General features: G+C 51.7%; 6 protein-coding genes and 2 long non-coding RNA genes across 15 annotated transcripts in view; 5 read left to right on the top strand and 3 right to left on the bottom strand.

Annotated features, from left to right (window-relative positions):
• ECH1 (enoyl-CoA hydratase 1) overlaps positions 1 to 3,550 on the top strand; it is a 12,920-nt gene extending 9,370 nt beyond the window's left edge. Inside the window, exons 7-10 of the mRNA XM_008173182.4 lie at positions 1,491 to 1,561; positions 2,253 to 2,324; positions 2,784 to 2,934; positions 3,283 to 3,550. Of these exons, the coding sequence (XP_008171404.2) occupies positions 1,491 to 1,561; positions 2,253 to 2,324; positions 2,784 to 2,934; positions 3,283 to 3,387 (399 nt within the window). The 3' untranslated portion in view covers positions 3,388 to 3,550. The remainder of the gene's footprint in view (positions 1 to 1,490; positions 1,562 to 2,252; positions 2,325 to 2,783; positions 2,935 to 3,282) is intronic.
• Positions 3,551 to 8,027: 4,477 nt separating this feature from the next.
• On the top strand, positions 8,028 to 15,820 carry LGALS4 (galectin 4). Its single transcript, XM_024109795.3, has 10 exons — positions 8,028 to 8,187; positions 9,545 to 9,633; positions 10,746 to 10,950; positions 11,656 to 11,790; positions 12,371 to 12,400; positions 12,827 to 12,862; positions 13,387 to 13,416; positions 13,937 to 14,025; positions 14,810 to 14,975; positions 15,577 to 15,820. Exons 1-10 carry the CDS (start codon positions 8,143 to 8,145, stop codon positions 15,721 to 15,723), a joined length of 972 nt encoding a protein of 323 aa, XP_023965563.2. The 5' UTR covers positions 8,028 to 8,142; the 3' UTR covers positions 15,724 to 15,820.
• Positions 15,821 to 25,583: 9,763 nt separating this feature from the next.
• Positions 25,584 to 29,444, top strand: LGALS7 (galectin 7). Of its 2 annotated transcripts, none has more exons than XM_024109794.3 (4): positions 25,584 to 25,705; positions 26,948 to 27,036; positions 27,469 to 27,673; positions 28,230 to 29,444. In XM_024109794.3, the coding sequence occupies exons 1-4, from the start codon at positions 25,667 to 25,669 to the stop codon at positions 28,404 to 28,406; spliced, it is 510 nt and encodes a 169-aa protein (XP_023965562.1). In that variant the 5' UTR covers positions 25,584 to 25,666; the 3' UTR covers positions 28,407 to 29,444. The 2 variants fall into 2 exon arrangements, with proteins under 2 accessions (XP_023965562.1, XP_065427089.1); XM_065571017.1 differs by lacking the exon at positions 25,584 to 25,705 and adding an exon at positions 26,208 to 26,649.
• Positions 29,445 to 31,372: 1,928 nt separating this feature from the next.
• LOC101945460 (calpain-12) lies at positions 31,373 to 75,351 on the bottom strand. Of its 5 annotated transcripts, XM_065570845.1 has the most exons (23): positions 74,847 to 75,351; positions 72,329 to 74,725; positions 65,693 to 65,821; positions 60,122 to 60,191; positions 57,742 to 57,863; positions 54,650 to 54,783; positions 53,322 to 53,496; positions 51,703 to 51,768; positions 50,683 to 50,768; positions 49,958 to 50,032; positions 47,285 to 47,445; positions 46,251 to 46,420; positions 43,314 to 43,325; positions 41,807 to 42,015; positions 39,905 to 39,947; positions 39,018 to 39,080; positions 37,537 to 37,594; positions 36,429 to 36,493; positions 35,603 to 35,671; positions 34,834 to 34,912; positions 33,412 to 33,528; positions 32,568 to 32,626; positions 31,373 to 32,332 (listed from the first exon to the last, which is right to left on the bottom strand). In XM_065570845.1, the coding sequence occupies exons 4-23, from the start codon at positions 60,153 to 60,155 to the stop codon at positions 32,306 to 32,308; spliced, it is 1,824 nt and encodes a 607-aa protein (XP_065426917.1). In that variant the 5' UTR covers positions 60,156 to 60,191; positions 65,693 to 65,821; positions 72,329 to 74,725; positions 74,847 to 75,351; the 3' UTR covers positions 31,373 to 32,305. The 5 variants fall into 5 exon arrangements, with proteins under 5 accessions (XP_065426917.1, XP_065426915.1, XP_065426916.1 ...); XM_065570843.1 differs by lacking the exons at positions 72,329 to 74,725; positions 74,847 to 75,351 and adding an exon at positions 71,282 to 71,525; XM_065570844.1 differs by lacking the exons at positions 72,329 to 74,725; positions 74,847 to 75,351 and adding an exon at positions 66,449 to 66,654.
• A 5,421-nt stretch (positions 75,352 to 80,772) lies between these two features.
• Positions 80,773 to 86,853, top strand: LOC122174069 (uncharacterized). Of its 2 annotated transcripts, none has more exons than XR_010593453.1 (4): positions 80,773 to 81,048; positions 82,088 to 82,192; positions 82,695 to 83,024; positions 85,583 to 86,853. It is a non-coding gene; the product is annotated as an uncharacterized LOC122174069 (long non-coding RNA). The 2 variants fall into 2 exon arrangements; XR_010593452.1 differs by having other exon boundaries at positions 80,773 to 81,060.
• On the bottom strand, positions 82,866 to 86,988 carry LOC135976291 (galectin-4-like). Its single transcript, XM_065571327.1, has 4 exons — positions 86,853 to 86,988; positions 85,653 to 85,741; positions 83,577 to 83,784; positions 82,866 to 83,021 (listed from the first exon to the last, which is right to left on the bottom strand). Exons 1-4 carry the CDS (start codon positions 86,889 to 86,891, stop codon positions 82,866 to 82,868), a joined length of 492 nt encoding a protein of 163 aa, XP_065427399.1. The 5' UTR covers positions 86,892 to 86,988.
• Positions 86,989 to 93,139: 6,151 nt separating this feature from the next.
• Positions 93,140 to 132,482, bottom strand: LOC135976416 (uncharacterized). Of its 2 annotated transcripts, XR_010593541.1 has the most exons (5): positions 132,212 to 132,482; positions 129,865 to 130,000; positions 126,917 to 127,287; positions 97,603 to 97,750; positions 93,140 to 93,467 (listed from the first exon to the last, which is right to left on the bottom strand). It is a non-coding gene; the product is annotated as an uncharacterized LOC135976416 (long non-coding RNA). The 2 variants fall into 2 exon arrangements; XR_010593540.1 differs by lacking the exons at positions 93,140 to 93,467; positions 97,603 to 97,750 and having other exon boundaries at positions 124,969 to 127,287.
• On the top strand, positions 124,775 to 130,268 carry LOC135976415 (galectin-4-like). Its single transcript, XM_065571868.1, has 4 exons — positions 124,775 to 124,934; positions 127,129 to 127,217; positions 128,832 to 129,039; positions 129,868 to 130,268. Exons 1-4 carry the CDS (start codon positions 124,896 to 124,898, stop codon positions 130,012 to 130,014), a joined length of 483 nt encoding a protein of 160 aa, XP_065427940.1. The 5' UTR covers positions 124,775 to 124,895; the 3' UTR covers positions 130,015 to 130,268.
• Positions 132,483 to 140,065: the final 7,583 nt, after the last annotated feature.

Here is a 140,065-nt window from a genome sequence, read left to right as displayed (position 1 = left end):
GAGAAGGTTGGAAAGAAACGGTTACATATAAAACAAAATCATAACGCTTCTTAGAGCCTCCCCTTCTCTAACAGGGCATCCCCCCCGTCTCCTACAAGATAGCGTAACCCCAGTGTTTTCAACAAGTTTACTTCCTAGGTGAAAGGTGCCAGATTGTCGCTCTGCACCCCCAAATATACCAAAAACAAACCTGCGATGTTCACCTCAAAATAGGGCATCTCCTCTCTTCCCCCGCGGTTTAGCTCTTCTCGTTAATTTCCTTCTGACGTCTCTTCCAGCTCTTCACGGGCATTGGCATGCTAATAGACGCCTATTGTATGACACAGTGAGAGAAGTCTCAAGGCACGCTACCTTTGAGTGACCTGCTTTCAACTACAGCCCTAAAGAACAGAATTTTCAGCATATATAGAACTCCTCACTATTTTCTGTACTTAAATTTTGCAGTGATTACAATGACCAGTGTGACGCAGGTTTTCAGTAGAGGTGACCCTTTTGGTGAGCCCATGGGCTCCCTATACCCTTATGTACCCCTGGGGCAGGTGGCATCAAGAGGTCCCTGAGTCACAGTTGCCTTTCATGGTTCTGCAGAACCCCTTTGGGATTTGTACTGATGCCTGAATATGCCGAGAGCCTAAACCAATAGCCCAGGGAACCCATTTATGTCAGCTCTGTGGCTTGGTGACGATGCGTTAGAGTTATGGTAGTGGCACGCACACACACGCGCACACACACACACACACACACAAATACTCTCACTGCAAGGTTGCTGCATAACTTTATTTCTTAGAATCCACAATCCTAACACACTAACCCCCCAAACCAGAGCAAGACAAAGCAGGCTGCTCTCTGAGGCAGAGGGGCTCAGCTCACCCTAGTTTGCTCTGAGCTGGCTCTTTGCTGACTGAGTCTGATCTCCCGTTTTCCTACAGCGCCCCCCTGGCCTGCCAGCAGGACCAGGAAAACCCCAGAGCATTTAAAGTAACAGATCACAAGCGTAACCCACTTTTCAGTCCGTCTCAGGATGGCGGTAGCGGGTGCTGGACAGGTATAGCAAGACAGTCGCTGCTTGGAAGAGTTTATGTTGTCAAAGGGAGAAAGGGGGTGGCTGATAGAAGCAGAGTGGTTGGCTGGCAAACGTGCCATTCCCTCGGCAACAATTACTACAGCCACCTTCCTTACCCCAGCTCCATGTGGCTCCCTCTAGCGGTGGCTGGGCCACATACGGTGCCTTCTGCAGCCCTGGCCAGCAGAGCTGGGTTTTTTAGCTGAGGCAGGAGAGATTCGTGGTTTAAGACCCGGGTTCTGTCCCTGCTGTCGTTGTGTAGCCGGGGCCGTTTCCCCCGCAGATCATGGTCACAGAATCACACCCACCCCGCCCCCCCACGGTGCAGCTCCCTTGTGTTTTGTGTGGTCCAGTGAGCTGACGCCCCTTCTGCCTCACGTCTAGGCACGAGGGTGTCTGATCCCTGCCCTTCTCTCCCCCCTTGCAGGAGGTGGATATCGGGCTGGCGGCAGACGTGGGCACGCTGCAGCGCTTGCCCAGGATCATCGGGAACCAGAGGTATGTACCTGTGGCCGGTTTCAAACGTGGGGACAGGTCAGAGCCTGGATTCTCCCCAGCCCCGTTAAAAGAGGCAGTCAATTGACTGAGAGCTGGTAGATCCATGGGGGTTAGGTTGGGTGCCACCGAATCTGAGCATCAGTGCCTGGAAAAATGCCCCTTTCACACTTCTCCGGGCCCTGTCCTCCCTCACCCCAGGTCCCACCACAGCCCCCCATCATGGGGAGTCGATTCCACCTTTGACCCCCAATTTGAGCATCGCTGACTCTGCCTGGCCATGCTCCTTGAATTGAATTGGTCACATTCTAGGCTGACTCATGAGTCGCCCTGTGGCCTCTGCCCACGGGACCTTGCTGGGGAGGGGGAGTGGGAACAGCCCAAGGCCTGCGGCGCTTAGAGAGACTGCGGAGGGCTCCAACCCAGCTGAAGGGCAAAGGATTTAGGATCCATTCTCCCCCACCTAGTACTCCCCACTGGTCGCCCAGCACCCCTGGAACGTGGCTGGGTGTCGGGGAGTAGCTGTGTTTCTTGCAGGGCAGGGCCGCAGGCTTGCTGTGCCGGCAGAGGGAGAGGGGAGACGTGGAGGAGGGATCAGTACAGCGTAGCTGGCAAGGTGCAGCCTCTCCCCGAGGGGTGTGTGTGTGTGTGTCTGTGTCATGCCCACACCTGTCCCTGTGCTCTCCCTCCCCAGCCTGGTGAACGAACTGGCCTTCACCGCCCGCAAGATGATGGCTCCGGAAGCTGAGAGCAGCGGCTTGGTCAGGTAGCCGCCCCCCCTACGCATGTTACCCAGGGGGGCGAATGCCCCCCTCCTTCCAGAGCCAAAGCCCCCTGTGCTGCCAACACACAGGTGGCTAAAGGAGGCACAGAGAGGGCTTGGGGGCTTCTCCTAAACTTCCCAAGTCTGTGGCTGTTTTGGGAGGAGACCCAGGAGTCCTGGCTCCCCTGCCAGAGCTGGGGATAGAACCGAGTCGCCCTCTGTGTGACTCCTTCTCCCGTGCAGGCTGAGGGCTTCCTTCCCCCCACTGCATGGGTTTATGGGGTAGAGCCACTGGGGGGGTCCGGGCCAGGCCCCCTGTCGTGATGTGCACGGTGACTGGCTGGAGACCCCGCGGCTGCGAACTGGTTCTGTCCCATCCGCAAGGTGGTGGGCGCGGTTGTCCCGGCTCTGGGGGTTGGAGCGCCCCCCTTAGCTTCACATAGCTCCTCCTCCTCTCCCCAGCCGGGTTTTCCAGGACAAGCAGGCCATGCTGGAGGGCGCCTTTGAGCTGGCGGCCGACATCGCTGGCAAGAGCCCCGTGGCCGTGCAGGGCACCAAGGTCAACCTAGTCTACTCCAGGGACCACTCCGTGCCCGATGGCCTGCGGTACATGGTGAGCAACCAAGCTGCTGCCCCCTAGCCCTGACCCACAGCCCCCTGGGGTCCCCATCCACAGCTCTGCCAGTGCCCCTCATTCCCGGCCCCCGGGCTCCCCACACACAGCTGAGCCAGTGCCCCTCAACCCCGACCCACAGCCCCTGCTATCCCAGCCCTGGGCTCCCCCCTCACAGCTCTGCTGATGCCCTTCATTCCTGACCCCCAGCCCTCTGGGCTCCCCACACACAGAGTTGTGCTGGTGCCCCTCAACCCCGACCCACAGCCCCTGCCCCGGAACTCTGCCTGCAGCCCCCTGTGGCTAGAGGCGAATGGCCCAGTGCGTTACCTGCCCTGCCTCCCCCAGGCCACCTGGAACATGAGCATGCTGCAGACTGAGGACCTCATGAAATCTGCTCAGGCTGCCCTGGAGAAGAAGAGCCCCAAGGACGTCCTGTACTCCAAGATGTAGCTGCGGCTCAGCCGGACTCTTCGCCCACGGTGCCTTTAGTGTGACCCCCTTTCTGGGGCGGGCCCTGGGGCCTGCACTAGCCCCGAGAGCTCGTTTCATAGCAGAAGCAGCCACCAATGAGATCATCCCAGAGTTGTTATTAATAAACTGAAAGCCAAGCAAACCTGCCCTCTGCTGCATGAGGTCTGGGGCTGAGCAATGGGGCCAGGGCCAGCCGTGAGCAGCCACGTGGCCCAGAGGGAGGGGTCCAGGGTTTGAACATGGGAGAACGGGAGCCCCAGGTGGGGGCTGGACAGTGGCAAGGGGCAGAGGCCAAGGCCGGGAATAGCCTCCGCTGGAAGGAGCAGCCACTGTAGCCGTTACCCAAGCTGCCGGGGGGTGTCTGGGGAGACACCTCCTCTTCCTGCCCCCAAGGTGGGGGAGGGGGAAAGCGGCACTCTCAGGCCTACACCAGGTAGCTGGCGGAGGCTGAATTGCAGTGTGAGTGACGCTGCCCCTAGGAGGGGGCACGATGGGGGGCACCAGCCCCAGGGGAACAGTAGGGCTTGGCTATACAGCAGGTGCTTTCTGCCCCCTTGCTGCTGGCTCAGGCACCAGAGCTAAAGTGGGGGGCTGGTGGGTGGGGAGCCCAACAGGGGAAAGGGGGGTTGTGTCCCCTTAGCATGAGGGAGCCTTGTGGGTCCCTGCCGGGGCTCAGCCCCCTGCCTCCATGGGCCGCTTTCTCCCACCACCCCCGCCAGAGATGGGCACTTTGCAACCTCTCAACATCTCCCTGGAGCACCCAGTCCCGGGCTGCTCACAGACCCACTGTTCCCACGGGAACAGGGGCCACCGCTTGTTCCTTGCACAGTCGAAGGCCGTGCCCCTGAACACACGGCACCGCCGGGGGGGGGGGGGGGTTATAGTGAAAACGGGGCCATGTTTATTTAACAAACAGCTTCAGCAGCGAGGAAGCCACAGTCCTAACCCCGGCTTCTCCGTCCCCGGTCCTGCCACCAGTGTCAGCCAAGCCTGGCCCTGGGCCCCCCTTCACCAAACAAACCCCGTTACCAGCCTGGGTGAAGGATAACGGGGGAACTGCTGCACCCCCCCCTTCCCCCTCCTCCCCAGCTGGAGCTGAAGCAGTTCATTGTCTTTACTCCCTGCGGTTCTGGGTTGTTTTCCAAAAGGACCCAAGTCTCCTGAGTAGCGTTTTGCTTCGTCTGTCAATGGGTGACGGTTGTGAAATTGGCACGTGAGCTGCCTAGGAGTGAGAAGGGGGCTGCACCTGATGCCTGCCAGGTGTCTGTGCCCCCCTTTTCGTAGCAGACCTACAGCCCATAATAGTACAGACCCCGTGCTTTGCAGTCGGCCGCAGGCTTTCAGCAGAGACCTTAGGAGACACCCTGTAGTGACTACAGCAAGACCAGCGCCGGGGAGCCCTGTATGTGTGATGCACCTGCTGCCGTTGGCACGGAGCGCTCCCTGGCTCCCGCGGGTGCTGGAATCCCCTCAGCAGCACCCACCAGCCAGCCAGGCTGGCGCCGCCCACGTGCACAGCGATCGCCAAAGCTGGCCCAGCTCTGAGTTTTCTCCTGGGGGCTGCCCCACAAATTCATTGCTTTGACCTTTCACGGCATTGAAAAGCTTCATTTCAGGGCACCAAAAATACTGAGCTTTTATTTTCCTCCTTTTCAAAGTGTGCGGGGGCTGGTTGGCTTGGTTGAAAGGGGGTGAATTGAAGCGATTCACCGGCGTTTTGTGGGGAGTGGGGGGTTTTTCACCCCGACCTGTCTGGCAAAACCCACCCGAATTCCGTGGTTGCCAAATCTGCATTGTTGCAGCTGAAAACGTTCTCTCGGCGCCGACGCTCTCAGATGTAGCCGAGGCGGGTAAGAGACGACTCCAGCACGCTAAGTTGTCGTTTCTACCCCACTTCCAAGGGCCCGGGCACACCTGCCTACCCTGCCCTAGTCAGCTGTGAACATTGCTTGTTACCTTGTGTGGGAGGGGAGCAATCAGCCCATAAAATCCAACTACTGGGAGAGCTCTGTGTGGGGAGAGGATGGGGCACAGAGCCAAGGGGCGCTGGCTCTTCCAAGCGCCCCACCTCTGTTGGCCTGTCCTCTGGCCCACTTAATGAGCTGCGTGGCACAATCCTCCACGCTGAGCAAACAGCGGTGAAGGTGAAAGGCTATGGGGTTCACTGTCTGGGAGACAGATGAGGTCCTTCCAAGGTGGCACCATGCAACCTGGGGTTAAACTTCCTCGGGTGAGGGCAAGGCCTGGGCTGGCGTGCTGCAGCTTAGCGGCACCATCCCATCTGCCCCTGGTGCGGGGGAAGGCTCACCCCTTGCCCTTGGAAGAGACTCTGACCTGTGCCAGCCTGCATGAATGAGCTAAACGTGGTCGACCCCCAGCTCCAGCTGGAGCTGGGAGTGGGAAGTGACCCAGGGCCCTGGTCTTCTCCCCTCCTCCCCCCAAGTGGCCACAGGGCACCAGCGCTGGGAGTCCAGACACCTGGGTTCTATTCGTGCCTTGGGCAAGTCCCATCTCTCGGTGCCTCGGTTTCCCCTCCCCTTCCCTAATTATTCAGACTGGGAGCGCAATGGGGCCCAGATCTCACCTGCCACCGTAACACACCTAATAAGCACTACACTCGTAACGCCAGACCTGACCCCCGCCTCTCACTCTGGGTCCTTGTGGCGCCCGGCCCAATGAAGCCCCATTGTGGGAAGGGTGGGCTCCAGGGGCTGCCATAACTCCGGGGAACTGGCTCCGTGGGGGAGCAAGCAGGGCCCAGGATCTGGCCTCTTGGTAACCACAGCCTGAAACACCGATGCCACAGCCTCCCTCGTGCACAGGGTGCGGCCGCACCAGAGTCGAGGGGCCCGGCCACAATGCTTAGCAATGAGGCAGTTAGTCCCTCCCCTGCCTGCTGCCCCCCCTCTGCCCCACACCATAGCTGGGCCAAAGGCACCGGCCCATGGGGCCCACTGTTTGCTTTCTGCCATGCTGAGCCAGCCACCCAGGGTCAGGCAGGGACGCTCCCCTTGTCAGCAAACAGCCCCGGGACGGCACCCAGCTGTCATCTGGGCACGGCTCTCTGGAGAGCTGCACCTCCTGGGGGAAAGGGCAGAGGGAGGAACCACGCCCAGCCCTCCCCAGGTCTCCTACAGCATGTCCCCTCTGTTCCCCCAGACCCCAATCCCCTGCCTTGTGCCAGCACCCCAGATCCAATCCAGGTCACCCGCTACCCATGTGCTGGCGCCAATGATAGGTGGGCCCTCGCCTCGGGCTGGACCTGCCGCCCAGCGCCCAGCCCTTTGCCTGTCCTAAGCTGCCGGTGCCCCTGCACTCTGGGATCAGCTGCTCTCACGGTGCGGGAGAAACATGGGCACGGAGAGGGAAAGGGATCGGCCCAAAGCAGGGCTGCCAATTTTGGCTGGATGTATTCCTGGAGGGCTGGTCACATGACATTAAAGGTGAATCATTTACTTCCTGGAGAGTCCAGGACAATCCTGGGAGGTTGGCTACCCCCTAAGCCAAGGGGGAACATGGCAGAGCCCCGCCCAGTGCCACCCCCCACATCTAAGCTCTCAGCCCCGGGGTTGGGTCAATGGAAAATCTGTGAGCAAGGATAGAACCCAGGCGTCCTGGCTCCCAGCGCCCCCCCCCAACCACTAGACCCCACTCCCCTCCCAGAGCTGGGGAGAGAACCCAGGCGTCCTGGCACCCAACGCGCAACCCCCCCCCCCCCCGCTCTAACCACTAGACCCCACTCCCCTCCCAGAGCCGGGGAGAGAACCCAGGCGTCCTGGCTCCCAGCGCCCCCCCCCTCTAACCACTAGACCCCACTCCCCTCCCAGAGCTGGGGAGAGAACCCAGGCGTCCTGGCTTCCAGCCCCCCCCCCAACCACTAGACCCCACTCCCCTCCCAGAGCTGGGGAGAGAACCCAGGAGTCCTGGCTACCAGCCCCCCCCCCCCCCCCGCTCTAACCACTAGACCCCATTCCCTGTGGTTCTGGATGATGTACAGTTCAGGCACTAACAGTAATTACGTAGGTTCTACGTTACGGGCCTGTTTGGTATTTGTCGTGATGGGTCCCAGTCAGCCCAGCATCGCTCCCTCGCCTTTCCTGCGCTCTGAGCAGGCTGTAGGTGTGAATTTAGTCCCCACCCCACTCTGCAGGGGCCCAGCGCCCAGCCACCACAAAGGGGTTGTCACTGGGAGCTCGAAGGGAAACCGACTGGCCCAGCCCCGTGGTCACAGAACGCATGTGACACTGGATGGGGTCTCTGCTCTAGTCACGTTGTGGGGTGAGCAACTCCAGAATACAACCCAGGAGTCCTGGCTCCAGCCCCCACCCTGCTTTAACCACTAGTCCCCACTCCCCTCCCAGAGCCAGGGATAGGACCCAGAAGTCCGGACTCTCACCCCCTTTCGCCCTAACCCACTGTACCCCACCTCCTACCAGACTAGGAATAGGACCCAGGAGTCCTACCTTCCAGCCCTCCCCCGCCCCAGCTTCAACCACTAGATCATCATCAATTTGGCTTTGCCATTTCCACTGGCAATGGGGATTTTCCACTGAGCTGGGTGTGGCTGGGCGGGGGGGGGGTGACCCCTCTCCTGGGACAGTGGGCGGAGGCCGGCCGAGTGGCACGGCTGCCCCGCCTCCCACTCCAGTCCTATAAACCCCCTGCCCTCCGCTTGCTCCATTCCCTGTGCCCCGGCCTGCCCATTCGCTGCACAGAGACCCCCCCAACGCCCCGATGGCCTACGTCCCTGCCCCTGGCTACCAGCCCATCTACAACCCGGTAAGTGTCACACCCCCACACCCCCGGGCATTGCGCTGAAACCCATGGCGGTTGCGCCCCTGAATAACCGTGCTCTCCGTTACGACCGGCACAAATCCAGTGGCGTCTCCACAGCTGGTGGAGTGGCTGCAGGTTTACATTCGGCTGGCCCCTGGATGGACGGTGGCTACCGATATCCAGCAAGACAGCTCTGCCCCTCGGATAGCTCCAGCCGACCCCCTTGCCCCGCCCCCGTAATGCATGGCTGGGCCTCGGTGTCGCCTGCCTGTCGACGTTGGAAAGTTCCCAGGCCGGCTGGCGGCGAGCAGGGGCCTGATTCTGCTCCCCCACTCAGGGAAGCCACCCCTCGACTGGCACTCTTGCCGGCCCCATCTCTTGGGGGGTCAGTTACACCACGCAAAGATCCCCCAAACTGATGTGTGATTTACGCCCCGCTCCGAGATGCCGACAGAGAGCAGCCGGCAGGCACGGGCAGCCGGCATCGGTTCCTGCCCGAGATCCGATAGCGCCAAGGCAAAAACAAACAGAGGGGCTGGAGTTCGTTCCGGCCACCGCGGGGAGGAGGATGCTGGGGCAGATGAGCTGCAGTGGGGGGCTGGGGTGGGACCGTCTTAGACTCACCCCCGGGGAAATGCTGCTCAGCTCACCAAAAAACAGAGCTCCCCGCAGCCTGCCGACGGACGCCGTCGCCGCTCAGATCCCGTCCCCCGCCAGCCAGCCGGCTTTTACCCTGGGACCTGGGGGAGCCGCTCTGGAAGGCACCTGGCTAAGCGCCCAGGGGTGAAGGGGGTTAGGATGGGGCGAAGGCCGGGGGGGTGCGAACCCCGCCCGATCCCCTGTGTGTTTCTGGCTGCAGCGATACAAGCCCAGCCGGAGCCCTGGACGGTCCCACCCAGCTCACCTGTGGGGATGGGAACAATTAATAATTAACACACGGTCCCTGGTGGCTCCTTTCCCCAGGATCCCAAAGGGTGGTACGGACGCCCGCTAACTAGAATCCGCCTTGGGAAAGGCAGAGGTTGAAGGCTGGGGTGTGTCCCCCCCCAAGGCGGTTTGGGGGGGGGAATGCTGCCAGCCAAGGAGCACCTTAAAGGGGCCGTGTCTCCCCCCCAGACTCCTCCTGCAAAGCCATCAGTTTCCCCAGCCTGGTTCCCGAAGGGCTTCTGGTCAGATCCCAGCCCCAGGGGAGCAAACCAGGGAGAGGCGAGGCTGGAGGGCAGCGGGGCAATCCCCTGGCATCGCTAAAGGGAGCAGGGGGTGGGGACTGGCACCCAGCGCTGTGTGTCTACGGGGTCGGGGGTGTCACCGGTCAAATCCCCCCCTCAGCATCTTCTCTCTCTCTCTCCCCATCTCTCAGCCTCTCCCTCATGCTGTCCCCATTGCCGGGGGGCTCCGGCCCGGGATGGCCATCTATGTCCAAGGGATGGTGCCCCATCACACCAAGAGGTAACACTTCGGGCAGCGGGGGAGGAAAGGGGGACAGCTGGGCTCATGTGGGGTGCGGGGGCTGGTTAAAGAGCGATCCCTCCCCCAGTGCTGAGATGCAGCTGCCTCTGGGTTGGAGCCCGGGGGCTGGTTATACAGGGATCTCTCCCCCAGTGCTGAGATGCAGCCGCCTCTGGGGTGGAAGGTGGCAGTCGTTTAACAGCCACACAGCACAGGCGTTTGGAGCAGGCAGTACGGAGCACAGCAGAGGGGATCTCGGGAGGCAGATGGGTCCAGTTTGGCCAGGCCGCGGCATAAAGCACCGCAGGATGTTTAACGAGGGTGACGACCTTGGGCTTGTGGTTCATTAAAACAGAGAAACGGGAACCTGCCACCAGAGCCTGCAGCCCCGGGCGCGGGGAGGGAATGTGGGGCAAAGGCCCGGAGCTCCCAGCCGAGCACAGGGAGGGACGGGGTGAAAGGGGATCTGCACTAGGGAGTGCACCATGTACACCTGACACACCCCTACGCCAGGGGATATGGGGGTGGGGAGTGGGCGGGGAGTGGTGTAGCACCTCCCAAACCAAAGCCAGTGTCATGGCAACTCCAGAAAGTCACCCCCCAGGCCCGATCGCTGCTCAGAGCTGCTGTGGGCTAGTTAGATCTGGCTACCAGCCCCTGGTTGGGAGCACTCGCCTCACAACACCGCCCCATTCCCTCTTTGGAGGGTGTCCCTGGACCCCCTCCCTGCTGCGACTGCCCCTCCCCTGGTGGTGGGGGGGAGGTGTGGATCCCTCCTTCACAAGAGAGCGAGCTCCTCAGTTCCCCCCCCCGCTTCTGTGTCCTTGAACGAAATCCCCCTCCGCCCTCCGCAGTATAGGGCCTATGACAGCCCAGCAGCCCGGAGTCCACCCAGGCGGGGTCAGCAGTGCCGCTAGATGGCTAGAAACCTTCTGAATTTCCAGCTGCAATTTCCCCGCTCTGGCCTTTACCCCCCCACCCCCGGCAGGTATTGATAGCGAGGGACCAGATCCCGCCTCCACGCCCCCCCCACACACTACCTGGGCCTGGGCCAGACAACCCCAGCCCCCCCGCAGCTCGCTCACCCCCCTGCTCCCGCCCCCCCACCCCAGGTTCCGTGTGAATTTCTCCTGTGGCCCAGAGAAGGGGGCCGACATCGCCCTGCACTTCAACCCCCGTTTCGACAGCGGGGACAAGATCGTCCTCAACAGCTTCCAGCGGGGCAAGTGGGCCAAGGAGGAACACAAGCACGACATGCCCTTCCACAAGGGGCAGCACTTCGAGATGGTCTTCAACATCACCCCCGAGGGCTACCGGGTAGGGTGGGGAGGGGCCTGAGGGATATTGGGGGGCAGGTGGGGGGGCCACAAGGGATATGGGGGGCCTATGGGTGGCAGGTGGGGGGCCACAAGGGATATGGGGGGCCTGTGGATGGCCACATTCTGAATTGGGGGCAGAGGGATAATATGCCATGGGGGGGGAATCCCCCATCTGTGGCTGGGGAAATGTGGGGGGTGGGGAGAAACCCATGGGGAGGGTGGGCCCCACTGGATCAAGAGGGTGGGGGGCAGATAGGGGGGACGATACCCCATCTGCAAGTGAATGCTCCAGGCCAGTGGGCTGGCCTGGGAAAAGGGGTGGGGGGGTGACACCTCTCTCCCCCCATCTGGGTGAGGGGCTTTGAAAGGGGGAATTGTTCCCCCCCACAAACATCCCAACACCTGCTCTCTAACATGGAGGGCCAGAAGGCCTCAACCCCAATTTCCTGCCACCCCCCCAAGTCTGGCACCCCCTGCCTGCGAGCCGGGTCCTGCCAGCAGGGGTCAGAAGGAAGCCAGAGGGGCTGGGGAGAAAAGACCCTCCCCCGTTCCTACATCGGCAGCTGATCCCCAGAGTCTGCTTGGCAACCATCTCCCCCCGCCCGTATTCCCAGGGTGAACCCCAAGATATCAGGTCTCCCCTCCACCACTCAGAGTGGGGGGCAGGGGGCCAGATCCTGATGCTGCCTGTCTCCCGCTCCAGATCACGGTGAACGGGGCCCCCTGCTACGAGTTCCGGCACCGCATCCCGCCCGAGCACGTGCAGGTCGTCGACGTGGACGGGGACCTCGAGCTGCAGTCGCTCAACATCATTGGAGGGGGCATGATGGGGGGCGGGGTGAGTGACCGGGGTGTGGGGGTGCACGGGCAGGCGGTGGAGACGCGGGACTGGGACGCTCACGAACAGCGCCGGCCCCGCAGACAAATCGCGAGTGCATGGGTTGGTTCAGGGGAAAAGCTGAGAGCTTGGATGGTAGGAGAGCCGGGGACACAACCCAGGAGCCCTGGCTCCCAGCTCTAACCACTAGACCCCACTCCCCTCCCAGAGCTGGGGACAGAACCCAGGAGCCCTGGCTCCCAGCTCTAACCACTAGACCTCACTCCCCTCCCCAAGCTGGGGATAGAACCCAGGAGTCCTGGCTCCCAGCCCCCCTGCTCTAACCACTAGACCCCAGTCCCCTCCCAGAGCTGGGGACAGAACCCAGGAGTCCTGGCTCCCAGCCCCCTGCTCTAACCACTAGACCCCACTCCCCTCCCAGAGCTGGGGACAGAACCCAGGAGTCCTGGCTCCCAGCCCCCCTGCTCTAACCACTAGACCCCCCTCCCCTCTCAGAGCCGGGGAGAGAACCCAAGAGTCCGGGCTTGACAATACCTCTCCCCTCTCTGTGCCCAGTCTCACACTTGTTTCCGTCCTGCAGGGGATGTATTACCCGCAGCCCGGGATGCTTGTAAGTACCCACGAGACCCACATGCCCGGGGCTGGGGCTGGGGAGATGCCAGCTCAGGGTGGGCAACTCAGGGGCACCCACTCCATTATCACAGCGACACGCCACCCCACAAGCTAGCCGGGCTTCACTGGGCCCCCGCGCAGTCCCTTGCCTGCTGCAGTGTGACGAGCCCAGAGGGCAGGGGCGGGGGGTGTCCTGCAGGGGGTCCTTCCCCCACACACACACCCACAGAAGAGTCACAGGGACCTTCCCTCTGTCTTAGCAGCCACTTCCCCTGGGGAGCAGAGACCCTCTAGCCAGGATCCTGGGCCCCACTCCTCCTTGGATCAGACCCACAGACTCAGCTCGCCCGGGCTTCTCGGAGAGCAATGCCAACCCTGCAGCCTCAGCCCCTGTAACCCCCCTTATATTGTCTTCATCTCTCAGGGCATGCAGCCGAATATGCCACCCACAAGCCTGCCGGTAAGTACACTGGGACCCGGGGAGGAGATGCAGCCACCTCTGGGGCGGGGCGGTTTCTTATACAGCGATCACATCCCCCACTCTTGAAATGCAGCTGCCTCTAGGGTGGAACATGATCGCTGTTTATACAGAGATCATGTCCCCCATGACTAAAATGCAGCCACTTCTAGGATGGAAGGTGGCAGCTGATTATAGAGGGAATCCTCACCCAGCACTGAGATGCGACCACCTCTGGGGTGGTGTGCAGCTACCGTTTAACAGCTGCACTGCGGTTGTACACAGCAGTTTAAGACAGGAAGTGGAGGTGAATTCTGTATCCAACTGGAAACTGCTGGGGTAGGGGAGGATTTTAGCTAAGGAAAGGCCAGATATTTTCTGGAAAACTAGAGAGGAGCCATCAGGTGACGGCCAGTTCTGTGGGCCGGAGGGACAGAGCAGAGACACCCCCAAGGCCTTAGGGAGGGAGGTTGGGTCCACACCATGGCTGGCCAGATTAATAACTCCTGGATTTCTCTGCCCCACAGATGATGGCTGGCCCCGCTTCCTTTCACCCGGTAAGCGCAGCAGCCTTGGGGTTTGCTCTGCCCTTTCGCTCCCGCAAGGAAACCACCTTACGCTTTCTCCCACAACTCTTTCCCCAGCCCCGGAGTGCAGCCACCTCTGGGGTGGAACGTGCCAGGTGGCCAAGAGCCACGCTGAACAAAGCTGGTAGCAGGAAGAAACCCGCCCCCCTGCCGCCTCTGCCCCACTCCCTGCAGCACAGCACCCCCTAGTGCCACACTGGGGTCAGCACTGACTGTGTGGGGAGAGCGCCCCCTACAGAGCTCCCCACTCCCTGCAGCACAGCGCCCCCTAGTGCCACACTGAGGTCAGCACTGACTGTGTGGGGAGAGCGCCCCCTATGGAGCCCCCCACTCCCTGCAGCACAGCGCCCCCTAGCACTGCACTGGGACCGGCGCTGACTGCCGGGGAGAGCGCCCCCTACTGAGCCCCCTCCCTGCAACACATCTGAGACGCTCCTCACCCCAGTACCGGACAAGACCGTTCTAGCCGGGGGTCTCCGTTCTCTTGCAGCAAGTCCCCTATGTGGCTAACTTCCCAGGCGGGCTGACAGCCAAGAAGACAGTGGTGGTGAAAGGATTAGTCCCGCAGGGCGCTAAGAGGTATGCAGCCATGGCACTGTCTTCAGCAGGGGAAACTGAGGCACCAGCAAGGGGGAAGTGACTTGCCCCCTCCTCCCTGGTTTCATGGTGAATCAGCATAGAGCTGGGGATAGAAGCCAGGACTCCCAGTCCCTGCCCCCGCTCTAACCACTAGACCCCACTCCCTCCCAGAGCTGGGGAGAGAACCCAGGAGTCCTGGCTCCCATCCCCCCTGCTCTAACCCACCAGCCCCCACTCCCTTCCCAGAGCTGGGGAGAGAACCCAGGAGTCCTGGCTTCCAGCCCCCCTGCTCCAACCACTGATCCCACTCCCCTCCCAGAGCTGGGGAGAGAACCCAGGAGTCCTGGCTCCCAGCCCTCCCTGTTCTAACCACTAGACCCCACTCCCCTCCCAGAGCTGGGGAGAGAACCCAGGAGTCCTGGCTCCCAGCCCTCCCTGTTCTAACCACTAGACCCCACTCCCCTCCCAGAGCTGGGGAGAGAACCCAGGAGTCTTGGCTCCCAGCCCCCCCCCCCACCCCCGCGCTCTAACCACTAGACCCTACGCCCTTCCCAGAGCTGGGGCTAGTCCTGGCTCCCAGCCCTGTGCTCCAACCCGTAGGCCATGCTTTAGCACAGACTGCGCTTCTCCCCTCGAAGTGCAACGGCCCGGTATATCTGGCTACAGGCTTGTGTGTCCAGCCCTGCCCCCCGCCCCCAAAGCCACCCCCCCAAGAGCAGATGACCCCCCCCCCCCCACACACACACACACTCCCCCCAGCCTCCCTGGTTCTTTGCCTCCCCAGCTTCTGCATCAACTTCAAGATGGGCTACTCCAAGGATATCGCCCTGCACATTAACCCTCGCCTGAACGAGAGGAGCGTGGTCAGGAACAGCCTCCTGAACGGGAACTGGGGCTCGGAGGAGCGGGAGCTGCCTCACAACCCCTTCCAGCCCGGCCAGTACTTCGAGGTGAGTAAACTGCTCATCTGTGTGGCATACGCCCTATACCGCTAGCAGCGAATGGGGATTCTCCCTTAGTGCATGCCCAGGGTCTTCTGGAGCAGTGTGTGTGTGCGTGCTCATGCAGTCTGCTGCCTTCTACTGGATGGCATAAGAACTGCAAGTCTGTGTGTCGTTGTTCCTATACAGCTAGCAGCTAATGGGTATTCTCCGTTAACTTAAGTCCTGGGGCATTTGGAAGAGGAGGGGGAGGTAGGGATATGTGTGTGTAATAGGTACTGCTGCCCTCTGCTGGATGGAATCCAAACTGCTCATCTATGTATCATGTGCCCTATACTGCTAACAGTTAATGAGGATTCTCCTTTAGCTCAAGCTAAGGGTCTTCTAGAGCAGAGAGAGAGAGAGAGTGTGTGTGCACCCTCTGCTGGATGGCATCAGAACTGCGTGTCTGTGTATCATAGCCCCTATACAGTTAGCAGCTAATGGGGATTCTCTGGCAGCACGGTCTCCACTAGGGCATGCTGCCTGCCTGGTCCCATAAGGGGTCAGCTCCTTCGCGGCTGTCCCGGATCGGTCCCTCTCACAGCCGCTCTCCCCCCTCCCCCCACAGCTCTCCATCCGCTGCGGGAACGGACGTTTCAAGGTCTTTGCCAACGGGCAGCCGCTCTTCGACTACAACCACCGTTTCCGCGAGTTCCAGAAGATCGACACGCTGGAGATCAACGGCGACGTGGTCCTGTCCTACGTCCAGTTCTGAGCCCGGCCCCACCGCCCAGTGGGGGAGGGACACACAATGCTGCCCCCCTGCCCCCGGCCGGCATCGCAGACCCAATAAACTAGTCTGCTTCTTGCAATGATGCTGCCGGTGGCCTGCCTTCGCCTCCCCACGCCGCCCGCTGCTGGGTGGACTCGGAGCCGCTCCCCTGTGTGTCATAGAGCCCCCCCCCCCCCCCCGCTCACAGCTGCTGGGGACTCTCCTCCAGCTGGAGCTGAGTTTGAGGCCCACGCAGGGATGGTTGTGATGGCCTAGAGATGTTATAATGACCCTCTGACCCCTCCCACTCAGAGCCTGGCAAACATCACCAAATTAAGCCTCCCAGTCTCCCCCCTGACCCTCCTCCGGTACCAGGACCCCCCTCCCGATGCCCCACAGCCACCCTCACCAGAAGCCCCCCACCTGCTCACTCCCTACCCAGCTGACCTGAGCCACCCTACAGCCAAGCCCTACAAACCCCATTCCCCAGCCGGCAACCTCACTGTCCCCACAGCCCGCCCACCCCACCTGGCTCTCCCCACTCGCCCCCGGCCTGGGCTCCACGTCCCTCCCCCGCGCTTCGCCTCTGGAACGGGTCGGGCTGCACCAAACCATCGGGGTTCGAAACAGAACGAGGGACGCCCAGGGGAAGGGTCCCCTGCTCCCGCCCCCGATTTGAGGAGCCTGCAGCCTCCACTCACCGCCTGCTCTGCGGCACTTCTCAGGAGCCGAGCAGAACCGTTCCCAGCCGGGGTCCGCCAGCGTGCCCATCCAACGGGGTCTCCTCCCTCCATGGGGGGAGGAGGGGGGGATCCTCCACCTCCGCCTCGGAGCCGGGAAGGGACTTGGGCAAGGTTACACAGGGAGTCAATGGCAAAACCATCAATAGAACCCAGGAGTCCTGGCTCCCAGCCTCCCCCATTTCTAACTACTAGACCCTTCTTCCCTCCCAGAGCTGGGATAGAACCCAGGAGTCCTGGCTCCCAGCCCCCCTGCTCTAACCACTAGATCCCGCTCCCCTCCTAGAGCTGGGATAGAACCCAGGAGTCCTGGCTCCCAGCCCCCCCTGCTCTAACCACTAGCCCTAGGGTGACCAGACAGCAAGTGTGAAAAATTGGGGCAGACGGTGGGGGGTAATAGGTGCCTATATTAGACAAAGCCCCCAATATTGGGACTGTCCCTATCAAATTGGGACATCTGGTCACCCTAACTAGACCCCACTCCCCTCCCAGAGCTGGGATAGAACTCAGGAGTCCTGGCTCCCAGCCCCCCCTGCTCTAACCACTAGACCCCACTCCCCTCCCAGAGTGTTGTACTTAAAGTACTGCACAGGATCTTTTCAGGGGGAATAGGACAAAACGCCACATTTATTAGTAATACATGTATTCATTAACTCTGTATTATATGCATATAATATATTACACTTACACTCACACACACACACAAACACACTCCGTCTTGTTGTTACCAATTAGTTGCTCCCCTTAACTTCACTGGCCAGGTGAGTTAGATGGGGGAGGGGGTGGAGCCGGGCTTCTGCCGATCCGGATCGATGCTCCCATGTTGACAAGACGAGACCCGGGGTCCTCTGCAAGACACCTCACTTTTATAGCAGCTTTTCTCTTATGCAAATCTATACCAGATTCAAACTCTGTGTCTGTGTCCATTGGTCCTTTGTGCTGCTTTCTTTTGAGTGTTGTCCCAATGCTGCAAAGAGGGTGTTTCCAAAAGAAGGTGCTTGCTTCTAACCCCCGAGGCCGTCGGTATGTCTGCTTGTCTTTAATGAGCCCACTTGACACGTTTTATTGTCCTTGGGTCTGGCTCCCAGCCCCTCTCCAACAGTTGAGGCTGTCTGGAGGTGCTGCCTTCCATGCCTTGCTCATCCACACCTCATTCATTCAACAGGGCAATTGATTAAGAGTGGGGGGGGGAGAGCTCTTGTTCTACTGCTAGCAAAAAGAAATTTTTCTTCTATCTTATTCTATCCTTAGGGGCTATAATATTATACCAAGGGCAATGCAAAGTTTCTAAATGAGGCTTTGATACAAAGTCCCATGAAAACAGAGGTCATCCGTGGGTAGACCCACCACAAGGTTATATGAAGAGGCACAATGTAAAGTCATATGAAAATTATCAGAGATTGATCTACAAGAGCTGGGAGAGAACCCAGGAGTCCTGGCTCCCAGCCCCCCCCCCCGCTCTAACCACTAGACCCCACTCCCCTCCCAGAGCTGGGAATAGAACCCAGGAGTCCTGGCTCCCAACCTTTGCCCTATTCCTTCCGCCCATGCTGCCTCTTGGGTTTTTTCATCTTAACCCTTTGCTGGCTGCTGCCCGGACACCGAGGCAGGACCAGCAGGAATCCAGAGTCTAAGCTCCATCTTGCAGCCGACGCTCACAGGCGGGAATGTAGTTCCCTAGTGGGGTTAGCAGGGCAGGGCTCGGGGCAGCCGTCAGCCCCACCACCTGCCAACCCCACTCCCCTTGGCCTGCCCCACCCAGTACCAGACCCTGCCCCATGCACCACCTCCCACAGCATCCGTTGCACCCCAGCTGCTGGAGACGGGAGGGGGTCGCACGTGTTGGGGCGCAGGGCGCTGGAGGGCGGCGAGTCAGCAAACCGACCCCCTTAACCACGCCCGTCTTGGGTCTGCCATAAACCGCCCGGCCACTGGAGGGCATCGGGCTGGCTCAAAATGGAGCTGGCATAGCGGGCTGGCCAGATTTGGGCAGCTCCGCCCCTGACATGCAAATTAACACTCATTAGCATATTAAATCATTGGCATGGGACCTGCTGTAGGGCTGGGGCCCAGGGCTGCTGGGCTCTGCAGTGATTTATCCCCCGTGGTACCCGAGTACCCTGGGAGTCATTTTGCAGGGTGAGGGAGTGTCCCGTTCACACCCACGCCCAGCCCAGAGCGACTCCGTCCAAAGGGCATCGGGAAATGTTCAGCACAAACTCCCCCCACCAGGAGCCGTCCCCAACCTCCAGCCTCGAAAATCTGTCTTGCAAGCCGCAGTCACGTCCGGGGGGCTTTTCGACCCTGCGTCCTGAGGGGCAGAAGACACTTGAGGATGTCTGGGCAGGTCCCTGAAATTCTTAGCAAAGGCCGGTTCCCAGGACTCAGCGGGCATGTGACATGATCCGAACAGCCGGCCCACCCAGCCCCGTGTGGACCTGAGCTCCGACCCTGTCCCTGGAAATCAGGCCCTGCGGCATGAGGGTGATTCGCCCTCTCCACAGAGCTCTGGAGGAGGTGTCCCGCCTCACCACACCAGGGGACTGAGCCAGGGATAGCCGGGGGACGAGGGTTATGACTAGAAGATCCCGAGAGAGGGGATTGGCTACCGGCACGTCCCGTTGGTCTAGGGAGTGGGATCTCTGCCAATCAGGCCCCGCATGTGCCGTGTGAAGGAGCAGGGGACCCCCCACATCATCCCCACCCTGAAATGCAGCCACCTCTGGTGAGGAGTGTGGCGGCCAAGCGCACAGCCGTGGGAGAATGGGAAATCCAGGTCAAGGATGCAGGGACAAATCCATCTCTGCGGAAAGGCGTCCCAGGGGCGCTTTGATGCCTAGACCGAGCTGGTGGCATTTGAAGTTTGAAGGTCCCTGTGGGGGAGACACACACACGGCAATACCCCTGGAACTCAGTTTGCTGGACTTGAGTGGAGAGGGTGGCCCAGGGAGAGACCGCAGACAGACAGACCGAAACATCACCAGTTCCCCCAGCCTGCACTCGAGGGGAGGATGGGGGAGGTGGCCATGCCCCCAATCCGCCCCCATGGGCCTGGGGGGGTGAGGGGGGGCAGAGAATAGTCACTGCACCTGAGCGTGACTGAGAATTGGGCCCATCAGGCCTGTTAGGAGATCCCTGCTTTGGGCCTCTTCACGCGTCAGCCAACACACGGGTGCCCACTAGCGCCCATTTGATAACAGACACGGCCAACGTCTCCAGGAACGTCTCCTTTGAGGAGTTTGGTTGTTAATTAACATCTTGTCCCTTTGGATACTGACCGATCTTCCCACTCCTCTGGCCGACTCGGCCCCTCTCCGCTGCTGAGTCTTCCCTTCTCCCGACTTTCTCTCTTTCCTCCACTGAAATCTCCACAGGCCGCCCCCACCCATCACCTCCCACCGCTGCCGGTGACGGCTTGAGGAGTGTGTCTCTATTGATGTCACAAAGTTATTATATGAAATCAACAAAATGATGAGGGGGCTGGAGCACATGACTTATGAGGAGCGGCTGAGGGAACTGGGATTGTTTAGTCTCCAGAAGAGAAGAGTGAGGGGGGATTTGATAGCAGCCTTCAACTACCTGAAGCGGGGCTCCAAAAAGGATGGAGCTCGGCTGTTCTCAGTGGTGGCAGATGACAGAACAAGGAGCAATGGTCTCAAGTTGCAGTGGGGGAGGTCTAGGTTGGATATTAGGAAACACTATTTCCCTAGGAGGGTGGTGAAGCACTGGAATGGGTTCCCTAGGGAGGTGGTGGAATCTCCTTCCTTTGAGGTTTTTAAGGTCCGGCTTGACAGAGCCCTGGCTGGGATGATTTAGTTGGGGTTGGTCCTGCTTTGAGCAGGGGGTTGGACTAGATACCTCCTGAGGTCCCTTCCAACCCGGATATTCTATGATTCTATGATCATCCCCTCATGGAGTAACTTGATGTGGCTATGGACTCCACCATTTGCGGACACGGGCTGAAGCCCCTACCAGACAAGGGACAATGGAGAATCGTTAACCGTAATGACCGTACTCTGACCAAATAACGGGCATGCCAAGGAGGATGGCTAAATAAAGTCATTAAATACTTGTACAATTTATTCATGACAGAGGAATCAAGGCGAACTATTCATACAGCTATATAACCACGCCTTTCTAGAACGAGACACGTCGTGCAATTAATACATTGCTAAATAAAACTGATCAAACAACTACACAAAAGTCACAAATTACACTGCTCTACGGCCAAAATGCTTCTGAAATCAATGTAGTCAAACTTGACTAATTCTGGGTCACTGAGAACGAAAATGATGCTTAAAATTGTTGATTGGCTCTAGTTTTCAAGATACGCTATTGGGTCAGTATATACGACCCTTGACTTGGGAATGGCGGAGGATAAGTGAGTTATAAAGGGAAGGGATCTCAGTTTAAACCAGAAATGACTAAAATACATCTTTGACTGGATCTATGAATAAATCTATGACTGGGTTTGGACAGTACTTGCTTTTTAGGCAAAACAATGAATGATGAAATCTGAAGCTGGTATTGTGTCATACATGATATGAATTGCATCATGTTATTCCTAGAAGTCATGGATGATGCAATCATAACGAAGCTTACATCACTCTGCTGAACAAATTGCCCCATATCAGCTCTAGAAATCAGACAGTGTTGTGCTCTCTTATTTGTCAGTGTTTGATTTTGCAAAGGGACACATTTCTGTTTAGCCAAAGTGAGCAGAGATGCCTCGTACTTGTGTGAACAGTGCGGATAGCTTCTGCTACATTTGTGGTGAAGTGACCTTTGCATCACAAAAGCGCAGTATAACCACTATGGTTAAGAAAGCCTATCACCTTTATTTTGGCTGCAGAATTGGAGATCAGGACAAGAGGTGGGCCCCACACATATGCTGCAACACTTGTGCAACAAATCTTCGCCAGTGGTTGAACTGGAAAAGGAAATCTATGCCTTTTGCAGTGCCAATGATTTGGAGAGAGCCAAGAGATCATACCAGCAGTTGTTACTTCTGCATGGTGCATCCAGTTGGGAAAGATGTGTCAAAGAAGAAAAAGCGGACTGTGCATTATCCAAACATTCCATCAGCTATACGCCCACTACCCCACGGAGAAGGACTGCCGGTTCCTGATGCACCAGAATCATTCTCACTTGAGTCAGACGAGGAAGAGGATGAAACTTCTGGTCCTGAGCCATCAGTGTCACAGGACCCACATTTTCTCTCCTCCTCCTCCTCCTCCTCTGAACCACACCTCATAACACAAGGTGAACTGAATGACCTTGTCAGGGATTTGGAACTACCCAAGAGTAAGGCAGAGCTGTTGGGCTCCAGACTACAGCAGTGGAATCTCCTGGCAGGTGATGTTAGGGTTGCCATGTTCTGTGACCTTCAAAAGGATCTTGTCCCATTCTTCTTCATGGAAGGTGATCTTGTAGCCTGCAACAACATCGATGGTGTGATGGCAGCCCTCAACATGGTTCACGATCCAGATGAGTGGAGACTGTTCATTGATTCATCGAAGACGAGTCTGAAAGCTGTTTTACTGCATAATGGCAATGTTTTGCCATCAATTCCAGTTGGTCATGCAGTCCATATGAAGGAAACCTATGACAACATGAAACAACTTTTGAGGTGCATAAACTATGACTAACATCAGTGGCAGCTTTGTGGCGATTTGAAGGTTGTTGCTCTCTTGCTTGGTCTGCAGACTGGATACACAAAGTACTGCTGTTTTCTCTGCAAATGGGATAGTCGTGCAAGAGATTCCCACTACATCAAGAAAGATTGGCCACTCCGACAGTCATTGGCGCCTGGGAGGAAAAGTGTTCAGCATCCACCACTTGTTGAATCAAGGAAGATTTTGTTACCACCCTTACACATCAAGCTGGGTCTGATGAAGAACTTTGTCAAGGCCATTGACAAAACACAAGCAGCTTTCAAGTACCTCCGTGGAAAATTTCCAAGGTTAAGTGAAGCTGAGATAAAGGAAGGTGTCTTTGTTGGTCCTCAGATTCGTGAACTTCTTCGAGATGATGCATTTGACCATGCACTGCGTGGCAAGGAAAAGGCGGCATGGAAAGTCTTCCAGTTAGTGGCAATACATTTTCTTGGAAACAACAAGGCAGACAACTACAGGTTGTTGGTGGAAAACCTCCTCAAGGCATACAAAAGCCTTGGTTGCAACATGTCACTAAAGATACATTTTTTTGCACTCTCATCTAGATTTTTTTCCACCGAACTGCGGAGCTGTGAGCGACGAGCACGGCGAGCGATTTCACCAGGACATTGCAACAATGGAGAAACGCTATCAGGGCAAATGGAGCCCATCAATGCTTGCAGACTATTGCTGGACAGTGACAAGAGATGCTCCATTTAATGAATACAAGAGACAAGCCAAGAAGCGCCGAGTAGACACTAAATAGGACTAAGCTAGGTAGATAATAGTTTTTTGCCTTTTGTTTCATAATAAATTTTATTTATATCACCCTTTTGCTGATTTTTAAAGTGTTACATAAACAGGACAGGTGAAATATTATCATGTAAAGCAACCATAAACACATGAAAAGACCTAGGTTTACAATTTATGATTAAAACTCTACTAGCTACACAATATACATACATAAAATGTAAAAACTTAAATATCTTAGAAACAGTAGCCAATCAGGTGTTTTAATTGTCATATTTGAATTCAGCACATCAAAATACATAATAAATAGCACGTTTTATCTCTGAAGCAGACTCAAAAATTGTAGACCAGTGGTATTAGAGAGAGAGAGAGAGAAACTATAACAATAGAGCTAACTCCATACTGGAGGGGACTTTTCAGAGATGATCATGGAATCACAGAATACCAGCCTTCTCCCCCACAAGCACACTGCTGACTCATATCCAGCTTCTCGTGCACTGTAATCCCCAGGTCCTTTTCTGCAGAACTGCTGCTTAGCCAGTCGGTCCCCAGCCTGTAGCGGTGCCTGGGCACTTGTCCTTGTTGAACCTCATCAGGTTTCTTTTGGACCAATCCTCCAATTTGTCTAGGTCACTCTGGACCCTATCCCTACCCTCCAGCATATCTACCTCTCCCCCAACCTTAGTGTCATCTGCGAACTTGCTGAGGGTGCAATTCATCCCATCCTCCAGATCATTAATGAAGCTGTTGAACAAAACCGGCCCCAGGACCGACCCCTGGGGCACTCCCCTTGATACCGGCTGCCAACTAGACATGGAGCCGTTGATCACTATGAGCCCGACAATCTAGCCAGCTTTCTATCCATGTTATAGTACATTCATCCAATCCATACTTTTTTAACTTGCTGGCAAGAATACCGTGAGAGACCGTATCAAAAGCTTTGCTAAAGTCAAGATATATCACATCCACCGCTTTCCCCATATCCACAGAGCCAGTTATCTCATCAGAGAAGGCAATCAGTTGGTCAGGCATGACTTGCCCTGGGTGAATCCATGTTGACTTTTCCTGATCACCTTCCTCTCCTCCAAGTGCTTCAAAATGGATTCCTTGAGGACCTGCTCCATGATTTTTCCAGGGACTGAGGTGAGGCTGACTGGTCTGTAGTTCCCCAGATCCTTCTTCCCTTTTTTAAAGATGGGCACTACATTAGCCTTTTTCCAGTCATCCGGGACCTCCCCCGATTGCCAGGAGTTTTCAAAGATAATGGCCAGTGGCTCTGCGATCTCAAGAAAGTTGTAAAACAGCAAGAAAGGGAAAAAAGGCAGATTCTCCACAGACTGTTACTGGCCAAATGGCAGAAATCCCCTTTGGCCCCTTGGCTGACCCGTTCTTTAACCACGGCGCTTCTTGGGAAATCAAATGTCATAGACTATTAAAATCCATCACGCTTCCTGGACTCAACCGGAGCACAACACGTTAGTGATGTATCCGTTCAGACTGAATTCCCCCCTCTTTTCCCGAGTCGCTCTGAACTTTACTGAAGTGTATTAAAACGTCAAGTTGAGCGAAAACACCAATCAAAAGGCGCATGCCCGTCAATTGCTTTATCCGGCTGTTTACAAAAGCTGGGTTAGTTTCGCAGACAGCCTGGTTCCTTTTTAATTCCCTCCCAGGAACCAACCTTCCTCTTTCTACATAACGACGTCACCGTTTGTCTTTAAAAAATGCTAGACAGATCCAATGCCTAACTTTGATACCAACTGCCCTTATTCCATGTGCTCAAAGTAACGTATTTCTTCATGGCCTTTTCTATTGATTAGTAATTAGCACCTGTTGCTTTTAGCTGTAAAGAGGCCTTTTAAGTTAAGCCCCGTAACACCTGTTCGCAGGCGCTCATTAGTAAAGTATGAAGGTTTTGGGGGCAGGATAATAATCCCCATCATTTACAAGACAGGAGTTTTACAGTAAAAAACAAACAAACAATAAAACGTTTCAGAAGCCAAGCTCTACTTCTGTGACTGCATGGAGGAGAGAGATTAAAACGGCCCCCTCCAGCCCTGGTATCTGAAGACACATGTCCCCTCAAGTCCCTTTCTCCTTGGATGCAGCTTTAGCAAACTAATATTTCATCAGAGGATTAAAATTAAATACAAGGAGAACAGAAAGAAAGCGTTTCCGAGCTATACTGTCCCAACCATTAAAAAACAACATATAACGTTTTAACCTTGGATCTGTACCTAACATCAGGGGGTTTCTACTTTTTTGTCATTTGCAAACCCCTAATAAATTTCAAATGGAGGTGGAAATCTTAGATGCAGTCTGCAAACCTCAGGGGTCCGTGAACCACGGGCTGAAAACCACTTATACCTAGAGAGGCCAAGAACAGGAACTTGCAAGATTTCCTTCTCATCCGGAATTAAATACTTCTCATTTTTCCAGCAAAGAGACAGGCCTTTGTTATAACTCATGTTTAGCAAAATTTGGCCAAAACAAACACATCGTTCAGCCAAAACAAACACATAGTATGCAAATTCCTCTGTAAAACCCCCCACCCACTGCTAGCAATGCAGGGGCTATGACACACGCTCAGGTGGTGCTGAGTCCAAGCTGACAAATGCCAGCGCATGACAACATTTTTGGTCACACGAATACAGAGATCTCTGACACAATCCCGGGGCACGGGCAGAACGTGCAGGCAAGAAGGGGGAAGGACCAGCCCCACCTCTCCGGGGCCGTCCCAGCACCGTATATAAGGTGCTGCCTCTAACCTGGGCTCTCCATCCCCGGCACTGCGGAGGGTGGATGGTAGCAGCAGCAATGGCTCTAATTCCGGACAGGCCGGTGAGTTCCTGGTTCCCTTGAGTCGCCTTTTCCTCTCCTGCTGCTGCCCCATACCCGAGATGGGAAATCAAGTGATGCGAAGAACCAGCAAGGAGCGACAGAGCACGAGCGGGGCATCCCAGGGCAGATCTGGGACGTGCCCAGGGGCCGGGTGGCTTTCTCCTAGGGGCATTCAGCAGCTGGCACTGGGTGGCTGGCAAGTGGGGAATGGGAAGTGAATTGGCTCGGTAATGTGGGGCCGGGGTGGTGGCGGAGCGGTTAGATCAGAGGGTGTCACAGCCGGAGCAGCTGCACTGGGGTTTGGGATTTGCACAGAGTAGTTTTGTGTCTGGTTATACATGTAGAGACACGTAGGCCTGCAGACAGAGGCAGCCACATATAGACACCGCCTTTTCCAACACCCAGAGGGGCACGTGCACATCCAGACCCACACACACACTACACACATACACACACCCCACAATCCCCTCCACACACAGACCCCCACACACAATCCTTTACACACACACAGACCCCCCCACACAATCCTTTACACACGCACAGACCCCCCCCACACACAGTCCCCTCCACACACACACACACACAATCACACACACACTCACAATCCTTTACACACACACACACAAAATCCCTGCCCCACACACAGACACCCCCCCACAGTCCCCTACACACACACAGACCCCCCCACACAATCCTCTACACACACACATACACAATCCCCCAATACACACAGACCCCCCCACATACAGACCCACACACACACACTCCCCCCCAATCCTCTACACACACACACACACACACACACACAGCCCTCCCCCACAATCTCCCCCCACACAGAACCATCTCCTCACACCCACACCCACAGAAGCTCCCCTAGAAAATGATCTGACGACCCCAAACGCAGGCTCCTTCAGTTCAACCCAAGGGGTTGCTCCTTCTGCAAAGTGAGTTCCCGGAACTGGTGCTGGGCAGCGCCCGGAGGGGGCGAGGCTGAGGGTCTCTCCCCGGGGACTATCCCTAGGGAGGGTGTGCAGCGTGCAGGCTGTGATGGGGGGACAGGACCCCTCTGAGTGGCTGTGATGGGGGGACAGGACCCCTCTGCCCCGGGAGACGGGCTGGTCCAAAGAGAGATAGAAGGAAGGGACACGAGGAGGGATGGGTGCACATCCCCAGCTCTCTCCCCAGGGGCCTGGTCCCTCCCGGCCCGGGCGTGGCACTCACCCAGCAGTTTCTGTCTCTCAGACCGTCCCGTACAGCACTGCCATCCCGGGAGGACTCCGTCCGCACACGTGGGTGAAGATGACGGGCTCGGTGCCGGAGACAAGCGCAGGGTGAGCGACCAGCACGTCCGTACACGGGGCTCCCCCTTCGTTCCCGGGTAGGGCGAGGGGACGCCCCCCCAAGGCAGCGAGACGCCCTCAGCCCTCCGCTGCAGTGTGAGCTCCCTATCTGTGCACCCCCCTGCCCCACCGTGCACGCCCCAGAGACAGCACCTCTCCCCACACTCGGCTAGTTGCAGATGGGAGCAACCTGGCTGGAAGGAGAGGGGCCTCGGGTTTCCCTTCCTGGCGCTCGTCCCCAGCTCAGTCTCTAGCCACCGGGCCCTTTGCAAAACCAAGGTGCGCCAGGGCCAGGGTTGGTCACAGCTGCTCAGGTCACGGGGCCCTACAAGCAGGCGAGAGGATCCCTAATGCCGGACACTGGGCCGGGAGCGCGGTCCCTGAAGCTGGCTCCAGGCTCAGCCAGTGCCGTCTCCACTCCAGCTTCCGGGTAACGTTCCTCTACGGTCAGTACGAAGGGGCCAACGTGGCCTTGCTCTTCAACCCCCGCTTTGAGGGCGCCCCCCACATCGTCTTCAACAGCTTGGTGGAGAGAAAGTGGGGCCAGGAGGAGCGGAAGGAAAACAGCCCCCTCCGCAAAGGGAAGAGTTTCACGCTGACGTTCACCACCACCGCCAAGGCATACGAGGTAGGTAGGGCTTGGGGAGGGGATGCCCCTTCTCCATCAGGGCACTGGGGGACGCCCTACCTCAGCCATCGGGAGGGTCCGGACTGCGTCCAGCTGGATCAGAGAAAGCTGCAACGTCACAACCCCGGGTTCGTCCATGTGGGGCGTTGTGCAGTGAACTGTCCCCTTATTTTAGGCAAAGCTCCCGGCTCATTGGACCGAACCTTCCCTGCCGGCATTGCAGCCAGAGGGAGCGTGGGCTCAATGGGACGTGAGCCATGCCCCTCTCGTTGCTGGACCCTCTGGGGAACTGGTCCCAGTTTGCAAACATCCAACGAGCCCCAGATATAGGCCCCGGCCCAGCCCCTGCTGCCCTGGAAGGACGTCCCAGTTAGGGTGACCAGATGTCCCGATTTTATAGGGACAGTCCCGATTTTGGGGTCTTTTTCTTATATAAGCTCCTATTACCCCCCCACCCCCATCCCAATTTTTCACACTTGCTGTCTGGTCACCCTAGCCCCAGTCCAATGGGCTGGGGCCTCTGCCCGCTCGTCTGACGCTGCCCGTTCCCTTCCAGGTGACAGTGAACGAGCGTCATCACTACGCGTTCCAGCACCGCCTCCCGCCGGAGCACGTGCGCTTCCTGGAGGTGAACGGCGACGTGAAGCTGGAGGCCATCAGCTGGGAAGGCGGCGGTAGTTACTGGAACCGCCTCACAGCGGTGCCCAGTTGGGGAGCCTCCCGCGTGTATTAGACGGCGCAGCCTTTGGTCCCGGCACCGCCCCCACGGACCCGCCCTCAAGGCGGCGGCGAACCCCGAGGTCGCTGAGTTGGATAATGTGCAGGAAGCCACCGTGGCAAGGGCCTGATCCCCGCAGTCCCTGAGCCCCGTGCGTGGGTTGATTCTCACCGGCCGCGGGAGAAGGAGCGACTGTGCTCCACGTTGTACGGAGCGGGGAGATTATCAACAGCACACACAGGAGACAGCTGCTCAGTGACTTTCACTAGGCGCCATCGGAAAACCTTCCCGGGCTAAACAGCGGCCCCGTCTTCCCGGGCTCAGCACCCTGTTGGAGGCCAGATTCCCCACACAGCCCAGCTCCCGCGTAGGCCTCTAAGTCAGGCAGAGATTTGGTGCCAAAGCCGCTGCCGAATGTGGCAGGGTTGCCAAGGGAGCTTGGAAGTCCGGCCTCACTTCTGGGTGCTGAGTCGGGCTCTTGTGAAGGTTTGGCCCTACGTGGCTTGCCCGAGGCCATCCGGGAAGCTCTGAGCAGAGCTGGGATTGAACTCACGGTCTCTAGCAGCCTCACCGTGAGAATCGCTGGGCGTATCAGTGACTAAGGTGATCGCTTGGAGGTGCAGGGGCGTTACCTGCAAACCCGCTGTCATGTCGCCTTCCAGAACCACACAACGTGCTTTGTCTAGCACAGGGCTTCTCAACCTTTTCCTTTCTAAGCCCCCCCCCGACATGCTATAAAAACTCCATAGCCAGCCTGTGCCACAACTGGTTTTCTCCAGATTCGATTACTCCTGGGGGAATTCTGTGCCAAACAATTAAAAACTCTGCACACAATAATTTGAAAATTGTGCATATTTTATTTGTCAGAATAACACAATATGATCATGCCAGTTGCAATTAGTTTGGTAATTTATTTCAAAGTAGCTGTCAGCCAGCGTGTCTGTAACTATACCGAGCAGGAAAAAAAGATTCTGGTAATATTCTTTGACAGCTGGATTCCTTACGAGGCATATTAAAACAGAACGTTGAATAAGTCATTTCCTGCACCTGTCAGAAGGCGCAAAGGCTTGGGGGAGTCGGGGTAACGGAGGAGCTGAGGGGGAGGGAAGGAGCCTGGGAGTGAACCTGGAGGGTGTTGGTGTGGGTGGGAGAAGGTGGTTTTTTGGGGTGGGGGGGTTAGGGTGCTGGGAAGCCTCCCCCATGCAGACCTTGGCTGACCCCAAGCCTCTGCCATTCAGTCAGACACGTCGGCCCCTGTCCCCGCACCCCCCATCCCCATGTGTCCCTGCAGCCCCCCGCCCCCATCCCCAGGCTCAACGCTGTCACCTCACTAGCTCCTGAGTCCATGCCGCAGTCTGTCCCCCCACTAGCCATTCTGAGCCCCAGTCTGTGACCCCCAGCAGCCCTGGGTGCCCCACTCTGTCCCAGCCTGGCTCTGCGGGAAGGTGCTGCTCCTGGGGGAATTCTGCAGCACCAGGAACGCACAGAATTCCCCCCACCCCCACATGAAATACATTCTGGCCAAGAAAAACAACAAGGAGTCCGGTGGCACCTTAAAGACGAACAGATTTTGGGGGGCATAAGCTTTTGTGGGGAAAACCCCCACTTCTTCAGTGGTTCCGCCTCCTGCCCACCAGAGGCCGCTGTGGGGCCAGAACAGCTGGCTGCGTTCATGCTAGCACCACAGCGGCCTCTGGTGGGCAAAAGGCGGAACTGCAGCACTTCTTGGGCAGAATGTATTTCATACAGGAAAAATCAAAATTCCCAGAATTCCCCCAGGAGTAATAAAATCCAGTGGATTAAATCCAGGGCAGGCACTAGGGGGTAGCAAGCAAGGGAACTGCTTGGGGCTCCATGCCCCAGGAGTAGGGTGACCAGATGTCCTGATTTTATAGGGACAGTCCTGATATTTGGGGCTTTTTCTTATCCAGGTGGCTATGACCTCCCCACCTCCTGTCCCGGTTTTTCACACTTGCTATCTGGTCACTCTGCCCAGGAGGCCCTGCAAAATTAAGTTGCTCAGGTTTCAGCCCCGGGCCTGTAATGCCAGCTCTGCTCTCTGCTTTATTTTGACGGACCCACTGAAACCTGCTCGCAGCCCTCCAGGGGCCCCTGGGCCCCTGGTCGAGAACAGGGACCATGGAAAAACTCCATGGACAGCCATCAGTAACTCGCCTGGATCCAATAATAAACTTCTGCCCTGCTGAATCCAGGCACTGACAGTGTCTTGTCTCTGAGAGCAATCGTTTACCCCATGTCATTGAGGCAGGAAGGAACCCCATTCGATTTAAATTTTGTCCAAGCGTCCACAGGGCTGGGTTGTTCTCTGCAGCCCAAACTTTCAAACTAAAGTTCAGCTTTGCCCCAGGAATCCACTTTTCAAAAGCAACTAAGTGACACCGGAGCCCACGACTAGATTCAAAGATTTGTCAAGACAGGAGCTGGTAGTGTGTCCATTGTAATCTCAACCCCGGGATCACAATGTGAACTTGTCGCAGGACATGGTCTGCCACAGGACCAGCGCAAAGCGGAGAGCCGCTGTGATAAAAGCTCATGATTACTATGATTCTTAGTACAGCAAGTGTGAGTGCAAACTAGAGCAGTGCAATGCTCAAAACAAGCTATTTTCACGAATAATCGGTGCGGACTAAACGTCCAGGGGAGCTCCTCCGGCGCCGTCCCTGATCTTCGCTCTGATTCCGTGCCGTAGGGCTGGACTGGTGTGTGCTCTGTGCGTCAGGCCTCGTTCCTGTAGCCTGATTTAGGGTGTACTGATAATATTCATTTGGATAATATGGGAATTTAATTCATTAATGTAATTAATACTATCAATAATTATTATCATCCATATGAATTAGTGTGGGGTTTAAGCTCGCCAGTCTGTTTGATCAGAAGATAAAAGTTCTTGTCCTGAATCAGGCTCCACAGAATTGACAAAGGACCCTCGGGGGTATGACAAGAAGCTCACACAGAGACAGATATAGCCTGAAAGACTTTTTTAATTAAAATCAATAATAGTAAGTAAGCGGTAAAATACCCAGAGTTACAAAGTTACAATTGCGTTACTGCTATTCAAAAGATACATCTGATAATATAGTAGTATATGCAACAAAGCTTTGGTTAATATACTCACACCCTTCCTTGCTAACCTGGTGGTAAGAGACACAGGACCAGCCTTGCGGTTCAGGTTTCTCAAGTGAGGGATGCAGTGCTTAGAAAATGCTAAACGCTATCAAAGCTGACTAGGGTTTACTTGACTAACTTAAACTTAAATCAAAACCTAATAAACAAACTAAGAATAAAACTTAGGGAAACCGACCTTAGCCTAGTTCCCTTGAAACTTAAAGTGGAGGAAGGACGTGAGAATAGAGATGGAGTAAAGTAAGAACTTGAGTACTCTACTGAGGTGGAGTACCTCTTTTATAGGGCAAATGCCCGAAATCCTTCCTCTTATGCCCAAATTTCATTCCTCACCCACAGAAATGTTAGGGTACACGTACCCCGTAGGCTAGTATGTATGTGCGTATTGATGACAGGTACGTATGCACATCAGTCTCTTGTGGTGTACTTGTTAAGTCTGTGGGTACCACACTGAAAACCCCCCTATGCCATTCTCCATTTCTATTGGTCTAAATAAAAGGTAATGGGCACAGGGGTGGGTACTCAGCTATTTAGATAACAAGCTATAGGTCAACTTTGCTTTCTGAGTAAAAGTTCTTAATATAGATAGGCTCACTTTGCTTTAGCTTAACGTACAGGATATGGCCTGTAGGTCTCTTGCATTACAGCCAAACTTACTTTAATATAAATCTATAAACCTATTACAATAAACTAGAAAAGATAGATAGATAGATATGCAAGCAAGCAGAATAGTCCTTTAGGCTACACTCTGGGGACGATGCGGCTTCCTCCCATTAAGTGGCAGTGATGAGTTCCAGCCACTGAAAAGCAAAGAGTTAACCAGGTCAGTGGGTGGCCAGTGCTTTGTCCCAGTGTAACTCCACTGCCTGCGGCGGGGTCGCTCCCTGCTCGCAGCGTAACTGAGAGCAGCAGAGTCCGACCCGCTGCGGTGGAAACCACAGCCCGCCGTGGTGGAGGGCAGCTATAAGTTATAGCCGTGTCCAAAGTTACGACTCAGCTCAGAGCTCTACGGGGAGAATGAACCCTGTTGCTCACCTCCTTATGGGCCATGGTGACGATCCCTGTGCCATCTCGGTCACGGGTCTTGCACTGCCCTGTTGGAACAGAACAAAGTGACGTGTCCATTTCACCTTTAACATCCCCACCCCGTCCGCACCAGGTGCTCCGAGCTTGGTGCGAGGCGAGCGGTTGTAGTTACACCCCAAGGCTGTGTTATTTCATCCACCAAAGGGTGGCTGCTTTGGCCCCATGTCCAGCTTCCACAGCCAAGTCCTGCCTCTGAGTTTCAGCCTCAGAAACCCCATCCACTCTGACAAGCCATTTCTCCCCCTGCATAGCCTCTGCTGTGCCCTGTGGCTGGCCTAGGGTGACCAGAGGTCCCGTTGTTAAAGGGACAGTCCCATTTTGGGGGATTTTTTCTTATCTAGGCACCTATTACCCCCCACCCCCAGTCCCGTTTTTTCACACTTGCTGTCTGGTCGCCCTGGGCTGGGCCGTCAAGCAGGGGCAGCAGAGAGGCTGGCAGGGCAAGCACAGCCGGAGCTGTTTGTGGCTCCGTTTGCTGTGTATAGGGACACGCAGCTGCCAGAAGGCCAGGGCTGCTTGGATTAAAACTGCCCTCTTATTGAGAGCACACTCCCCAGGGGCTCTTTCATCGTATCTGACCTGCCAGCGGAAGAGAGATCTAGCGTAATTCCCACACCGGATCCAGCTGGACACACCTGGCCCACTTTTAACTCCTCTAAACAAGGCAGCAGCTACACCCTGGAGGGATAAAGCACCATCCCTCCTGACAGGCTGCTGCGGCCTGTGGTAAAACAGGCAACCTAGAGCTTTGCCTCTGGCTCCGGGGGCAGAACTGCACGTAGCCATCTCTTACTGAAAATCCAGGTCAGGTGCGCCAGGCAGGACAGGAAGCTGTTGAGGTCAATGCACAGCCCACGGTTGCGGTATTGGTTGGTGATGATCTCGCAGAACTGATTGTTCAAGTGGAACCCTGGGAAGAAGGAAAAAGCCACAACTGACTCACCTTCCTCCGATCCCGCAGCGTTTGGGTTTCCAGCTGGAGCCTGGTTCAGCTACCACTGGATCTGAGTTTTGCATTTGGATCCAAACTTAAAGTTCTGGGGCTGTTCAGGTCCAGTGTGATGAACTGAGTCCAGCTCGGCTTTCAACCACTAACCACTACAGTAGGAAGAGGGCCTGAAACATGAGCCCATGTATCAGAGGCCTGGTCTGAGGCCTGGTCTAAAGTAGTCAAAACCTTGCTGATATAAAGCAAGGTTAAGTTGTGAGCAAGAGGCAGGCCCTGCTCACCGAATTTGGCAAGCAGGGGGCTGATATTGTAAAAACACATATTCCTAAGAGGTGCTAGGCACTCACACAAGCACATTCCAGATGGTACCAGAACACCCCGATAAACACGCTCCCCAAAGAGAACAGGAACATGCTGACCCATCTTACGGAGAAGGCCAGGGTGACAGCATGATAAGTAGCAATGTTTTGATGGAACCTACAGGAACAAGGCTATGTGGGGGCCCTAAGACATCAGAAGAGGGCACCCTGATACCTCAAGGGTGATCTGTAACTTGTTTGTATCAGTGTAAGTGAGGTTTTTTACCCACGAAAGCTTAAGCCCAAATAAATCTGTTAGTCTTTAAGATGCCACCAGACTCCTTGTTGTTTTTGTGGCTACAGACTAACATGGCTACCCCCTGATACTATTCAGAGGGAGGGTCTTTGTCTGGCCTAGAGGATAGTGGAAAGTCCTGCCGCTAACCGAGCCGGTCCATTGTCACGGGCATACACGTGTTTGTGTCCCTGTAACCATGAGCCGGGGCAGTAGCACTGTGCTTCGTCGGCAATAAACCTGGCCAGGCGCCTTCGCTACTAAACCAAGGCTTGTCGGCTTATTGGGCAGTTCGATCGGAGCCTGCTGCACGGGCTGTCTGGCCAGAGCCGGTGGAACATGCAGAGAGAACACGCACGCAGCCAACATCTGACGACAACCACGTTCCCTCCCTAGGCTGCGGAGAGCAAGGGGCGGGGAGGAGACTCCCGGGTTCTGTCCCTGGCTCTGACTCACTGAGTGAGCATTGGTTAGTTCTCAGACGTTAATGGCTGGATTCTCTGGCAGCTCAGACTAGATGACTATGATGGTCCCTTCTAGCCTTAACACCTATGAATCCACCCGCAGCCGGAGAACGTGGTGCTATTTATTCTGTCCCAGGTGGACAAAAAATGTGTTCTTGCTCCATTCCCACTTTAATTCTCCTACCTCCATGTACTCCCCACCTCTTACCTGCAGTGGCCAGGGCCAGGCGCATTTCGTAGGCATCCATGGTCCCGGACTTGTCTCCGTCATGCTCGGTAAAGATGGCCTGTAGCAGGAGCAGAAAACCAGAATCTGATCACATGCACCAGGGATGACAATGGCACCCTCCAGCCTCAGGTGCCAGAAGCAATTTGCATGAGAGAGGGGTTGTTTGCTAAGACACAGTGTTATGGAATCATGGAAACATAGGACTGGAAGGGACTGCGATACGTATCCCTCCGTTCTTATCCCTCCAGTCTTTTGAGATGGGTGAGGTCCTTTAATTCCCCCCCTGGACAGCAACCAGCAGAAGGGAGGTGAATTTATTGTTTCCCCTGACAATGGCTGTTCTCGCAGTATGAGCTGTGCTGTTCGGCTGCCGAGCCAAATCTCCAGGGTGCCGGGGCCCACGAATTTGCTTTGGTCTCATCTCTAAGGGGACGGCTACGGCGTGATAAAAGACTTGCGGCACGGCCATGGCTGGCCTGGGTCAGCTGACTTGGGCATGCGGGACTCAGGCTGCGGGACTGTAAAATGGGCTCACAAGTAGGGAGGGTCTCAGAGCCCAGGCTCCAGCCCGAGCCCGGGCTCTGCGAGTCAGTGCTGCAGGTTTTCTATCGCAGTGTGGACGTACCGTCTCTGTATGGCCCTGCCTTCACTTTGCTGTCAGCATTGGGTACCGCCACTCCAGCTGCCGGACCCAACCCGCGGCTTCCAGCCCCTATGCTCTGTTGATTCCTCCCTGCTCCACACTCACCTTCCATTCCCTCAGCCTCTCCCAGAGCGTCTTGAACTCCTCCAGGGACAACCGGCCGTTCTTGCTGTACTGATTCTCAGCATGAAGGGAAAGCAAAGCCCATTGTGTGTGGAGGACGCCTGGCTGCTGCCAGGGCTTGCCCCTCAGCCATAAGTATGTTCTCCTGTCCCCACCACCTCTCCTTCCCACCCCTGGTGCAACAGAGCACACTGCCTCCTGAGCAGGGGACGAACAAGGCTCCCACCAGCAGCGTGTCTCTCTATCAGATAGCCGGAGCCGGGATTCCCTGGGGTTTCAGCAGCCCAGCGCCAATGACACCGCACTTCTAGGTGTGGTACGGAGCAGAAGGGCCCATGTGCTCTGAGGTTCCAATTTGCCAAATTTGCTTAAATGTGGTTAAGCCAGATCAGCATGGACAGGGCCTTAGCTGAGTTTACACCGTGAAAACTGTGCTTGGGCCTCACCTCCAAGTTCTTAGATCCAAACTCCTGCAAATCTCAGCGATTTTGGGAATGGAGGTTTTGGTCTGGGCCCGTCTCTGCTATCTTCTAGACACGGTCCTAGCAGGCCTCCAGACAAACCACAGAACCCAATCTAGCTGGACTCTAGTTCAAATCGGATTCCTAAACTTGGTTTGAAGCCCAGAGTAGACTTGGTCTAAAGTCAGCCTTGGCAGGCAATTAGCAGGGAAAACCAAATACAGATCCTCAGCATGGCTTCATGCTGTCCAGGCCAGCCCCAAAACTTCATCGTGATGTTGCCTAATATCTATCTCCAGCCATGTGTGGTTTTAATATCTGGGCAATATTATTTTTCCAAAGGATACATCAAAGAGACGGATCATTTGCCAACAGGTCTCCGGCTGGAATCTCTCTGGTTTTGAATCAGCTTCTGCAACACAAATACATGTTTTATTTTCAAGTATATGTTTAGGCTTCTCATTGTGCCTTATTAGTTTAGAAGCACTAGGGACTAATAAATTGTATTTGTCATTGTCAGTGAGGAAAATTAGCATTCCCATTCTGCTGAACTCAGTTAACCCTGGGTTTCAGTGGAGCTTGGGAAGAGATTTGGGATCGTTGGGGCTACAGGAATAGAAACCACTATTGTTACTTCAATAGCAGATCTACATATAGGAGTAGAGATAGGTGCGGGGCATACAATGGTATCTATGTGTCATGCATTGTTTCTTGTTCTGGACGCTTTGCAAATTCTTTAAAATACCTCCTCCACCCCATCCCACCTTCTTTCCTGGGTGTTTTGTCAAGGGCAGTATCTCCTGACAGCTCTGTGTAAGCTCAGAAACGTGTCTCTCTCACCAACAGAAGTTGGTGCAATAAAAGATACTACCTCACCCACCTCGTCTCTTTAAATATCCTGGGACTGACATGGCGACAGCCACACTGCCTCCTGTCAGCTCTTCTGACCTTCCTTCTTGATCAGCCTAGATGTTCACAGTGGTCCCTTCTGCCCTTGAGATGTACGCAACTAGAAACCCTTTAAAAACCATTCCCTTCCTCTTCCCACACAGAAAATACCCAAGTCATCGCACTTGCAGGTATTGACAGAGATTTAGCCCAGTCCTGTGGAGGTCAGTGGAAATTATCTCCGCTTAAGGATGGTCCGATCGGGCTTTTCCAGCCGAATTCACCACTCCGCAGTGTCTGTAACACGCTCCCATTTGGAAGTGGCAGCATTTTATACTAACGGGGCACTCGCTTGACATGGGTGTGATTGATTGTATGAGGCCCCAGCACATCGAGCCCTTAGTCCATAACCTATAATGGAATCACCTCAGCATCAGGGATCTTCCAATCTCCTTGCTCCCATGAGTAACAAGAGCAAAAGGCCATCTCAGCTTAGCCAGGCTGGCCGGGGCGAAGTCAATAGAACAGGATTCAGGCCCTGTTGCCCTCGAGCGTCTCAACACTCACCTCTTGCCAAGGTCACAGCCAGTATCTTTTTGAGCTCGACAACACCGATTTCCTGGTCCTGCAAACGTACCCCACAAGGGAATGAGTGGGGTTATCATGATCACATGGCCCCCAGCTTCCCGAAGGGAACGTTTGAAAATGTTGCAAGTTGTAAATATTTCCTGAAGTGTCAATCATTTAAAGAGGTGCACTGGTTAACGCGCTAGGTCCCACTTCATCCTGTGGGGATATCAGAGACTGACTGCATCCCCTAAGCTGGGAATTCCCTGGCCAGAGGGTGTCCCCACCAGGCTCCTCTCCCCCCCTGCCTGTAGCCCCCGGTGCAGGAAGTGGTGGAGGGTGTGGGGAAGGGCATGGCCGCGTTCAGCTGCCAGATCATGAGCCTTTGGGAACTGTGGCTAATGGATGCAGGTTAGAGCATTCCTTGGCTGCTGTCACCTGCCCCTAGGGGCGGCAGAGAAGGTGGGAACTGTAACCAGCTATGTGTCCCCCCTATTCTGTGCCCAGCTTCTGCTCCGCGCAGTCGACAGTCTGGCTGCACATTCGCCCAAGGGCCTTTCTTAAAACTTCCTCACTGCAGGGGAAATTCACCTATGGGGTCAGGGTCATAGAATCATAGAAGATTAGGGTTGGTCCAACTCCCTGCTCAAAGCAGGACCAACCCCAACTAAATCATCCCAGCCAGGGCTTTGTCAAGCCGGGCCTTAAAAACCTCTAAGGAAGGAGATTCCACCACCTCCCTAGGGAACCCATTCCAGTGCTTCACCACCCTCCTAGGGAAATAGTGTTTCCTAATATCCAACCTAGACCTCCCCCACTGCAACTTGAGACCATTGCTCCTTGTTCTGTCATCTGCCACCACGGAGAACAGCCGAGCTCCATCCTCTTTGGAACCCCCCTTCAGGTAGTGGAAGGCCAGAAGGGCCACCACAAGGCCCTCCTCATCTCTTAAGACCTGCATGGGGAAGAGTGGTGAGATCTGCCTGCAGAATGGCCCCATAGGGCTGCCTGCACCCCGCCCCCCATGCACCATGGGAATACTCCCTGCACTGGCCCTTTCAGGCCAACAAGGAAGGCCACAGTGGGGCGGGGCTCTGGGAGCCACGTTTACACAGACCCAGTGGCCACAGTAGCCCCCATGACCAGTGCAGAAGGGCTGTAGATGCTATTCCAGCCCATATTTCAATACCAGTTCAAAGGGGCATGCTGCTGGCAACCCCTAGCAGCAATGGGTCAGTTTCCCAGACTGAAGACCAGGACTAAGACGAACAATCTGTACCCCGACGGCCGACGCTTTTCAGAGGTACGGGAGAGAGTCCTGTTTAATTCTGTAGCAGCCATTAAGTCCTGTCCCATTATGGAAACAGTAAACCTGATCTTTGTAAGGAAGCCCAGCCTTGATCTGAAGGGCTGAGTGGAGAAAGGGACGCCAAGAACAATCTCATTCAAGACATTTCTGAAATGGATTCTTTTCCACTTACCTGTCCTGCAAACTGCAGAAAGATGTTCTCCACTTCCTCCCCAATTTCCACACTGGTGCCCATCTGAGGGAGAAGGAGGGGAAGGGCAAAGGTTATTCCCCAAAATGTTTCCACCTGCATTAAACTTCTTCCTCCGCCCCTCCATATAGGTAGCAGGATGGGCCTAGCCCTGAATGCTACATCAGCTCATCTGGGAAAACAATCCAAGGCTTTTGTTGACCTTTAGCTAGTGACAGCGCTAAAAAGTCACCGTTTTGCCTGCCTTTTTCTTGTCTTTTAAATAAATATTCATTTGGACTTTTGGTGAGGTGCAGAAAGGCAAATACTTAGAAAAACTGCCAGGGAAATCTCAGGGTCAGGAAAAAAATCATAATGACAAGAATTGTTTAAAAAAACAAAATACAAATTTTAAAACAACCCTAAGTGCAGACATTGAAACGATCAGAACCGGATAGGTTGCTTCTGGCATTTCGTAGTGACCGAATGGTTGGAATTTAAAACTAGACAAATTCAAATTGGAAATTTTAACGGTGAGGGTGATTAAGCGCTGGAACAGCTCACCCCGTGTTGTGGTGGATTCGTCAACTTTTGAAAACTTTAAATCAAAATTGGAAGCCTTTCTAAACATATGCTCTGGCTCAGCCGCAAGAGATGAGGCTGGATGCAGAAATCACTGAGTGAAATTTTTGGGCCCGTGTTAGAGGATGATCATAATTGTTCCTTCTGGCCTTAGAATCTATGAATCTGTCCAGAGAGCTATGCAGAGAATGCACCTTTTCATCACATGAATGATTAACCCATTTCTCCCCCCGCACTGAGCGTTGCTTCCTTCAGAAAGAGAAGGGAACAGATGCTCTTTCATTATAAATTTTCCGCAAAACTGTTACCCCAAGAGTTTTCAGATCTGCGCAGATTTCATCGTCAATTTCACTGGAAAACAAAAGAAAATTGCAGTGTCACTTAGGAAACTGGTCTCTTCTTGGGCATTTTGTCCCCCTTTTCCTTCCCCTTAACTGTCCCCCTCCTACTTATTTTTTATTTCATGTATATATACAAAAACAAACGATTCATATGTCCATTACAGATATTTGCCTGTATTAGCTACAAAACTCCTGATTCTGGTGCAGTTCTCAGGCTCTGCAGCAGAGGGTACAGTTACAAAGGACGATTTCCATCCTCAGTCTTATAGTCTCTATCTTATAAGAACCTCTATTGGCTCACTGAGCAGAGACAGCAACAGTGAAGCGGCAGGTGTTAAAATAACTAACTGTAGAAGAGAAGGGAATTGCAAAGAGAAAGGCCCAACGGTCACAAAATTGCGGGGTGGAGATTAAGTTGTCACTTTTAACTCAACAATCTAAAAATGCCTTTTCGCTTGCATTTCTTCCTCCCTTCCTCCCCACCAACGACCTGCCCACAGTGATCCATGCATTTGCCCCCTCCAGGCTGGGTCACTGTAAGTTACTGTATTTGAAGCTGAATGTGTGGACAACGGTGCAGAATGCAACTACCTGCTCAGGCCACAATGAGCACGTATGGCCTACACTCCAGTCCCTCCACAGGCAATTTATGGATCAAGCCCAAGCTATATCAAAGACTGAATTTCAATCTATGACCCACCATGACGGCTACGCTCCTCTGGGACAATACAGATCATAAAGCCCGACAAAGCACTCGGGGAAAAAGCAGTCTGAGTCAAGGGGACCCAGCTATGGAGACAACTCCCATAGGAGATCAGGTGAATCCAGAGACTGAGCGTCTTTAGGAAACCCTGCAAAACCCTCCTCTTTGAAAAGCTTCACCACACTGACACCCCTTTCTACCTTCATACCCCACTGATATCTCCTTCTACTTTCAACAACCCCAACCAAGCCCCTCAAATCCTCACCCTGAACCAAATTAACCTCACCCCCGCCCGCCACAAACCCTACCTCAAGCAGAGTGTCTCCCCCAAAAAGAGAGAAGTGCCAAAGACGCAATGAAATACACTAGGGACTTTGCTACTGATTTTACATGGAAGTTGCCCAAATATCATAGTGATGGTTGGCAAGATAAAATGGAAAGATAGATGTTCAGCCCAGAATTTCACCCACATATTTTAAGGTCAGCAAAAACTATTATGATAATTCAGTCTGATCTTCTGCATGGCACGGTCCAGCAAAAACATGCCAAATAAATCCAATTAATAAAATGTAAATACGATGAGAATTGGAATAAGCCCTAACCTACCCATTTCCAGAGCAAGATGCAAGACCCATCTTTTCTGAAAAGGCTTCCCTGAATAACAAAGACCGAAGAACAACTGATATGGCTTGCTATGAACAGAGGATGTGACAAGAGAAGAAAAGAGAAAAAGGGAAAACACACTCTCTGTTAAATAACAATGGTCAAAGAATGTTTATGGAGGAGAGGAGAAATTGGGCATAAACATTATCAATGCAATCATTAATTTGTATGTGGCATCTAGGTAGTAAAGTAATGGGCACATTAGAAATGCTTTATACAGGCAGGATTTGATCCAGGTGCCAATATAAGTGAGATGCGAGAACAGCAGAATACACCATGATTTTACTTTCTAAATTTTTGCATATTCTCTAGCAAGTCACTTAACCACAATGGGCTGCTGCCTCACAGAAAAGAATCACTTTACTTCTGCAAGGGAACATGCAAAAGCTCCTTGGCTCTTTATGACTAAAGTGTGGTAGGCATATTTTTAAAGCCTTATACAAGTGCTAGTGATTAGCTCTATCTTTTACTTTCAAATGAGCGGATGGGAAAACAGGACTCACTGGAAGGCATGCGTCTTCTCCGTGAAAACCCGAAGGATGAACTCAGATTCTTCATTCGGAGAATAGGTGCTGGGAACGATGAGGTAATCTCCAGGGGGGAGTTCGAATCGCTTTGTATTTACCTCTTCTTCCATATAGTCAGACCCGTCTACGTAGTGAAGAGAGAAAAGCCTCTTCCTCCTCTGGGACATGTGCTTCAGCTCCAGATACTGTGGAAAGAGGATCCCAGTTCAGACTCAGTGAGGTGGTTCTCCCTAACGTGCATTCCCAACCTCCAACCTAAACCCAATCTGCAGTTATCCAGACCAATTTCCAGAGTTCCCACATGAGCAGCAACCTGAATTCAGAGCCCTCCACGTTAGCTGCAATCTACAAAGGTAGTTTTTGGTCTCCTCCTTCAGTAGTTTCTGAGAAGAATAAACAAGGGATTGTCCTGCTTTTGTCCAAAAAGATTTCAGAGTAAAAGTTGAGAACTTTTTAAAATCTGAATCTACATGGGGTTTTTGAATATCTATATATAATTATAATCAAATCCACTTATTAGATCAACAGAAGCTAAAATGATTCAAAACAACAAAGAACTCTTCTTCTGAGAAAGTCTCATTTGACTTTCCAAGGGATTTGTGCTCCTAATCTAGGTGCTTTTGAAAATCTCACTCTTCATGAATCCTTCACAAGCTGACCCTGATTTCTGTAAATATCTCTAACTGGTAAGGATTCTTTGAACAGATGATACTAACAAAAGCTCAGTTGTTGGGTTTTATTAAGCCTATCAGTATATAATGCCTGCATCTGTAACTTTCACTCTATGCATCCGAAGAAGTGAGGTTTTTACTCACGAAAGCTTATGCCCAAATAAATCTGTTAGTCTCTAAGGTGCCACCAGACTCCTTGTTGTTTTTATTAAGCCTTTGGCAACTATTCACGGTGTGTGATTAGTCACCTAAATGACATCTTTTGTTTCAGCTCCCTGATTGGATGACCGAAACTCTTAAAAGGGGAGAATACCAGAAGGGAAACAGGGAATAGCACACTTTCTGCTACAACTGTATGCCTGAATCATTGCTTGTGCTAAAATTCCTGACATTTTGGGAATTCTTGAACATTTTCACAGATAAACCAATGGGCATTCAAATATTCAACAAATAATATGATGCCAGGAATGACAGTGAAGCCAACTTGCCATGTTTAATTTTGAAAATAGTTGTGAGTCCCTTTGTGTTATTCAGCCAGCTCGACTCAACAGTTAGATTAGTGTTTTAATTTCCCTTTACTCTGTTTCTCAGCTCAAGGGAGGACTTTCCCTGTGAGGTTGTAAGCTCTGAAGCTGTATCTATCCGTGCATCTCACATCCCCAAACCTAGCACATCAAAACACTTTACAACAATGAATGAAAAGCCAAACTAAATAGAGAACTTCAAAGGTGAGACGAAAGCCTGGACAGAAGGAAATCCCCAGGTGATGAAAGTCTGAGGCTTGGGTTTCCTCTGTCTCTCTCGATAGTTACCTCTGTGGGGATCTGCAAGAGAAAATATACCAGGGAGAAAAATTCAGAGCAATGCAATGAAAGATACAAGCAGCTGGTATTATATCAGCCCTCCTACCACTCTGCAGTCCCTGAGGTGACATTGCTTTTACTACACATTAGCTGTAATCAGGTGCTGCCCGCAGTGCTAACCTCCGGACAAACAGGTAGGCACCAGCCAGCATCACAAGGTAGCAGGCTGGTAAATTTCCTGCCATTACCCCTGTATTGAGCCCAATAACTTCTGTTTGACTAAAGCATCTCTTCCAGAAAGGCATCTATTCTGGATCTGAAGACTTCAACAGATGGAGATTCCACCATGTCCCTTGGTAGTTTGTTCCAGTAGTTAATCACTCTCACTCTATGACTTATTTCTAAATGGAATTTGTCTGGTCAGGGCCGGCTCTAGGTTTTTTGCCGCCCCAAGCACACAAAAAAAACAACCCACCCGGAATGCCGCCCCTAGAATTGTGCCGCCCCAAGCACGTGCTTGGTTTGCTGGTGCCTAGAGCCAGTCCTGTGTCTGGCTTTACCTTCCAGCCATTGGTTTTAGTTCTACTTTTCACTGCTAGTTTAAAAAGCCATTTAGCCCCCAGGTAGGTACTTATACACTGTGATCAAGTCACCTCTTGATCTTGTTTTTGATAAATTGAAGAGACTGAGCTCCTTAAATCTCTCCTTGTAATATTGGAAGAAATGCATCAAACAAGTGTGATCACAGGCAACTCATAAAGATAATCATAGAAATGTCGGGCTGGAAGGGACCTTGAGAAGTAAGTCATCAAGTCCATCTCCCTGCACTGTGGCAGGACCAAGTAAACGTAGACCAGCCCTGACAAGTGTCTGTCCAACTTGTTTTTAAAAGCTTCCAGTGATGGGGACTCCACATCATCCCCTGGAAGCCTTTTCCAGAGCTTAACGCCCCTCAGCATTTCCTACTCTCTAATCTTGCTGCAGATGAAGCCCATTACTTCTTGTCCTACCTTCAGTAGACATGGAAAACAATTGATCACAGTCCTCTTTATAACAGCCCTCAACATATTGGAAGACTGTTATCCGGTCCCCACTCAGACTTCCTTTCTCAAGGTTAAACCTGCCCAGTGTGTTTTTTAACCTTTCCTCCTAGGGCAGGTTTTTCTAAACATTTGATCATTTTTGTTGCTCTCCTATGGACTCTCTCCAATTTGTTCACAACCTTCCTGAATGGTGGTGCCCAGAACTGGACACGTCCCTCCAGCTGGGGCCTCACCAGGGCCAAGTAGGGTGGGATTTCTGTATCTTATATACAACACTCTGTTAATACCCCCCAAAATCATATTAGCCTTTTTTGCAGCATCGCATTGAATCACAGAATCATAGACTTTAAGGTCAGAAGGGACCATTATGATCATCTAGTCTGACCTCCTGCACAACGCAGGCCACAGAATCTCACCCACCCACTCCTGTATCAAACCTGTGTCTGAGACATTGAAGTCCTCAAATCATGATTTAAAGACTTCAAGGTGCAGAGAATCTTCCAGCAAGTGACCCGTGCCCCTCGCTGCAGAGGAAGGCGAAAACCCCCCAGGGCTTCTGCCAATCTGCCCTGGAGGAAAATTCCTTCCCGACCCTCATATTCAGTTTGTGATCCACTCTAACCTCCAGACCCTTTTCAGCAGTTGTGCATTTGATCCTTCCTTCCTCAGTGAAGTACTTTGCACTTGTCTTTATTGAATTTCATCTTGTTGAATTTATACCAATTCTCCAATTTGTCACGCTCATATTGAATTGAAGAGCTTGCAACCCCTCCCAGCTTGGTGTCATGTGAAAATTTTATAAGCACAGTGGTGCTGGAAGCCTGGAACTAGGGGTGATGGGGTTGCTGCCCCACCCCTGGCTTGAAGGAGTAATAACAAACACCAAATACACAGTTTCCATCATTTCCCCACTATAAAAATTTTTCCAGCACCCTTGTATACGCACACTCTCCACTCAATTATCTAAGTCATGAATGAAAATACTGACTAGTCCTGTACCCAAGACTGACCCCTGCAGGCCCCGTTAGATACATCCTCCCAGTTTGACAGCAAGCCATTGATAATTCCTCTTTGAGTACAGTCTGTCAACCAGGTGTGCACCCACCTGATAGTAATTTTATCTAGACCCACACTTCCCTAGTTTCCTTATGAGTATGTCATGTGCCAAAAGCCTCACTAAAATCAAGATCTATCACAGCTACTGCTTCCCCCCATCCACTAGGTAAGTAATCCTGTCAAAGAAGGAAATTAGCTTGGGTTGGCATGATTTGTTCTTGACAAATCCATGCTGGCCATTCCTAGTAACCTTATTATCTTCTAGGTGCTTTCAAATTAATTGTTTAATAATTTGCTCCTGTATCTGTAGAGGTATTAAAGTTAGGCGGACTGGTTTATCATTCCCCAAATCCTCCGTGTTCCCCTTTTAAAGATAGGTGCTTTGTTTGCCCTTCTCCAGTCTTCTGGGACCTCTCCTGTCCCCCAGGATCCAGGAGTTCTCCAAGATAATTGCTAATGGCTCTGAGATTGCTTCAGCCAGTTCCTTGGGTGCCCTCGGACCAATTTCATCAGGCCCTGCTCACTTGAATATGTCTAATTTATCTAAATAATTTTTAACCTATTCTTTCCCTAGTTTGGCTTGTGTTCCTTCCCCTTGTTGTCAACATTAATTGTGTTGAGTGTCTGGTCACCATTAACCATTTTAGTGATGACTGAAGCAAAACAGGCATTAAACCCCTCAGCCTTCTTGATGTCACCAGTTATTAGCTCTCCTTCCCCATGAAGTAGAGGACCTCCACTTGCCTTCCTCTTTCTCTTGTTCATTCAAGGAATGAAATTTGTTGAATAAATTATTTGTTTCGAATTATTCACCCAGCTCTCACAGATAACAAAGCTTGTCCCCTACCTTGTAGATCTGAAAACCAATAGGCAAGTGTATTTTCCCTCCTCTGCGTCGGTCCTTCTGTATCAGGGAGACAAGCAAGGTGCATTTGGGGTCTGGGTGCTGCTCCTTCAGGTCATATTCATCTGCTTCCCGCAGCCTAACATGGAACTGGGGGTTTTTAAACGTATTTTCTACAACCAGGATGGGGGGGAGGGGTTGGTGGAGTAAACAGAAAAACAAATGGATGTTGGTATTACCCTCAATTTGCAGGGGGAAGAAATAAAGCCGCTGGCTGAGGCTGCGTGAAAGAGAGAATTTCAGCTCCTGTCTCTTTTAGATATGGCTGAGGTCTTTGCTCAGGGCAGCTTTTGACAGGCCTTTACAGAGGTGTGGGCTGGGGAGCTGCTGGAGGCAGACAACAACCTGTATAGATTTCCCATGCCTGAGTCCTGTTAGTGCATCTCGGTCCTGACCTGCAGTACCTGCCCTCCTCTCCCGCCCCACCTGTCTAATGATGCCCCTCACTCCCGACCTGCAGCCCCTGCTAGCCCAGCCCTGGGCTCCCCACACACAGAGAACTCTGCTGATGCCCCTCAATCCTGACTTGTAGCTCCCCCTTCTGCAACTGCTGCAGTCCTACCTCCACTCCCAGCTCCACCAAGGCTCTCTGTTCCAATTCACACCTTTGCTTATACTGAAAAACCTATCCTGTGCAGGCAAAACCTAAGCAAACCAGCAGGTGAACCCAGGTGTGGAAACTATGAAGCCTCTGGGCTAATGACTCGGTATTGCCAACTCCAAGTGGTCAAAAAATCACATCAGCCTCCCCAAAAACATGAGATTGGCCTAAAAACCATGAGATTGGCATGAAGTAATACATTTGTATATTCACCTTATGGGTTTTGAGCCTTCAGGGAGTCACATTTTCCCGGTTTTCTCAATGACCATGAGGGCTAGAAACTTACATTTGATTAATGAAAGCAAAGATTCTCATGTCCTCCCATGACTTCCAGACCCCTTGACTTTTTTTTTTTTTGAAAGGCAAAGCATTGTACCTCTCTTTTTGTCATAGCCACCAGCATTATAACCACTGATCCAGCGTCCATGGAAGGCAGTAACTTTCCAACTTGCTGTTTTGTCACTGAACAGTGAATCCGGAGACAGGCTGCAGATTTGCAGGTCATCAAAATACTTCACAAAATCATTTATTTCCATCCTTCATCATTGAAATAAAGAGAGAAATGGGGGTTGCAGAAAAAACTGAATTTGTATTCCTTACAGAGTCATCACATTGTTCCAGTGGGGAGGGGGAAAGAGGGATGTGAGAGAGGACAGAGAAATAATTCATAGAGGTCTAGAGAGGTGGGAAACGTTGATCCTTTAAGACTCTTCACAATTTAGCTTTACCCTCCTATGCGAGCAGGAGAAACTCCCAGTCAAAATGCAGACAACTGACACCTTATCTTTGAAACACCTCCTGACATCTCAGCTTTGCTGAGATGCCCAGGGAACATTATTAACCCACAATGCTAGACAAGTGGCCAACTGAGAATTGCAAAAACATGCTCATTTTACCTCATCTGTCGGCTTCATTCACCTGTTGCGTCTCGTCATGAACCAAGATTACAATCTTTGTACTACATGGTCGCACAATTCCGAGCACAATGACTGGAGCCTCTAGGTACTACCATCATGCAAATAAGTAACAAATAACCTACTATTTGTCAGCAATAGGGTGAACAGACAGCAAGTGTGAAAAATCAGGACAGGAGGTGGGGGGTAATAGGAGCCTATATAAGAAAAAGACCCAAAAATCAGGACTGTCCCTATAAAATCAGGACATCTGGTCACCCTAGTCAGCAAATTGAGAGAATCATAGAATACCAGGGTTGGAAGGGACCTCAGGAGGTCATCTAGTCCAACCTCCTGCTTAAAGCAGGACCAATCCCCAGACAGATTTCTGACACAAAACCCTAAATGGCCCCCCTCAAGGATTGAACTCACAATCCTGGGTTTAGCAGGCCACTGCATAAACTACTGAGCTATCCCTCCCCCACAATTATCTCAGATAGCTATATGTGTATTAGGCTTAGCTGACCCCAGAGCTAGAACTGTCCTATTGCTGTTTCCACAGTCAGCAGTCTGTGCCTGAAGGCACGAGTGAGGTAACAGACCCTAACAAGTATCAGAGGGGGAGCCGTGTTAGTCTGAATCTGTAAAAAGCAACAGAGGGTCCTGTGGCACCTTTGAGACTAACAGAAGTATTGGGAGCATAAGCTTTCATGGGCAAGTACTTGCATCTGAAGAAGTGAGGTTCTTACCCACGAAAGCTTATGCTCCCAATACTTCTGTTAGTCTCAAAGGTGCCACAGGACCCTCTGTTGCTTTTTACAGACCCTAACAAGCTAATGTGGAGTTCAGACCCCACCTTCCATACCACTATTTTTTCCTCCTGTTCTGTTATCCTTCCCACTGAGACAGTACCACTATTCTGAAGAGAAGAGACACATATGTAAATAAAAAAACAAAAAACAAAAGATTAAAAGGGTGGAAGGACCAACTTAGGCTACATCTACACTACAGGGGGGAGTCGATTTAAGATACGCAAATTCAGCTACGTGAATAGCATAGCTGAATTCGACGTATCGCAGCCGACTTACCCCGCTGTGAGGACGGCGGCAAAATCAACCTCTGCGGCTTCCCGTCGACGGCGCTTACTCCCACCTCCGCTGGTGGAGTAAGAGCGTCGATTTGGGGATCGATTGTCGATCCCCGAGAGGTCGATTTCTACCCGCCGATTCAGGCGGATAGTGTAGACCCAGCCTTATACAGAAAGATTATAAGAACTAGCTATGGAGATTTTACATAAATGACTACCAAGATGGGAAAATAACTGCAAGCACTGGAATACTGGAGGACAGATCCATCAATGACTGTTAGTTAGGGAAGCAATGCCATGCTCTGCGTGTCCCTAAACTCTGACTGCCAAATTGCCTTGTTCTGTTCATTCCCTCTGGGGTATCTGGCACTGGCCATTGTTGAAGACAGGATACTGGGCTAGAGGGACCATTGGTCTGACCCAGTCTGGTCGTTCTTATGTTCTTAAGTATATGAAGGGAGAGAGAATTGTTTCATAGATTCATAGATTTTAAAGCCAGAAGGGACCACCATGATCATCTAGTCTGATCTGTAGAGCACAGGCTGGGGACTCCGACCCATTGATTCCTGCATCCAGCCCAATACATTGTTTATGATGTTTCAAGGGGGTTATAATGACAAGTAGTGGGATGGAAGATTTCCTGCCATTGAGGTGTATTAGACTATGCCAGAGTCTCTTGCGGGAAGTGGTGAAACTCTATTGCACAAATCATCTGGCCAAAGCCTTGGAGAATGGACTATAGGGAACAGTTCTGCCTTGACCCCAGGGGGTGTGGACTATATGGGATCTAATGGGGCTTCTTCGTCTCTGATTCTATGATTCTATTAACCTCATTTTCCTCCCCTTCCAAAATCAAATTGAAGACAGTTTGCCGGTCTTCTCTTGTCCCTTGCTAACCCCTCAGTATCCTGCAGCATAGACTCATTGATTGCTAGCATGAAAGCAAATCCAAACTGCACCCCACTTCCGCTGAATCCAACTGACATATGCACTATTTTGAAAAACTCTTTTTTTCCCCAGGGTTGACCTTGATTGGCTGTGAGGGGTTTAATGGGCTGGGGTCTCTTACCAGAACTCTCCATCATCCTTTTTCACCTGCAGAGTTTTCTGGAGTCCTGGGTCCAGATCTAACCACAGAGGTGACCTAAATGCAAAGCAATATGAAGCCATGAGTGCAACAAGGAGAAGAGCAGAGTTCACATGCTATGAGATATTTATTTAAGTGACAAGTATCAGAGGGGTAGCCGTGTTAGTCTGAATCTGTAAAAAGCAACAGAGGGTCCTGTGGCACCTTTAAGACTAACTTCTGTTAGTCTTAAAGGTGCCACAGGACCCTCTGTTGCTATTTAAGTGACAGTTCTGAATGGAAATATAGGATGAAATGGAATATGAGGGCAAATTAGGTGACAATGTCCAGTATGGGGTGTCTTGCACCCAATAGTTAATAACAGTAACAAAAAATAATAATGTAATGTACCTGTGTGTATGTGTGTGTGTGATTATATTCTCTCTAGTGGCAGGAACTCAAAGTACAGTGATGGGGACGATATAAGTAGATAGATACTGTGGTTGGATTGATACACAGACAGAAATTTTGCATAATAAGGCATTTGATTGCTACACCAGGCTGAGCTGTGTTTAATAGATGTCACCATCAAGTTATAGTTCCCATATAAAATGCTAATATATGCATCCTCTGTCCCCAAAAGATATGCACAAGAAGTTTGTAAAGGATTGAGGGAGCTACTGAGTTGTTTTGTGCGGTGTGATTAGTCTCCTTAATGCTGCACTTACTCATCACTCCATCTGCCTGTCCACTCAGACTTGCCCCACGGGTTTCTCAGCTGCAACAATTCTTTCCTCTCACCCTTATAATTCACCTGTGGGTAAAGTAGTTAATTGCACAGAGTGGTCCATGAGCAGAGTTCAGTCTGTACATGTAACACGCATCATCACAACAAAAACGGGTGAAAATCAGTGCAAAAAAAACTATTGATAATTTTTTGGTGTAAATATCGGGGTTTATTTTGGTGGACAGAAAGACCGGGGGGGGGGGGGAGTATTCAGCTGATTAATGCTTTGAATTCTGTTCATCACTGTGGTTTGCTACAAAACTAAAACAAAACTCAAAACACGTCACCTCTGAGTTTAAGAAAACAATATATCTCTAATCCCCAAATTAAACTTTTAATTTGAATAAACTGTTTACTGTTGTAGACTTAGAACTATTAGCCTATAAATAATTATATTTAATAATTGGGCCACACCATTTGCAGTGCATATTCTCAACTTCATCCTTTTCTCCTGTTTTTGGTTTTTTAAACTTTTGAATACTTCCTTATGTTCTGAAACGTATCCTTTAAGCTGTTATCTGCTAGCAGCTTGAAATGTATACGTGGTGGGTATGAGATTAATCAGTAAATTCAGATGCACACGCACTTCAGAGCTTGCATGTGTGCCTGTTTGTTTATTGTGTGTATCTTCTTTCTTCAACAGGCAGCTTTGCATACACACACAGACAAATGTATTATCGTAACACATATCTCTCATGCAATGTATTGTGTTTTCCTAATAAAACAAGTTATTTTGTATACATTTGAATGATACAAATATAGGGTGAAAATCAGAAAAAAAAAAGAATAATCCTTTTTGTAAAACCCAGAAATTTTTCAGTAAAAATTGGTTTAAACTGAAAACAAAGGGGGTTAGCTGTGGTGCCTCTTTCAGTGATGAAACTGAATGCTTCTCTGTCTCCCTGGATGATCCCTACAGAGCAAGGAAAGGAATCTCAGTGCTACCTGGGCATTGGCTCACCTCGTAAATTCCTGTTACAGAATATGCATGCCCTTTCATCAGTCCATGTGCCTCGCCCTCATCACTCTATGGTAAAGTTAACACAAAAGACACACATCACACTCATTTACAGCTCTGATACAAAGGCTCACAGAGGTGTGAACCTAAAAAAGGAAACAGGGAGATGTCATATGTAGCCATTATTCAACAATATACCAGAAACAGCACAACACCTTCTTTAAGAAGATAGAATATAACAGTGCAGGCTTCTGTAGAAACACCTGCTAAACTTAAAGGAACAAATTTGACGTCTTAAGGCAAGTCCTATACAGCAAGACTGTTGCTCCCATTTGCATTAGTCTCAGAGCTGACCTGCAGAAGGGAAAAATGCATTTGTGCTCTTTTTTACTTGTTTATGTGGTATAAAAAAGATCTGAAAAAGATAAGGAAGTTGAAGGGATTTTCTCTGCTTGTTTCTACATCGTGAATATTGATTCTAGTCTTCCCCAGTTTTGCTGGAGATTTCTTTAGGGAGAGAGAACTGGAGCGGGCTCTTCTCAAGTTGAAGTGTAGGTGTGGTGAATCTTTAACAAAGGAAGTTGTTCTCTCATGTCTTATTTGAGCTAAAGGGGTGTTAACACCAAAAAAGAAAAACAGTTAAGGCAGGCTAAAAATACCTCCCTTTCTTAACTGATTTCAGTGTAGTTACGTCTGATATACATTACTCCTGGGGGAATTCTACGCCCCACATTTAAAAATTCTGCATCAAAAAAATTAAAAATCCTGCCCACAGTATTTTAAAATTCTGTATATTTTATTGATCAAATAACACAATATAATCACACCAGTGTCAATTATTTTGGTAATCTACTTCAAAATAGCGGTCAGCAAGTATGTCTAACAATACAGACCGAAAAAAAAAAAAGATTCAGGAAATGTGTTTTGACAAATAGATTCCTTACTAGGCATATTAATACACAACTCCGAGTAATAATTCATTTAAATTACAGTACAGAACCGTATTTCCTGCACTCCTCAGAAGCAGTGCAAAGGCTTGGGGGATTGAGGAGTAACGGAGGAGCTGAGGGAGAGAGAAGTAATTGCTGGGAAGGAGACAGGGTCTGAACCTGGAGGGTTGTTGGGTGTAGGTGGGAGAAATATGGAACAGGTTTGTGGTTTTTCTGTGTGTGTGTTGGGGGGGGAGACTGTTAGGGAGTTGGGGAGCCTTCCCCATGCAGACCCTGGCAGACCCCTAGTCTCTCCCATTCAGTCAGGCACAACTGCCCCTGTCCCCGTGTGTCCCTACAGCCCCACTTCCCTGTCCCCATGAGACCCTGCAGACCCCCTCCCGCATCCCCAAGTGGCCCTGTAGTCTCCCTCCCCAGGCTCAATCAGCCCCAGCTGAATGCTGTCACCCCACTAGCCCTCCTGAATCACAGTCTGTGACCCCCTCAGCTGCCCCGCGTGCCCTGCTCTGTCTGTCCCAGGCCTGCTTACCTGGCCCTGCTGTGCGGAATTCCCCCAGGAGCCATACACCAGTGTATCACAGATGTTGAAAGAGCAGAGATATTCTACAGATATTAGGGGTTTCCTGTGAGGTCTCAGAGACAGATAAAAGGTTGTATGGCGTATGCACTTACTGTGGTGCTTGTCCCTATCAAGGACCCTCTGGCCACCGCTGTTTTTATAATTTTGAAGAAGTCTGGAGATGCTATTGACTTCTCAAGGGGAATGCACTCTCCGATACCTCCAGTGAAGGTCACAAAGGCCTCATTGCTGAAGCCACCATCAATGGCCCCATAGGAGCCATTGAACCTGAAGGGGAAGGAAGAAAATGATTGAGAAAGGGAGAAATAAGCAACGTATTGAAATACAGCCTGACAGGAACTACAAGCAAGTGACTCCGATGAGCTCTCTGCTTCTCCTGTAGCTGTAGTTCACTGGCATGGAGGACACGGACTATGCACATTATTGATGACCTCTGACCCTCAGGTGCAATTTGGGGTGATTGACTTTAGTTTCCATTTTCAACTTTCCTGATAGTTCAGTGGTCCCCAAACTTTTGAGGTTCACACCCCTCTCCCCTCCCCAGAGCCAGGCCTGGGAGTGGGATCGCAGCTGGGGAGGGGGGATGCGGAGAGGAGTAAGGGGGCCGCAGCTGGGGGTGAGTCTGGGGCTGGGAACAGGGCCGAGGCTGGAGGTGGGAGCGGAGCCACAGTCAGATGCATCTCCGCTCCCAGCCCCACTCCCAGCCTTGGCCCCCGGCTGGGAACAGAGCTGCAGCCAGTGGGCGAGGCTGGGGTCGGGCCGGCAGTGGAGCCGTGCCAAGGCTGGGGACAGGGACAGGTGTGGGGCTGGGAGTGGAACAGAGCTGGGGATGGGAAGGGGCTGGGTGTCACTCCCTTCTCTCCCCCCGTGGGGGCTGCCCTGGGCCCCATTGTGCCTCCCTGGATGTTCTACCACACCCATCTAGGGACTTCTCCGATAGTTGCTTTTACAGCTACAGTCCTTTATTCCAGCCCATTGGCACCCATTTGGTGATGTGGGAGAGGGGGTGTCATACATGGTAATAAGTGACGGAGAGTCTAGCAGGAGTCTAGACTGATGTCACATACTCTATGAGGAGCTGGAAGAAGGAGTAAACTGTACTGGTTTAGGGTTTCTCAACACTAGGAAAACAGGCTCTGTTTTAATACATTAACCAACATGATTTTGAACACGACTTTGCACCTAGCATAGACAGGGCAAGACACGTTTAAAGATACGCCAGCTGGTTGTGGTTAACTCAAGGATTCATTTGCTTGGGGCCATTAGCCTGGAAGCACAGTTGAAGTCTCAGTTCCCAGAGAAGGGTCCTATGGAGGTGTGAGGATCGTTGAGGAATGGAAGCCTGGAAGGTACAGGGCTGAGGAAAGAGAGACAACTTATAAAAGTATATTAATGGCTGTCTTGAATGAGAGGCACTTACTTGGCATAGGCCTTCTCCAGGAGAGCCGGCCAGAACTCGTCATGTCCCTCTGAATGTACGAAGGCCAGTTTCCCATTCTTCACAGGTAGCTTGTCATCAACCACCACATCCACCCACTTCCCATACTGCCAGAACTGGAGGGGAGACATAAACAAAACAGTATCCATGGCGACTGTTAATTTTGGCCACAGGCCTTTGGTTTATGGGGCTCCTTTCTGGTCTCCTATATGGTTTAGGGAATTGGTTCCTAGAAATCCTTGGGATTTCTGAGGGCAATGATGTAGAACAGGAGGGAAAGACCAGTGGGGAATTTTCCCCAACATCCTGCCCCGCTCCTGGAGTCTTCAGTACTGATGTAGCAACATTTTACTAAGTTGTACAATGCCAGTGAGGATGGCTGAGACAGGATCGCAGGTAGGGAGAAAATCCTGGCTCTGTTTATCCCTGTGGATCTGGGACAGTTGGTGGGAGCTGGTGGGATGCTGAAGACACCAGTAGTATTGTGCAATAAGTGACTTGCAGCGGTCAAACGAGGTTAGTTCCACAGGGAGCCTACAGACCAAACTGTTGCCCCAGTTTAAAGAGTTGGGGGATATAGATGCCTACCTCACTGCACAAGGGCAAAGGGACGCATGAAAACTCCCCATGTGCACCCTGCTAGTGTCCTCTAACAGACCAGACCTAAGGGAGGATGTGAAGCTGCTCTGAAGTGTGTATTGGAAACTGTAAGTTTGATTGACTGGAAACTGTGCTGTAAGAATCTTGAAAGTGCTTGGTAGGACAGCTACCAAGGTGACAGGAAAGATACTGTGGCACCTATGAATGACATTTGTGGGTTCAAACTACCCAGGTCACTGGTTAAAGTGTCCTATTCAGTTCAGTCTCAAAGGGGGAAGAGATGTGACAAAGTACATAAAAGGTTGTTACAAGGAGGAGGGAGAAGAGAGGGTTACTCACCTTGTGCAGTAACTGAGGTTCTTCGAGATGTGTGTCCCTGTGGGTGCTCCACTCCAGGTGACGGTGCGTCCTGGCGCCGTTGATCGAAGATCTTAGGTAGCAGTGCCTGGTCGGGCCGCGTGTGCGCAGCTGCCTTCTCGCGGCGGCGTTTCAGCCTGTGTGGCGCGCACAGGGCCCAACCCCCTCAGTTCCCAACGAGGCACTGCTACCGAAGATCTCTGATCAACAGTGCCAGGACGCACCGTCACCTGGAGTGGAGCACCCACAGGGACAGCACTTGAAGAAGAATAATTGTTCTTCTTAACCTCTGAGGCTAGGACAAGAAGCAATGAGCTTAAACTGCAGCAAGGGAGGTTTAGGTTGGACATTAGGAAAAACTTCCTAACTGTCAGGGCGGTTAAGCACTGGAATAAGTTGCCTAGGGAGGTTGTGGAATCTCCATCATTGGAGATTTTTAAGAGCAGGTTAGACAAACACCTGTCAGGGATGGTCTAGATAATCCTTAGTCCTGCCAGGAGTGCAGGGGACTGGACTAGATGACCTCTCGAGATCCCTTCCAGTCCTATGATTCTATGAAAGTAGGAATTTTTTGTAATATTTGTCTGAATCCTATGTGTGCCTCAACAGCCCCCTCTACTTTGCATTGCTACTCAGTGGGGGAAAAGGCTTACGTTTGCTCTCAGGGCAGACTAAGAGACACAGGTGTGTGCGTCACCGCCCTGTCTGGGTGGAATGAAGAGAGTTGTTAAGGAACTGGCAGAAACTGACCCAGATCAACAAAGGGTCCAGAGAGCTCCAATGACTTATGAATGGACTCTCAACAGTGGGAAGCTCTGGCCAAGTGGTTGTGAACTCAGCATGATCCGGCCTGGAGAACAAAGGACTGAGGCATGACCAGGAGAGGATAAAGAGTTGGCCTTTTGGAAGAGGCTGGGAGGGGGAGCTTTCCCTATTTGGACTGACTGAGGAAGGAAGTCAGAGAGAGCCAAAGTATGAAAATGGAGTTCTCTACACTTTGGCTGGTGACTTGTGGTTCGACAGGAATACTTTATATTTTAACCTCCATTTCTAGGTACTAAGCTAAGGACTTCCAGTGCTGTGCTGCAGCTGACTAATAAATCTTACTCTTGTTTGGAAAACGCTATTTGGGTGTCCCTGCAAATACTGGGTGAGGTGCACTGGTCCCTGCAGAGCGTACAAGTCTCTACCAGGCGTCTGTCTCAGTTTGACTCTCCGGGCAGAGTTCACAGCATGTAGCAGGAGGGCTGGAGCCCAGTAGTTCAGTCTAGGAGGTGGTGACCCTTGGGGGTCTGGCAAACTTGAAGGGGTTCCTTCAAGAGACTGTTCCAAAGTTGGGGCGTAGCCAAATTCCTGTGGATACGGGACACAAGGTCTTGACCTTGCAACCCAAATAACATCCTTTTATCATAGCTTTTTGTATGCAGTAAACTATATAGAGGGATGAACTTCAGCAGAATGGAAATACCCAGGTTGGGGTGGGGCCAGAACATTGGGGTTAATGCCCCAACTCTTGCAAATAGCACACTGGGACATTTAATGCCTAAAAGTGGTCAGGACTCCAGGTTGGCATCTCACCCATCTCATCTCATCCCATCCAACACCACACACTGCCCCTCAGTACTATACTGGAACAGTGGAGCACCACCTATTGAGTTAACCACATCATTGGGGGAGGGATAGCTCAGTGGTTTGAGCATTGGTCGGCTAAACCTAGGATTGTGAGTTCAATCCTTGAGGGGGCCATTTGAGAATCTGGGGCAAAAATCTGTCTGGGGATTGGTCCCCCTTTGAGCAGGGGGTTGGACTGGAGATGTCCTGAGGTCCCTTCCAACCCTGATCTTCTATGATTTCCTGTAGCACCTACCACCTTTCTAGGTTTCCCATCCAAACACCATCCCTAACTATTTTGTGAGATGTGACAGGGCTAGAGCATAAGGTGGGATAAATGCAGACTGCCATCCTGTTAACAGAAATACCAACAGAACGATGAAACATCTTTACCTTCCATCCGGAATCTACCACTAGAGAGTTGATCCCACTGAATTTAATACCTTAAGCAGTATTTCTCTGTTGCCTATCAAGAGGCTATTGGCTTGCCAGGTCACAGAACTCACTTGAAAATGGAAGATGCCAGCATAATCCCCTAGGTCAAAACTTTGCCCTGCTGGTACCACCCTCTGCATCAGCTGTGGGTGCTGAGCGAGGGATGCAGCTGCAGCCAGGAACCAGCAGTCACCTGTTAGGAGGAGATGTAAATAGATGGTTATGGTCCTGTTGTTTGCATACACGCACCTACACTAGCATCTACTAAAGACAGAGGAACCTGCCCTGATCAGTTTCCTTTGTATGACTCAGGCAGCACCGAGAGAGTGGAAATTTCTTCCACGTTCGTTCCTGGGGCTTCTTTCTTTCTCTTTTCCACAGCTTGAGAGGGGAAAGGGACGGAAGGGAGGAGGCCGTGATATGCTCTTGGTTTCCCTAGTTGGTGTTGGGTTCCTAGGAGACTGCAGCTAGCTGATGCTAATGAAAGCAGCCCCCAGGCCATAACCAGCTCTGGCAGACCCTTGCTCTGATGCACCCCCCAGATGGAGAATCTGTTCCCAACCCTCCTACAGCCCCAACTCATGGTAACGGGCACTGCCATGCAGTGCTGCCCCATGCAGTGCTGGCCCGGCTCTGTATGGCCTGCTGCAAAAAGATGCGTGCAGTGGTGGGTTTCTGAGGTCCTCAGGGCCCAATTCATCGTTGCGTAGCTTCACTCTACGTGCTCAGGGGGACACTGAGGCACTCTGATGATGCCGACAATAATAAATAAAGGCCACACCCTCAGCTGGTGTCAGTCGGCGTAGGTGGTGCAAAGGCCATTAGACTGGGGCTAACCCAGCCCCCGAGCTGCCAGAGGCAAGGCCGGCGGGACGGAGGAAGGAACATGGCCACCGTGCAATGAGCTCTGGCTATTTTGGGCTGCGGCAATGGCCCTTAGCAGGGGAGTTATGAGACCCTGTAGCGGGGTGGCTACCCCGCTCCTGCCCTGAAGGGCCTAAAACAGCCCTGGGGGAAGGTTGCGGCTGGGAGCGGCTAAGCTGGGCTGATTGGGGAAGCAGCTGCAGTTGGGCCACGCCCCAAGCAGGCCCCAGCTGGCCCTGTATAAGAGGCTGGGAGCCAGGAGTTCACCAGTCTCTCTCTGCATTCAGAGAGAGAAGGGCCTGGCTGTAGGGAGCTTGGGCCAGGCCAAAGGCTGAGGAGCTCCAGCCTGGAAAGCCCCAGGCTGCGGCCTAGCGGAAGGCCAAGGGGTACTGGGGGTTGCAGAGGGCAGCCCATGGGTAGGCCAAGGCAGCAGGTCCAAACCCAACCTTGCCTGTGATGAGTGGCCTATACTGCCGTCTGCCCCAGAGAGTGGGGGCTAGTTGGTGACTGGCAATGGCCTTATCCTGAGGTGAGGTGGGGTTAGTGGGTGGGGGTTCCCCTGGGAGGGGAGACCCAGTGTGTGTGGGTATTGCCAGGGGGCAGCACCCAGGGCAAGGGGCACTGGGGTCCTGGGAGGGACACGGGGCCAGTGCAGATGACAAGGTGGATCACCGGCCTGCAGAGGGCGCTCCTGAGGCTGGTGAGCTAATTCCCTGGACAACCAGCAGGAGGGACCGCAGGGGTGAGTCCGATCTCTTACAGACCCATTGCAGCAAAACCTGAGATCTAGCAGCCCTGGGACTGTGTTTGTGGCGGCTGTTCCAGAACTCAGCTGAATCCAGGTGCTGCAGAAAGCCACCTCCACAGCTCCTGCGCTGGGCTGAGTTTGTCCAGAACAGTGAATCTGTCTTCCAGTTTTACTGGGCATATAAAAGGTTGAAAACTGGGCTTTGTTGATCTGCTTAAATGACACAGAATCCTTCTTTAGGAAGGAAGCATGCGTCACGGGTTAGGTCACAGCTGAAATACAGGACGGCAGAGCCATCAGCAAAGAAACAACACAAGCTTCATGGTCCGAACTCTCTTGTAGGAGAAATGGGGGCATTTCTCTCCCTCGTGCACTGAGGAAAGGATTGGGAGATCTGTGATGATTCAGGGAGGCGTATTGCTATGAAATAGGTGTCCAGTACTGCCAGCCCACGCTGTAGAAGGCTCCCACTGACATCTAAACTGAGTGATAGTCACGTCCAGTGATAGTCACGCAAGAGACCGTGAAATGAGAGAAGAAAAAGTAGTTGCAGCTCCAGTTGTAAAGCATGTCATACAATTATAACCGCAGAGCAGTGGCAGAGAAACTGTATTCTGAGCATTTCTATGAATACAGGGTCAGATTTTCAATACGTTAAAACTTCCTTAGCTCTTATTTACCGTTTTTACTCATGTCCAAAATAACAATTAACTATGGATTTGGAAGGCTGGAATGACAATGTCTATCTAGTGGGGTAAAAAAACATTCCTTCAGCTCTTTCTGTGGTGAGAATCTAAAGATTTATATATGTAATTTTATGAAAATAGAAATCACTTTACCTAAAGCTCCCTGGTGTATATCTGTATAATTCATACCCTTGTGGATGAACTTAGGGTAGGGGCAAATCTCCTGGAAGAGAAGCAAATGAAAAGATAAACAGGCACTTGGGTTGATCTTGAATTGAGATCTTATTTATTGTAATCTTTTTTCCCGTGAATGTTGTGCTTTAGGAAAGTTGCCAAGTTGAAGGCCTTTAGTATCAAACTCGATAACAATACAGCCCAGGCAACGGCAGGATGAGCGCCCCCCAAACACACTGCCCCCTACCAATGTGCTTCAACTCCGGCATGGAGGCTCAGAGCCAGTTTCTCTGCTCAGAGCTGGCTCCTTTGACCATAAGAGATCAGGAGGGAAATTCCCCTGGTATGGGGTACCCCCCCCCCCCCCCCCGCCTACCACTGAAGTTCCCTGTAAGCTGTGGGACCAGGTCTCAAGGGCCATGCAGGCAGGGAGAGGTGCTTCTCCCCTGGCCCCAGCGCAGCCCTGACCCCAAGCTGCTGCAGCGGAAGAGGGCTGGGGGGAGTCCTCTCTCCTGGCTGCAGCCCCAGGGCAGCCTGCACCCCAAACCACGCATCCCCAGCCCCACCCCAGAGCCTTCACCCCTAGCCGGAGTCATCACCCTCACAGCCCCAGTCCTGAGCCCCCCTCCCGCACCCCAAACCCCTCATCCCCAGAGCCCGCACCTCCTGCCAGAGCCTTCACCCCCCCTGCACCCCAACCCTCACAGCCCCAGCTCTGAGCCCCCTCCTGCACCCTAAACCCCTCATCCCCAGAGCCTTCACCCCAGCCCCGAGCCCCCACATCACCTCCATATTGGTGCACAGAATACAATTCATTCCGCACATAGCTGTAAAAGAACACTGCTCCCCACCCCAGGATAAAGCTGGTGAAGGCAGCTCCACACTCACACGCAGTGTCGAGTGGGCGTGGTGGAGCAGAGCTGACCGAGAGTCCACTCGGAGACAGAGCCGGGGCGTAGGTTAGAACAGCCCCAGAGCTGCCCTAGTTTAGCTGGGGCTCCAAAGACTGGCTCTTGGAATCATGCAGCCATTGCCAGCTCCCTGGTGCCCCTCTCCGCCATGCGCTGAGTGGAGCTCGGCAACAAGAGGGAATCTGACCCATCTTCTGTCTGCGTGGCCCATTCAATCCTCGAGAAGGCCAGCTGGGGTTGATGTGGGACTTCTTCCCAGTCTGCAGGGTACTGCTGGTTTTTGGTCACACTTTATGTTCCCGTTCCATTTATACATGGGTTAGAAAGGGCCAGGAAATGATTAACAGACGTTACGCCCACGAATGGCTTGTGCGATAGTCTACATCTCCACCGGAGCTGGTGGTGTAACACTTAGACGTAGGCTCGCTCAGCTCAAGCGAGCATGCTACAAAAGGAGTGTCGCTGCAGTGGGGTGAGCAGCGGGATGGGCGAGCCACCCCGAGTACGTGCCTGTGGTCCCAGGTGAGATTGTAAGTGGGTGGCGACGAGCCCATCCTCCCCCCCCCTCCCTGCCACAGCTCCTTTTAGTCCGCTGGCTCGAGCAAACCTAGCACATCTACCTGCGCTAGAAAGTAACCTTCACCTCCAGGGCAGACGTTCCCAGAGATGATGATGAGCAACTTAAGCTCTGTAACAATGGACCAACCATTTAGTAGAACACCCGGTTAGCATTTATGAACCCTTTATAGACTATTCGTAAATGAAACCTTAATGCAAAGTGTGACTTTTCTATTCATCCATCTAGAGCCATCTACTGCCCCCCTCACTGGATAAAAAATGATCTACGTACCTTAGGTCTCTTCCACTGTATCTCTTTGCTTTTTGCAGATTCAAGACCAAGGGAACTGGCCCCAGCTTCAAAATAGGGGTCGTTGAAGAGGTTCTCTTGCGATAGACACTGCTCCTTGAGCTCCTGGTAGTTTTGGTCCCGGTATGGGATAACCTGGGAGCCCAGAGACTCCGAAGTGGAGTCCTTAATGAGGCGGACAGTGATCGCAGTGGAAGCCATGACCACCTGTGCCGTAACAATCCTTGCCAGGTGCCTTTATACTCACTCTGTCCCGCAGAGTGACGGGCACGCCCTGGGTAATCGAATGAAACCTGACCTTTTTGTTTTACGGAACTACCTCCCTTCTCAAAAATTCAAAGCTATTTCCTCTTTCTTGGAAAGCTCCGGCTGCTCCTGGGACCATCAAATTCCTCTAGTCCAGAGGTTCTCCAAGTGGCAGGCACGGAATGTATTCAGGGGCAGGGACGTGAGACGCTTTGGGGGGGAAACACTTACTGCGCACATTTTACCCACAGCGATGAAAAATTAGCAAAGCTGATTCCTCCAGACCTTTCAGGCCCTCAGATGGCACTGGGCATTTTGCCAGATTTCTGTTAAACTTGTCTAGCATGATACAAAGTCGTTGCCACCTACACGTTAATCCGAGTGCACAGTTCATCGTAAGGATGGACCATGATCACAGTTTTGCTTTTGCTCTCATTACAATGGAGCGTTGGCTCATTCGTGCAACAGAGGGGGGAAAAAACAACTCCAGTGAAAAACAAAGACGCTGAAACTGATTCAAGTGACGCACGGCCGCCGTATATATCGGTATAGGTACTTGTGTGTGTAAAATTGCTACAGACACAGAGAAAGGAGCATGATCAAATAAGTTTGAGAACCACTGCTCTAGCTAGGGTGACCAGACAGCAAGTGTGAAAAATCGGGACGGGGGGTGGGGGGTAATAGGAGTCTATATAAGAAAAAGACCCAAAAATCGGGACTGTCCCTATAAAATCGGGACATCTGGTCACCCTAGCTCTAGCCTGCCCTGCTGGGTACATTCTATAAGTAACACTGAGCACCACGTGTCTGCTGGACAGGTGAAACGTTAACGTTCCCCAGCTGTCTGGCCATGGATTGGAGAAACCAGATGGTATATTGTCCTTAAATTAACGGTACACATTCAATTCAATTGAATGTTTTTATCTTGGCATGTTTAATTTGTTTCCTGTGTGGTGTGTTCTATGGGGCTCCCAGCAGACGTATGCAGAAGAGATCAGAGATGTGAAGGAAGTGGCATGTCCTTGCACTGACAACTGTGGATGGGGAGAGGACAGAGAGCTTCAGATTTAATGTCCTCAGAACCTACAAATGATGGGCCAGATTTTCCAAGTAATTCCTGAATTACACCTCCCTCAAACCAGACCTGTTTGCCAGAGTTCAAAAACATCTAACACTTAAATTGCCTCTTCATAGCAAACAATCAAAAAGCAGGAGGTGGCATACTGGAAACTGGTAAAAGGACAAGCTATCTCTTTAAGTGTGAGGAGTTTTCTTGCCCTGCTGACAAACTAGAGGGCTCTTTAAAGAAGCACAGTGTGATTTGAGTCAGTCTGCAAAGAGCCAGGCTAGAGCAAAGGGGGGTGAGCTGAGCTCATCCACCTTAGGGAGCAGCCTGCTTTGTCTCGCTCTGGTTTTTGGTTCTTGCATGTTAAGGTTCTCTGGATTCTGAGGCCTGGTCTACACTGGGCAGGGGATCGATCTAAGTTATACAACTTCAGCTACGTGAATAAATCCTAGAAGTTTTTAAATTTTTAACTGGGAACATCACTGGGGATTGTCTACTCCAGGGACCTTAGTCCAGCACCACAACTGGCTGCAGAGCTCCTAAATGTTCAGTCTATGGCTACCCCTTTCCCTAGCAGAGGGAGAGCTCCAGGTGTAATCTGATCATTGGGGCTGCTTGTCATTGGGGAAAGGGCCATTTTTCAACAAGACAGCTCACAGTGGGGGAGAGCAAGAGGCATGATAAGGCCCGATGGGAGTCCTCCCCTCCTATATATCTCAGCAGGCCCCTCTTGATCTCCTCCCCCACACACACACAGTTCTCACTCAGTCTGCCATTCTTGTGTGAGTGCTGTAGGAAGGTATCCCTGCTCCTGAAGATTATAGGAAGCCGTGAGGCTGGGGAGAGCAGGGGGGTTGGATGGGAGAGGAAATGTTAGTTGCTATGTGTATATAATACTTGACTTCATGCACAAATGGAAGGCACTTGAGTACTATGGTGATAAGGGCGGGAGATGAGCCAATATGGAATAAAATAGAAGAGAATAGAAGTCTCATCGAAAATTAAGGGGACTTAAGTTCCTAAGTGGTTGACTCACTTTTGAAAATGGGTCTCAAGGGATGTCTACATTATGGGGACGAAAGAGACATCGCTCTGGCATTGCACCTATATCAGCATAGCCCCATAGTTTGGACACAGCCTACACCAATGGAAGGGTGTAGGAACACCACCTTCCCAAGCGACAGTAGCTAGGCTGACAGAAGCATTCCTCTGTCAACCCAGCTCTGTGTACAGACACAGGTTGGCATAGTTATGGTGTTCAGGGGGTGGGGATTGTTCATGCCCCAGACTGATGTAGCTTTGTTGATCTGACTTTTAACAGTAGATATGGTAAACCTCAGCATGGAGCCATCAGCGTTGAGGAAACTCCAGCCAGCACAGAATGCTGCAGTCCATTTCCGCAGCAACACAGTGCCGGCTGCTGTGATCACATCACACCTCCCCTCTGCTCCCTAATCTGGCCTCCCATGGACTAGAGGGTCAAGTTCAGAGTCTCAGTTCTAAGCTTCAAGGTGCTCCATGGCCTGGGACCAGAATATCTAACAAAGCCGAGAGTTCCAGCAGGAGGATGGTGGTCGACTGCTCTGCTCCTCAGGTGTGATGGAACGTAAGAACGGCCATACTGGGTCAGACCAAAGGTCCATTTAGCCCAGTACCCTGTCTTCCGACACTGGAATGAAGACAACAGGTAATCATCAAGTGATCCCTGTTGCCTATTCCCAGCTGCTGGCAATGCTCCTACTAATACAGCCCAATATGCTGTTAGCCTTCTTGGCAACAAGGGCACACTACTGACCCATATGCTTCACACCCTCTAGGCTTGGTTTCTATTGCACAGAACTAATTCATGGACCAGACAGGTTTGTGACAAAATGATGGCTTAGGTATTACAAAGGCATCAGCCGTTCCTGGTTCTCCTAAATTACGACGTCAGGGCCAGACTATCCAGTGTGATCTAGCTATAAATAGCCAGTGCAGAATTCCCTTGAGCAGGAGAACTGTCCACTGACAGAGGCAGCATAGTTTTCAACCGGAGTTGAGAGCAGCTCCTCCGCTGCCGTTCAGTTACACTAGGGCTGGGCAGTGAAGGATAAAGGAGCCCAACTGGCTGCCTGATGATCTCCCACCGCACCTCTGGACCTGAGCTGGGCTGGGGCACAGCGGAGAATCCGGTCCGTCGTTTCTGACGGATATATAGCAGCTGCCAAGCTTGTGTCTGCCACCACCATTTTAGCACAGATATTGGCACGCCTACGAGCACGCTAAGCGGAAACCCTGCTGACAGCAACTCCTGTTATCACAGCAACATCTATCAGAGCACTGTCTGGGGCAGCCCCGTTTGCCACAGCCACCCACATGGCAGACTCCCTGATAGTCGCAGCCCCGATGACTGCAGCCCCCATTATCACAGCAGGGTCTCGTAGAGTCCCATGTACCACAGCCACCCCTGTTGCGATTACCTCTGGGGGGTTCACTCCAAAGACTCAGGTCATCTGTAGCGTCACGGCCCCCTCTGCCTTGAGGAAATGCACACGTTCCAGCAGGATACGACGACGGACCCCGTGGAGTGGATGATTATTCACCTTCACCTGCAATGTAAATGGTAGGTTAGAGACGAGTGGTGATGCCTCGGCTCCCTGTGAGCCTCGTTCGTGTTTAGCAGGGGGCCGTTTGCCTGTAGATGACACTGAAGAACAGCTTTGCCTGGCAGCGGGAGGAGATGGAACACAGGTGGACAACGCACTGGCGACCGATGCAGTCGTTCTACTCTACAGATCCTGCGAGGCAGTCGTGGGCTGGCTATGAGCTCCTTGGCACCCCACACCCCAGAGGTGGCTGTGTTTAGTGGCCCTATGTGAGTATGCCCTGTGATAGGGCTCAGCGACCCTTCGAGGTAAGAGGCCCTGTGGCGATTTAAATTTCTACGTTATTACTGGAGCCGTCACCTCCTTACAAACCGTCGAATCCCCAGGCCCAGATGCTTTCCTCATAAATGGACAGGAGTGACGTGTGATCCCCGTCCAGGGCACTTTTCTCACGGGGCTCCTCTTGGAACCTCATTCTCTCTGCTCTACAAGCCCAGGCCCAAATATCTGTGTATTCTGGAGTCCCATCTCCTATCCCAATCTAATTAAAACACAGGCCAGAAATCCTGCCCTCCCCCAAGCATCGCTGCACCAAAGCAACGGCCCTGCCTCCAGGCACTCTCTGCTCACCCCGGAAGAAACGGAATCTTGCCCTGCACCAGATAAGGGTGCAATGATTAGCAGCGAGCCAGGGGAGCTGCAAAATTTGGATGCAGGTTTTGATCCCCCAAGGCTCAGGCTTTTGGTTTGGGGTTTCTCTATTGACAGGTTTGCATCCCCACTGCCCCTGGAGGCCTCTCATATCACAGACCAGCCCCACATGAATGGTTATCAGACTAATAAAGAGAGAGAGTTGGAATCACACTGGTTCTGCCTTTTCAAAATAAACACGCGACTCCAAGCTGGGACTGGAGAGAATCCACAGGGGCACAGGAATGCCCAGATCGAAGTCCCTGGATCAGACCCAAGGTCCATCTAGCCCGAATCCTGTCAACAACAGCTGCTGGCACTAGATGTTGCAACGGAGGGTGTATGACCCTGGAGACATCAACTGTGGGATAATCTGCCCCCCGTTAGGCCTCGTTCTGGTTTCTAGTACTCAGAGATTGGCTTAATCCCTGAAGCAGGAGGTTTAATATCCCTGCTTCCAAACTCTTTGATTTGAATAACTGTGAGAACTCTGGCTAGTATTGTTCTATTTTCTGCTCTGGGAGGGGAGTGGGCTCTTGTAGCTAGAATTGGGGGCGGGAGGGGGAGGCTGGAAGCCAGGACTCCTGGGTTCCATCTCCAGCTCTACCACCAACTCACTGTATAACCTTGGGAAAATACATCCTCTCTCTCCCTCAGCTCTGTCTAGGGGGGGTCCTTACTCAACAGTTCAGATACCCTGGTGCAAACCCTCACAGAGATGTGCTGCACCGGGGATAACCATGGTCTGCAGCATGAGGCACTTCACGTGGGAAGTTGGGGGGCTCTGCCTGGGCTCAGGCCCCTCATGGGGGCAGTGCGGGGGGACAGCTCTGCCTGGGCCCTGGTGAGGTGGGAGGTTCCCAGAGCCCAGGCTCCAGCATGAGCCCCAGCGTCTACACTGCAATTTTAGTGCCGTGCAGCCCCAGCCCCAATCGGCTGACGTGGGCCAGCCACGGGTGTTTTATTGCCGTGTACACAGACCCCTGCACTCTTTTGAAAGTTTCCCCCCTACACTCACACGGCACCTGCAGGCCCCTGCACATCACAGAACAGCAGCACAGTTGTGAGTCAACGCCCTTTGCGACAATTAAAGTCAACATGACTCTCTGGGACCCTGGAATGAACTGGCCCTGGGTTTGTGCAGACAAGTGTCAAGTCTGATCATGAACAAAACAATGAGGAAGTTCTGAGGAACTCTTTGTGTATATTAATAATTCACCTGTCTCCCCCATGACCACCTTTCACCCTAGGGCCCTGGTGCCAATCTTAACAAACCAACAGCAAAGATGCCTGCAGCTGGAGACACCTCAGATGCAAAGGTGTGGATGGTTCCAGTTGTGACTCGGTTCCAGGGAAACTCCCATGGGTCTGGTCTGTCATTGTGAAGATCTGCGGTAACTAATTCTAATCAAAGGAGTAGCCGATGCCTTTCACTCTCCCCAAACCGACACTGAGCTTGGACTCTTTCCTGGAAAAGTTACCTCACATCAAAGCCTGTCTTTGCATGTTAGCATCCTCCATCTCATGGCCCAAAGGGGAAAAGTCGCACGAAAATAGACAAGAGCTTTAAAACTCGCCTACCCCATAGTAACCCCTCTATGGGGGTGGGGAGGGAGCTTGTGGGGGATCCCTCTGTCGGGTAATCCCCTTCTGGCTTTGTCTCGCTGAGCTCCCGAAGTGGAGCTTTTCTAACGCCAGCTCAAAGGCAAACTAAATCCTCCTGTTACTCCACTGCAATTACATCCACCCGTAGGTCTCTGCCTCGCGGATCCCCCAAAGCAGGAAGCAATTGCAGCGTATGACGGTCAAGCTAAGAACTAGAACCTGCGTTTGCTCCCTGCTGGATTTGTTGCCTTAGGCTGGTGAGTGTCAGATCCCAAAGCGCTGGGGTGAAATTCCGCGCTGTGCTTCCAGCAGGGGCCGGACTCCGGCACAGTCCGAAGGAAGGCAGCCTCAAGCCATTGCTGCATCCTTGGTGTGCAGTCCTGACTCTATTAAGTCAATGGGATTTTTACCGTTGATTTCAATGAGTTCAAGCTTTCCTCACTGGAATTCTGGGCTGCTCCGGCCCCTGGCCTGGAATTAGAGCAAGCCCAGGGGCTCTTGGAGGCCACCAACGGGACCCTCTGCAGTCTGGAACAGCCCAGAACCCCTGTAGTGCTCTGCCCCAGCACACCTTCGACCCAGGACTCGCCAGCTGGGAGTGCAGGCCACTTACAGCAGCTCTATATCGGGCCTGCCCTGGAATTCTTTCCTTGGCCATTTACAGGTTGGTTGTGACACTGAAGCAGGGATCCAGGTAGCGCGTGAAGGGCAGAGGCCCACCACTCCCCTCAATACACACTGGATTCAGACTAGATCAGAACTGAATTTGCCCTAGTGCCTTTTATCGCAAAGGATCGCCAAGGTCTTTAACAGGACATAGCCCCACAGCACTACTAAAATGCAGCCACCTCTGGGCTGTCAGGTAACCCACTAACCGGGAGCCTGGAGTTGAGTTCTCTCCTCTGCCATAGACTTCCTGTGTGACCTTGGCTGAGTAACTTAGTCTCTCTGGGCCTCAGTTCGCACTCTGTAGAACGGAATAAGAGCACTTCCCTACCTCATAGGGTAAATATGTTACAGAAGGTGAGTCTTAAATTGTCCAGTGTGGTGAAGGGGTAGCCGAGATGGAGCAGGATCTGTTCTGTAGCACTGTTCGTGGAGGAAGGAAGAGTTGGAAACAAAAAGACGGGGAGGAATCGGACGTGTTTAAACTCCAAGGACTGATCTGGGAATTTCAAGGCTTTGGGTGGGATCCCAATATCATTTCAGTGCTGGACGACGGTGATGGGAAGTGTCTATGCCCTGAATCCCGAAAGTTGTGTTTTCATCAGTTGGTTTTGATGGGTGAACCTGTCTTTCCTTTCTGGACACTGTTTTTTGGGGGGTGGGGGGTTACTTGGCAACCTGCTGAAGATTGCAGCAGGGGAGCAGCGAGGACGGTGGTGCCTGGAGCCGGCCCTGACTGCTCTAATTAGAAAAACGCAAGCTATAAATAATGCTTTGATTTGACTGCTCCTGATGGAGTTTAGGGTGCAAGCCAGACCAGTAAGGGGCTGTGTCAGCACTTGCCCTGCAATCTGGGGTGCCTCACAATGCTCTGCTGCTGTAGCTCCCCACCTGGGGTGCTCACAACCAGCCTGCCTGCCTGCAGGTCACACCCTGAGTGTCTGTGTGCTAGACAGCCCTGGGTCAGCCGCTCTGACCCCAGCAGCCTGTCTACAGCCCCATTCTGGCTTCCACCAACCATGGCTACAACCAGCAAGGTGACCCCAAAACACCCCCACTCCTGAATTTCCCCCAAACCGCGGGTTCTGTAGCGTTCAGCCCTCTCCTGGACTGTTCCGAGAAAATCCTCTGGTTCATTTGTGGGTGTGGACGGTGAATTATTATCATCCCTGTTGTTGCTTTGTTAACATTTGGCATTAGGGCTGTGGCATGTAGGTGCTTGGGGTGTGGGCGAGTGAATTATTATCATCCCTGTTGTTGTTTTGTTAACATTTGGCATTAGGGCTGTGGCATGTAGGTGCTTGGGGTGTGGGCGAGTGAATTATTATCATGCACAGAGAGTTCTATGGAAGGATCACAGCTTGCAAGTAAAGGTGAGATTGAAGGTAAGCAGATCCACCCCTCGCTACCCCTGTGAGGGCCTGGGGCCAGGCAGAGCCTCTCTACCCTCCTTTCCCTCCCCCCTTGCCCACCCCCCCACTTCTAGCCCTCTCCTTTTGCCTTCTGTCTAATAAGAACGTGGCTTAGCTGGCCAATACTGCGTATTTTGGGACACTGCTTTAAGCCTGTGACCAGAGAGGCAGCTAAAAGAAATGCCCTAAACAGCCTGATGCTGGTACCAGTTCAGAGTGGCTGTTCAGAGCATGTGCCATGCCTGTGGTTTTCAGCAGCGAGGTGGCAAGTAAGAGACAACACCAGGGACAGAAGCTGCATTTTATGACTTTGCTTTTCTTTTCTCTCCCCTCCCTTGTGTATTTGCCTTGTAGGAAGTGGGATTGGACTTTAACAACAACAGTAATGACAACAGCTCCAGCCCATCTCAACTAACTGCTTCTCTTTTCCCCAACAAGGATCGTTAGTACCATCTAAAGGTGTGTTTGCTCCTGAGAACTCTGCCGAACGGAAATGAAATGAAAATAAAATGAAAGCCTTATTTAATACTTTACATGCCAAAGGCTTTAACTGTTTTCCCTTCTTTTCTGTGTCTCTAATAAGAGGTAAAGTTTCTGCAGGGCAAATGAAGCTCTCATTGATACCTGTGCAACCCCATGGCCCTCTCAGTCACTCCCCAGAGATGGGAATAGAACCTAGGAGAATCCGAGGCCTCCTGATCCAGCCATTAGATCAGACTGTCTCCCAGAACTGGGAATTGAGCCCTGGAGTGCTTGGGACAAACACAGAGCCCTGCAATTCTCGCAGTCACTTTTCAGAGGAGAGCTGCACTTTACACCTCAGTGTAGCTATGACAGAACTCAGAGATTGACAATCTCTGAAGCAGGAGGTTTAATAGCCCTGCTTCCAAACTCTTTGATTGCAATAACTGTTATAACTCTGCCTAGAATTGTTCTATCCCAGCTCTGGGAGCGAACTGGAGTCTAGTGGTTAGAGCAGGGGGTCCTGGCAGCCAGAACTCCTGGGTTCTCACGCAGCTCTGGGGGTCTAGTGGTTAGAGTGGGGGCAGGAGAGCTGGGAGCCACTCTCTCAGTTCTGACACTGACTCACCATGTAGCCTTGGGAAGTCGCTTCCCCTCTGTCTGTGCGGGGTCCTTACTCTCCGATGCAGCTGGCCTGGTGCAAACCTCTCCCAGGGACACTGCTCCGCGGAGAACCGTGACCTGCACTGGCAGACTCGCCTCAAGGCTGGGAGGGCGGCTCTGCCTGGGCACCGACCCTTCACGGGGGCAGCGGGGGTGGGGGGCAGCTCTGTCTGGGCACCGACCCTTCACGGGGGCAGCGGGGGTGGGGGGCAGCTCTGTCTGGGCCCTGGCCCCTCACGAGAGCAGCGGGTGCGGGGTGGCTCTGCCTGGACCCCAGCCCCTCAAGGGGGCAGCAGGGGTGAGGGGGACTCTGCCTGGGCCCCGGCCCCTCACGGGGGCAGCAGGGGTGGGGGGGGCTCTGCCTGGGCCCCGGCCCCTCACGGGGGGCAGCGGGGGTGGGGTGGCTCTGCCTGGGCCCCGGCCCCTCACGGGGCAGCAGGGGTGGGGGGGGCTCTGCTTGGGCCCCAGCCTCTCGGGGGGCAGCGGGGGTGGGGTGGCTCTGCCTGGGCCCCGGCCCCTCACGGGGGCAGCAGGGGTGGGGAGGCTCTGCCTGGGCCCCGGCCCCTCACGGGGGCAGCCGGGTTCGGGGGGGCTCTGCCTGGGCCCCGGCCCCTCACGGGGGCAGCGGGTTTCGGGGGGCTCTGCCTGGGCCCCGGCCCCTCACGGGGGCAGCGGGGGTGGAGGGGCGGCTCTGCCTGGGCCCCGGCCCCTCACGGGGGCAGCAGGGTTCGGGGGGCTCTGCCTGGGCCCCAGCCCCTCACGGGGGCAGCGGGGGTGGAGGGGCGGCTCTGCCTGGGCCCCGGCCCCTCACGGGGGCAGCAGGGTTCGGGGGGGCTCTGCCTGGGCCCCGGCCCCTCACGGGGGCAGCAGGGTTCGGGGGGGCTCTGCCTGGGCCGGCCCCTCGGGGCAGGGCATGACTGTCAGGGAGCCCCTCAACTGTCAGCAGCACAGTTGGGCTGTACCACTCCCACTGGTGGGGACACTGCAGAACATTCTGGCAGGTGGGCCATACCATTCTCACTGCTGCTGGTGGTGGGGATACAGAAGTTCTGGCAGTTGGACCATACCACTCTCGCTGGTGGTGGTGGTGGTGCAGATACAGAACATTCTGGCAGTTGGACCGTACCACTCCCACTCGCGGTGGTGGTGATGGGGATACAGAAAGTTCCGGCAGTTGGGCTGTACCACTTCCACTCGCAGTGGTGGTGATGGGGATACTGAAAGTTTCGGCAGTTGGGCTGTACCACTCCCACTCGCGGTGGTGCTGGTGGGGATACAGACAGTTCCGGCAGTTGGGCTGTACCACTCCCACTCGTGGTGGTGCTGGTGGGGATACAGAAAGTTCCGGCAGTTGGGCTATACCACTCCCACTGGTGGTGGTGACGGGGTTACAGAACGTTCCGGCAGTCGGCCCGTACCACTCACGCAGCACGGAGTCAGTTACTGCTGTTCCAGGCTGTAGGTTCATTGCCCCGGCTATCGCCTGGGACGTTTCCTCTCCTCGTCGCTCTAGTTCAATACTCGACTCGTTAAACTGCCTCTACACAAACATCCCTGCGGACGCCCCCCAGCGCCACCGCCCCCCTCAGCTGCAGCTGGCGGCTCCCGCCCGTGGGCGATGGGGCGTTCCCCAGGGCACTGAAATGGCTGGTCTGGGGTTGGCACGAGAGTCTCTCCGGAGGGGCACGAGCCAGGCCTGACCCTCAGAACTGGCCTGAACCCTGCAGCCTGACTGAGGAGGACGGATCATTTCTAGCCAGACCAGCGCCGCTCCCTCTGCGAAGTCCCAGACGATGTACTGGCTCCCGGCAGTGCAGGAGATGGGCCTGTGCCAGGCTCCAGGGTTGCTCCTGCCTGAGCATACCCGGCGTCCCCAGCAAGCCGTTCCGAAGCCTCTGAGACAGGGACATGGCCCTTCAGGCCTCATATCACAGAACAGCCCTGTGTTAATGGTTATCAGACTACTAAATAGTTGGAGTCGGACTCCCACCCGAGTGGATGCGCTGCTTGTTCCCCCCCCCCGGCTTGCTCGTGACTTCAGATCTGGCAGAAAAGCTTTGCTAAGGAGACAGGCCTTGCACGATGTCTTTGGCGCTGGCTGTTCTCCACAAGCCTGTTCCCCAAACATCTCCCCATGAATATGATTCTCGCATGATTTGTCCTGGGCCCTGTCCCCGAGGAGTGCTGTTTTCTCTGGGTTGCGGATGGCAAGCCCGTCCCTGATATATCTGGGTGCTGAAACGTTAATGGCTCTGGAATTCAGGACCAAGGCCTTGCACAGGCAGCAGAAGCCAGGGCAGAGTGCAGGAGGGATGTGCTCTTGGCTGCTCATCCCACTGAGGAACTGGAGACTTGTTGGCTACCCCCTTCAATCACCTTAAGCCACGTGGAGCAAACACCTCCCATCTCCTGTTCTGAAATGTCACCGGTTCAGGGGCAGAGAGCCTGGAGCCCAGTGGGGCATACGCCATCAGAGATCCCTGGACAGCAAGGGTGGGCCAGCACTTACGGCACTAGCCAGAGACTTGGGTTTAATTCCCAGCTCTGCCACAGACTCCCTGTTTGTCCTCAATCTAGTCCCTTAAACTCTCTGTGCCTCAGTACAATGGGGAAGATAGCCCTGCCCTGCCTCCCAGGGTGGTTGGGAGGAAAAAGGCACTAAATATTGCAAAGGGCTCAGAGACTAAAGTGATGGGCGCCCTGTAGGTCCCATAGAGAGCTCCATAGCACCAGCTGTTGGAACAGGGCATTGATCAGACAGTGCAACAGCCCAGACAAGCATCAGACTGTCAAACCCACAGGGTTTGTGGGGATTCCAACAGTGCATAGTAACTCCGCCCACCTCAGAGCCAACTAGCTGACGGACAAAGGGCTACAAGGGGAGAAGGAGCTGCCTGGTTCTGATTCTTCTTCCCCGTCAGTCCAAGGCCTGGTCTACACTACGGGTTTAGGTTGACTTTAGCAGCGTTAAATCGAATTAAGCCTGGACACGTCCACACGACGAAGCCCTTTCTTTCGACTTAAAGGGTCCTTTAAACCGGTTTCTTTACACCACCTCCGATGAGGGGATTAGCGATAAAACCGGCCTTTGCGGGTCGGAATTGGGGTAGTGTGGACGGAATTCGACGTTATTGGCCTCCGGGAGCTATCCCACAGTGCTTCATTGTGACCGCTCTGGACAGCACTCTCAACTCAGATGCACTGACCAGGTAGACAGGAAAAGACCCGCGAATGTTTGAATTTCATTTCCTGTTTGCTCAGCGTGGAGAGCACAGGTGACCACGCAGAGCTCATCAGCACAGGTAACCGTGATGGAGTCCCAGGATCGCAAAAGAGCTCCAGCATGGACCGAACGGGAGGTACGGGATCTGCTCGCCATATGGGGAGATGAAGCAGTGATAGCTGAACTCTGTAGCAGTAAAAGAAATGGCAAAGTATTAGAAAAGATCTCCAAGGCCATGAAGGACCGAGGCCATAACAGGGACACACAGCAGTGCCGCGTGAAAATTAAGGAGCTACGGCAAGCTTACCACAAAGCCAGAGAAGCAAACAGAAGGTCCGGGGCAGAGCCGCAAACTTGCCGCTTCTACGCGGAGCTGCATGCGATCCTAGGGGGTGCAGCCACCACTACCCCAACCGTGTGCTATGACTCTCTCACTGGAGAAACACACAGGGAAGACGGTTCGGGGAACGAGGAAGATGAGGATGGAGGTACTGTAGGTAGCTCACAGCAGCAAGGAAGCGGAGAAACCGGTTTCCCCAACAGCCAGGATATGTTTGTGACCCTGGACCTGGAACCAGTAACCCCCGAACTCACCCAAGACCCTCAGGGCACACAGGAGACCTCTGGTGAGTGTACCTTTGTAAATATTTGTAAACATTACACATGGTTTAAAAGCAAGCGTGTTTAATGATTAATTTGCCCTGGCAATCGCGGCCAGTACATCTACTGGAAAAGTCTGTTAACGTGTATGGGGATGGAGCGGAAATCCTCCAGGGACATCTCCAGAAAGCTCTCCTTTATGTACTCCCAAAGCGTTTGCAAAAGGTTTCTGGGGAGGGCTGCCTGCTCCCGTCCGCCATGGTAGGACACTTTACCACGCCAGGCCAGTAGCACGTAGTCTGGAATCATTGCATAACAAAGCATGGCAGCGTACGGTCCCGGTGTTTGCTGGCATGCAGACAATATCCATTCCTTATCTCTCTTTGTTATCCTCAGGAGAGTGATATCATTCACGGTCACCTGGTTGAAATGGGGTGATTTTATTAAGGGGACATTCAGAGGCGCCCGTTCCTGCTCTTCTGAACAGAAATGTTCCCCGCTGTTAACCACGCGGTGGAGGGGAGGGGTGAAGTGATCATCCCAGAGAATCGTGTGTGTGTGTGTGGGGGGGTGGTTTACTTGGGTTTGTGCCGCATGTTAACCGGGAAACCGCAGCCCCTCCTTTTACATTGAAAACCCATTTTAAATGGACAACCCAATTCATCCTTGATATGGGAAATGCGCTGCTGTTTGCAACCTTTCCCGCATGTTAAGAAGGTTAAAAAAGCCAAAACACTGTGGCCTACCATGGCTGCCTGCAAGCCGAAATATGCGACCTTGTAATGAAAGAGTGTACCCATTGTTCTCTAAAATGTGTCTTTTTTAACCACCTCTCCCTTCTCCTCCACCAGCTGCAAATGTTTCTCCTTCGCAGAGGCTAGTGAACATTAGAAAGAGAAAACGTAGGACGAGGGACGATATGTTCACGGAGCTGCAGATGTCCTCCCACGCTGATAGAGCACAGCAGAATGCGTGGAGGCAGTCAATGTCGGACATGAGAAAAGCACAATATGAACGAGAGGAGAGGTGGCGGGCTGAATGGCGGGATGAAAAGAGCAAGTGGCGGGCTGAAGACGATAGGTGGCGTCAGCTTGCAGACAGACGGCAAGAGTCAATGCTCCGTCTGCTGGAGCATCAAACTGATATGCTCGAGCATATGGTTGAGCTGCAGGAAAGGCAGCAGGAGCAGAGACCGCCGCTACAGCCCCTGTTTAACCAACAGCCCTCCTCCCCAAGTTCCATAGCCTCCTCACCAAGACGCCCAAGAACACGGTGGGGGGGCCTCCGTCCACCCAGTCACTCCACCCCAGATGATCGCCCAAGCATCAGAAGGCTGGCCTTCAATAAGACTTAAAGTTTTAAAATGCAGTGTGTCCTTTTCCATCCCTCCTCCCCCACCCATCCCAGGCTACCTTGGCAATTATCCCCCTACTTCTGTGAGGAACTAATAAAGAATGCATGAATGTGAAAAAACAATGACTTTATTGCCTCTGCAAGCGGTGCTCGAATTGGGGAGGGGAGGGTGGGGTGGGGTGGTTGGTTTACAGGGAAGTAGAGTGAACCGGGTCGGGGGGGGTTTGGAGGGTTCATCAAGGAGAAACAAACAGAAGTTTCACACAGTAGCCTGGCCAGTCACAAAACTCGTTTTCAAAGCTTCTCTGATGCGCACCGCGCCCTGCTGTGCTCCTCTAACCGCCCTGGTGTCTGGCTGCGCGTAATCAGCGGCCAGGCGAGTTGCCTCAACCTCCCACCCTGCCATAAAGGTCTCCCCCTTACTCTCACAGATATTGTGGAGCGCACAGCAAGCAGCAATAACAATGGGGATATTCTTTTCGCTGAGGTCTGAGCAAGTCAGTAAGCTGCGCCAGCGTGCTTTTAAACGTCCAAATGCACATTCCACCACCATTCGGCCCTTGCTCAGCCTGTAGTTGAACAGGTCCTGACTCCTGTCCAGGCTGCCTGTGTACGGCTTCATGAGCCATGGCATTAAGGGGTAGGCTGGGTCCCCAAGGATCACGATAGGCATTTCAACATCCCCAACGGTTACTTTCTGGTCCGGGAAGAAAGTCCCTTCCTCCAGCTTTCGAAACAGAGCAGAGTTCCTGAAGACGCGAGCATCATGTACCTTTCCCGGCCATCCCACGTTGATGTTGGTGAAACGTCCCTTGTGATCCACCAGGGCTTGCAGCAGCATTGAAAAGTACCCCTTGCGGTTTACGTAGTCGGTGGCTTGGTGCTCCGGTGACAAGATAGGGATATGGGTTCCGTCTATGGCCCCGCCACAGTTTGGGAATCCCATTTCAGCAAAACCATCCACTATTGACTGCACGTTGCCCAGAGTCACTACCCTTGATATCACCAGGTCTTTCATTGCCCTGGCAAATTGGATCACAGCAGCCCCCACCGTAGATTTGCCCACTCCAAATTGATTCCCGACTGACCGGTAGCTGTCTGGCGTTGCAAGCTTCCACAGGGCTATCACCACTCGCTTCTCAACTGTGAGGGCTGCTCTCATCTTGGTATCCTGGCGTTTCAGGGCAGGGGAAAGCAAGTCACAAAGTTCCATGAAAGTGCCCTTACGCATGCGAAAGTTTCGCAGCCACTGGGAATCGTCCCATACCTGCAGCAAGATGCAGTCCCACCAGTCTGTGCTTGTTTCCCAGGCCCAGAATCGGCGTTCCACGGCATGAACCTGCCCCAGTGACACCATGATTTCCACATTGCTGGGGCCTGTGCCTTGTGAGAAGTCTATGTCTATGTCAATTTCCTCATCACTCTCTTCGCCGCGCTGCAATCGCCTCCTCGGGTGGTCCGGGTTTCGCCTTGGCATGTCCTGGCTCTGCATATACTCCAGGACAATGCGCGTGGTGTTCATAGTGCTCATAATTGCCGCGGTGATCTGAGCGGGCTCCATGATCCCAGTGCTAGCTATGGCGCCTGGTCAGAAAAAAGGCGCGAAACTAGTATCTGATGGATCAGGAGAAGTAGGGAGGGCGGGAGGGAGGGAGGGCCGAGTGACGACATGGCGTACAGGTACAGGAACAGGGAATTAAAATCAAGAAACGTGGCTGTGCATCAGGGAGAAACACAAACAACTGTCACACAGAATGGTCCCCCCAAAGATTAAACTGAAAACCCTGGGCTTAGCAGGCCGTTGATTTCACGGAGGAAGGGGAAGCAAATGAATACAGAACAAATCTATTTTTTACATCTTAAGCTGGCAGCCGATGGTGCAGCATGAGTGATAGCCTCTGCAGTATGATGACGACGGATACCAATCATAATATACCATCGTCTGCCAAAAGGCAAGGGGCTGCTGCTGTGTAGCAATGCAGCCCCACGTCTGCCAGCCCCACGTCCGCCAGCACCCAGCATCGCCCTCGGCCTCTTCTGGGTGCTTAGCAGACAATACTGGGCAATTGGCAGAAAATAGTATACTACGACTGGTAGCCATCATCATCGAAACAGTAGCATGTCTGCCCAGGTGGCCATGATTGACAGTCACTCCAGTACGACGACGATGGGTACCAGTCATAATATACCATTGCCTACCAAAGGGCAAGGGGCTGGTGCAATGCAGCCCTATGGCTGCCAGCCCCACGGCTATTACTCATGCTACACCATCTACCGCCAAAAGGCAGTTAGCAGCTGCTGCTGTGTAGCAATGCCGTCCCACGTCTGCCGGCACCCAGAGGACATATGGTGACGGTGAGCTCAGCTGAGCTGAGCGGGCTCCATGCTTGCCGTGGTATGTTGTCTGCACAGGTAACCCAGGTAAAAAGGCGCGAATCTATTGTCTGCCGTTGCTGTGACGGGGGGGGAGGGGCCTGACGACATGTACCCAGAACCGCCTGCGACACTGTTTTGCATCATCCGGGCATTGGGATCTCAACCCAGAATTCCAAGGGGCGGCGGAGACTGCGGGAACTGTGGGATAGCTGTGGGATAGCTACCCATAGTGCAATGCTCCGGAAGTCGACGCTAGCCTCGTACTGTGGACGCGGTCCGCCGACTAGAGCACCTAGAGCATTTTATGTGGGGACACACACAATCGGCTGTATACAACCGATTTCAATAAAACCGACTTCTATAAATTCGAACTAATTTCGTAGTGTAGACATACCCTAAGGTGGGGTTAAGGTTGCTCCTGCACAACAGGGCCTTCTGCTCCTTGTATTAAGTTCCAGAACATGAGGCTTCCGGCCACTAGAGGGGGACTATGACACACAGACACGCACGCTTTACCAGTGTGTTACACCAGCCAGCTGCAACAAGCACTTGGGCAAATTACTGACTGAGATGAACCATCTGGCCCACCAGAGGGTCCTGAAGCACAGCAAATTTATTTCTGACACGGAAAAATATAGAGTAAACCATTCCTGAGGAATGTCAAACTCGTATCAGTAATCTGCATCCAGTTACTGATCTTTTAAACTCTTTGGGCCAAAGACCATTTTTTCACAGTGTCTGTACAGAACCCCTAGCACAGTGAATCTGTAGGAAGGTGACAAAGGAAAGGTTATTATTAGGGGACTATTAGGAGCCAGGAAAGATTTCCATATAAAGAGAAATTGGAAAGATTAAGATTAAAATTTAGAGAGGAAATTAAGAGTTGACAGGTGAGATGCATACCATGGAATGAAAGGTTTAGAGAAGGTAAATGGAATGCTCCTATTCTCTCTCATAAGACAAGAACAGGGAGACATTCAATGAAATTAGAATGGCAGCAAATTTAAATTTGATACAAAGAAACACTTTGTTTTACCGAAGACACTTTGGGGGAAGAAGAGGGAGAGATCAGCAACTGGGGGGAGGTTGTACAGATTTCAGGAATGAATTAAGGAGGGCTGTGGTAATACCTTTAAAAATGGCTCCTACTCACGTCCCAGCCTGCTTCCACGTGTCCTAGTTTCACAAGCAGATTTGGTTGACTCAGTTTCTTGCTCCCATTACCCCTGTTGGGGAAATGGAGTCAGAGTCATACATCATCAATGGAATCACCAGCCCCATTCCTAGTGGGGGATCTTTATCACTGAGGTAGAGGCAAGAGGCAGGCTTGACAACAGCAGGGTCAACCTGAGTGAAACGTGAGTAGGAGCCTGAAACGCGGCTGGGGATGGGATATTGGGGATCAGCTCTGGAAGAGGAAGGACAATCCAGCTATTAGGACACTAGATAGAGTCCTGGGTTCAATTGCCTGGTGCTCTGAATGACCCTGGGCAAGTCACAGAGCCTCTCTGTGCCTGAGTTTCCCATCGGTACAAAGGGGATATTAGCACTGCCCTGCCTCACTGCGGGGTTGTGGGGTTAAACAGATTAACTATTGGGAGCTGCTCAGGTGCTACGGTGATGGAGCGGTGTAAGGCCCAGAGATAGCTGTCCAGAACCAGCTTTGGAACGGCATGTGCATTTAGGGTGACCAGACAGCAAGTGTGAAAAATCGGGACAGGGGGCGGGGGGTAATAGGAGCCTATATAAGAAAAAGCCCCAAATATCGGGACCGTCCCTATAAAATCGGGACATCTGGTCATCCTATGTGCATTGATCAACTCCTCACAGCCCAGAGCCAACTAGCTAAAGGGGGAAATGAGTACGGGGGAGGGGGAGGAGCTGCCTTGTTCTGAGTCTTCCTGCCAGTCAGTGCAAGAGGAGCTGCAGCAGGAGTGGGGCTGTGGCTCCCTGTGCAGCGTGGAGTCTGACTGTTCGATTCCACAAGGGAACCCCACAGGCCACTGCTTTGAGGGAGCTCTGGCCTTGCATCTCAGGAGCCTCCAGTTGCAGGCATCCCTGCTGTTGTTTTGTTAACATTTGGCATTAGGGCTGTGGCATGTAGGTGCTTGGGGTGTGGACGAGTGAATTATTATCATGCACAGAGAGTTCTATGGCAGGATCACAGCTTGCAAGTAAAGGTGAGATTGAAGGTAAACAGATCCACCCCTCACTACCCTTGTGAGGGCCTGGGGCCAGGCAGAGCCTCTCTACCCTCCTTTCCCTCCCCACCCCGCACTGCTGCTAGCCCTCTCCTTTTCAGGGCCGGCTCTGGCTTTTTTTGCCGCCCCAAGCAAAAAACGCCCGGCCGGCCGGAGCAGCAAGGGGGGGAGGAGGGGAGGAGGAAAACAAACCTGCCCCCAGTCGGAGCGTCGAAGGGGGGCGGGAAACGAACCTGCCCCCGGCCGGAGCGGCGAGAAGAGGGGGGAACAAACTGGCCGGCCTGCTGGAGCGGCAAAGGAAAGAAAAAACAAAAAAAACAAAAACAAAAATACCTGCGGGGCGACGGGAGCGTGGGTGCAGGGGGACTCCCGGCCCTGCAGACACCAGGCAGCGGGGTGCGCACCCCGGCTAGCGGGGGGCGGGGGGGAGAGAGAAGGGGGGCGGCCAGGGCTTCCTTATGCGGGGCACTTGCCACGCGGCCCCTCCCGCTGCACCGCCTGCCGGGAGGGCTCCGCACCACTCCGGTCGGCAGGCAGGGAAGGACGCGGGCTGCCCTGCCGGGCTTGCTACAGGGTGCTCCCCTCCTCCGCCCCCTACAGGGCGGGAGCAGCAAACCAAAAAGAAAAAACCTGCAGGGGCGGCCAAAGCAGTGAAGCGCAAAAAAAAAAAAAATTAGACGGAATGCCGCCCTTTGGCATCTGCCGCACCAAGCACGAGCTTGCTCGGCTGGTGCCAGCCCTGCTCCTTTTGCCTTCTGTCTAATAAGAACGTGGCGTAGCTGGCCAATACTGCGTATTTTGGGACACTGCTGTAAGCCTGTGACCAGAGAGGCAGCTAAAAGAAATGCCCTAAACAGCCTGATGCTGGTACCAGTTCAGAGTGGCTGTTCAGAGCATGTGCCATGCCTGTGTTTTTCAGCAGCGAGGTGGCAAGTAAGAGACAACACCAGGGACAGAAGCTGCATTTTATGACTTTGCTTTTCTTTTCTCTCCCCTCCCTTGTGTATTTGCCTTGTAGGAAGTGGGATTGGACTTTAACAACAACAGTAATGACAACAGCTCCAGCCCATCTCAACTAACTGCTTCTCTTTTCCCCAACAAGGATCGTTAGTACCATCTAAAGGTGTGTTTGCTCCTGAGAACTGTGCCGAACGGAAATGAAATGAAAATAAAATGAAAGCCTTATTTAATACTTTACATGCCAAAGGCTTTAACTGTTTTCCCTTCTTTTCTGTGTCTCTAATAAGAGGTAAAGTTTCTGCAGGGCAAATGAAGCTCTCATTGATACCTGTGCAACCCCATGGCCCTCTCAGTCACTCCCCAGAGATGGGAATAGAACCTAGGAGAATCCGAGGCCTCCTGATCCAGCCATTAGATCAGACTGTCTCCCAGAACTGGGAATTGAACCCAGGTGTCCGCAGTCCCTGAGCTGTATTCCCTGGGCCACACACTAGCCTATTGCTCCTGGACTTGCTTTAGAAGCCATGAATAAATTACCATTACTCACAATAACAACAGGCGTGACTGCATTTGCCACAGCAGAATTTATTGTATTTGGAATAACGCTTCCCTGATTCTATAGACTGATTTAAAATCAACACACACCATTGTTTTTATTTTATCAGATTCAGAAAGTGCCCCAGTTGGAGGTGGGGAGAGCAGAATGGCCTGTTTGTTGGCAAATCCTCAACCCCCAGCAACCTGACTACGTCTGCTCAGTGGTCACCTCACCTAGACAAGTTTCCTGCGACTACCTGCTTATTGTGGGTGCCACCTACATCACTGCCAGAATCACTCTATTTGGATTCAGGGGATGTAGAGCTGCTGGTGTTGCTGTCTTTGAAGATCTCAATTTGCTGCACCTCCACAGCCCCAGTCACCTGGAGGAATTTCACTTGCTCGATCGGGATACGATGAGAGTACTCATAGAAGCGCTTGTTGTTCACAATCACCTGGTGAGTAAAGGGGAGCGTTAGAAACAGTGAATCTCGGCCAGGCCATAGCACAACGTTTCTTTGGGGGTTGGTCGGAGGTTCCTTGCCATCGTAGGTAGGTCAATGGATGTTTGCAGAGTGGAATCAGTAAATCAATCATCAGCACGGAACAGGGGGAATGCAGAGCCAGGGGTTCGTTCCCACCATATTCACCCACTCTAGCTGTTGCTCACCCAGGCTGGCAGGAGATGGAACAGAAGCAAGGACCGGGTGTTCATACCACCCTGCCTACAGAACCAACAGGGACTGGGGTCTGGGGGCACGAATGGATGGTGCCTGGGAGTCAAGAGAATTCCTGCTGTCTCCAACCAGGAAATGGATTGCTCGGGAAGGAGGGGTACCTGTGTTCATGCCGGGCGCACCCACCCAAAACATTCTCAAAGGAGACAGGTCGTTGCTATTTTAAAATTGACACTTTCCCTGATTAAGGCAGTTCAACAATCCTCCTCGTCCTCTGAAACCTAGGTTAGACACAGCTGCAGCTCCCAGCTCGGCACTGTTTACATCCCTTACCTTGTAGCCGTTTTCAGTAATGACAAACTGCAGCAGGAAGCTCGTCCCTTTGCGTAAAGGGCTAGAACATCTCTCTTCCTCTTGGCCCCACTCTTTGTTCAGCAAGCTGTTGAAAACGACGCTGTTCCTGTCCTCTTGGAAGAGAGCTTTAAAGTGAAAGGCGATTTCATTCTTTCTGTCCCCGCCACAGCGAAAGTTCACATCAAACCTGGACAGGAGGAATAGGAAAGTAATGACCAAGTGGCCTGTGAGGCTTTGGGGAAGAGCAGCTCCTTCCCCCCTCCTGCCCCCATCCTTAATATAACCTGGGGAATGGATTAGACCGTGGTATGTCTAACCTCATGCTGGATTTCTGTGTTTCCCCATATTGCTGGCCGCTGAGCCACTGTCTCGTGTTCCAATGGGGCCACACGGAGCCAGAGACCAAGAAGCAGTTCCCACCAGGTTCTGGTGTCAGGGAAATAACGTCCTCCTTTGAACATCTACTGCCAGCCAGCCAAGCTAGGGTTTCAGGGCCTGGTCTGGGTGGCTTGTTTTCAGTCTGCAATGGTGCATCACCAGCAGGGCTGGCTCCAGGGTTTTGGCTGCCGCAAGCAGCCAAAAAAAAAAAAAAATGCCGCGATCGCGATCTGCGGTGGCAATTCGGCAGAAGGTCCTTCACTCCGAGCGGGAGTGAGGGACCGTCTGCCAAATTGCCACTGAATAGCTGGACCTGCCGCCCCTATCCGGAGTGGCCACCCCAAACACCTGCTTGCCAAGCTGGTGCCTGGAGCCAGCCCTGATCATCAGTGAGACCAGCAGGAGGTGCTGAAGTGGCAGAAATGCTGATTTTAAAGTGGGTGGGGATTATAATTGCTATTAATCATGTTTATTATGGCAATATCTAGGGGCCAAGGAGTTGGCAGATCTGGGTTCAATTCCCTGCTTTGCCGCAGACTTCCTGTGTCCTTGAGCCTGTCACTTAGCCTGTCTGTGCTGCAGTTCCTCCATGTCACAATTTCAGGGTAGCAGCACCTGTATTCTCCATCCACAGTCCCTTGAGGGCACCCACTTAAAGGTTTCTGGCTCCCAGCTGTCACCTCTCTTGTGCAGAGACCTGCATGTGTCTCCCTCCTGACTGTGGTTTTTAGGCTGCACAGCTCCCTGGATTTACACTATGATATCCCCAGCAAGCCAGACTGCCTAAGCAGGCGAGTGTCCGTGCTTTGCTGTCTCCCCAGAGCCTATGCTCAGTGTATTGCCTGCAGCTGTGAGTTGCCACACAGCTTCTTCTAAGCAAGCACATGTATTCTTCAGGGAAAAGCTTTACAGAGAAAACACATTAAAAACAATAAACATTCCTACATGCACGCTGACAGCTCACCAGAGGCCACCATCAGTCTTGTGGGGCCCTAGCATGTCAAGCCCTTGCAATGCTTACGCAAGGGTCCCCCCAACCCCTCAGACAGAAAGTCCTGTCCATTTGCTGGCTCAGAAGGAAGGCCCCAGTTAGTTTAAACTCAGGCACTTTGTCCCAAAGGCCTTTCTTTGTCTGTTGCTCTCCGGAGAATCTACTTTGAACTAGTATATGGGAGTCTCCCCAGGAAGTTGTACCTTTTGGAGGGGAGGGGGGTTTGCAGCCTGGCTGATTTGCCTTAATCACCACCTCGTTTTTAGTTCCCGAAGGAGCTGTACATAATTATACATAAGCCATTCACTTAAAACAAGCGACCCCAAAGATACTGCGTGGAGTTGCAAAAACTGTCACATCTCTCCCATAGAGAAGTTACAGACTGTGCTGGCCCACAATATATAAACTTCATGCAATATGTTTTTTTAAGGCTATTGCCACATCTGTCACACTCCTCTCTAAGGCTGATGGCCCGGGATTTCTCCCGCAAGTGGGACAGTGTAAAGGGGAGCCGTGCTTTTGAGAGAGGGGGCTTACACTGTATCTACACAGCAGATAAAGGGGGAGAGGAAAGAGGGTGTTTCATTGAGGGGCATTGGGTTTTTTTATTTTTCAGAGCTGCCTTTTCCTAAACCCTCATGGGTGAAAACCTTGTAAATATGAGAAGAAATCCTTGTGTCGGGTACCTCTGGCTGTCCTTTGGCACGGAGCCACGGATATTCACCAACATCCCTAGCAGAAAGCCCCCAGCAACAGCAATGTTGGAAGGAATCCCCTGGGAGAGAGAGAGACATGTGATGAGGAGAGGTTTGCAGCACTGACAAGTCACACCCCTCACAGCCCATGTGGATCAAAGTAAAGCAGATCTGACAAGATCTCTGAGAACCCCACACCCACCTGACTCCACCGGGCTGGATGTGGCAGCTGCTGAACACTCCCGTGCCAGCAGCATGACACTGGGGTTTCTGAAACCTTCCCACATCCTCATCTCACAAAGGGTAAGTGTACACTGCAATCATGGAGGATTGTGAGTCATGGTGGATTCTCCATCACTGACAATGTTTAAATCAAGCTGGGAAGTTTTTCTAAAAGATCTGCTCTGGGAATTATGTTGGGGACGTTTTCTGGCCTGTGTTATACAGGAGATCAAACTAGATCATCACAATGGTCCTCCTGGCCTCAGAATCTATAAATCGGGACAGCATGTTTAGATGTACCTGAGCTGTGATTAAGATAGCTCACAACAAACAGAAGTGTAGTCACGGTGGCACGGGCAGCGGCACGGGCTAGCCTCCAAGTATGTACCTAGGCGGGTGTGGGCGGGATTGTACTCAGGTGGCTAGACCCTGCCACCAAGGCTACATGGCTAGTTTTAGTACAGCAGGTCGATCAAAGGTAGTTTGGGTGCACCTACACATGCTGCAATCAGGCCTCCCGATTGTTGTGAATAACCTCCAGTAACATGACAGGTGCAGTGCAGATGCCACGGGGAAAAAAGCAGTAGACAAAGGATTAACATGAATTTGAGATTTAACTTCCCCTATCAGAGGCGAATCATTTTTCAGATTTAGAAACGTGCTTGTCACGTTCCTCTAAGGGCAGTGTGTGAAAACAAAACGTTCTCTGCTGAAGCAAATCACAGAACTAGGTGACACCACACACACAACATCCCTGGCATAGTCTGCAACTCTGAAATTTGTCAGTACAAACAGTGCTGATACTTCTTTTCTTAATGAAGCTTGTAGTAAAAGTTTCTTTGCATGACCGCTTCGCAGACCCACCAGTGCTGCCCTGCATCCCTTTACTTTATTCCTGTCCCTGTCTCTGGCTGGCCTTGGGCAGCAGCACCTGCAGGAGCCCTGAGTGGAGAGAGGATCAGTACTCACCACATTGGTAACAGAAACGAGAGCCACTGGAGCTGTCATTCTTCCTGTGCAGTGAAGGAGCTGCTGTCAGTTGACAGTCCAGGGCACAGGTAGCACCTTATATACAGTCGTGGCTCCTAAGAGGTGGAGCCTCCACATCCAATTCTGCAGTTGCTCTTGCCTCTGGATTCCACCCACTTTTGTTGGCAGGAATCTGCATGTCCGTGTTACAAGGAATCTCATCCTGGTGCCTGCAAACCCAGGGGGTCTAGTGTCTGGAAGCCCTATCTCTCCCCGACACTGCTGAGATGGTGCCAATTGGCCCTTTAGTAACAAATCTCTGATTCTTACAGAACTAAGAACCCAGGAATTGCTGTGTCCAATGGCGGCCGATGCTCAAAGTAAATAGTGGGGCTACAGGTAGCAATCGCTTCCCCTTGTATTTTCAAAGAGAGAAACTGGGATGCTGTGGTTGGAGGTGACAGGGGGAAGTGGTAAGAAAAGGGAGGCGGACGCCCTCTCCTCTCTCCCTCCAGTCCCCCTTTTAGGATGAAAATCAGGGACACTTTACAGTGAAGGGGAGGATGGGAGAAAAGAGTATTTATCACTGTGAGCCCCCTCGCTGTTCTCACCTAGGCCATGTCTAAATTAGGAGGATTTACCGGCTGCCTTTGTTCTGGCATACTTCAGCCACCATTGCTGTTTCCTGAGAGAACATGCACACTTGGCTGCCTCTGCCGGCACGTCGTCCTAGTGAGAGGTTGTGTCAGCAAAAGATACAAAAGCTTCCCAGTGTGCCCCGCGTCACCATCTGGTGCACTGGCTTGTAGGACATTTTACAGTGCATTGTGGGAAACTAGTGCTCCTCTCAGCGACTTGTGAGAGCGTATATCCCATAATCTGCTGTTTTCTTGCCTTTTCTTAAATGACCACTCCCACTGTTATGTCCCATAATGTGCTCTTCCTTATGTGACTCTTCTGGGCTTATGAACTGAGCACTGAGTGGTGGGATGGGATCATGATGCAAACCTGGGATGACCAGCAGTGGCTGCAGAACTTCTGGATGAGGAAGCCACGTTCCTGGCATTGTCTATCGAGCTCGCCCCAGCCCTCCGGCACAGACACCAGATTGAGAGCCGCTTTGACAGTGGAGAAATGGATGGGTATTGCGCACTGGAAGCTTGCAACCCTGGATTGCTGTCAGTCAGTGGACAATCAATTGGAAAATCGATGATGGGAGCTGTTGTCATCCAAGTGGATGTAAGGCCAGTAAGTGCATCCTGCTCCCCAGGATTGTGACTCTGGAAGTGTGCAGGAAATCACAGAGGGATTCCTGAATTGTGGTGGGGTGATTCACGAGATGCATATCCTGATTCTGTCCTTCTCCCAGTTTGCCACTGAATACAAGAACAAAAAGGGGAAGATTTCCATGGTTATGGTGGAACATCAGGGACATTTCCATGACATTAGCATTGTCTGGTCAGGGAAGGTGCGTGATGCTCACATCTCTAGCAACACAGGACTGTTAGAAATGATGCAAGCAGGGACATTTTTTCTGGCCTGGCCCATTAACATAGATGAAGTTCAATACTAAAAGTTATTCTCAGTGGCGTGGGCTACCCTTTCCTTTCCTGGCTCCTGAAGCCAGACACAAGATACATAGAGACACCAGCAAGGAAAGATCTAATTACTGTCCGAGCAGGTGCAGGATGGTTGTGGAACGTGCTCTATAGACAAAGATTTATGGAGCCATGGTCCCATACATAGCCCAGAACAGGAACATGCTCATCAGGAGATGCCCTATTATACTTGGAAGCCCGCATAGTTACTATGTCTGGGCACTTCCCAGAAATACACCTGTCATAACTATAAAGGGAAGGGTAACAGCCCTCCTGTGTACAGTACTATAAAATCCCTCCTGACCAGAGACTCCAAAAGCCTTTTACCTGTAAAGGGTTACCTGGCTGACACCTGACCCAAAGGACCAATAAGGGGACAAGATACTTTCAAATCTTGGTGGGGGAAAGGCTTTTGTTTGTGCTCTTTGTTTTGGGGGTTGTTCGCTCTTGGGACTGAGAGGGACCAGACATCAATCCAGGCTCTCCACATCTTTCTGAACAAGCCTCTCATATTTCAAACTTGTAAGTAAACAGCCAGGCAAGGAGTGTTAGTTTTTATCTTTGTTTTCTCAACTTGTAAATGTACCTTTTTGCTAGAGTGTTTATCTCTGTTTGCTGTAACTTTGAACCTAAGGCTAGAGGGGGGTCCTCTGAGCTCTTTAAGTTTGATTACCCTGTAAAGTTATTTTCCATCCTGATTTTACAGAGATGATTTTTACCTTTTTCTTTAATTAAAAGCCTTCTTTTTAAGAACCTGATTGATTTTTCCTTGTTTTTAGATCCAAGGGGGTTGGATCTTGATCCACCAGGAGTTGGTGGAAGAAAGGAGGGGGATGGTTAATTTCTCCTTGTTTTAAGATCCAAGGGGTTTGGATCTGTATTCACCAGGGAATTGGTGAAGAGTCTCTCAAGGCTACCCAGGGAAGGGAATTAGCACTTTGGGAGTGGTGGCAGCGGACCAGATCTAAGCTGGTAGTTAAGCTTAGAAGTTTTCATGCAGGTCCCCACATTTGTACCCTAAAGTTCAGAGTGGGGAAGCAGCCTTGACAACACCCCATACTCCAGATTGGAGCCCCTCATTGGCTTGAGTCAAACCAGCACTGTTGGGACCAGGCTTTGTTTCAGCATCTGCAGGGATTTTAACATTGAACACTAATAATTCCCTTCCTCCTCCGAGAGCTAACTAGCTAATGGGAAATGGCTGCAAGGGAAGGAGGAGGAGCCGGTGCCCGGCTCTGAGCCTTTGTACCAGCAGGGCCAAGAGGAGCTGGACTAGGAGTGGGGCTGTAGCTCCTCATACAGCCTGGAGTCCGTACATTCTGTGTGACAATGGAGCATGTGCAAAGCCCCAAGGGCCACTGCGTTCAGGGAGCTCCAACCTCTTATCTTAGGGTCCCCAAAGGAAGGTGTCTGCTCCTCGAATCCGGAAGGGTTCGTTAACATCTGGCAAGGGGCCTGGCGTGATAAGTTCTTAGGGTGGTGATAGGGAAATTATTAATATACACCGCAAGTTCCATGGAAGGCTCACAGCTGGCAGATGAAGGTGAGATCTAGGATAAGAGGAGAGGCATCATGTGCAGTAACAGATCTCTCTGTAAATAGAACAGCTCCACCTGAACTTCAGTTTTTCCTCCCTGGAACAGAAGTTCAATTCCTCGGAATTTCAGGAGATATTTACACTGCAAAATGAAGTTGACCTAAGTTAAGTCAATGTACAGTCACTGCAGTAATTAAATCACTTTTGCATATCCACACTACATTCCTTGTGTTAGTGGTGCACGTCCTCACTAGCAGCACTTGCACTGATGTGGAGAGCAGTGCACCGTGGGTAGCTATCCCAGTGTGCAACTCAACACCCTGTGGCATAGGTAGGGCCCTACCAAATTCATGGTCCATTTTGGTCAATTTCACAATCATGGGATTTTAAAAATCATACATTTCATGATTTCAGCTATTTAAATCTGAAATTTCACAGTGTTGTAATTGTAGGGTCCGACCCAAGAAGGAGTTTTGGGGGATCACAAGGTTATTGTAGGGGGGTTGTGGTACTGCTACCCTTACTTCTGTGCTGCTGGTGGCAGGGTGCTGCCTTCAGAGCAGTGGCTACTGGCCGGGAGCCTGGCTCTGAAGGCAGAGATGCCATCAGCAGCAGCGCAGAAGTAAGGATGGCATGATATGGGATTGAAGGGTGCTGCCTTCAGAGCCGGGCACCTGGCCAACAGCTGCTGCTCTACGGCCGCCCAGCTCTCGAAACAGCCCAGAAGTAAGGGTGACAATACCGTGACCCCCTAAAATAACCTGCGAGCCTCCCGCAACTCCCTCTTGGGTCAGGACCCCCAGTTTGAGAAATGCTGGTCTCTCCCTTGAAATCTGTATAGTATTGGGATATGTAAGGGTTAAGTAGAGACCCGGAAAACTGCTGGTGTGCTGGTATGGTATTAGGGAGTAGAGTCACAGGCAAGCACCATTTCTTCGCTTAATAGATAAGTGTCACCCCTTGCCCTCCCCTTCAGCTTGTGGGGAATAAATAAGTGTTGCAGCTACATAAGAAATGTAGTTGTCTAAAGGAAACCTTTGTGTTCCCCCTGTCCTTTCCCAGCCACATAAACAAGCCCTGGCCTATGGCCTCTTCCTCCCCTGACAACTGCTCATGGCCCCTTCCTCCCTCCCCTGAGAATTGCTGACCAGGGAGATTTGTGGCAACAGATTGTTGCAAAAAAATATATTTTCAAGGTAAAAATGCCTGTGTGATATGCGTAATGCTGTGCACAATAGAGAGAGGGGGTTTACTAACAGAATAGGTGTTTCTATTACTTAGTAAGGGTTTTCGGGGTGTTGTAACGGATGTGGGCATGTACATACTAACCCAAACAAAAAGAATGTGCTGTAACTAATTCAGTGCTTACTGGATAATTGGGTCCAGGGGAACAAGTTTCGCAATAAAGAAGCCCGTACTTATCTCCACCTCTGGGTCAACCTGCTCCTTTTTCTTCTAACATATAGTCTAGGGTAAAAGCAGACAAAAGATACTAGATTTCATGGTCCATGTGTTTTTCATGGCCATGAATTTGGTAGGGTCCTAGGCATAGATGTTTTGGGAAGGGTTTGCAAAACCTCATAGGGGCAAATGACTCTCGTAGGGGTGACTGGGAACATGGTTTCAACATCCAATGATGCCGTTTTCTCCATCCCATAATATTATCTGCATCCCATAATGTTTCGTGTAGGGTGACCAGACACCAAATGTGAAAAATCAGGACAGGGGGTGGGGGGTAATAGGAGCCTATATAAGAAAAAGACCTAAAAATCAGGACCGTCCCTATAAAATCGGGACATCTGGTCACCCTAGTTTTGTGCCTCTTTTCAGAAGGCCTTCAAACCTGCACATCCACCATCTCTATGAGAAGTAGGGTGACCAGACGTTCCGATTTTATCGGGACTGTCCCGATATTTGCACATTTGCCCTCCGCTCCAGCGCTCACGCCCCCCCTCAACTCCGCCCCCTCCTTCCCCCATTGGATCCCTCCCCAAATCCCCACCCTGGCCCCGCCTCTTCCCCAAGCACGCAGCCCGCATTCCCCTCCCTGATCAGCTGTATGGCGCTGCGCAAGAGCTGGAGGGAGGCTGCCGGACACCAGCGTGCAGTGCTGCGTGGGATGTGAGGGGGATGGAGGGAGGAGGTTAGGAGGAGGGATGTGTGGAGGGGAGATGGAGGGAGGAGGGTCGGGCATCTACCAGGAGCATGGGAGGGGAAGGAAAAGTTGCTGAGGCTGCCGGGGGCTAGCTGGGCATGGCTCGGGCTGCGTGCAGGTAGCAGCCAGGGATGGCTCTGGCCTGGGTGGGCGGCGCAGCCCGGGGGTGTGGGCCGCCGGAGACACGTGGTGGAGAGGGGCTGCGGGGGCGAGACTTGTCCCAGGTGGGGCGGCCGGCGGACGGGGCGACGAGCCGGCTGGGGTCCCCGGAACCCATAAACTTCCCCGCTGCTGCTGGGGAGCCCCGCGCCTCTCCTGCTCGGCTGCGCTCCAGCGGCTCACCCCGCCGGGGAGGAGCCGCTGGAGTGCAGCCAAGTGGGAGAGGCGCGGGGCTCCCCGCCGGTGGCGGGACACGACACATGTGCCCAGGGCGGGCCGGGGGGCGGGAGGCTCCACGTGGCCGGGAAAAGCCCTGGCTCCCGCCTGCTGCCTAGCCTGGTGCCCCGGGGAGCCGCTCGGGAGACCGGCCGCCACTGCGGCTCAGCTGTGCCAGTCCCAGCCCCCTGCACGCCCGCGCTGCGCCGCCCCCGGGGTCCTCGGCTCCCATGCACCGTCGCTGCCCCGTGCCCAGCCCCGGGCTCGGGGGTTCCTGCAGCCGCTTCCAAGGGAAAGACAGCTTTGTCCCCGCCTGGTCCTGCTACGGGGCTCTGCCTCCTTGCACCCATCCAGCCTGTGCCCTGCCCGGGACCCCGCTGGAGCTGTACTCCCTCGCCCACCCGGACTCCTGTGCTTCCCAGCGCCTCCTCTTGGTCCCCCCCGATGCCCTCTTTATCCCCAGCCCCCTCTGCATCGGGGCCACCTTTTGCCCTGGGGTGGGCAGCGCACACGGCCGAGGTGCTGTGTACGATACAGCTAATGCCCTCCGCCCCTGCGAAACTGCTTTTTTTTTTTTTGCTCCGACCCCTCCCTTCCCCGCATCCCAATATTTCATCTCTGATCTGGTCACCCTAGTGAGAAGCATGAATTCTACACTGCTCTTCAATATTGTGCTGACCGTTACGAACACAACATGCCTGGTCTTTCCATGTTCTTCTTCGAGTGGTGTCCCTGTGGGTGCTCCACTCTAGGTGTCGGTGTGTCCCTGCGCCGGAGAGCGGAGATTTTTCGCAGCAGTACTCGGTCGAGGGAAGGGCGCACACAGGAGTCGTCTTGTGGAGCCGTTGGCACCTCCCATAGCGGGCCCTCCCCCGACCGTCCTCTCCGTTCCTTCTCAACCGTCCTTGGCTGCATACGGAGCTCCGCGGCAGTGCTGTCTTTGATACTTTCTAGAAAAAACAAACAAAACAAAGTTACATGTTACACAGGGACTTTTTATTAGTCTATACATAGTTACATAGTTTCATTAGTTCCTCTTGGAGGTTTTTCAACAACAATAAAAAAAAGATTTTTTTCCTTTACTTAATTCTCCATTTAGGAACAGTTTCTATAGTTTACTACTATAATTATCTCCCACCCTCATCGATCGAGAAGGGGGAGAGGCTTAGCTGCAGTCATGCTGGGTTCAACAGGATTTAAAAAGAGTGACTCCTGCTGTGAACCGATGCCGGTCTCTGACGGCCACACATCCTGCATTCGCTGTCTGGGAGAAACTCATATCTCCCAGAAATGCACACATTGCACCAACTTAACAACAAGGGCAAGATGTGACAGGGATCTCCGCTTGAAAATGCTTCTGCTGGAGAAATCCCTCCTACCTCCGCAAGAGACATCCTCCGGCGAGTCTCCTAAACCGAGATCCCTGAGCTCCAACAAGGCTCTGACTTCCAAAACTGTCAGGAAGCGAGCCTCAACCCCTCCAGCAAGGGTGTCTCAGAAAAAGAGAGCTTCCCCAGCGAGGTCTTTACCCTCAGTGCTCCACTCATCCAGAGTGAGCACTTATGAGGCACCGGGCATCTCCAGCACCGTTCCTCAGTAGATCCTTGCCGAGCCCCAATGTGCAGCACTGGATTTGAGCCATCAAGTCTCCTCCATGGCACTGACTACCCCGGTGCCGAGCGCGGCGCAGGCAGTGGCACCGCGATCAATGCTGACGCCACCGCCACTGACCCCAGACTTGATGCCAGCTAACAAGCCGAATCTGGCATCGGTCAGCACTCCAACGGTCGACCGCAATCCCAAAGCGGGACCAGCGCAACTCCTGCATCCTGATGACATAGCGGTTTCTTCGGCACCGCAGTCACCACTGCTCAGCACCGAACACTCCCTGAGCTACACAGCACGGTACCATCCTTCATCTCCTGCACCACTCTCCATGCATAGTGGTGAGGAAGGAGACGTGCAGGACAACTGCTTCTCCTCTCAACGTTCATCCCCATCACAGATGAGACCTACATGGAACGCTGTGAAACCTAAGCCTCCTCCCTCTGAGCATTCACAGCCCTGGTATGCACCGCACTGGCCTTACCCATTACCACCTTACCCCATGCAATGGCCACAATGGGGTCCTTGGCCCACATACCAGAACCCCTATTCTGGTCCCCCTTCCCCAGCCACAAGAGGTTCCAGAGTACACCCATCATTACCGCATAGAGAAACCTCTGACCCCCCTGAGACAGAGACAGAAGAGGAAGAGATACTATCTCAGGCAGACCTGGATGATTCACCACCTGCCCCACACTCATCTTCTGCACCAAACGAAGCGGTGACGCCGTCTACCCCTATGGCACCAGATGACCTGAAACAGTTCCAAGGACTCTTCAAAAGAGTAGCAAACAGCCAAGAAATTGCCTTACATGAGGTGCAGAAGAAACAACATAAGTTGTTAAAAATCCTACAACTGGCGTCATTGACTAAAATTGCCCACCCCATGGATGAGGCTATAATGGAGCCTGTGGAGGTAATATGGCAAACATCAGCATCAGCACCACCCACCAACAAACGGGCTGACAGGAAATACTTTGTTCCAGCCAAAGCCATGGAATTTTTGTTTTCACACCCTCAAGCCTGTTCTCTGGTAGTAGAGGCTGTCAATCAGCGCAGTAAACAGCCTCATTTCCACTTCACACCGCAAGACAAAGAACACAAGAGACTGGACCTCTTTGGGCGGAAAGTTTACTCGTCAGACACCCTTCTGCTTAGAGTTGCCAACTATTCTGCTCTACTAGCAAATTACGACTACTCTAACTATAGTAAAATACAAGAGCTTGTGGAAGACCTCCCCAAGCATAAACGTCCTCAATTCAACGCCATTATTAATGAAGGTCAGTTAATAGCCCACACAGCGCTGCAAGCCTCAATGGATGTAGTGGACACAGCTGCCCAAACAACCGCAACAGCTGTGGTTCGGAGAAGAACATCATGGTTGCAGGCTTCGGGAATTCTGAAAGAATTATAGCTAAAAGTGGAGGACCTCCCCGTCGATAGGGATAAACTATTCTCGTCTCAAACAGATGACATCCTCCATACCATGAAGGCCTCCTGAGTGACGCTGCATATGCTAGGCATACATCCTCCGCCTGACAAACGCCCTCGCTTTACACCATACCAGAGGTCACGAGACACCTCATTTAACCAACAACCACGATACTTCGCTCAGAACAGACTCAAACAACGGGCTCAGAGACGACGAGCTCCACAGAACCAGGACTCGTCCACCCATCCATCTACATCTAAGCCACAATTTTGAAATCTTGGTCGAGGGTATGCATGACCTCCCCACACCTCTAGCACCAACAGATACCCCATCCCACAATTTTGGTCACCGCCTATGTCCATTTTACTGTACCTGGTCTGCGATAACCACAGATCAATGGGTTTTGGAGATTATACAATCTGGCTACACCATTTCTTTCCACCCTCCCCACTGCCCTGTCCTTCCTCAGGGACCCCTCTCACAAGGACCTTCTGCAACAGGAAGTAGACCACCTCCTAGTGCTGGATGCTGGAGGGAGGGGGAGGGGGTTTTATTCCAAATATTTCCTGACAGAGAAGAAAGGAGGGGGATAGAGACCAATCTCAGATCTCCGAAAACTCAACAGGTTCGTACACAACCACAGGTTCAAATGGTCACTCTGGTCACAATAATCCCAGCGCTAGACAGGGGGGACTGGTTTGCAGCCCTCGACCTCCAAGATGCATACTTCCATATTACAACACATCCTTCCCACGGACGGTTCCTGCGGTTCACAGTAGGACCCAACCACTACCAATACAGGGTCCTTCCCTTCGGACTATCCACTGCTCCCTGAGTATTCTCAAAAACGCTCATGGTAGTAGCAGCACATTTACGATGCAAAGGAGTCATAACCTTCCCCTATTTGGATGACTGCCTTCTCAAGGGTGCCAATTGACAAGAAACAGCAGGCATGCTGAAGACCACAATAGACCTGTTTTACCAGCTAGGTCTACAGATAAACTAAAAGAAATCCACCCTGGAACCAACCCAGCGATTGGAGTTTATTAGAGCCGACCTAGACTCCATACAAACCAAGGCAATATTACCAAACCACAGATTCACTACATTGACCAATCTTATTTCCATGGTGACCATCAGCCCACAAACTTCAGTGGGGACATGCCTTCAGATTCTGGGACGTATGGCAGCTAGGACTTTTGTAGTAAAGTATGCCGGACTCCATATGTGCTGTCTGTAGCACTGGTTGAGCATGGTCAATGCACCCAACAAACCCTCTCTCAACAGACGTGTTACACTACCCCAAGGGTTATCCTCTCCCTACAATGGTGGACACAGCCAGGGAATGTATGCTCCAGGATTCCCTTTCAACAAGACCCCCTATCAGTGACTATTACAACAGATGCCTCCCTGATAGGTTGGGGCGCACACTTGGGTCACCACAATGTACAAGGCAAGCGGTCTACGATGGAAACCCGACTACATATCAATCTCCTGGAACTCCGCGCGGTACACAATGCATGCCGACACTTCCTCCTGCTCACACGAGAAACCTCAATCTCTATTCTCACCGACAATGTGGCGTGCATGTTTTACATCAATCACCAAGGGGGAGCCAGGTCTCACTCGCTATGCGTAGAAGCCATGAACTTATAGAACATGTGCATCCGCAACAATATAAACATCACATCATCATACCTACCAGGGTGCAAAACACTACAGTCAACAACCTCAGCAGGCACTTCTCACAGGAACATGAGTGGGAAATCCACGACAGTGTTCTTGGCATGATATTCCAAAAATGGGGTCACCCGGTAATCGACCTTTTCGCCTCAGCAACAAATCACAAATGTCCACTATTTTGCTTCAGGGCAGGCCTGGCACTGGGATCGTTAGGGGATGCCTTTCTCATCCTGTGGAACGCGTCGCTCATGTATGCCTTCCCGCCGATACCACTGATCCCACGGGTCATCCGCAAGATACGACTCAACAGAGCATACATCATTCTCATTGTCCCCACATGGCCCAGGCAGATTTGGTTTCCGTACCTCTCACATCTAGCAGTCTGTGCCCCACAACCGCTGCCCTTCTGGACGGACCTCCTGTCCCAGAACAAGGGCCTGATGCTCCATCCAGACCCTGCAAAGCTCCAACTCAAAGTGTAGCTCCTGTGTGGTTCCAACATGGGGAATTGAACTGTTCAGAGAAAGTGAAACAGGTATTACTAAATAGCCATCGCCTCACCACTAGAAATACTTACCGCCACAAGCGGAGAAGATTCTCCATTTGGTGTCAGCAAAAACAGCTGGACGCGACCAAGGCGCCTCTATCTATGATCCTAGACTACCTACGAGAACTGAAGGAAACGGGGTTAGCCATAAGTTCTATTAAAATACACCTGGCTGCCATCACGGCCCTCCATGAACAGATAGAAGGGCTTCAATATTCGCTCACCCGATTACACGTCGCTTTCTAGCAGGTATACGGAACATACACCCAGAAGTGCGCCAACCTGCACCACCATGGGATCTCAATCTTGTGCTCAAATGTCTCACAAGACCACCCTTCGAATCTCTAGCAACCTGCTTGCTCTTACATATCTCAATGAAGGTCACATTCCTAGTGGCAATCACGTCTGCCAGACGTGTAGGCAAAATAGGAGCATTGATGGCTGAACACTGTACACTGTATTTACCAAAGACAAAATCATGTTACGTCCTCACCCAAAATTCTTGCCCAAAGTGACTACAAACTTCCACATTAACCAAACCATACACTTACCTGTCTTCTATCCCAAGCCACATAAGGACTCTCAAGAAGCAACGTTGCACATGCTGGATGTCAGATGGGCTGTAGCCTTCTACTTGGATAGAGCTAAACCATTTCACAAGTCACCAAGACTATTCGTCTCTACAGCAGAGCGCTCCAAGGGCTCTACAATATCGACCCAGAGACTCTCCAAATGGGTCTCTTCCTGTATTCAAACCGCCTGCATCACTAAGAACCCCCCGTGGGCATCAGATCCCACTCAACACGAGCCATGGCGACATCAATCGCATTATTGAACAATGTCCCCTTAATAGACATTTGTAGAGCTGCAACCTGGACATCGGAGCACACTTTTGCAAAGCATTACGCTATCACCCAAGGCCTTGTCTCAAACTCTATCGTTAGCCTCACTGTGCTCTCATCACACACTTATACATAACTCCGAACTCCTGCCACCCCTGGTGGGGTACTGCTCTACAAGCACCTAGAGTGGAGCAGCCCCAGGGACACCACTCGAAGAAGAAGTTACTCACCTTGTGCAGTAAAGATGGTTCTTTGAGATGTGTGTTCCTGTGGGTGCTCCACTACCCACCCTCCTCCCCTCTACTTCGGAGTTCACACAGCCGAGCTCTGTGGTAGAGAAGGAACGGAGGGGACGGTCGGGGGAGCGCGCGCTACGGGAGGTGCCAACGGCTGCACAAGACAACTCTTGTGCGCACCCTTCCCCCAACCGAGTACTGCTGTGAGAAATCTCTGGTGCAGGGACACACCGACACCTAGAGTGGAGCACCCACAGGGACACACATCTCGAAGAACCATCATTACTGCACAAGGTGAGTAAAAGACGGTTACTCACCGTTGTAACTGTTGTTCTTCGAGATGTGTTGCTCATATCCATTCCATTAGGTGTGTGCGCGCCGCGTGCACGATCGTCGGAAGATTTTTACCCTAGCAACACCGGCGGGTCGGCTGTGGAGCCCCCTAGAGTGGCGCCTTCATGGCGCTGAATATATACCCCAGCCGACCCGGCGCCCCCTCAGTTCCTTCTTGCCGGCTACTCCGACAGTGGGGACGGAGGGCGGGTTTGGAATGGATATGAGCAACACATCTCGAAGAACAACAGTTACAACGGTGAGTAACCGTCTTTTCTTCTTCGAGTGCTTGCTCATATCCATTCCATTAGGTGACTCCCAAGCCCAACTTAGGTGGTGGGGTCGGAGTGAGACATTGCTGTGTGCAAAACTGCTGATCCGAAGGCAACATCGTCCCTGGACTGCTGCACTAGTGCATAGTGTTCTGTAAACGTGTGGACTGACGACCAAACCGCAGCTCTACAAATGTCCTGGATCGGAACTTGCGCCAGGAAAGCCGTCGAGGAAGCTTGGGCCCTCGTGGAGTGAGCGGTGAGGTGTGGTACTGGGACACCTGCCAGGTCGTAGCAAGTCCGGATGCAAGACGTAATCCAGGAGGATAGGCGTTGTGAGGAGACCGGTGAGCCTTTCATTCGGTCGGCCACTGCAACGAAGAGTTGCGTCGTCTTTCTAAAGTGCTTTGTGCGGTCAATATAGAAGGCCAGGGCCCTTCGCACGTCCAGGGAATGCAAACGTTGATCCTGGCGAGTAGCATGTGGTTTAGGGTGAAAAACCGGGAGAAATATATCCTGGTTGATATGAAATGGAGAAACCACTTTAGGGAGAAAGGCAGGATGTGGACGAAGCTGCACTTTATCCTTGTGGAAAACTGTGTAAGGGGGCTCGGATGTAAGCGCCCTGAGTTCAGAAACGCGCCTTGCTGAGGTGATGGCTACGAGGAAGGCTGTCTTCCAGGACAGGTACAGAAGTGAACAGGTGGCCAGTGGCTCGAATGGAGGACCTGTGAGCTTGGAGAGAACCAGGTTGAGGTCCCACGTCGGAACGGGCTGACGTTGTTGTGGGTACATCCGGTCTAAGCCCTTGAGGAATCTAACGACCATCGGGTTAGAGAATACCGAGGACGCGAGTTCCCCTGGATGGAAGGCCGATATAGCGGCCAGGTGAACTCTAATTGAAGATATCGCCAACCCTTGCTGTTTTAGGGAGAGGAGATATTCCAAAATAAGAGGAATAGGTGCGTGCAATGGGGACGTGGCTCGTTGCTCGCACCAACAGGAGAACCGCTTCCACTTGGCCAAGTATGTGGTCCGTGTTGAAGGCTTCCTACTGCTCAGCAGAATCTGTTGGACAGAGTGTGAACACTGTTGCTCTGCCTGGGTGAACCATGGAGCAGCCACGCCGTGAGGTGGAGTGATTGCAGGTCGGGGTGACGCAGCCGGCCGTGGTTCTGCGTGATGAGATCCGGATACAACGGAAGCGGGATCGGTGTCTGAACCGAGAGTTCCAGCAGCGTGGTGTACCAATGTTGTCTCGGCCACGCTGGAGCGATCAGAATCACCTGTGCCTGGTCTCTGCGCAATTTGAGCAGTACCTTGTGGACCAGAGGAAACGGAGGGAAGGCATAAAACAGGTGGTCTTTCCAGGGAAGGAGAAACGCATCCGAGAGGGAGCCTGGGGCTCGACCTTGCAGGGAGCAGAACACGTGGCACTTCCTGTTGTCTCGAGATGCAAACAGGTCTATCTGGGGAAACCCCCACTTCTGGAAGACGGAATGTATGATGTCCGGACGGATAGACCACTCGTGCGTTTGAAAGGACCTGCTGAGTCGGTCCGCTAAAGTGTTCTGGACTCCAGGGAGGAACGATGCCGTGAGATGGATTGAGTGGGCGATGCAGAAGTCCCACAGGCGAATGGCCTCTTGGCATAGAATTGACGAACGTGCTCCTCCTTGCTTGTTGATGTAAAACATGGCCGTGGTGTTGTCGGTGAGAACTAACACACAGCGGCCACGTAGGAGATTGAGAAATGCCTGGCACGCCAGGCGCACCGCCATCAGTTCCCGAACATTGATGTGCAGGGCTAGCTGAGGTGCAGTCCACAGGCCCTGGGTATGGTGCTCGTTGAGATGGGCGCCCCAACCCAGAGATGAAGCGTCTGTGACCAGGTGCAGAGAGGGTTGTGGGGCGTGAAACGGCATCCCCTCGCAAACCACATTGTGATCTAGCCACCATGTGAGGGAGGTCAGGACCGAGTTCGGGATTGTGACCACCATATTCAGGCTGTCCCGATGTGGGCGGTATATTGATGACACCCAGGTCTGGAGTGGGCGAAGCCGAAGTCTGGCATGCCTGGTTACGTACATGCATGAAGCCATGTGACCCAGGAGGGTAAGGCACGACCTCACCGTGGTAGTTGGGAAGGCCTTGAGTCCCTGTATGAGGCTCGTGATGGTGCAAAAGCGATTGTCTGGCAGGATGGCTTGTGCGCGTCTGGAGTCTAGAACCGCACCGATGAATTCTATTCTCTGGGTAGGTTCTAGAGTGGATTTGTCCTTGTTGAGTAGGATACCCAACTTGTTGAATGTGCGCACTATTATGTGGACGTGATCGCGAACTTGTTCCTTGGTGCGACCGCGTACCAGCCAGTCGTCTAGGTACGGGAACACCTGTATCCCTTGCCGACGAAGGTACGCTGCCACGACAGCCATACATTTCGTGAAGACCCGTGGGGCCGAAGATAGTCCGAAGGGAAGGACTGCAAATTGGTAGTGCACCCTGTTTACCACGAATCGGAGGAAGCGTCTGTGAGGCGGGAAAATAGCAATGTGAAAGTATGCGTCTTTCATGTCGAGGGCGGCAAACCAGTCTCCAGGATCGAGGGAAGGGATAATGGCCCCCAGAGAGACCATGCGGAACTTCAACTTTACTACGAATTTGTTGAGTCCGCGCAAGTCCAAGATGGGTCGCAGACCTCCTTTGGACTTGGGAATGAGGAAATAACGGGAATAGAATCCCCTGCCCCTTAATTCCACTGGAACCTCCTCTATGGCCCCCATAGCGAGGAGCGTAGAAACTTCCTGTATAAGAAGTTGCTCGTGAGAAGGGTCCCTGAAGAGGGACGGGGAAGGGGGGGAGGAGGGGGGGATAGAAGAAAACTGGATAGCGTATCCCCTCTCCACCGTGCGGAGGACCCAACGGTCCGAAGTTATAAGGGACCAAGCACGGTGGAAGTGGGAGAGGCGATCCCGAAAGGAGGGGGCTGGATCCTGGGGGATGACTGGGGCGCCGTCCTCGACCGCACCTTCAAAAGTTCTGCCTGGGGCCTGAAGGTGGTCGAGGTGGCCCCTGGTTCTGGCCGGGTTGAGGGCCGGTCCACCTCCTTCTACCACCTCGCCCTCGCCTCCGGGCCGAGTCCTGTCTCTGACGAGGCGGGGGGGGGGTAAAAGCGCTGAGGCTGCGGCCTAAATGGCCTGCGCTGGGGGCCCACAACATGCATCCCCAGGGAGCGCATGATTGTTCTCGAGTCCTTGAGGCTCTGCAGGCGAGAGTCCGTCTTATCCGAGAACAATCCATGACCCTCAAAAGGCAGATCTTGTAGGGTTTGCTGCAGCTCCGGAGGCAAACCCGAAACCTGAAGCCAGGAGATCCTGCGCATAGCGATGCCCGAAGCCAGGGTCCTCGCCGCTGAGTCTGCAATGTCCAAGGAGGCCTGCAAGGAGGTCCGAGCCACCTTCTTGCCCTCCTCTACCATGGCTCCAAACTCTTCCCTGGACTCTTGGGGAATCAACTCCTTAAACTTCCCCATAGAGTTCCAGGAGTTGAAATTGTAGCGGCTCAGTAGCGCCTGTTGGTTCGCCGCTCTAAGTTGTAGCCCTCCGGCTGAGTAAACCTTACGGCCAAACAGGTCGAGCCGCTTAGCCTCTTTTGATTTAGGCGCTGCAGCCTGCTGGCCGTGGCGCTCTCGTGCATTCACTGATTCCACCACCAGTGAGCACGGTTGGGGGTGGGTATACAAGTACCCATAGTCCTTAGAGGGGACAAAGTATTTTCTTTCCACCCCTCTCGCTGTGGGTGGAATGGAGGCAGGAGTTTGCCATATCGTATCCGCATTCGATTGGATCGTGCGGATCAGAGGTAACGCCACCCTCGATGGGGCATCTGCTCCAAGGATGTTCACGATCGGGTCGTGCACCTCCACTATCTCCTCCGCCTGCAGGTCCATATTACGGGCCATCCTACGCAGGAGATCCTGGTGAGCCCGAAGATCTATCGGAGGGGGACCCGTACATGAAGTGCCCGCCACTGCCTCGTCCGGAGAGGAGGAAGAGGATGCCTCCGGTGGTACCGGATCCAAGGGGGGGTCCTGATCCCCTTGCTCTTGGGCCGGGGCATCACCTGCACTTGGGTCCCTGGTGTCGGGTGGCGTGGACACCGAAGCCTCCATGCCTCCTGGCGGAGGCCGAGAGATGGTGGATTCTGGGGCCCTTCTAACCGAGTGACCCGAGCGAGAGGTCGATGGTATTGGAGCCCCTTGCTCTTGGTGGTATGCCCACGGGGTCCAAAACGACCAGTGAGATGGTCCATGAGAGTGGTCCTCTGCCATCTCTTGCCAGTGGCCGAAATTTTGTTCATCGGCGTGCCCTTGAGGGGGGTATGCCGATCTCGACAGGTCCTCCGAGGAGCGAGACACCGATCTAGACGGCCATGGCGGTGCCGAGAGAGATGAAACCATCCCGGTGGGCTGCGGTGCCGCACGGTGCCGGTCCGGAGATGATCTATCTCTACGCGGTGCCGGCGATCGGTGCCGGGACCGCGACCGGTGCCGATGACCTCGTCGGTGCCGGGAGTCGGATCTGGACCTCGACGAGGACCTGGAGTATGCCCGATGCCGGGAGCGACCCCTCGACGTCGAGCGCCGACCGTAGCGGTGCCGAGAACTACGTCTCGACGTTGATCGGTGCCGACGATCATGTCGGTGCCGAGACGAAGAGCGGTGCCGCGAAGAAGATCTTGGCCGCGAGTACGACCGGTGCCGAGACGATATTCGGTGCCGGGACTGCGAGCGGCGTGGGGACCTGCTTCGGGACCTGGACCGGTGCCGAGGTTCCAGCCCTTGTGATGGCGGGCGCATCAAGGCAGGTTTCCCCCTCGACTGGACCGGGCGAGTCAACGGTGCAGTCGGTGCCGGTGGTTGAGGCGGTGCCGGCTCCGTGAGAGCTATTAAGTCTCTCGCCGCCGCGAAGGTCTCTGGAGTCGACGGGAGGCACTGTATCACCGCCGGCCTGGGGGGAGACGCTATTTGCACCGGACTCAACGGCCTCGGCGCCGGAGTCGACGGTGCCGGAGGCACCTGTTTTCGTTGCTCCACCGGTGGACGCGGCTCTACCCCCGACACTGGGGGAGCTGGCGTCTTCGGCACTGATGTCCCCGTCTTATGGGCTTTTTTATGCCCTGGGGATAAGGACCGGCGCCGAGGCACTTGCTGTGTCTGCGGTGCCGACGAGGTCCGGTGCCGGGGAGGCTTGTCTGACGCCACTCGCGTGGTCGTCGCAGCCGGTGCCGCCGGGGCACTGCGCACCGAGGTGCTAGGTGCCGGGGCCTTGCTCGTGGAAGGAGCGTCCGGGCTAAGAGCCGCCTCCATCAGAAGTTGCCTGAGCCGAAAGTCCCGCTCCTTCTTGGTTCTCGGACGAAAGGCCTTACAGATTTTACACTTGTCTGTCTGGTGTGACTCCCCCAGGCACTTCAGACAGGATTCGTGCGGGTCGCTCGTGGGCATAGGTTTAGCGCAGGAGGCGCACAGCTTGAAGCCGGGAGCGTTGGGCATGAGCCCGGCCCCGCGGCCGGGGGAGAAAAGGGGGGAGACGACCCCCTTAATCCCCTGGACTATTTAGAACAACTTTAAAACTACTTAACTAACTTACAACAAACTCTAAGACTATAACTATAACTACAACTATGATACAACAAGATAAGCTAGGGAAAGTGGAGAACAGCTAAGCAGCGCTCCACAGTTCCAACGACCGTCAGGGGCGGTAAGAAGGAACTGAGGGGGCGCCGGGTCGGCTGGGGTATATATTCAGCGCCATGAAGGCGCCACTCTAGGGGGCTCCACAGCCGACCCGCCGGTGTTGCTAGGGTAAAAATCTTCCGACGATCGTGCACGCGGCGCGCACACACCTAATGGAATGGATATGAGCAAGCACTCGAAGAAGAACTTCTTCTTCTCTTTTATGCATTGTTAGCTGTCGTGAGGACATCGCACATAGCAGCTCTGTTACTCGCAGAGTTACTTGCAAAGTTAACAGAGGATGAATCACAGGCACCCGAGTGTGATATGGACGGCAGCAACTTATCAGTGCTTGTGAATTCACAGAGCAGCTGCATACGGTTGACCGTTGCTTTTGAGCTAGGGAAACAAGCACTGATTAGTGGGATCGCATTGTCATGCAGGTGTGGGATGACAACCAGTGGGTGCAGAACTTTAGCATGCATAAAGCAACCTTCATGGAGCTATGTGCTGAGCTGCCGCCCCGACCTGCTGCGCAAGGACACCAGATTGAGAGCTGCCCTTTCGGTAGAGAAGCATGTTGCAATCACTGTGTGGAAGCTGGCGAATCCAGACTGGTACCGGTCAGGTGCAAATCAATTTGGAGAAAGAAAATCCATGGTTGGGGTTGTATTACATTACTCCAAGTGTGCAGGGCAATAAATCTCATCCTGCTGCAGAGGACCGTGACTCTGGGAAATGTGCAGGAAATAGCGGATGGCTTTGCAGAGATGGGTTTCCCTAACTGACCGGGCGATTGATGGCACACACATTCCAATTTTAGCGCCAGACCACCTTGCCTCTGAATACATCAATCGGAAGGAATACTTCTCCATGGTGTTGCAGGCACTTGTGGATCACTGGGGGCGTTTCATGACATCAGTGCAGGCTGGTCTGGAAAGGTGCATGACGCACGCATCTTCAGGAACAGTGGGCTGTACAGAAAGCTGCAGGCAGGGACTTTCTTTACAGACCACAAGATCACAGTGGGGGATGTGGAAATGCCAATAGTAATCCTGGGAGACCCAGCTTACCCCTTACAGCCCTGGCTCATGAAACCTTTCACAGGGCACCTGGACAGCAGCAAGGAGCGTTTTAACAGGAGGCTGCGCAGGTACCGCATGGTAGTCGAATGTGCCTTTCGCCGTTTGAAAGCTCGCTGAAGGTGTCTCAATGGCAGACTAGACCTTACCGAGGAGAATATTCCCGTGGTCATAGCCGCGTGCTGCACTTTGCATAATCTGTGTGAATCTAAGGGTGAAATATTTGCTCAGGTGTGGAGCACTGAGGCAGAGTGCTTGGCTGCACAGTTTGAACAGACAGATGCTAGGGCTGTCAGAGTGGCCCAGAGGGCTGCTATTAACATCGGAGAGGCTTTGAGGAACCACTTTGACACTGAGGGGCACTAACACATGTCTGCTTTGGAGTTGCTTCCCTGGTGAATACAAACTCAGGAGTGCTGTGAAGTGAAAAGGAACGTGTGGGCATAGAGGGAGGTGGAGTTGGCAAAGAATTGTGCATCTGCATGTACTGCAGTGGCGGTCGACCACGGATCTGCTCAATCTGCAGCTGTATCAAAGACTTGAGCATCTCTGTCTGATCCTCCATAATTTTTATCATCCGCTCTGTCGCTTGTCTAGCAAAAGCAGCATTCTCTTTCCTGTCCTGCCTGTTGGCTTTCCAGCACTCTTTGCGTTCCCTGGTCTGTTTCTCATCGCGCTGCAGCACCTCCTGGAACATGTCTTCTTTGCTGCGCCTAGAGTTCTTCCTTATCTGCTGAAGCCTGTCTGTGGGGGTACGTGATGTGTTCCTCAAGGTCTGTGCTGAACAGAAGAGGGATTGTTACATTCCAGCAAACGATTGAAACATTTTAGTAACAAAGGTCTTTTGCTAGCAGAAATCACTTTTTCTCTGACTCTAGGCAGGCACACAGCTCTGTAAGCACCCAAATCATGGTGAGTGTCGGGAGCTGGGGGAAGGCGGTTGTGCGTACGGACAAAAAGGTCACGGCTTGCAGGGCAGCTTTGCAGGAAACGCGTTCTAAAATTATCCCACACTTTTTCACAGGCGGCCACCTGCTGGCTGACATCTCGCTGCTGCGGGTGACCAGAGAAACCAGGGCACAACTGCTGCATCCAGGGCCAGCTTCAGGCACCAGCGAAGGAAGCAGGTTCCTGGGGCAGCCAATAGAAAGGGGCGGCAGTCCGTCCATTGTTGGGGCGGCACATCTGCAGCGGCAATTCGGCGGCAGGTCCTTCGGCGGCAGCTCAATTGCTCCTCTTCAGTCTTCGGCAGAATCTGCAGTAGAGGATTAACAAGTACCTCTTGGAAACTTTCCAGAGCCTCTCTCTGGAGGATTCCCTGCAGGTCTTGATGTCCATCGACACCCTGCTTGGCCATGCAGATTAGCTACACAGGGCAATGTCCAGCTCACAGAAAACACTGCCTGCCTCCCACTTTTCAATTCCCTACTCAAGCCACAGCAACTTACCTGGCGTCTCATTTGCTTCCTGTTCCCCGTTGAGTGGCACTTCTGGAGTGGAGAAAAGTTCCTGGCTGCCTGCCCCACCAGGCGACCCCGCTGGGAGCACCGCATCCTCTTCTAGCTCGACTTCTTCATCCAGAATTTCAGCCTCCGGGTTACCCCCTCTTTCTGCTGCCTGTGAAGTATCCACAGGGCTATCGGCGATGGAGGTGGGGTCACCACCGAGGATAGCATTCATTATAGAAGCGGCAGGTCTTAGGTGCACCACCAGAGTGATGGTTCGCCTCCCGCGCCTTATGGTACGCCTGCGTCAGCTCCTTTATCTTCGCTCTGCACTGCTGCGTGTCCCAATCATAGCCCAATCAAGCGGGAGTGCGTTTGGTGCGATAGCCAGCCATGCTGACCTGGGGAAAGCCACCTGGGAATCCAGCAAGCAGGAAATGAGATTTAAAATTCCTGGGCCTTGCAAGGGGGAGGGATGGGTTGGCTGCAGAGAAGCAGCGGCATTTCGGTGGCAACACTTCTTGACTTTGCCGCTTCTCAGCGGCATTTCGGTGGGTGGTTCTCGGCGGTGGGGCGTTCCCTTGTCAGTAGGTGGGTGCACATAGATGCCCCGGCAGGCACCATGGCACCCGTGGGCATTGCGTTGGGGACCACTGGTGTACGCGATCGCTGTTTTGTCTCCGCGAGGCAAAGACATTGGTGTGGACATCATTGCAGTGGAGTAACAGGAGGATTTAATTTGCCTTTGAGCTGCAGTTAGAAAAGCCCCACTTTGGGAGCTCAGCAAGACAAAGCCAGAAGGGGATTAGCCGACAGAGGGATCCCCCACAAGCTCCCTCTCACCTCTCCAGCTGCTGGTGTCTTTGCTGATGATTTGTCTCTTAAATTTAAACTTTGAACGTTTCAATTGCATTCATTGATTTTCCTTCTTTTTGTGTGTGTTTCATAAAAGGTCAAAGTGTGTTTCATGGTGGCTGTGTGCAGTTAGCTGTAACTTTGTACAAGGCCTCCACCACACATAACTATTCAATGTTTTAATAAAAAGAAGAGATTTAGAGCATTTTAACCCTTTTGTCTCAAGACCTGCACCCTATTATCACTACAACATGGTCTAGGGAAAGTGTATGAGCGTCACATCCCTCAGACACCCGCACACTAGCCATACCTGCATTCCCTAATGCCCCAGGTGACTTCCTTTTCCACCTTCGTAGTAGAGACAGCCCATAAAGTAGAGCAGGACATCTGCTTCTGGTGTAGGACACACAATACACCTGAGAATACTGCTTCTCAGCTAATACCTGTAAACAGGCTTAGAGCTTGGCACAGCAGAGAAAGCATAACAAACCTAAACTGCTGTGTGAAGGGGGAAACTGAGGCACACCGCCTCATGGCATTGGTGGCTAAATGCCAAGACACCTACACTCTAAAAGATATTGATATCTGCATTGTGTTAACTATGCTGGACACTAGAATGCTTTCTGGCACCTTGGGGGAAAAAAACAAAGAACTTTGCAAAAACACTTATGGATAATACTACAATGTTTGGTTTGATTAACCCTTTGGCAGTAATCTAAGGGGAGAGGTGTGGCATCACACCCCATATTCTTCATAGAGATATTGTTATGATATGATTATGGCATAACTATGATGTATTTTGTGCAAGAGAAGGTATGTGAGATATCATTGGAAAGGTTATGATTTACTGAATATGATTATCCTATTTGTATGCATGTATCATTTTTGTATCTGAAGTTAGGAATACTGTCTATGTAACTGTACTACAAATTGTGTTTACACGTGGGGAACGCCTACTAGACAGAACGCAATGAGTCTACATGGCTAGCTGGAAAAAAGTCAATTGACCATTAGAGAAAACAATAGGTCTTAGAAGATGCTAATCTCCCACCTTCCTGGGAACCTTACAACCAACCTCTGAGTTATGGCTGCAGGGACATGTGCCAGGGAAGATTCATAGATTCATAGATTATAGGACTGGAAGGGACCTCGAGAGGTCATCGAGTCCAGTCCCCTGCCCGCATGGCAGGACCAAATACTGCCTAGACCATCCCTAATAGACATTTATCTAACCTACTCTTAAATATCTCCAGAGACGGAGATTCCACAACCTCCCTAGGCAATTTGTTCCAGTGTTTAACCACCCTGACAGTTAGGAACTTTTTCCTAATGTCCAACCTAGACCTCCCTTGCTGCAGTTTAAACCCATTGTTTCTGGTTCTATCCTTAGAGGCTAAGGTGAACAAGTTCTCTCCCTCCTCCTTATGACACCCTTTTAGATAGCAGTTTTCAGGTATCATGTCCCCTCTCAGTCTTCTCTTTTCCAAACTAAACAAACCCAGTTCTTTCAGCCTTCCTTCATAGGTCATGTTCTCAAGACCTTTAATCATTCTTGTTGCTCTTCTTTGGACCCTTTCCAATTTCTCCACATCTTTTTTAAAATGCGGCGCCCAGAACTGGACACAATACTCCAGCTGAGGCCTAACCAGAGCAGAGTAGAGCGGAAGAATGACTTCTCGTGTCCTGCTCACAACACAGATAATGGAGCAAGTAATTAAGGAAATCATCTACAAACACTTGGAAGGTGGTAAGGTGATAGGGAATAGCCAGCATGGATTTGTAAAGAACAAATTATGTCAAACCAATCTGATAGCTTTCTTTGATAGGATAACGAGTCTTGTGGATAAGGGAGAAGCGGTGGATGTAGCATACCTAGACTTTAGTAAGGCACTTGATACAGTCTCGCATGATATTCTTATCAACAAACTAGGCCAATACAACTTAGATGGGTGCATAACTGGCTGGATAACTGTACTCAGAGAGTAGTTATTAATGGTTCCCAATCCTGCTGGAAAGGTGTAACAAGTGGGGTTCCGCAGGGGTCTGTTTTGGGACCGGCTCTGTTCAATATCTTTCTCAACGACTTAGATATTGGCATAGAAAGTACGCTTATTAAGTTTGCAGATGATACCAAACTGGGAGGGATTGCAACTGCTTTGGAGGATAGGGTCATAATTCAAAATGATCTGGACAAATTGGAGAAATGGTCTGAGGTAAACAGGATGAAGTTTAATAAAGACAAATGCAAAGAGCTCCACTTAGGAAGGAACAATCAGTTTCACACATACAGAATGGGAAGAGACTGTCTAGGAAGGAGTATGGCAGAAAGGGATCTAGGGGTTATAGTGGACCACAAGCTAAATATGAGTCAACAGTGTGATGCTGTTGCAAAAAAAGCAAACATGATTCTGGGATGCATTAACAGATATGTTGTGAGCAAGACACGAGAAGTCATTCTTCCGCTCTACTCTGCGCTGGTTAGGCCTCAACTGAAGTATTGTGTCCAGTTCTGGGCACCGCATTTCAAGAAAGATGTGGAGAAAATGGAGAGGATAGAGAAGAGCAACAAGAATGATTAAAGGTCTAGAGAACATGACCTATGAAGGAAGGCTGAAAGAATTGGGTTTGTTTAGTTTGGAAAAGAGAAGACTGAGAGGGGACATGATAGCAGTTTTCAAGTATCTAAAACGGTGTCATAAGGAGGAGGGAGAAAACTTGTTCCTCTTAGCCTCTAAGGATAGAACAAGAAGCAATGGGCTTAAACTGCAGCAAGGGAAGTTTAGGTTGGACATTAGGAAAAAGTTCCTAACTGTCGATGGTTAAACACTGGAATAAACTGCCTACGGAGGTTGTGGAATCTCCATCTCTGGAGATATTTAAGAGTGGGTTAGATAAATGTCTATCAGGGATGGTCTAGACAGTATTTGGTCCTGCCATGAGGGCAGGGGACTGGAGTCGATGACCTCTCGAGGTCCCTTCCAGCCCTAGAATCTATGAATATGAATCTAAGTCACCTGGTACTGGATTCCAGGGTAATACTAGTATTTTTTTTCACTGACCAGGGGTGGGAATCAAACTGGAAACAAAGGATTCCTGCCATATGCAAGAACCATTTAAGGCAGGAGAGTGACATCATCGTGGTTCCTTCTTCACGAACCCTCTCCTGGAAACACCTGAGAAACAAAGAGACTGAGCTGGGGCGGGGGGATGAGCCCAGGCTAGAGGGTGTCTGGCCTGTGAAAGGATATCTGCAAGCAAGTCTCTGCAGTCTGCCTAAAAACATTATTTAGGGTGAGAATTTGCCACTTATAACCAATTTTGTTAGTATATTAATCTTCTATTGTGTTTTGTTTTATTTGCTGGGTAATCGGCTTTGATCTGTTTGCTATCCCTTATAATCACTTAAAATCTATCTTTTGTAGGTAATAAACTTGGTTTTGTTTTGTCTAAAACCCAGTGTGTGGAATTCATAACTGGGGGGCAAAAAGCTGTTGCATCTCTCTCTCCACATTGAGGGTGGGGGTGAATTTCATGAGCTTACGCTGTACAGTTCTCTATGCAGCGCAAGATGGTATAATTTTGGATTTACACCCCAGAGGGGGTTGTGCACTTGAGTAACTGGGCAGTTCCTTAGCTGAGCTTCCCATGCAGAGCTGATCTCAGCATGTGTGTGTAAACCTTCAGCTGGGTGTGTCCCTACCTGTATGTGTGCTGGTAAAGTGCAGTCTGAAGCCTAGGATGGCTTGGCTGGCTTGCCTCAGCAATACAGTGTAAAGGGACCCCAGGCTGTTGGGTCAGGCAGGCGCAGTGGTACCCCAGTTCCAAGTGGCACCCTGAAGTAGGAGAGACCTGTCAGAGAGTGAACCTGAAGGATGTTGGCTGTGGGTGGGAGGTTTTTCTTTGGAGGGGTTGGGATTGTTAGGGTGTTGGGAAGCCTCCCCCATGCAGACCTTGTCTGACCCCAAGCCTCTCCCATTCAGTCTGCCCCTATCCCTGCACCCCTCATCCCCATGTGTCCCTGCAGTCCCCCTCCCCCATCCCCAGGCTCAATGCTGTCACCTCACTAGCTCCTGAGCCGATGCTCCAGTCTGTCCCCACACTAGCCATTCTGAGCCCCAGTCTGTGACCCCCAGCAGCCCTGGGTGCCCCACTCTGTCCTAACCTGGCTCCACGGGAAGGTGCTATGATGAACTTCTACTTCTAGGGGAATTCTGCAGCACTGAGCATAGAATTTTGTATTTTCCTGCATAAAATACATTTTGCCTAAGAAATGCTGCAGTTACACCTTCTGCCCACCAGAGGCTGCTCTGGCGCTAGAACAGCCAGCATGAACGCAGCCGGCTGTTCTGGTGCCGCAGCGGCCTCCGGTGGAACTGCAGCACTTCTTAGGCAACGTATTTGATGTAGGAAAACACAGAATTATGAGAGACAGGATTACTGCACGTCCGTAGATGCGCAGAATTCCCCCAGAAGTAAAGCTGATGCAGCCCTGAAGAGTTAGCACAACTGCGGGAGACGGATCTTATTCTGACTCATGATTTGGAATTGTTAGCCAAAGTTCGAGTACACGGCCAAGTTCTGCCCTCAGTGACGCCAGTCCAACACCACTGGACAAGAAGATGGCAAGGGCAGACCAGAAGGAATAATCTGATGACAATGAAGGTGGCACAGGAGTGACTGTCTTTGTCTAGATTAGAGAAGAAGGTAAAATTGGGACAGATTTAATTTTTCCTAATCTAGATAAACCCAGAAGACAGAATTTGGCCCTGTAGAATCTATTCTGGTGATGATGCATAAACCAGAAAGAACCTCTCAGAGCTCAGACTCTTTGTGGGACTGACACATTTTACCCTCTTCTTACACGTAAAATGAATTCATTTGGTCTGGAGTCCTTGGGACAAACACAGAGCCCTGCAACTCGTCACTTTTCAGAGGAGAGCTGCACATTAAACCTCAGTTCATTTAGGACAAAACTCTAAGGGGGAGGAGGGAGCTAAAGTTGCTCCTGCACAATAGGGCCTTCTGCCCCTGGTACTCTTCCAGAATGTGAGGCTTCCAGCCACTAGACGGGGAAGCCTATGACACATAGACACGCTCTTTACCAGTGTGTTACACCAGCCAGCTGTAACAAGTACTTGGGAAAGTTACTAACTGAGATGAACCATCCGGCCAACCAGAGGGCCCCAGAGCACAGCAAATTTATTTCTGACAGGAAAAAATATATAACAAACTATTTCTGAGGAATGTCAAACTTGTATAGGGTGACCAGATGTCCCATTTTTAAAGGGACAGTCCCGTTTTGGGGGATTTTTTTCTTATATAGGGGCCTATTACCTCCCACCCCCCTCCTGTTTTTTTCACAGTTGCTATCTGGTCACCCTAAACTTGTATCAGGAATCTCTGTCCAGTTACTGAGCTTATAAACTCTTTGGGCCAAAGATCATTTTTTCACTGTATCTGTACAGCACCCCTAGTGCAATGAGTCCGCAGAAAGGCAACAAAAAAAGGTTATTATGCGTAGACTATTAGGAGCCGGAAAGATTTCCATATAAAGAGAGATTGGAAAGATTAAGATTATAATTTAGAGAGGAAATTAATAAAGATGACATGTGAGAGGTATACAGTGTAATGAAAGATTTAGAGAAGGTAAATGGGACGCTCCTGTTTATCCTCTCTCATAAAACAAGAACAGGGAGACATTCAATGAAGTTAAAAAGGCAGCAAATAGAAATCTGACATAAAGAAACACTTTGTTTTACATAAGACACTCTGGGGAAGAAAAGGGAAAGACCAGCAATTGGCAGTGGGTTGTGGAGATTTCAAGGAGGAGTTAGGGGGAGTTACGGTAATGACATTAAAAATGGCTCCTACTCATGTCCCGTCTTTGCTTCCCACATGTTTGAGTTTCATCAGCATATCTGGATGACTCCGTTTCTTGCTCCCCTTAGGCCTGTTAGGAAAAGGAGTCAGAGTCACACGTCATCAATGGAATCACCAGCTCCATTCCTACTGGGAGATCTTTATCACTGAGGTTGACACAAGAGGAAGGTTTTACAATAGGAGGGTTGGTCTGAGTCAACCACCCCACCAGGGAAAGGGATTCACCAGCCAGCCAGCCACTGTAACCAACACAGAGGCCAAATTGCTAGGTAATGAAAGGACAAGTGCTGAGAACAGTCACCTCCTTACAAACCATCGAAACCCCGGGGCCATATGCATGGGTGATGTGTGATCCTCACCAAGGGCACTTTCCTTCACTGGGCTCCTGTTGGAACCTCATTCCCTCTCCTCTACAAGCCCAGCCCAACCCTAGATAACCATGTATCATGGAGTCCCATCTCCTATCCCAATCTAATTAAAACACAGGCCAGAAATCCTGCCCTCCTCCAAGCATCGCTGCACCAAAGCAATGGCCCTGCCTCCAGGCACTCTCTGCCCACCACGGAAGGAACAGGATCTGGCCCTGCACCAGGTAAGGGTTCAATGATTAGAGGAGAGCTAGGGCTGAGCTGCAAAATTTGGATGCAGGTTTTGATCCCCCAAGGGCCAGGCTTTTGGTTTGGGGTTTCTCTATTGACAGGTTTGCATCCCCACTGCCCCTGGAGGCCTCTCATATCACAGAAAAGCCCCATCCATATTAATGGCTATCAGACTAATAAAGAGAGAGAGTCAGACTCATACGGGATCTGCCTTTTCAAAATAACCACACTTCTGAGAGCCGGGACTGGAGAGAATCCATAGGGGCACAGGAATGGCCAGACCCAAGGTCTTTGGATCAGACCTGAGGCCCATCTAGCCCAGAATCCTGTTTCTGACACCAGCTGGCACCAGAGGTTTCAGAGCAGGGAGTACGACCCCATAGTGGGCAGCTGTTGGATAATCCACCCCCCGCCCCATTAGGGCTCGTTCAGAGATTGGCTTAATCAGAGATTGGCTTAATCCCTGAAACAGGTGGTTTAATATCCCTGCTTCCAAACTCTGATTCTCTGGATAGATTTGTTCTATCCCAGCTCTGGGAGGGGAGTGGGATCTAGTGGTTAGAGCAGGGGGCTGGAAGTCAGGACTCCTGGTTCTGTTCTCACCTCTTGTAGAACTGATGAATGAAATTGTTTTTAATTGTTCACTTTATTAATGTAACTTCATAAGTAAAGTTTTATGAATGAAACAATATTCATTCATAAAACCGGTTACCCCAATAACTGACTAATTAACAATTAAAATGCTTGTTAAGAGCCATCGCTGTTCAGTCAGCTGCCTTTGTAAGTTTCACTATCAATCCAATTCCTGCTTAAATCACTGAGACTTGCACTGTTTCAGTATTGTAACTTCTGTTCACCATTTATTACACTTGCCTACAGTGTAACTTCTGTTCACTGTTTGCCATCCATTATACTTGTCTATATTGTAACTTCTGTTCACTGTTTGCCATATTGTAATTCAAACCCCATTTTAAAACGCTTACTCCGTTTTGTAAGGGCTTGCTGCAACCTTCATTTTTGCAAACCTTGCTGTAATATTATTAGTTTAGTTTAAATGTGTGAAAGAGGTATGTATGAATGATGGAATCAACTTCCAGCCCCAGCCTGTCCTGGTTAAATAAAGTTCAAACACCAACGGCTGAAAATGTAGACAAGAGCCCTAACAAAGTAATAAGAATCCACCCTAAAAAGAAAAGGTACAATAGAAGGAAGATCAAAGCCCGGTCCAAGGCTGAAAGTCATGTCTGCAATTGACGGGTGATCAATCACCAAACCTGAAGGCAGCGTGACACAGCAAGCCCTATAGACTCTGGATTCAAACTAAAGCCTACAAAAAGGATGGGTGAGATGGAAAACTTTGGAGGAGGGTAACATTCTGCTGCCAACATGGAAGGGCATCGGTGCATGCCCAACAGAGACCCAGCTCGTCCTTGTGCCCGGCTTTCCTGGCCAGTTACCGCCACAAGCTACAAACCCAAGCTGCCAACTCAAGCCACAGACTCAAGCAGGACTGGTAACTGTGCAGCAGCTGCAGAACATCTGATGGTGTGTGTGTGTGTGTGTGTGTGTGTGTATTAGGTATAATGTGTGTGTATAAGGAATAAGATATTAATTATTGGTCATAAATGAAATTGTTATCATAATAAATGTGGCATCTTTATCTTGTCCCCTTTAATAAGATCCTGCTAGTTTTGATTGGTATAACACTCTCCCCAGCCATACCACTCATGCAGCATGGGTTCATTTATACCTGTTTCAAGGTCTATGTGCATTAGCCCTGGCTATCGATTGGGAAGTTTTCTATCCCTGTCCCTGTCCCTCTCGCTCTACTTCAGTATTTGACTCATTAAACTGCTTCTACGTAAAATAACCTGCAAAACACCCATCCCCAATCCACCTCAGCTGCTATTGGCGACTTCCCGCCTGTAGGAGACGGTGCTTGCCAGGGGGCTGAAATGGCCGGTCTGGGGTTGGCACAAGAGTCTTTCAGGAGGGAGGCACAAGCCAGGCCTGATCTCTACGAACCCGCCTGAAACCTCCAGTCTGACTGAGGATGACAGATCACTTCTAGCAGGACCAGCTACACTCTCTTTGAGAGATCCCAGCTGGCGCACCGGCTCCAGACAGTGCAGGAGACGTGCTGCTCCTTGTTGCATGTATTCTCTCCTGTGCCAGGATTCAGGAGGGTGCTCCTGCATGAGAGAACCTGGCACTCCCAGCAAGACATTTCGGAAGCCTCTATGACGGGGACATGACCCTAGAGGCTCCTAATCTGGTTCCTAGGTGGAAGATGCTCCTCGGTGTGCTCAGGAGTGGACATGAACAAAATTTTGGGGTCCTGGGTGCAGCCTGTATCTAGATGCCCCAGGGGGTTTTCAGCACTGAGCGGAGCTAGCACAGTTAGTGCATGCCTAATTGCTTAGGCACCAGTGAAAGCGGGCTCCCCTCCACTGGCTGGACGTGCTGCTCTGGGCTCCTGGAATCCACAACTGTAGGTCAGGGATCCTCTAATGACCCCTATATGTGGGAGGCAGATTCTAAGGATCCTAAGGAAATTGGACACCCTCTTCCCAATGAATGTCAATTACATCCAGGCACCCAAATCCCTTCAGTGCTGTAGAAAATGCCAGCTCACCCCACACTACACCGACGGGCTCAGACGTAGCAGAGAACCACACATGCATCATGATTCAGTGTCTGGTTAAACTGTGCAAAACTGACCGGTGCAGCTATGTTGAGCTGAATTTTAACAGTAGACCAGGCCTAAGGCTTCCTGGGGGCTGTTAGGCATTTTGGAGAGTCCCAATCTACCCTCACACTGCACCTCACCCCCAAGCACATTTCAGAACAATAAGACAGTCATGAGTTGATGCCATTTCAAACAATGAATTTCTGAGAACTGAATTTCTGTTCAGGGTCGGCTCCAGGGTTTTGGCCGCCCCAAGCAGCCAAAACAAAACAAAACAAAAAGCCACGATCGCGATCTGCGGCGGCAATTCGGCAGGAGGTCCTTCGCTCCCAGGCGGAGTGAGGGACCGTCCACCGAATTGCCACCGAATACCTGGACGTGCCGCCCCTCTGGAGCAGCCGCCCCTCTCCGGAGCAGCCGCCCCAAGCACGTGCTTGACAAGCTGGTGCCTGGAGCCGGCCTGGTGCCTGGAGCTGTGCTATTTACAAAGAGACCTGTCTGTCACTGCACACAGAGCCTGTCAGCAGGTTGACTATACATTCTGTGAAGAAATACTCCCTTTTGTTTGTTTTAAAACTGTTGCCTATTAATTTCACTTGGTCACCCTTAATTCTCGTGTTACAAGAAAGAGTAAATAACACTTCGTTATTTACTTTCTCACACCAGTCATGATTTTATAGACCTCTATCATATCCCCCATTTGTCGTCTCTTTTCCAAGCTGAATAGTCCCAGTCTTATTAATCTCTCTTCATATGGAATGTGACGGTGCTGCCCGTGGGAGCCTGCTGAGGTCACTCAATTAGGGTGAGCTGCAAACAGAACGGGGCAGACAAACCCCAAACGCTGGTGGATATTCCAATACTTAGATTTATCAACCAGCACAGAACAGCTTCTGTAGTACCTCACTGGTTACTGAGAAGTCCAAACAACGCAGTTCCCTTAAAGTACCCAGCCTCAGGCCTCCATCCAGACACACACGTCAGATATGATGATGATTACTGAAAATCTTATTTCATCATATAAAAGACAAGGTTCTTCCAATCCTAAAGGATCAGCCACATACCCAGGTTCAATTATAACTTAGATCTTACCCAAAACATACGCTTATAGCCAATTCTTATTGACTAAGCTAAAATTTATTATAGAAGAAAAGAGAGTGTGTTGGTTCAAAGATCAATATACAGACAGACTTGAATTCAATTCTTGAGGTTCAGACACATAGCAGAGGTGAGCTTGTAGTTGCCAAAAGTCCTTTTAGATAGAGTTCACAGGCTATAGTCCAATGTTCATATTCAGGGTGGCTCCAGTCAATGACTGGGGATCTCAATCCTTGTGGCTTAAGGTTTCCCCCTCTTGAACCCAAAGCAGATTTGAGAAGGATCGTGTCCCAGGGTTCTTATACATTTCCAGCAGCCTTTCGGCCTGAGAAAACAATAGGCTCAATTCTCCTTCCAAACATCCTGGCAATTAGCACAGGGTAATTTATCCATTACACAGTTCAGATACAGGTTACCACAACCTTCAAGGAGACCTATAGACAATAAGACTATTTCACTCAAGTATCATCACAAATGTTAATATTACTTTTTTGATCTTTGAATTAAAGTTATAGCAATAGACAAGACTTGTTTGCTTACATCACAAGACTTGAGCAAACATCTACCCTTGAGATCTCTAACAATGCAGACTTGCATTTCAAAGCTCTATTCATTTACATATCTTCCTAACCAGACCTTAAGGTTCACCCATGGGTCAGGTCAGTCTGTGAGTTAATTAACTCTTTCTGGCCCTGTCACCTTCCAACGAAATATTATATTACACTCATAACGTCACATGGAAGCTGTTCCGTACCCCTCATCATTTTTCTTGCACTTTTCTGTACCTTTTCCAATTCCAATATACCCTGTTTGAGATGGGGCGACCAGATCTGCACGCAGTATTCAAGATGTGGGCGTATCACAAATGTATATAGAGAAAATATGATATTTTCTGTCTTATTATGTATTCCTTTCCTAATGATTCGCAACATTGTGTTAGCTTTCCTGACTGCCGCTGTACATTGAGTGGATGTTTTCAGAGAACTATCCACAGTGACTCCAAGATCTCTTTCTTGAGCGGTAACAGCTAATTTAGACCTCATCATTTTATATGTCTCATTGCGATTATGTTTTCCAATGTGCATTACTTTGCCTTTATCAATATTGAATTTCATCTGCCATTTTGTTGCCCAGTCACCCAGTTTTGTGCGGTCCCTTTGTAACTCTTCGCAGTCTGCTCTGGACTTAACTATCTTGAGTAGTTTTGTATCATCTGCAAATTTTGCCACTTCACTGTTTACCCCTTTTTCCAGACCATTTATGAATATGTTGAATAGGACTGGGTCCAGTACAGACCCCTGAGGGACACCACTATTTACTTCTCTCCATTCTGAATACTGACCATTTATTCCTACCCTTTGTTTCCTATCTTTTAACCAGTTACTGATCCATAAGAGGACCTTCCCTCTTATCCCGTGACAGCTTACTTTGCTAAGAGCCTTTGGTGAGGGACCTTGTCAAAGACTTTCTTAAAATCAAAGTACACTATCTCCACTGGATCACCCTTGTCCACATGATTGTTGACCCCCCTCAAAGAATTCTAGTAGATTGGTGAGGCATGATTTCCCTTTACAAAAAACATGTTGACACTTCCCCCAACAAATCATGTTCATCTCTGTGTCTGATAATTCTGTCCTTTACTAAAGTTTCAACCAGTTTGCCCAGCACTGAAGTTAGGCTCACTGGCCTATAATTGCCTCTGGAGCCTTTTTTAAAAATTGGCGTCACATTAACTATCCTCCAGTCATCTGGTACACAAGCTGATTTAAATGATAAGTGACATACCACAGTTACAGAGTGATAGCCATGCTAGTCTCTATCAGCAAAAACAATGAAGAGTCCTTGTGGCACCTTAGAAACTAAATTTGTTAGTCTCTAAGGTGCCATAAAGACTCCTTGTTGTTTATACCACAGTTAGTAGTTCTGCAATTTCACATTTGAGCTCCTTCAAAACTCTTGGGTGAATACCATTGGTCCTAGTGACTTATTACAATTTGTTCCAAAACCTCTTCCAATGACATCTCTATCTGGGACAGTTCCTCAGATTTGTCACCTAAAGTCACTGGGAATCACTTCTGGCATTGAACCTCACCTATATTAATTGGCCAGGACAGAAAAAATGTCCCTACTTGCATCTATGTCCTAGAGAGGCGAGCATCATGCACCTTCCCTCACCAGCCCACACTGATGTCGGTAACATGTCCCCCGTAACCCACCAGAACTTGCAATACCATGGAAAAGGAGCCCTGTACTCCGTGGCAACGGGGTCTGGTGCCAAAATAAGGATATTTTTACCATCTATTGCCCCACCACAGTTGAGGAACCCCATGCCTGCAAAACCATTCAGCATTTTCTGTACGTTGCCAAGTGTCTCACAAGAAACCTGATTTGTTTCTTTTTATGTCTGGCAGCAAGACAGCCTGTAAGCATCATCATCTCCATTGCAGCTCCTGAAAATACGGAAGGACCAGGCGCGTTGTGTTTGTAACCGTCAGCACAGTACTGAAGAGCAATGCAGAATCCATGCTTCTCTCGGACTCGAGGGTTTGTGGGCCTTCTTAAAAGAGGCACAAAACATTATGGGAAGCATATACCCTGGGATGGAGAAAACTGCATCATGGGATGTCCGAATCGTGTTCCCAGTCACCTTTGCGTGACTCATTTGCCCCCATGAGGTTTTGCAAACCCTTCCCAAAACACCTGCACCAAAGGGTGTTGAGTTGCACAGTGGGATAGCTTCCCACGGTGCACTGCTCTCTGCATCCATGCAAGTGCTGCTAGTGAGGATGTACACCGCTAACCCAAGGAGTGTAGGGTGGATATGCAAAAATGATTTAATTACTGTGGCGGCTGTATGTTGACATAGCTTAGTTAGGTCAACATATTTTTTTAGTGTAAATATGCCCTGAAGTTCTGAGGAACTGAACTTCTGTTCCAGGGAGAAGTCAACTAAAGTTCAGGTGAAACCATTCTATTTACAGAGAGATCTTTCACGGCACATGAGGCCTGTCAGCTTATCCAAGATCTCACCTTCATCTGCCAACTGGGAGCCTTCCTTGGAACTCGCGGTGTATATCAATAATTTCCCTATCACCACCCTAAGAATTTCTCACGCCAGGCCCCTTGCCAGATGTTAACACACCCTTCCGGATTCGAGGAGCAGACACTTTCCTTTGGGGACCCCAAGATAAGAGGTTGGAGCTCCCTGAACGCAGTGGCCTTTGGGGCTTTGTGCATGCTCCATTGTCACACAGAATGTACGGATTCCATGCTGTATGAGGAGCTACAGCCCCACTCCTAGTCCAGCTCCTCTTGGCCCTGCTGGTACAAAGACTCAGAGCCTGGCACCGCCTCCTCCTACTTCCCTTGCAGCCATTTCCCGTTAGCTAGTTAGCTCCTGGGATGGGGGGGGGGGGGGGGGATGTACCGAAGTGGGATTTTATTAATCTTGTTATGCTGCATGTGAGACTTACTGTTCTATACTAATACTGTGTTACCTCAGTTTCCCAGTGTACTGCACCAATACTTCGGTGGTAGGAATTGGGTGTGTGATTTTTGCTGAGGCCCTCAGGACAGGTGAGGCTGTCCAGGTATTTGCACCTGTGTAACCTGAGACTCAGGAGGGGGGTAAGACCAGGTGACACCTTTTGCCTGGGAAGCTAGACAAAAGCCAGAGGAGGAGCAACGGGGGGTGTCAGAGGCCAGGTTACTGGAAGCTGGCAGTCTGCCTGGGGGAACTGGAAGAGGGGGAATCCAGGGCATCTGGCTCAGGACTCCCAAGATGGACTTGGCTGAAAGTCACTGATTTCCATGATAACAAGCTCTGTTCTACGCTGTGGTCCCGTCGACTAATAAACCTTCTGTTTTACCGGTTGGCTGAGAGTCACATCTGACTGCAGAGTTGGGGTGCAGGGCCCTCTGGCTTCCCCCGGAGTCCCGCATGGGCGGACTCGCTGCAGAAAGTGCACGGATTTGGAAGGGGATGCTAAATGATCAGAGGTCAGACCCAGGAAGGTTGAAGCTGTGTTAGCGTCTTGCCCTGGAGACGGTATGCTCAGAGACAGGACGCTCCCCCAGAGTCCGGACTGGCTTCACACGGAGTAGTTCCAGAGCATTGACCTAGTGACTCCATGACAGGGAGTTATTAGTGTTCAATGGTAAAATCCCTGCAGATCCTGAAACAACAGTGCTGGTTTGACTCAAGCCAATGAGTGGCTCCAATCTGGAGTATGGGATGTATTTCTGGGAAGTGCCCAGACATAGTAACTATGCAGGCTTCCAAGTTTAATAGGGCATCTCCTGGTGAGCATGTTCCTGTTCTGGGCTATGTATGGGACCACGGCTCCATAAACCTTTGTCTATAGAGCACATTCCACAACCATCCTGCACCTGCTCGGACAGTAATTAGATCTTTCCTTGCTGGTGTCTCTATGTATCTTGTGTCTGGCTTCAGGAGCCAGGAAAGGAAAGGGTAGCCCACGCCACTGAGAATAACTTTTAGTATTGAACTTCATCTATGTTAATGGGCCAGGCCAGAAAAAATGTCCCTGCTTGCATCATTTCTAACAGTCCTGTGTTGCTAGAGATGTGAGCATCACGCACCTTCCCTGACCAGACAATGCTAATGTCATGGAAATGTCCCTGATGTTCCACCATAACCATGGAAATCTTCCCCTTTTTGTTCTTGTATTCAGTGGCAAACTGGGAGAAGGACAGAATCAGGATATGCATCTCGTGAATCACCCCACCACAATTCAGGAATCCCTCTGTGATTTCCTGCACACTTCCAGAGTCACAATCCTGGGGAGCAGGATGCACTTACTGGCCTTACATCCACTTGGATGACAACAGCTCCCATCATCGATTTTCCAATTGATTGTCCACTGACTGACAGCAATCCAGGGTTGCAAGCTTCCAGTGCGCAATACCCATCCATTTCTCCACTGTCAAAGCGGCTCTCAATCTGGTGTCTGTGCCGGAGGGCTGGGGCGAGCTCGATAGACAATGCCAGGAACGTGGCTTCCTCATCCAGAAGTTCTGCAGCCACTGCTGGTCATCCCAGGTTTGCATCATGATCCCATCCCACCACTCAGTGCTCAGTTCATAAGCCCAGAAGAGTCACATAAGGAAGAGCACATTATGGGACATAACAGTGGGAGTGGTCATTTAAGAAAAGGCAAGAAAACAGCAGATTATGGGATATACGCTCTCACAAGTCCCTGAGAGGAGCACTAGTTTCCCACAATGCACTGTAAAATGTTCCACAAGCCAGTGCACCAGATGGTGACGCGGGGCACACTGGGAAGCTTTTGTATCTTTTGCTGGCACAACCTCTCACTAGGACGACGTGCCGGCAGAGGCAGCCAAGTGTGCATGTTCTCTCAGGAAACAGCAATGGTGGCTGAAGTATGCCAGAACAAAGGCAGCCGGTAAATCCTCCTAATTTAGACATGGCCTAGTGAGAACAGCGAGGGGGCTCACAGGGATAAATACTCTTTTCTCCCATCCTCCCCTTCACTGTAAAGTGTCCCTGATTTTCATCCTAAAAGGGGGACTGGAGGGAGAGAGGAGAGGGCGTCCGCCACTCTTTTCTTACCACATCCCCACCAAAATACTTCCCCCTGTCACCTCCAACCACAGCATCCCAGTTTCTCTCTTTGAAAATACAAGGGGAAGCGATTGCTACCTGTAGCCCCACTATTTACTTTGAGCATTGGCCACCATTGGACACGGCAATTCCTGGGTTCTTAACTCTGTAAGAATCAGAGATTTGTTACTAAAGGGCCAATTGGCAACATCTCAGCAGTGTCGGGGAGAGAGAGGGCTTCCAGACACTAGACCCCCTGGGTTTGCAGACACCAGGATGAGAGTCCTTGTAACACGGACATGCAGATTCCTGCCAACAAAAGCGGGTGGAATCAAGAGGCAAGAGCAACTGCAGAATTGGATGTGGAGGCCCCACCTCTTAGGAGCCAGGACTGTATATAAGGTGCTACCTGTGCCCTGGACTGTCAACTGACAGCAGTTCCTTCACTGCACAGGAAGAATGACAGCTCCAGTGGCTCTCGTTTCTGTTACCAATGTGGTGAGTACTGATCCTCTCTCCACTCAGGGCTCCTGCAGGTGCTGCTGCCCAAGGCCAGCCAGAGACAGGGACAGGAATAAAGTAAAGGGATGCAGGGCAGCACTGGTGGGTCTGCGAAGCGGTCATGCAAAGAAACTTTTACTACAAGCTTCATTAAGAAGAGAAGTATCAGCACTGTTTGTACTGACAAATTTCAGAGTTGCAGACTGTGCCAGGGATGTTGTGTGTGTGGTGTCACCTAGTTCTGTGATTTGCTTCAGCAGAGAACGTTTTGTTTTCACACACTGCCCTTAGAGGAACGTGACAAGCACGTTTCTAAATCTGAAAAATGATTCAGCCTCTGATAGGGAAAGTTAAAACCCAAATGCATGTTAACCCTTTTGTAACGATGCTGATTATGGCGGGACCCAACTGAGAATGCGAATTCAGGACTAATTGCTCAAAACAGGGCAGTTACAGCCCAAGGCTGGGGTTTTTCCACCTCTAAGGCAAACCAAACCAGCCAGACTAAGAGGACTTTGGTCTCACCCCACTGGCTAACCACAAGTCTCACAAGCAATTCCCTTAGACACTCCAGTTTCCCAGTATCACCACCAGTGCCACTCGTTATGGGGACAAATGGTTATGAAAATCAATACCCCAATAAAAGAACAAACGTTTCTCCTGATCCCAAAGGACCAAGCCCCAGACCCAGGTCAATATACAAATCAGATCTTACCCACAAATCATGCTGTTGCCAATCCTTTAGAATCTAAAATCTAAAGGTTTATTCGTAAAAGGAAAAGGATATAGATGAGAGCTAGAATCGGTTAAATGGAATCAATTACATACAGTAATGGCAAAGTTCTTGGTTCAGGCTTGTAGCAGTGATGAAATAAACTGCAGGTTCAAATTAAGTCTCTGGAATACTTCCCCAGCTGGGATGGGTCATCAGTCCTTTGAGTAGAGCTTCTGTTTGTAGCAAAATCCCTCCAGGAGGTAAGAAGTAGGATTGAAGACCAGATGGAGGTAAGGCATCAGCCTTTTATAGTCTTTTCCAGGTGTAAGAACCCCTCTTTGTCCTTACTGTGGAAAATTACAGCAAAATGGAGTCTGGAGTCACATGGGCCAGTCCCTGCATACTTTGCTGAGCTGCAAGGCGTATTTGCCTTCTCTCAATGGGTCAGTTGTATAGCTGATGGTCCTTAATGGGCCATCAAACAGGCTAGGCAGAGCTAACACCAACTTGTCTGGGATGTTTCCCAGAAGCATAGCATAAGTTTGAAATACAGACAGTATAGAGCCAATATTCATAACTTCAACTACAAAATTGATACACACGTATAGACAGCATAATCATAACCAGTAAACCATAACCTTGTCCTAGACACCCCATTTGACCCCCTTTATACAAGATTTGGTGCCACTACCGGACTTTGGTTGCAACCATGTTCTATATGGTCCCAGATTATATCAATAATGTCACACCTTTGTCTACTGCTTTTTCCCGTGGTATCTGCGCTGCACCTGTCATGTTACTGGAGGTTAGTCTTCATAACAATCGGGAGGTCTGATTGCAGCATGTGTAGGTGCACCCAAACTACCTTTGATCGACCTGCTGTACTAAAACTAGCCATGTAGCCTTGGTGGCAGGGTCTAGCCACCTGAGTACAATCCCGCCCACACCCTAAGTACATACTTGGAAACTAGCCCATGTCACTGCCCATGCCACTGTGGCTACACTTCTGTTTGTTGTGAGCTAGCTTGATCACAGCTAGCTCGGGTACATCTAAACGTGCTGTCTCAATTCATAGATTCTGACGCCAGAAGGGATCATTGTGATCATTTAGTCTGACCTTGTGTACAACACAGGCCAGAAAACATCCCCAACATAATTCCCAGAGCAGATCTTTTAGAAAAACTTCCCAGCTTGATTTAAACATTGTCAGTGATGGAGAATCCACCATAACTCACAATCCTCCATGATTGCAGTGTACACTTACCCTTTATGAGATGAGGATGTGGGAAGATTTCAGACTCCCCAGTGTCATGCTACTGGCACTGGAGTCTTCGGTATCTGCACAGGTGAAGTCAGGTGGGTGTGGGGTTCTCAGATATCTTGTCAGATCTGCTTTACTTTGATCCACATGGGCTGTGAGAGGTGTGATTTGTCAGTGCTACAAACCTCTCCTCATCACATGTCTCTCTCTCCCAGGGGACTCCTTCCAACATCGCTGTTGCTGGGGGCTTTCTGCTAGGGATGTTGGTGAATATCCGTGGCTCCGTGCCAAAGGACAGCAAGAGGTACCAGACACAAGGATTTCTTCACATATTTACAAGGTTTTCACCCATGAGGGTTTAGGAAAAGGCAGCTCTGAAAAATAAAAAAAGAACCCCCCCTCAGTGAAACACCCTCATTCCTCTCCCCCTTTATCTGCTGTGTAGATACAGTGTAAGCCCCCTCTCTCAAAAGCACGGCTCCCCTTTATACTGCTCCATTTGGGGGAGACATCCCAGCCCATCAGCGCTAGAGAGGAGTGTGACAGATGTGGCAATTTCTTATAAATGCCTTAAAAAATGTATTGCATGATGTTTATATATTATTGTGGGCCGGGATTGTCTGTAACCTCTCTGGGGGGAGATGTGACAGATATTGCAACTGCATGTAATATGTTTGGGGTTGCTTATTTTAAGTGAATGGCTTATGTATAATTATGTACAGCTCCTTCGGGAACTAAAAACGAGGTGGTGATTAAGGCAAATCAGCCAGGCTGCAAACCCCCCTCCCCTCCAAAAGGTACAACTTCCTGTGGAGACTCACATATACTAGTTCAAAGTAGATTCACCGGAGAGCAACAGACAAAGAAAGGCCTTTGGGACAAAGTGCCTGAGTTTAAACTAACTGGGGCCTTCCTTCTGAGCCAGCAAATGGACAGGACTTTCTGTCTGAGGGGTTGGGGGGACCCTTGCGTAAGCATTGCAAGGGCTTGACATGCTAGGGCCCCACAAGACTGATGGTGGCCTCTGGTGAGCTGTCAGCGTGCATGTAGGAATGTTTATTGTTTTTAATGTGTTTTCTCTGTAAAGCTTTTCCCTGAAGAATACATGTGCTTGCTTAGAAGAAGCTGTGTGGCAACTCACAGCTGCAGGCAATACACTGAGCATAGGCTCTGGGGAGACAGCAAAGCACGGACACTCGCCTGCTTAGGCAGTCTGGCTTGCTGGGAATATCAGAGTGTAAATCCAGGGAGCTGTGCAGCCTAAAAACCACAGTCAGGAGGGAGACACATGCAGGTCTCTGCACAAGAGAGGTGACAGCTGGGAGCCAGAAACCTTTAAGTGGGTGCCCTCAAGGGACTGTGGATAGAGAATACAGGTGCTGCTACCCTGAAACTGTGACATGGAGAGACTACGGCACAGACAGGCTAAGTGACAGGCCCAAGGACACATGAAGTCTGCGGCAGAGCAGGGAAATGAACCCAGGTCTACCAACTCCTTGGCCCCTAGATATTGCCATAATAAACATGATTAATAGTAATTATAATCCCCACCCACTTTAAAATCAGCATTTCTGCCACTTCAGCACCTCCTGCTGGTCTCACTGGTGATGCACCATTGCAGACTGAAAATAAGCCACCCAGTAGATGTTCAAAGGAGGACGTTATTTCCCTGACACCAGAACCTGGTGGGAACTGCTTCTTGGTCTCTGGTGCCGTGTGGCCCCATTGGAACACGAGACAGTGGCTCAGCGGCCAGCCATATGGGGAAACACAGAAATCCAGCATGAGGTTAGACATACCACGGTCTAATCCATTCCCCAGGTTATATTAAGGATGGGGGCAGGAGGGGGGAAGGAGCTGCTCTTCCCAAAAGCCTCACAGGCCACTTGGTCATTACTTTCCTATTCCTCCTGTCCAGGTTTGATGTGAACTTTCTCTGTGGTGGGGACAGAAAGAATGAAATCGCCTTTCACTTTAACCCCCGCTTCGAAGAGGGCAGGGACAGAGTCATTTTCAACAGCTTGCTGAACAAAGAGTGGGGCCACGTAGAAGAGAGCTCTACTAGCCCTTTCCGCAAAGGGACGAGCTTCCTGCTGCAGTTTGTCATTACTGAAAACGGCTACAAGGTAAGGGATGTAAGCAGGGAAGAGCCTCTACGTTGGGGACTGGAGACAATTCCCCATTTGGACTGGGGGAGGGAAATTGGAGGAAGGATGGTGATGGGATGGGATAGGAGACTGCAGGGCTGAAAGCACTTGGGGAGCTTGGAGACGAGGGTGAGGGGTTGAATACAGTGGGGTCTTTTTCTTTAACAATCTATCTCAGAGTTTACTGAGTTGGACCAGGAGGAAGAGGGGAAAGTGAGGCCAGGTGGGGAGGAAATGGTGAGCCAGGTACAGTGCCGAGCTGGGAGCTGCAGCTGTAGTTGGGCCTGTCTCTAATCGAGGCTTTGGGGGACAAGGAAGGTTGTTGCACTACCCAGACCAGGGAAAGCATCAGTTTTAAAATGGAAACTACCTGTTTCTTTTGAGAATGTTTTGGGTGGGTGCAACCGGCATTAACACAGGTTCTCCTCCTTCCACATAATCCATTTTCTGGTTGAGGGGAGCAGGCAGTCTCTTGGCCACCTTCCATTCGTGCCCCCAGACCCCAGTTCCTGCTGGTTCTGTAGGTGGGGTGGTATGAACACCTGGTCCCTGCTTCTATTGCATTTCCTGCTAACCAGAGTGAGCAATAGCTTGAGTGGTTAAGTACGGCGGGAAGCATACCCCTGGCCCTGCATTTACCCTGCTCCGTGCTGGTGACTGATTTACTGATTCCACTCTGCAAACATCCATTGACCGACACCTACCTAAATGTCAAGGAACCTCTGACCAACCCTCTGACCCCCAAAGAACCATCATCCAATGGTCTCGCCGACACCCACTTTTCTAACACTCCCCTTTACTCACCAGGTGATTGTGGACAACAAGCCCTTCTATGAGTACTCTCATCGTATCCCGATCGAGCAAGTGAAAATCCTCCAGGTGGCCTGGACTGTGGAGGTGCAGCAAATTGAGATCTTCAAAGACAGCAGCTGTACATTCCCTGAAACCAAATAGAGTGATTCTGGCTGTGATGTAGGTGACACCCACAATAAGCAGGCAGTTGCAGGAAACTTGTCTCGGTGAGGTGACCACTGAGCAGATGTAGTCAGGTTGCTGGGGGTTGAGGATGTGCCAACAAACAGGCCATTCTGCTCTCCCCACCTCCAACTGGGGCACTTTTTGAATCTGATAAAATAAAATCAATGGTGTGTGTTGATTTTAAATCAGTCTATAGAATCAGGGAAGCGTTATTCCAAATACAATAAATTCTGCTGTGGCAAATGCAGTCATGCCTGTTGTTATTGTGAGTAATAGTAATTTATTCATGGCTTCTAAAACAAGTCCAGGAGCAATAGGTTAGAACAGGGGTTCTCAAACAGGGGGTTGCAAGGTTATTACATGGGTGGTCGTAAGCTGTCAGCCTCAACCCCAAACCCCGCTTAGCCTCCAGCATTTATAAGGGTATTAAATATATAAAAAAGTGTTTTTAATTTATAAGGGGGGGTCACATTCAGAGGCTTGCTACGTGAAAGGGGTCACCAGTACAAAAGTTTGAGAACCACTGGGCTAGGAGGAGTATGGCTCAGGGAATATGGCTCAGGGACTGCGGACACCTGGGTTCAATTCCCAGTTCTGGGAGACAGACTGATCTAATGGCTGGATCAGGAGGCCTCAGATTCTCCTAGGTTCTATTCCCATCTCTGGGGAGTGACTGAGAGGGCCATGGGGTTGCACAGGTATCAATGAGAGCTTTATTTGCCCTACAGAAACTTTACCTCTTATTAGAGACACAGAAAAGAAGGAAAAACAGTTAAAGTCTTTGGCATGTAAAGTATTATGTAAGGCTTTCATTTTAGCAACATCCCTTGGTCCCTTTCCCATTAGGTAGAGTTCTCAGGAGCAAACACACTTCTTAGATGGTACTAACAATCCTTTTTGGGGAAAAGAGAAGCAGTTAGTTGAGATGGGCTGGAGCTGTTGTCATTACTTTCAGAGTAGCAGCCGTGTTAGTCTGTATCCGCAAAAAGAACAGGAGTACTTGTGGCACCTTAGAGACTAACAAATTTATTAGAGCATAAGCTTTCGTGAACTACAGCCCACTTCTTCGGATGCATATAGAGTGTTCACTGTAGTCCACGAAAGCTTATGCTCTAATAAATTTGTTAGTCTCTAAGGTGCCACAAGTACTCCTGTTCTTTTTGTTGTCATTACTGTTGTTGTTAAAGTCCAGTCCCACTTCCTACAAGGCAAATACACAAGGGAGGGGAGAGAAAAGAAAAGCAAAGTCATGAAATGCAGCTTCTGTCCCTGGTGTTGTCTCTTACTTGCAACCTCGCTGCTGAAAAACACAGGCATGGCACACGCTCTGAACAGCCACTCTGAACTGGTACTAGGGTGACCAGACAGCAAGTGTGAAAAATCGGGACAGGGATGGGGGGGGTAATAGGAGCCTAGATAAGAAAAAAGACCCCAAAATTGGGACTGTCCCTATAAAATCGGGACATCTGGTCACCCTAACTGGTACCAGCATCAGGCTGTTTAGGGAATTTCTTTTAGCTGCCTCTCTGGTCACAGGCTTACAGCAGTGTTCCAAAATACACAGTATTGGCCAGCTAAGCCACGTTCTTATTAGATAGAAGGCAAAAGGAGAGGGAGTGGGGAGGGGGGAAGGGGGGCGCGAGGGGTGGAGGGAAAGGAGGGTAGAGAGGCTCTGTCTGGCTCCAGGCCCTCACAAGGGTAGCGAGGGATCTTCTTACCTTCAATCTCACCTTTACCTGTAAACTATGAACCTTCCATAGAACTCTCTGTGTATGATGATAATTCACCCATCCACACTCCACAAATGAACCAGAGGATTTTCTCTGAACAGTCCAGGAGAGGGCTGGACACTACAGAACCCGCGGTTTGGGGAAAATTCTCTCCCCACCCCCATTAGGGCTTGTTCAGGTCTCTAGTACTGTACTCAGAGATTGACAATCTCTGAAGCAGGAGGTTTAATAGCCCTGCTTCCAAACTCTTTGATTGCAATAACTGTTCTAACTCTGCATAGAATTGTTCTATCCCAGCTCTGGGAGCGAACTGGAGTCTAGTGGTTAGAGCAGGGGGTCCTGGCAGCCAGAACTCCTGGGTTCTCACGCAGCTCTGGGGTCTAGTGGTTAGAGTGGGGGCGGGAGAGCTGGGAGCCACTCTCTCAGTTCTGACACTGACTCACCATGTAGCCTTGGGAAGTCGCTTCCCCTCTGTCTGTGCGGGGTCCTTACTCTCCGATGCAGCTGGCCTGGTGCAAACCACTCGCAGGGACACTGCTCCGCGGAGAACCGTGACCTGCACTGCCAGACTCGCCTCAAGGCTGGGAGGGCGGCTCTGTCTGGGCACCAACCCTTCACGGGGGCAGCGGGGGTGGGGGCAGCTCTGTCTGGGCCCCGGCCCCTCACGGGGGTGGGGGGGCGGCTCTGCCTGGGCCCCGGCCCCTCACGGGGGCAGCAGGGTTTGGGGGGGCTCTGCCTGGGCCCCGGCCCCTCACGGGGGCAGCAGAGGGGGGGGCTCTGCCTGGGCCCCGGCCCCTCACGGGGGCAGCAGGGTTCGGGGGGGCTCTGCCTGGGCCCCGGCCCCTCACGGGGGCAGCAGGGTTCGGGGGGGCTCTGCCTGGGCCCCGGCCCCTCACGGGGGCAGCGGGGGTGGAGGGACGGCTCTGCCTGGGCCCCGGCCCCTCACGGGGACAGCGGGGGTGGAGGGGCGGCTCTGCCTGGGCCCCGGCCCCTCACGGGGACAGCGGGGTTCGGGGGGGCTCTGCCTGGGCCCCGGCCCCTCACGGGGGCAGCAGGGTTCGGGGGGGCTCTGCCTGGGCCCCGGCCCCTCACGGGGCAGCGGGGGTGGAGGGGCGGCTCTGCCTGGGCCCCGGCCCCTCACGGGGGCAGTGGGGTTTGGGGGGGCTCTGCCTGGGCCCCGGCCCCTCACGGGGGCAGCGGGGTTCGGGGTGGCTCTGCCTGGACCCTGGCCCCTCAAGGGGGCAGCAGGGGTGAGGGGGGCTCTGCCTGGGCCCCAGCCCCTCACGGGGGCAGCAGGGGTGGGGGGGGCTCTGCCTGGGCCAGCCCCTCACGGGGGCAGCGGCGTTCGGGGGGGCTCTGCCTGGGCCCCGGCCCCTCACGGGGGCAGGGGGTTCGGGGGGGCTCTGCCTGGGCCGGCCCCTCAGGGGCAGGTCATGACTGTCAGGGAGCCCCTCAACTGTCAGCAGCACAGTTGGGCTGTACCACTCCCACTGGTGGGGACACTACAGAACATTCTGGCAGGTGGGCCATACCATTCTCACTGCTGCTGGTGGTGGGGATACAGAAGTTCTGGCAGTTGGGCCATACCACTCTCGCTGGTGGTGACACTACAGAATGCACTGGCAGGTGGGCCATACCACTCCCATTGCTGGTGGTGGTGGTGCAGATACAGAACATTCTGGCAGTTGGGCCGTACCACTCCCACTCGCGGTGGTGGTGATGGGGATACAGAAAGTTCCAGCAGTTGGGCTGTACCACTTCCATTCGCAGTGGTGGTGATGGGGATACTGAAAGTTCTGGCATTTGGGCTGTACCACTCCCACTCGCGGTGGTGGTGATGGGGATACAGAAAGTTCCGGCAGTTGGGCTGTACCACTCCCACTCACAGTGGTGCTGGTGGGGATACAGACAGTTCCGGCAGTTGGGCTGTACCACTCCCACTCACAGTGGTGCTGGTGGGGATACAGACAGTTCCGGCAGTTGGGCTGTACCACTCCCACTCGCAGTGGTGCTGGTGGGGATACAGACAGTTCCGGCAGTTGGGCTGTACCACTCCCACTGGTGGTGGTGACGGGGTTACAGAACGTTCCGGCAGTCGGCCCGTACCACTCACGCAGCACGGAGTCAGTTACCGCTGTTCCAGGCTGTAGGTTCATTGCCCCGGCTATCGCCTGGGACGTTTCCTCTCCTCGTCGCTCTAGTTCAATACTCGACTCGTTAAACTGCCTCTACACAAACATCCTTGCGGACGCCCCCCAGCGCCACCGCCCCCCTCAGCTGCAGCTGGCGGCTCCCGCCCGTGGGCGATGGGGCGTTCCCCAGGGCACTGAAATGGCTGGTCTGGGGTTGGCACAAGAGTCTCTCCGGAGGGGCACGAGCCAGGCCTGACCCTCGGAACTGGCCTGAACCCTGCAGCCTGACTGAGGAGGACGGATCATTTCTAGCCAGACCAGCGCCGCTCCCTCTGCGAAGTCCCAGACGATGTACTGGCTCCCGGCAGTGCAGGAGATGGGCCTGTGCCAGGCTCCAGGGTTGCTCCTGCCTGAGCGCACCCGGCGTCCCCAGCAAGGCGTTCCGAAGCTTCTGAGACAGGGACATGGCCCTTCAGGCCTCATATCACAGAACAGCCCTGTGTTAATGGTTATCAGACTACTAAAGAGTTGGAGTCGGACTCCCACCCGAGTGGATGCGCTGCTTGTTCCCCCCCCGGCTTGCTCGTGACTTCAGATCTGGCAGAAAAGCTTTGCTAAGGAGACAGGCCTTGCACGATGTCTTTGGCGCTGGCTGTTCTCCACAAGCCTGTTCCCCAAACATGAATATGATTCTCGCATGATTTGTCCTGGGCCCTGTCCCCGAGGAGCGCTGTTTTCTCTGGGTTGTGGATGGCAAGCCCGTCCCTGATATATCTGGGTGCTGAAACGTTAATGGCTCTGGAATTCAGGACCAAGGCCTTGCACAGGCAGCAGATCAGAACTTGGAGCCAGGGCAGAGCGCAGGAGGGATGTGCTCTTAGCTGCTTATCCCACTGAGGAACTGGAGACTTGTTGGCTACCCCCTTCAATCACCTTAAGCCACGCGGAGCAAACACCTCCCATCTCCTGTTCTGAAATGTCACCAGTTCAGGGGCAGAGAGCCTGGAGCCCAGCGGGGCATACGCCATCATAGATCCCTGGACAGCAAGGGTGGGCCAGCACTTACGGCACTAGCCAGAGACTTGGGTTTAATTCCCAGCTCTGCCACAGACTCCCTGTTTGTCCTCAATCTAGTCCCTTAAACTCTCTGTGCCTCAGTACAATGGGGAAGATAGCCCTGCCCTGCCTCCCAGGGTGGTTGGGAGGAAAAAGGCACTAAATATTGCAAAGGGCTCAGAGACTAAAGTGATGGGCGCCATGTAAGTCCCATAGAGAGCTCCATAGCACCAGCTGTTGGAACAGGGCATTGATCAGACAGTGCAACAGCGCAGACAAGCATCAGACTGTCAAACCCACAGGGTTTGTGGGGATTCCAACGGTGCATAGTAACTCCACCCACCTCAGAGCCAACTAGCTGACGGACAAAGGGCTACAAGGGGAGAAGGAGCTGCCTGGTTCTGAATCTTCTTCCCCGTCAGTCCAAGAGGAGCTGCCGCAGGAGTGGGGCTGTGGCTCCCTATGCAGGGTGGAGCCTGACAGTTCAGTGCCATGAGGAAACCCTACTGGCCCCTGCTTTCAGGGAGCTCTGGCCTTGTATCTCAGGGGCCTCCAGCTGCAGCGTCTCTGCTGTCGAGTTAACATGTGGTACCAGGTCCTTGGGGTGAAAGGTGCTCGGGGTGTGGATGAGTGAATTATTAACATGGCCCGGATTTTTAAAAGTATCTACGCGTTGCTGCACTCAGCTTTGCACCACTTAAACAGTTTAGAAGCCTGAGACCAGGCCCACCCCAAGAAATTATGTCTCTACAACTACGTTGCTCAGCAATGTGAAAAATCCACACCACTGAGCAATAGAGTTAGACTGACCTAACTCCCGGTGTAGACGCGGTCTGTCAGTGGGAGGGCTTCTCCCGTCCACATAGCTTTCGTCTCTTGTGGAGGTGGAGTACCTACGCTGATGGGAGAAGGATTCCCATCAGCATAGGTAGCATTCTAAGTATAGACCTGCCTTAAGTCTCATTTTCAAAAGGGATTTAGATACTAGGAACCAAAATCCCACTGGAAGCTCTAGCCAGGCCCTTGGCAGCTGGTTATGGGAGGTTGGGAATGTACCTTAGGCAGAAACCCCTCACTGAGGGTATGTCTACACTAAAGTGAAGGTTTGATTGTAGCACAGGTAGGTGTACCTGTGCTAGCTTCAATCTAGCTAGCGCAGGTAACAACAGTAGTGTAGACATGGCAGCATGGGCGTCAGCCCAGGCGAGCAACCAGAGTACAAGCCTTTTGGGGAGCAAGGCCCATACTCTATTTGCTAGCCTATGCCACCACGTCTACACTGCTACTGTCACCTGTGCAAGTGAGATTACATGCCAACCTGTGCTACAGTCACATCTTCACTTGCAGTGTAGACATACCCTGAGTCAGAGCTGGATTCATCTCTCTGCAGTTCCTGGAGCAGAAGCACGTGTCCCAGAGGAGGAGGTGGCTCACTTCTCCATCATGTAGCTCCTTTCCAATATGAGAATAAGAAGGACATTACAAAGTGATTTAAACTCCATGGGGACTAGCTCATCAGTCTCACCACATGCCATCCGACTGAAGAAGCTGAATTCATCCTCTGGGTGTTCACAGAGAAGACTCACCCCTTTCAGTGAGTTCTGCTTTCCTATAATTAGCATGTATATCGCCCTCTGAAATAGATCCAGGTTGCTTTGCAAACAGGAATTGATCCTTGAATCCTAAAAAACTACAAGCCAAAGGCTAAAATTTTCCAATGTAGCTATCTCAAGGTCAGATCCTAAACCCCAAATATAGGCACCTAAATAAAAATGGCCTGGTTTGATCTGTGGGTGTTCAGCACCTCTCAAAAACCAGCCACTTTATTGATGCCTAAATATGGTTTGGAAGTTTGGGCCACGGAGCTTTCGCATGCTGCCTTGTGATTACTTCTCTGTGATGTCAGTCCGGTGTGGCCGAGTGCCTTGAGAGCTCACATCCAGCAGTGGGATGCACTGTAATTCCTCTTCTTCACTAGCAGGTACAGACCTCGTTGATTTTTTTTAGAGGGATTTGAGGCCTGGAGAAGAACTTAGTGTTCCAGCAGCTGTGATTGAATATTGATCCCTTTGGACCTGAACTCACCTCGTGAGTTTGTGAATCCCTGGCACCCATAATGCCACAGAGGATCTGAAAAAATGTAGCAAGCAAATGTAGCCTACTCCTCTTGCTTCTCACGGGTGCTCAGACAACTTTCTGTTCTAGTCTATCTGAGGTATTTTTAGTGTGTCTAAGTGCCAAATATGAGCCTAGAATTGCTCTGAAAGTGTCCAGAGAGGAGTCTCCTCTCCTCTATAACTTGCTTTGGCCATTGTTACTTAGAGAGTTTGTTTCTCCTTTTCTTGTTCTTACTTCTTCGCTGCATCCTTTTCATTATCTGTCCATTTGAAACAATACCAGTTCCTTTTAAGCCTCTGTTATCAGGGAAGGCTTCTGACAAAAGCTGGTTCTGGTACCTTATTTCGAAAGTGGCCAGGATAAAGTTCACCCCAATTCTCATCTTATTTAATTTTAAATACTTGGCTACATCTGGTGCCTATCCTAGACTCTACACATCTCACATTAATTTAAACAAAACGATCCCACAACCATCCAGTAATTCATCAGATTTCCAGCCACACAATACCACTAGCAGACTCTTCTTCCCCCCAGCCAACCACAAAAACAAAACAAACCAACAAACTCTCCTAAATCCTAAGACTCCAACAACTTGATCATCTGTAAACTTATTAGTGATTTTTGTGCCTCTCGCCGCATTTCTCTTCTCTTGTTCAGTAAAAGATTTTAACATTTCCAGCTTCACTCTTGCTGTCTGTGCAGGTGGAAAGCAGACACTGCCCTATGCAACAGCACCATCTGCTAAAAACCCAGGGAACTGCATCAGCATCAATGTCCAATTAAGATGCTCAGATACACTGTGGATCTCTGTAACTAACTTATTTCAGAAATTTATTTTTTTTAATTGACAAGAGAAATGATAAATAAAGGTGGTGTGTGGGGGTGGAAATGAAGGGTAAAGGAAAGGGTAGACCGAATGCCCCAGGAATAGTCCATTTTTAAAATTACTCTAAATTTCCTTCTTCTAGTGAAATTGACAATGAAATCAGCGCAGATCTGGAAGCCCTTCAGGTAACAGTTTTGTAACAAATGTATATTGTAGGAGCGTCCATTTCACCCTCTTTGGAAGGGAGCAGCTGGCAGTGCATCTAGACAGGACAAAGCTTTGGAGAACCAGCTGTAGGGAACAACTCTGGACTGGCCACAGTTGGAGAGATGGTCTAGATGAGCCGATAGGTCTCCAGCACTGATTTCTAGAAATCCTTCCCTACGATCTGTAGCTGTCAGATTCCTGACACTCTTCACTGCAAAGTCCACTATAGGCAGGGGCACAATCCTGAATTCCAGTGGAGTTCAGGTGTTTCATTTTTATGTTTTTAGAGCTCTTGGTATCTATTTGCTGCAGAGGGCTGCTTCCCTAGTCAAGCTAACATTAGCTCCGCACTGATGCTGACCAGGACTGGATCCACTATGCCGTAGATACACATTCCTCCCCATACTGTAGCAAGCTCCACATAAGGGGGGGGGGGGGGGGAAGGTGAAAAGATTTGAGATGGATGGAAACATTTTGGGCTATTGGCTTGAAAGTGCAACTCGCTCTCCATTCTTCCTTTTCCAGAGGGGGCCCAGAGTGGAAGTAGGAAATGGAGAGGATCTTTATGAAGTATGCAGGATGGGTAAGTGGAAGAGACTCCTTGAAGAAGGTGATTCACTGGATCCCTTTCCCCACCTCACCTCCTAATACCAAGGGCAGATGAACGGTCTCCATGATGTACGATGGACAAACAATATTTGTTTGTAGCTAAATTTATTACAGCTGGGACAAAAATCAGACTGCACTATGGCCTATACCATGCCCTAATATAGGCTGCCCCAAGGGCATCTGCAGACCATCTGCACTGCCTGCACAGGCTACTAGGTATTCACCCAATGTGGTCTTCCATGCTGGTCTTTGTGGGGCCAGCCCATAGACCTATCCCCTGCCTGTGTCCCAAGGGACAAGCAGCAGGGTGCTGCATGCTCTAATCACACGGCTGTTTGCCCATCCCTGCGCCAGGGGCTGCAGGAAGGACGGCCTAGAGACGAAGGATGGCCTTGCAGTCAAGGCATTAGCTTAGGACTTGAGAGACCATGGTGCAAGTCCCTGCTCTGCTACAAAACCCTACGTGACCTCAGATAGGTGTCTGGGTCTCAGTTCCCACCTGTACTAGGGGGATAGCAACAGGTGTTGTGAGGTGCTCAGATACGATGGGACCAGAGAAGCACCTAAAACAGCTGGCTTAGGAGCCAGCTGTGAGACACCAGGCTCCCCAGGACTTCCCTCAGCCTGAGGGATTCCTTTGCTGAGGGGATGCAGCCCATCTCTGCTTCCTTTGCTCCACCCACTTGGTTTAAGTGAATTCTAGTGTTTTAATGAGGGACAAACGTAGCTCTCTGGAGCAAGGGTTCTTAAACTTTTTCTTTCTGAGGCCCCCCCAACATGCAATAAGAACTCCACGGCCGCAACAACTGGTTTTCTGCATATAAAAGCCAGGGCGGCGTTAGGGGGTAGCAAGCCGGGCAGTTACTTAGGGCCCCACACCACAGGGGCACCACAAAGCTAAGGTGCTCAGACTTCAGCTTCAGCCCCAGGTGGTGGGGCTTGGGCTGGCAGGGCTTCAGCTTTCTGCCCTGGGCCCCCGTGAATCTAATGCTGGTGCAGATTGGTGGAGCCCCTGAAACCTGCTCACAGCCCCCCCAGAGGGGCTCAGACCCCGGTTTGAGAAGTGCTGCCCTCGGACACTTTGTGTCTCAAGTAAATATCTACAACATTTCCAACCAAAACCTGTCAGGGGACGGGGAAAACAGGAGTCTGTCATAATATCCATCCAATCCCCTACTTATGCTGCTGAACTCCAGAAGATACTGACCATGACCTTAGCAAGGGGTGAGTGTTCAGTGAACAAGACGAAATTGGCTGAGATGAGGCTGCCTCTTGCTTTGGTTACCAGCACTGTAGTCCTAAACTTCAGCCTCTGCCTGTCGCCCCGCTAGGAGGGGTGACGCAGCGGC

This window comes from Chrysemys picta, chromosome 17 (genome assembly GCF_011386835.1).
Source record: "Chrysemys picta bellii isolate R12L10 chromosome 17, ASM1138683v2, whole genome shotgun sequence".
Lineage (NCBI taxonomy): Eukaryota > Metazoa > Chordata > Testudines > Emydidae > Chrysemys > Chrysemys picta.
Note: the sequence above shows the minus strand (reverse complement) of the source record. Positions and strands in the feature narration are given on the sequence as shown.

Bases quoted from the DNA above. Each gene is read 5' to 3' on its own strand.
- LGALS4 (XM_024109795.3), top strand. From the start codon at position 8,143: ATGGCCTACGTCCCTGCCCCTGGCTACCAGCCCATCTACAACCCG. The intron at 12,863-13,386 runs GTAAGTACACTG...TCTGCCCCACAG, and splicing joins TGCCACCCACAAGCCTGCCG to ATGATGGCTGGCCCCGCTTC. The intron at 13,417-13,936 runs GTAAGCGCAGCA...GTTCTCTTGCAG, and splicing joins GCCCCGCTTCCTTTCACCCG to CAAGTCCCCTATGTGGCTAA.
- LGALS7 (XM_024109794.3), top strand. From the start codon at position 25,667: ATGGTAGCAGCAGCAATGGCTCTAATTCCGGACAGGCCG. The intron at 27,037-27,468 runs GTGAGCGACCAG...TCTCCACTCCAG, and splicing joins GTGCCGGAGACAAGCGCAGG to CTTCCGGGTAACGTTCCTCT. The intron at 27,674-28,229 runs GTAGGTAGGGCT...GTTCCCTTCCAG, and splicing joins CCACCGCCAAGGCATACGAG to GTGACAGTGAACGAGCGTCA.
- LOC101945460 (XM_065570842.1), bottom strand. From the start codon at position 62,122: ATGGCTTCCACTGCGATCACTGTCCGCCTCATTAAGGACTCCACTTCG. The intron at 36,494-37,536 runs GTGAGTGTTGAG...TTTGTGTTGCAG, and splicing joins GGCTGTGACCTTGGCAAGAG to AAGCTGATTCAAAACCAGAG. The intron at 35,672-36,428 runs GTATCCTTTGGA...GCTGAGAATCAG, and splicing joins AAATGATCCGTCTCTTTGAT to TACAGCAAGAACGGCCGGTT.
- LOC135976291 (XM_065571327.1), bottom strand. From the start codon at position 86,891: ATGACAGCTCCAGTGGCTCTCGTTTCTGTTACCAATGTG. The intron at 85,742-86,852 runs GTGAGTACTGAT...TCTCTCTCCCAG, and splicing joins TCGTTTCTGTTACCAATGTG to GGGATTCCTTCCAACATTGC. The intron at 83,785-85,652 runs GTACCCGACACA...CCTCCTGTCCAG, and splicing joins GTGCCAAAGGACAGCCAGAG to GTTTGATGTGAACTTTCGCT.
- LOC135976415 (XM_065571868.1), top strand. From the start codon at position 124,896: ATGACAGCTCCAGTGGCTCTCGTTTCTGTTACCAATGTG. The intron at 127,218-128,831 runs GTACCAGACACA...CCTCCTGTCCAG, and splicing joins GTGCCAAAGGACAGCAAGAG to GTTTGATGTGAACTTTCTCT. The intron at 129,040-129,867 runs GTAAGGGATGTA...TTTACTCACCAG, and splicing joins TTACTGAAAACGGCTACAAG to GTGATTGTGGACAACAAGCC.